This window comes from Haliotis asinina, chromosome 1, assembly GCF_037392515.1.
Source record: "Haliotis asinina isolate JCU_RB_2024 chromosome 1, JCU_Hal_asi_v2, whole genome shotgun sequence".
In the NCBI taxonomy this organism is placed as follows: Eukaryota; Metazoa; Mollusca; class Gastropoda; order Lepetellida; family Haliotidae; genus Haliotis; species Haliotis asinina.
This window is the reverse complement of record NC_090280.1, coordinates 23,064,662-23,175,302: the sequence shown is the minus strand read 5'-3', so window position 1 is coordinate 23,175,302 and position 110,641 is coordinate 23,064,662. Positions and strand designations below refer to the sequence as shown.

General features: G+C 39.7%; 2 protein-coding genes and 1 pseudogene across 2 annotated transcripts; all 3 read left to right on the top strand.

Annotated features, from left to right (window-relative positions):
- The first annotated feature begins 13,261 nt into the window (after positions 1 to 13,261).
- On the top strand, positions 13,262 to 31,893 carry LOC137261754 (nectin-4-like; annotated as a pseudogene).
- Positions 31,894 to 36,591: 4,698 nt separating this feature from the next.
- LOC137261655 (cell adhesion molecule 4-like) lies at positions 36,592 to 53,208 on the top strand. Its single transcript, XM_067799467.1, has 12 exons — positions 36,592 to 36,634; positions 40,677 to 41,030; positions 43,707 to 44,006; positions 46,982 to 47,239; positions 48,038 to 48,170; positions 48,991 to 48,999; positions 50,557 to 50,612; positions 50,960 to 50,981; positions 51,315 to 51,370; positions 51,929 to 52,045; positions 52,666 to 52,681; positions 53,025 to 53,208. The coding sequence occupies exons 1-12, from the start codon at positions 36,592 to 36,594 to the stop codon at positions 53,206 to 53,208; spliced, it is 1,548 nt and encodes a 515-aa protein (XP_067655568.1).
- Positions 53,209 to 63,346: 10,138 nt separating this feature from the next.
- Positions 63,347 to 102,515, top strand: LOC137261559 (sialoadhesin-like). The gene is made up of 18 exons (XM_067799362.1): positions 63,347 to 63,686; positions 64,481 to 64,783; positions 66,380 to 66,646; positions 67,100 to 67,222; positions 69,270 to 69,291; positions 69,669 to 69,724; positions 70,061 to 70,082; positions 70,420 to 70,475; positions 71,040 to 71,153; positions 71,724 to 71,739; positions 72,083 to 72,255; positions 89,833 to 90,132; positions 90,692 to 90,887; positions 95,229 to 95,284; positions 96,065 to 96,181; positions 96,707 to 96,722; positions 97,067 to 97,239; positions 102,136 to 102,515. The coding sequence occupies exons 1-18, from the start codon at positions 63,395 to 63,397 to the stop codon at positions 102,513 to 102,515; spliced, it is 2,682 nt and encodes an 893-aa protein (XP_067655463.1). The 5' UTR covers positions 63,347 to 63,394.
- The last annotated feature ends 8,126 nt before the right edge of the window (positions 102,516 to 110,641 follow it).

The following is a 110,641-nucleotide window of genomic DNA, read 5'->3' as shown; positions in this document are numbered from 1 at the left end:
TTACTGATATCGACAGTTGTGAGATTTGTTCCTGCTTGTCCTCTACATACTCGGCAAGCGTTGATGTTTGCACAACGCAATGGTGTATGCAGTTACTGAACAGTATGTCCTTTCAGCAAGCGGACGCTTGTAATCAAAAGCTTAGAGCTTTGCTCACAGTATATCATAGTCTATCAACAACACTGATTTAGCAAAATCAGTTTTGATCAATCAATAAAGCTGTTACCTTTTATTTTCATTTCATAACACTTATGTTTTATTTTACCAACAGCGATAATGTTGAAACACATTTTTTCAATCAATATAGCTTTAACCTGTTTTGTCAAAATGGGTTACCTTGTATGTTTTCTCAAGACACTGATGAGTGAGTGAGTGAGTGAGTGAGTGAGTGAGTGAGTTTAGTTTTACGTCGCACTTAGCAATATTCCAGCTATATGGCGACGGTCTGTAAATAATCGAGTCTGGACCAGACAATCCAGTGATCAATAACATGAGCATCGATCTGCGCAATGGGGAACCGATGACATGTGTCAACCAAGTCAGCTAGTCTGACCACCCGATCCCGTTAGTCGCCTCTTACGACAAGCATAGTCACCTTTTATGGCAAGCATGGGTTGCTGAAGGCCTATTCTACCACGGGACCTTCACGGGTCCGACACACTGATGAATATCATATCAAACACTACACACATAACAGGACTGCGGGTGATAATTTGCACATGAGATATATGGATGGACTTGTCGGTTAAGGCTTCATGGCTTTTTGTTTCCATACCCCATCAGTAACAGATCGGTTTCCGATTGTGATCTTTGATTGTCAGTACTTAAAATAAAACTCAATGTAAATATAATACCCATTTTCAACCCACATACACACACGCGCGCGGACAAACACTCACACACGATTCAATATATAGTTATAAAATTGTTTTTTTATGTCTTCTGTAAATGCTTTACTTTAGTTTTAATTGCTGTAAGTTTGATCAAACAGTTTACTTAATACAGATGCCATGGCGTGTTCCACATTGTACAGGAATGCGCAAAATTCACAATATTGCACCTATCGCGAACATTAGCTTAACACCAGTTGACATTTTAACAACAGTTACATGTTTCATGCAGATATCAGTGAACTATTCTTTCTCGTGTAAAGAAATGCTGAACTTACAAATGGAATGTGAAAAAAACACCCGTCGAAAACAATGCAGCTGTGTATTTTGGAGTGTGGCACAGAAAACGATTGTAACTGCACGTGGCTTCAGATAGGGCAAAGCCACGAGACAGTTTTCAATGGATCGTTAATGAGCAGAGGGAAACACTTCATTACACACTGGTCTTAAAATACGTATTCCAACTGCTGCATGTTTCCACTTATTTACCAGTCTGTCATTAACATGTCCAGTCGTCACTGCCATGTTGTTCTAGCATCACCACTGCCCACTATTTCCTGTCTTTAATTCCTGTCAGACACTCTTCTTCCTACGGGACTTTGCAATTGTTAATCGCTTGAGGTATATAATTCCAAAAATACCCTTTGAGAAAGTATAACTAGTTATGGAACTGCTGAAGAGAGGGGAGTGCTAGTCGTGTTCAAGCGAACATTGTAATATTGCGACATTCCTTGCGTCAAATGTGCTATCTTATAGTAGGCACAGATAGTACTTACAATTTCATGGAACATTTAAATGTAGAAATATACAAATGATTTCTGCCACCTTAACCCAGTAGGTTGGTGTCGATGTCTCCACTCCAAGAAACCTTTTACATGCAAAGAAATGGTGTGTATATTTGTTACACTATCTTGCCCAGGAAAATCTCAGACTCATGCAGTAAAATAGGAAAATTTTCGCGTCAAAATGTCAGTGTGAAATATCTTGAAGAATAATTGAAACGGAAGTGGCATAAATCTATGTAATATCTGTCATAGTATAAAGCAAGGGAGTTAGGGAATCAACTCGCTTGGCAAGAGGTCAGACCATACCAACCCATACACAACATAAGAGTATGGGGGATATCAAAAGGTTTTGATTATCGCCATGGATTTCTTAAGAAACCCCACCGATGATCATAGCTTTCTTCTCAATCACCTCAATGCCCAGCATCAACGCATGAAACTCACAACAAGCTACCATTTCAAGACGCTCAAGTAGAGAAAGACAATGGCAACGAACTCCACACAAGTGTCTATAGAAAACCAACCCACACGGATCAATACTTACACTGTTTATCTAATCACCCACTAGAAGTGAAGAGAGGTATAATCGCCACCCTAGCCAGAAGAGCAAAGAATATCAGCTCCACAACCCAAGCTCTTGAAATCGAGTTAGAACACCTTCGTCAGGTGTTCATAAATCTTAATCAGTAACCAGCTAACCTTGTCAACAGAACAGTCCAGAACACCCTGAACCCAAAGGAAAAACTACCTCCTCAACAACCGTTCACCATCAGCATAGCATACGTAAATACTACCAGCCACCACATCCGCAGACTACTTCAGAAGGAAGTCAATATAGCTGTTCTAGAGAGGCACATCAATTCAGCATATCCTACAAGGCAACGGTAAACAACCACAAGTTACAAAGAAGAATCTTCAGGCGTTGTCAACTACATTCAATGCGCATGTGGTGATTCGTAAGTAGGAGGAACGTCCCGATCCTTCAGCCTACGAATCAAGGAACATCAGACATCTGTCAAGAACTAAACACCACAAACCAGCCATTTCCGACCACATCCAAGCCCACCCAAACCATGCTATACTTTGTAACAGGCATCCTAGAAACCAACCGGATTACAAGACAAGGAAACTCGTAAGGGCAATCAACATCACACGACTCAGCCAGACAATCAACAGAGATCAAGGTTATTACATCCCTACGGCTTTCGAACAGCTAATCAAACCTAAACAAGAGTAACCCATCCTTACCCATTGGCACCTCTTATAACAACAAACCTCATGTCAATATCAACCTCCTCTATTGTACAAACTCACATCCCTGTCATGTATGTATTTCTCCTTGTACATATGTTTAACATCTTCTGCTTGATAGCGTTGTTAGAATCTACACCGAAACGTCGCATTCACTGCAAGAAATAAATTGTCTAGCCATACAAGTCTTCATCCTGAACTCCTTTCTTCTCACGGTGAACCTTGCGAATTAATGTCTTATCATGTGGCAGTTTAGCACTTGGAACTTTGTTGAGGCAATCCAGGCGGGTTTGAGAAAATAAAAGAAAGGCAACAGAGAAAAGGGCAGAGTGATATGATGGAGCGTCTCAAGGCTTCTTTTCGTTATATTTTATGTTGATTTTTCACAATGAACGTTTTACAGTGAAATATATTCATTTCAGAGACAAGTTATAGGTCTATGTAAATGCGTCTAGGATCTAAAGACAACTGAATTTTCTAGAATCGTTTTGCCCTAGTGGGGTCTGGACTCTGAATCTCAACATATCAGCTATTGTTGTGCTCCATAACGACGCCATCATTGTGAGAGATGGGTGTTCTTCAATCAACCGTTAACGGTAGTGACACATTATAAATATCTCAGTATAATTTTTGCATCGAGGCAGTCTCATCACGCGTATAAGGCCTGTTTGTCTGCATTTAGACTTTTCAGTGAGAACACAGAGCTCACTTATACAGAACGACCAATGGACCATATTCGACAAACAAATAGCCCCTAGATTGTATTATGGAGCTGGAATTTGGAGATTTATTCAAAGGAAATAGAAAGGACCCAAACGATGTTTCTTTTAGAAATTGGGAGGTTTGCATGAAATAATGCCACCCTAGGTGAACTATGGCATCATCCCATGTAAGAACGTACATGTGATTAAATTCTGTTTCAAGTTGTTGTTATTGAGTGAACATTATTACGCCTGAAAGTGATACCTAGAATTATACATAACCAATTTAAAATATCACCGTTTAAGCCAGGCCCTTTGTAAATATCGAATATCCCACAACGAATTCAAATTCAAAACACTATTTTTCACATTTGTCAGAAAAAAGCATATATGCGATGAATAGTTTCCACTGCTACAAATGTTTATAATAGCCAACTAACTGTCCCAGCCGAATATTCCACATACAAAGCTCTATTCCTTCATAATATCTACAAACTTAGATCAGCCTTTGTATACCGACATTTTGAGCATTGTTAGATGATTTGTAAGTATAGCAGAAATCACGACTCTGAGGTTTTTTTCGACAATGTAAAACCGGAGGGGGAGGGATGTCGCTGCAAAACAAAATCAAACGCGGTTATTCTGGGAAAACAAGAGATGACCTACCATAAAGCGAGAAGTACACTTCAGGTTTATGTACTGTATTATAGGCAAATAGGCCCAATAACGAATACAACTATCTGTCTGACTAACGGGATTGCGTGACTCGCTGACTTAATGAATACAATGGTATTCCGATTGAACAGATTGATGCTCATGATATTGATCACTAGATCGTCTGGTAGAGTCTTGATTATGTACAGACCGCCGCCATATAGCTGCAATATTACCCTCCAGAAGCAGGTTTGTGAGTAATCTGTCATCAACGTTATTTGTCTTTGGATATGAATGTAAACAACTAGTTACTGACTATTAAAGGTTAAGAGCTCGTAAGTACAAGTTAAAGTCCAAGGGGGAGTTACCTGCTTTTTCTACAGAAATATTATTCAGCGAAGCTAAATATTTCAACGCTTAAAAACAAGTTTCAGAGTGAGTGATGTGTCAGTATGGATTTTCCACGCTAGTAGTCATGTCTGTGGCTCACATCCTCCTTTGGGGGTTACATGTGTGTGGTGTGTACCTGTCAGCTGAAAAGAACATTATTTGAATCATACTGAGCTTTACATGACTTTTTATAAGTGACCAGATTTCAGAACTACTAAATGAATTCGAATGATCAGTCCACGATGACCTCGGTGGAAGTGACCATTTTCCTACCATACTAAAATCGGTAACTCCATCTGATGTTCCTCCATCATCAAGGCGGAATTTTAAAAAGGCTAACAGGGCTTTATATGAAACATTATGTACTGCAAAACTTAAACCTGACCGTTTTATTGACGTCCCTGATGCTATTAAATGCTTTTCTGATGAACTGAATTCCATAGCTGATGGGTGTATATCAAACTCCTCTCCAGTTCCACATATTCGAAAACCATGGTTCAACGATGACTGCAAACAAGCGAGAAAGGAAAGGAAAAATGCAAAACATTATTTCCGTCGCCATCCCATGGTGCATAATTTACACAAATTTAAAATTGAAAATGCTAAAGCGCGGCGTACATTTAAACAGAACAAACGCCAATCTTGAAAAAATTATGTATCCAAAATTAATTCTCGGACACCCATGTCCAATGTATGGAACATGGTCCAGAAAATTAAAGGTAAAGGTACTAAATCTAGTGTCCATCATCTGAAACATTGAGATCGATTACTTACGGATAAATCAGATATTGCGAATAAACTGTGTGAAACCCTCGCTACACACTCATCCTCTTCTAATTATGTACTAAATTCCAGCAGTATCAAAAACAACAAGAAAAGAAAACTATTAATTTCAATTCAGATAATGGGGAAGATTATAATGAAACATTTTCTAGTCATGAACTCCATACTGCTCTTGATCAAGCTCATGATGCTGCTACAGGAGCTGATAACATACATTATCAACTCCTCAAACACTTATACAATTACCAGAATCCTGTTTAGAGATGCTCTTATATATATTTGATGATATTTGGACTTCCGGGAAATTTCCTTCTTCATGGCGTGATGCTATAGTAGTACCAATACCTAAACCTGGACGTGATCATACGGATCCATCCAATCATCGTCCGATTTCATTAACAAGCTGTGTTTGCAAGACCATGGAACGTATGATAAATAATCGACTTGTTTGGTACTTGGAAACAAATAACCTCATAACAGATATGCAGTGTGGTTTCCGTAAAACAGAACTACTGTCGATCACCTCGGGCACGTGCGTTTGGAATCATTTGTAAATAACGTGCTACTTGACAAACAACATGCTGTGTCTATCGTTTTTGATCTGGAAAAGGCATATGACACAACCTGGAAATGTGGCATTTTGAGAGATTTATATGATTTCGGTTTATGAGGTCGTTTGACTGGATTCATAGCAAACGTTTTAAATGGCAGACAATTTCAAGTCCGCGTGGGTTCTACCCTGTCTGATCATTACAATCAGGATCAGGGTGTTCCACAAGGCAGCATTTTGTCTGTCACATTTTTTAGTATAAAGATAAATAGTTTATCAAAAGTTTTAAACGATTCAATTGATGGATCGTTATTTGTGGATGATTTTAATATTTCTTGTCGTGGGAAAAACATGCATACTATTGAACGGCAACTGCAGCTGTGTTTAAACAAAATAAATATATGGTGTCTTGAAAACGGCTATAAATTTTCTAAATCGAAAACTAATTGTATACATTTTTGTAGAAAATATAAATCATATAAAGATCCTGAACTGTTTCTAAATGGATCTCCCATAAAGTTGTAAAGGAGGCTAAGTTCTTGGGATTAATTTTTGTCTCACATTTAACGTTTCTACCACATATCAAATGCCTCAAAACTAAATGCTTGAAGGCACTAGACGTGTTGAAAGTCGTTTCAAATTCTAAGTGGGGAGGGGATCAAGCTACCTTCCTGCAACTTTATCGATCATTGATCCTTTCAAACGTTTATTTTGGCTCCATTGTATATGGTGGAGCCTGTGACAGCAACCTAAAACTTTTAGATTCTGTTCACCATCATGGTCTAAGACTTTGTTTTGGCTCCTTTCGAACTTCACCTGTTGACAGCCTGTACGTTGAGGCTGATGAGCCATCTCTTGAGCAGCGACGTATAAAATTAGCTTTACAGTATGTAACAAAATTATATTCCAGTGAGTCAAACCCTGGATATAACTGTGTTTTCAGTTCTCTGTATGAGGATTTATACAATAAGAAGTCTTCTCTTGTTCCACCTCTTGGTTTAAGAATTAAACCATTTCTTTCTTCAGCCGGCATTGAGCTGGAAAATATAGCTCCTTCCCGTCTTCTTTCTTCTCCTCCTTGCCAATATTGGTCAGGCCCCAAGTGGACCTAACAATGACCACATTTAAAAAAAAATCAGAAACAAATGAATTACAATATAAACAAGAATATGATGAATTGAAACATAAATATAGCTGTCAGTTTCAAAAGTCAGCCATAGTCGATTCTGCCAGGCTCATAAACACTGCTTTATTCTGTGACAGTTACGTAGTGCACATTAGTAGATTTGCGTTGTACAGTAAACCACATGTAGCAGGTTCATGCTGAAACCATTCAAAATAGAGGCTTATTTGGATGATACCCTTATGTACAAAATAGTGCCTTTTTACCTTACTAACTCAGTTATTACCTTATTATTACATGTCATTCAAGATGCGGTAAAAACATGCACGTGTCACACCGTCAGTTTAGGCCTCACCTAGAACTATGATCCTCTATTCTGGGGTATGAAGGGTGGAGAGAAGTGTAGATGTGGAACTGTTCCGTCCGTTATGGTACTGTGATCTTATGCTGAGGTGTTTTTAATGACTTCTCTAAATGTTTTTAAAGCTTTACTTTAGCTTTACGTGCAATAAATTTGTTTAACCATGTTACTTCATACAGATGTCCCATATTGTGCTGGAATACGCAGAATTCACAGTACTGCTATCCTACTTTTGTATGAGTATCACTCTGCCAAGAATTTATCCCTCATGACGTATTTGTCTTAGGACTGACGTATCGTGATCCGTAGCTGAACACCAGCTGACATTTGAAGAACTGTTAACAGTCCTTTTCCTGCAGATATCAGTCAACCACTCGTGTAAAGAAATGGAGAATCTCACCCAAGTGTCTACTGATATCAAATATATCAATGCACGTTGATCAAGTAACAAATATCCGAGGCTTGCCAAGGATGCTTTTACCTGTATCAACCGGTGTTGATATAATTGATATCAGTAGACACTAGGGTGAGATTGTATTTATCATCCAAAGTCATTTTTCCTTAGTTTTCAGTGTACATGTCTGAACACAGCACTACCATCACACTTTCAGTGCATCGATGTCGTAACATTGTGATGTCATCGAGTTCATGACGTCATAGTATTGCCAAGGCATTGTGTAAAATCTACTGTGAAAACGATGTCTCCAAGGAGAAAATTTCACACAAGCGATATTTCCTGTGGAATACAGTTATGGATGATATATGCTGAACTTACAGATCGAATGTGAAAAAACACCCTACGAAAACGATACAGCCGTGTACTTTTGCACTGTGCCACTGAAAACGAGTTTAAGTTTATACTTCAGATCGGACAAAGCCACGAGACAGTTTTCAGTGCTGCTGTGCGTAACAGATCGTTAATAACCATGGGGAAACACGTCATTATATACTGGTTCTTAAAATATGTATTCCAACCGCTTCATGTTTCCACTTATTTACCAGTCTGTCATTAACATTTTAAGTCATCAAAGACATGTCGTTCTCGCATCACCACTGCTTACTATTTCCTGTCTTTAATTCCTGTCTGACACTATTCTTCCTACGTGACTTTGTAGTTGTTAATCGCTTGAGGTATGCGGCCAGAAGTACACTTTCAGAAAGTCGAATTTCTAGTTTTAAAACTGTTGAAGACAGGGGAGTGCCAGTCCTAATCAAGCAAACATTTTAATCTTGCCGCATGCCCTGCGTTCAGTATGCTATCTTAAATAAGCCATATATAACACTCTAATTCAATATTTCATGGAACAATTAAATGTAAAGATATACTAAGGATTTCTACCACATTTACCCAATACTGTATAGGTTCGTGTCGATGTCTCCACTCGAAGGGAGCGTTTACATGCGAAGATGTGAATAGTGTGTATTTTTGTACGCTATCTGGCCCAGCAGTCCTCAGACTCATGCAGTGAAATATAAATAATTTTTGTGTCAAATATCTTGAAGAGTAATTCAAACGGAATTGGCATAAATATGTGTACTATCTGTCATAGTATAACGCGAGAGAGTTAGGGAATCAGCTCGTTGGCAAGAGGTCTAACCATACAAACCCATACACAACAAATGAGTACGAGGGGACATAAAAATGTTCACATTATCCCCATGAACTTATTGTAAATTTTGTTGAAAATGACAAGGCAATATCAGTAATTCTTATCTAATTAATGGACCAGTAACGTCTTGCTTCACTCTATTAATCCTTCTGGTAGTACATCCTAAACACCAGCAATCCCATGTTTCCAGAAGATTGAGTCATGCAGTGTTATCAACCTTTTGCAATTGAATGGTTGTACTGCCCGACAGAACCGAAAGGAGATGAAATCTGTTTATGATGAAGACAGTCCATCTTTTGATACTTGTGAGATGTAAAACGGAATTTTCAAACTGAACATATGTCCCTGACAAATGAGCCAAGATGTGGACACCATTATGATGATACCTTTGAGGTCATTGAAGAGACGGAGTGTTTACATGAAATTAGGGGGTCTATTTAAGAGGTCTGCACAAGGTCAAGAAATGTTGGGAGAAATATGTTACTGTGGATGGTGACAGTGTAAAGAAGTCTTAAGGTCCAAAAAACAAAAATGAAGTTTCTACCCTGAAAACGTCTTGGTGATAATTAGAACCTCTTTTATATTCCCTCGTACAAAAACGACCAGCAGCTGAATGGTGTGCTACGTAGTCATTAACAGAATGCTTTACAACGAATTATCACAGCATGTTCACAAAGCAATCAGCTAACAAAGAACATAAACATCACATGTAGATTTGTTACAGATACTACATTGGTCTCGATAACATTCAAAAGTATACAGGTAAAGCAACGGTTCAGTTAATACTCACACATCAGCACGGTGGACGTTCACTCAACCTACATTTTCACAAAACAGTGTAGCGTTAACCGTATTAAATGAACTTTCTTAAACAGTAATGCAGAATACGTGAGCCATATTATACAACCAACTTTATCATACGACTCAGAGGTATGGGGATTCCAGCGGTATGAATGTTTGGAGAACGTTCTTAGTGTTGGCTCCTCTACACCAAATTGTATGGTGCATGGTGAATGTGGGAGAAAGCCAATATATATTAATTCCCAGATGTTGAAAATACTGGTTCAAACTTCTCCATGTGCATGGACACCGTCTTCCCAGTATAGCTACAACGTGATTTTACATTCAGATAACATGGGGGAAATTACACAGGTATCGCGTGTAAGGAATCTTCTATTTGTCCATGGCTATGGTTGTATATGGTTTGGTGAATCAGTTGGAAGTGTAGACATGTTTCTCAAAGAATTTTGAACTCGGTCTGTAAATATATTTAGCTCGAGTGGCATTCAACTTTAGAAGATGGTTCACGTTATGCCTATTACAAAACGTTCAAGACTTTATTTCAACCGGAATTTTTTTCATCAATACTCACGCCGGAAACTGTAGGGAACCATTTCATCTAATATCGGCTAGGTTCATTAGACCATGTCGAAAATGAGGGAAGAAAATTGTTCATTGCAAAATCGGAACGAATATGTCAGTTATGCATATACAATAGGAAATGAAATTCACTCTGTGTGCGTCTGTCCATTATATAGTGATCTTCGAAAGAAATATATTACAAATCATTTGATAAGGACTAAGAACGAACCTCAGATATCAAACCTTTCACTATACATTATTATAATAAACATGCACTAGTTAAAAGTAACAAAGTCTTTAAAGAATGTGCCATTCCTGTGTGAAACAGTATGATATGTATATGAGTGGGATGCCGTCTGTACAATAAACCTTTTGACTTTGGTAGAGGTTGCACCGTTGCACATCAACGTGAAGGTAGTGCCAAGGGAAACAAATAGTAAAGCGATGTCCGTTAGATTGAAGTTAAAATAGAATAGCAGTAGTAAAGATTTATCGAACCAGAAGGAAGCAACGTTACATACCTGACTGAATTTACTACACCCCTTAAGTTGCGACTGTTATTCGTATTCTGTTCTGTTCTAGCTATCGCAGATAATCGCGTTCACATATAAAACTTACTATTGTGAACTTGAGATTAGTTTGGACGATAGTCAGTCGCAAGCATTCCACGGGCATATGTGGTAGGGGATTTGACCCTGGGATATATCCATTCAAAACAGATAAACGTACAACGCCTTGGTTCTATTAGCTTTAGAGATACTGGGCCCGGATACTCGATACCAGTGTGAACTTTGACATATTTAAGACTGAGAAGCATGGTCAGTTAGTTTTAATATCTCCAGTTTTCAATAACACATATCAAATCTGCTTATACTATGAAAACATATTAGGAGAAGCAAACGAGTGAGTGAGTTTAGTTTTACGCCGCACTCAGCAATAATCCAGCTATATGATGGTGGTCTGTAAATAGTCGAGTCTGGATCAGACAATGCAGTGACTAACAATGTGAGCATCCCGTTAGTCGCCTTTTATGGCAAGCATGGGTTGCTGAAGGTCTATTCTACCCCGAACCTTCACTAGTCGGAGAAGCAAGTAATACCCAAATACGTATACAGTGGCACGCACTCGAGACATTTCGCTTAAAATGCGTGTCCCTTTAGGCAAACCATAATGAAAACGGTTGAATCATCTCTGGACAAAAGTAGATATTAGGTTTACATGTGGATTCAGTTCATGTGCTAATTAGATAGGCAATAGATATTGGCTAAGAATATATAATCCATTCGTCGACTCAAGGCTTAACACATGAACGTTCTGGATTGAATATAGCTTGTACGCCATTTAACTCATTTCCTAGTTGTAAGTCTATGTAACATCATCTATGGTCTCCAAAGACAATTGAATTTTCTGGAATCGTTTTGCCCCAGTGGGTTTGGAACTGAATCCCCGACACATCATCTATTATTGTGTTTCATAACGACGTCATCATTGTCAGTGACTGTTAGTGACACATTATAAATATCTCAGTATAATATTTTCATCGAGACTGGTTCAACAAGCGTATAAAGTCTGTTTGTCTGTATTTAGAATTTTCAATAATAAGAAGGAACTCCACGTACCCAAATAAAAGTGAGTAAGTTCTGGTTCAAGTTGTTGTTAATGAATGAACATTATGACGCTCGAAACTAGAACTCATCATTTGATCCAGGGATTTTGTAAATATAGAGCATCCCACAACCATTTCAAAGTCAACATATATAGGAATGACGATGATACACCAATAACAGAATTTTACCGTTCACGCTGTGATGGTCGGCTCAAACGGAAACATACAACCCTATTTTCATTTTCATTTGTTAGGAAAAAAACAGGATATACGAGATGAACAGTTTTCACTGCTACAAAATGTTTATTATGGACAACTAACTGTTCCAGCCGAATGTTCAGTATAACCACTTTATTCCCTCACAATATCTTCAAACTTCGATCAACCTTTCTATACCCATATTTTGACCATTCTTAGATGATTTGTAAACTGTACAGGCAAACATGACCCCATAACCAATACAACGATCTGTCTGACTAACGGGATAGGGTGACTAGTTGACTTGGTTGAGCAGTCGATGCTCATGCTATTGATCACTGGATTCTCTATTCCAGACTCGATTATATACAAACCGCCGCCATATAGCTGCAATAATACTTAACAAAAGCAGTTTTGTGAGTAATCTGTCACCAACATTATTTGTCTGTGGATATGAATGTAAACAACTCATTACTGACTATGTAACGTTAAGCGCACGTAAACATAGGTTAAAATTCAACGGGAAGTTACCCGCTTTTTTAGGGAAATATTATCCAGCGAAACTAAATATTTCAACGCTTAAAAACAAATGTCAAAGTGCGTGATGTGTCAGTATGAATTTACCACGCCAGTAGACATGTCTGTGACTCACATTCTGTTTTGGGGCTTACATGTGTGTGGTATGTATGTGATAGCTGAAAAGAGCATTTGAATTATCCTGAGCTTTACATGACTTTTTATAAGTGACCAGTGTTTTCTATGAAAATAGTATTGCTTCATATTTTGACGCTTTAATTTGTGACTTACATTTCGTTTGCGTGCCTGTATATGTGGTATGTATCTGTGAACTTGTATTATATGGAGCAGGCTTAAATAATGTGCTTCAATATTTATGTCAACCGAGTGAGTATTATTTGTTTTGAGTGCAGGTCTTGCCTCCATGACAACTGGATACCCATACACTGTTACACGTGTTGGCGAAGATGTTACCATGACCATGAAACCAGACAGTGTTAGCTTTATATATTATGTATGGGTGGATGGTTCGGTAGCTGAGAGACTGTTAGTGGTCCAGCCCAAGTCACACCGTGTACGGGTATTCAACAGTGGTCACACGGGCTACATTACCAGGATCAGAAACACCGGGGAGGACTCACCATCACAGACCGGACAGATGAGGTTTACCATCTACAATGTTACTGTACAGGACGCTGGTACTTACTACTGTCAGGGAACCAATGGAGAGGAAGTTACTGGATGTAGACAGGTCCTCGTTGTAGTACGTGAGTAGTATATGAAGAATAAAGGTTGACTGTTGCAATGCATCTCCAACATGAATGAATAGCTGTTTACCCTTCTATTGCCAATAGTGAAAGCTGAGGGGAGGAAATTATCGTATGCTGGTATATAGCGACATGGGTCCGAATATGTGTGTGTTAGTGTGCAGTGAGTGTGTACATGTGTGTATTGTATGGAATAATGCTTAAAGCCGCGTCAGTTCGCAGCTAGTCGCAGCAACACCGGCAGTCACAGAAATAATCACAGACCAGTGAGTTTCTCCATTATGTAATATCATACGAGGCCAGCATTAGTCTGTCTCACAGTCCCTGAAGACATTATCTTTCTCTACTGTCCAGCCCTCACTGCAATGGTTTAGCCCTAAGTTGAAGCAAGTCTTGATTTTCCTCGGGTTCAGGTCTATTCTGTCTTGGGCGCGTTTTCAGTTTAAATGGGTATACAATCAAAAATGTATATATTCACAGGCAAAACGTTAATGCCAGGCTAACATATACGTTCAAGCAAAATTCTAACACACCAAATTGTATCAATCGGCTAAAATGAGCGTGTCCAATGTTTTACTCGACACCATTTTCAGCACTATGGGCCATGAAATATTAATCAATATATTTTCTTCTGCTCAAGCCTGACTACAAAACACCCTGCCTTGCATTAATCTTTTGTCTCCACATTCAAAGAAATAGAAATACATTTGTTTCGTAAATATTAGTTTTCCTGTGGTAGCCATAAGTTCCAATGTCTTATTAACCACAGACTAGGGGTTATGTGTGAGATACCTGTTTATTTCCATATATTTCGGGAAGAACACACCCTGTAATAACAATAATATACACTATGTACATAACATTAAAACACATCTGATGAACATGCCTTCATAATAAACAGAGGGCGTATACATGTATTACGCCATGCAATATAACACAGGTCACTTTCGTGATTACATGTTTACAGTGATCAACAAAATGAACGTTGCGTAAAGAGTTTTAGAGCTGAAATGGATAGAATTATTATCGCACGTTATCGGAAATGAGCGGTCAATGTAGCTTGCTAATGCCTGTAAAATGCTTGATGAGGGTCATTATCCATCCCGTTGTTAGGTGACGTCATAAGTAGCTCAGCAGTTGAAGTTCAATCACCTACGGCTCGTTTGAACCTGAGCTCATTATTGACAATATAATGATCACATTCGTCACATACACATGTGTCATCATGCACTTTCTTTCTTGTGCCAACCATCACAATCGTTCCATAAATTACAACATACAGCAATAAAAATATCGACTGGAAGGCTAACGTTGTTGAGCACTGAAAACAGTGACGTCATCTGTGTTGTTCTATGTCGTGTCTATATTTGTAAAATGTGTGTCATTGATCTTCGTCGTTTGTTGTTAGCAGTAAATGCTTCTAAACCGATGGCGTTGCTTGTGTTCTTTTTTACTAAAATTATATTTATTTTAGCTATAATAACGGTAACGCTAATTGTCAGGGCATTATCATTTACAGGATCCCTCGGTCCTTTCTAACTGCGATCCTTCGTCGGGCATTTTGTGAAAGACCTCGGGCTTTCGCAAATGATATGCCCTGAAAAATAGCGTTACCTTAAAATAACATGTGGCCTAATGGTGAAAAGAGGGGATAACTGTACTGTGTTTGACGGACTGGGGATGTGTACCGTAGGTTATATAACTTAATTACGTCCCTAATTCGTCAACCACAGTACATTATCCCAATTCTAATTCAACTCGTTTTATGCTGGTTTTAGTGAAAACAAAATTATTTTTTTAAATCAGGTCAAAGTTCCCCTAGCTAAAAGGTTAATCATATCACTCCATGAACTTAGACAATCACCAGACAAATTAGTTCCCTTCAGCACGGTTGTTATGTTCACACTGACTAAGCCTGACTATGATGAATAAATCATAGTGTTACAGTTAAAATAAAATGGAATTAACATGAAACCGCCCTCTGGTTATCAGAAATGAGCGGACCGCTGTAAATGATAATGGTCCTTTGATTCCTTACCGACGGACCGTTACAGTTCTTTAGTCAAATGACGTTATAGTGGTTGACGTGACACTCCATAATGACGTCATGAATCTTGTTCCATGATCTAACAATGATGGGTGAACAGCCCGTTGCAAGTAAATTGTTTGATCTTACAACAAAATTTATGATGCTGCGCTGTCTTTCCATCCATTTTTTGCGGGATAGGTGAGTTAACTGACCTAGTGCTTCTGCAAATGTATACAAAATATGAAAAAAACAGCGTTACCCTGACAGTGTTGGGATTCATTCAAAGGTTTTGGTTAATCGGTTTTCAAATTGCGGCCGTATATGCTGATTATACGGTCGGAAATTCATAGCATTGACCAGTCAGAAGTCGTGTTACATACTAAGCTGAATTAGAATATACTATAAATATTGTACAACGAAACCTATCTTGTGGGTGACACGGGACTGTGTCCACACATCCAGCATCCGCACAGTCAACGTATGCAATAACCTCGTGTAAGTGCCATACACTGGTCAAATGTATTCATACTTATAGGATAGAGAAAATAGTACCAAACACGAACTACTACTATTTGTTAAATGATATTCCGAGTGCTGAGTTTTATTTGGTTTACAAGCATATTAATACCTGTTGTGTTCAATGATTAAAGGTCACATGCAACCAAAAAATCAAACATAATTAAAACACATTCATCACTTATTCATGATATGTAATATACATTGCTGCTTTTACAAAAAAGAAATAAACAAAATTATAAGTGTACAATCGCGATTCAAAAGTGCAATATTTTGTACTTGGACTTACTTCCCCCGAAACGAAGTCCTCGGGAGACCGAACCCAGTCTTAGCACCTGGATGTGCACTCAGGAGTAACGACGGCTTCTGATTGGCTGTTTCATTTGCTGATATGCTGAGGGTTCATTGTGTGTACAGACAGATGATCTGTTTGATGGGCATTTTAGAAGTATAACGAGTCACAAGAAAGTAAGATTCTTTATGGATAACAACTTCTTTTTGTGTACTTGATGCGTCGTTTCAGTATGGATTCATATAATGTTGTCAAACAAAATCATACACACTAAAACAAGACGTTATCCATGAAGAATGTATATAGAGATGTTGGGTTTGGAAAATACATGAATTCTCTGAATTTGCGCTCGATCCAGTCAAAAATCATGTCAGTAGAGATGGTAAACTACTGCGTGGCTGGAATCTGTCATTCGTCCAAGTACAAAGCAGGACTTGAAACTGACAAGAGTGTGCATCAGTTACATCTCGCAGTCTCGCGTTCACGTGCTTTTGTGTCCATGGGCCATACAGTTCCAGGTAATGATTTCTGAGATCGCGACATTTGACAGATCTCGTGATTTCGCTATCTCGCGATCTCGTGCTTTTGCAGGAGTTGCCCGTACTCTTCTATTTTATGTACCGATCTCAATAAACATAAGAACGCGAGAACACCTGATTGCGGGATGGCCTAAGTGGGGCCACCGGGTACTACTAGAACTGGAATGCAGAATATTAAAACGAAATCTGAATTCCAGGTATGGTTTGGTTGAAACTGTATAGTTAACGATGAAAAACCAACATTCATAACATACCGAGAGTCCCAGAGAAAAGATACTGTCTTGTTGTTTTGTGTTGTCTGGCTGCGTGAGAAGGTTCCTTACTTCTCTTAGCTTGTGAGGGTGTGACATCCTGGGTTCCTGGGCAGGAAGTGACAGTGTTTTGACAGCTTTTCTTTCCTTAATTAAAACTCTTGGGGTTTCCTAATTAACCTTTATTGTCTCATGCTGAATCAGCACGTTTATGTTAAAGAAGAGTGGCCATGGGCAACTGTGACATGATTATTAATATGTCTTAAAAGAAATATATTAAATCACAACATTTTGTACTATGTTATAAAGGATCAAACCAAGCATTCGCACGTACAAAAATCGTATGTATTTCCACTGTATTCTGAAAAGCATAAATTGAGCCGAAAGCCGTTAGCCCGCGAGTATGCAAATGCATAAATTTACTAGTACACATGACAGACAAAATGCAATTATATCTACCTAAATAAAACTTAGTAGAGCATGTGCCAACAAGTTTGCTCAAAGCACAGCACTCTTTTCTGTATAGTCTCAACAGACACACTATATCACAAGCGTTCTGTCCGGCTTGGCACGTTCCTTCAGAAGCATCTTTGACCTCTCAAATGTATCTTCAAGTGTATTTCAAGCCATAGATTGGAATCATATTTACGTAAACATCGGTAGATATGATACCAATCTAGGGATTTAACTACAATTCAAGATCCATGTTCTAGATTTAAGCTGGCTTTGAGAGCTCGGCCCTAGCCGAAGTAATATTTTGGGGGTTCTAAATAAATGAAAGTATGTCTGTAAGTATCCTGACAAATTTCAGCTCATGTTTATTTAATTCCGCTAATTGAGAGCGATATTAAAAATCTCTCCCATGGGTGGGCTAAAATACGTCTTTAGGGACTGTGAGACAAACTAATGATAGCCGTGTGTGATATTACGTTATGGAGATTCTCACTGGTCTGTGAATTTTGCTGTAACTGCCGGTCTTGCTGCGAATAGCTGCGAACCGATGCGACCTTAAGCATTACTTTATCGCAGACTGACGTAAATATTTTCCTCAGCTTCCAGACACTTTCATGATTTTACTTATATTTGACACTTAAGTTCACTATTTCGTTTGTTAAAGTATAATGAACATGTTGAGGATTCTGAAGTACATAGGAAATTCTATCAACGGGAGCGGGATTATATACACTACCATACACTTCGTTATGCAAATTACAAAGGATTTTCAAGCTATGTCATGAATTTACAATCATTAATTTTGTCTGGCAGCGTGACACAATTCATAGGAAAGCACACCAAACGCAGAAGAATGTGTCGTAGCACAAAGGAGCGTAATTGATCGTGATAGAACGTGGACACTATTCGTTGTATAGCGAGCGCCAGTAAACAACAACACCAACGCTTCAATACAGACACGGCGAGAGCCGGACGTTTAATGAAAAAAACAAAACAAAACAAGGGAATAGGATAGCATAGGAAACGAAACGAAACGTAGTGGCGGTGATAAAACGTTCATAGAAGCGCAATGAAGATTGATAACGATCTCTTATTAACCTATCTCCGATTTTGTCTGCAGTAAACTAGGTTTCTTCCATAATCAGGTAGTGCTCTGCTGTGACGTTGCACTGATCATTTCTAAACCTAGGACCCGTGAAGGTCCCGGGGTAGAATAGGCCTCCAGCAACCCATGCTTGCCATAAAAGGCAACTCAGCTGGTCGTAAGAGGCGACTAACGGGATCGGGTGGTCACATGTCATCGGTTCCCAATTGCGCAGATCGATGCTCATGTTGTTGATCACTGGATTGTCTGGTCCAGACTCGATTATTTACAGACCACCGCCATAGCTGTAATATTGCTGAGTGCGGCGTAAAACTAAACTCACTCAATCTAAACCTAGGTTTTGAAGAACACGTTTTGAAATCTCATGTCAGGTTACATTTCGACCATGTCATAATTTAGGTTTGGAAATGGTCGTTATTTAACCAAATGAAAGGTGGAATGACCATGCTTTTTATGACTGATACAGCTGTCACAAAATATTACATTACTGAAAACTTTCAAAATACAGGGGATCAGGTAGTCAGGCTCGCTGACTTGGTTGACACATGTCATCGGTTCCCAGTTGGACAGATCTCTGCTCATGTTGTTGCTCATTAGATTGTCTGGTCCAGACTCGATTATTTGCAGACCGCTTCCAAATAGCTGGAATATTGGTGAGTGCGGCGTAAAACTATACTCACTCACACACTCCAAAATACAGCTGGTAACTGGTTTGGAATCCGCAACCGTTCGCTCTCTTGCGTGGAGGTTTTATCCACTAGACTACGAAGGATACCAGAGAAGAATGAGCAGCCGCACGTGCAGGGCACGTTTAGCACGTGTTATGAACGTGCAAGACAAGGTTTTGAATGCCAGGCTGATCCATCATGAGGGCTGTTCCATCAATATAGTGTTCACACAAGAAAAATTGCACAAATCTGAATTAATACAAACTAGTATTTGTGTTTTACATTCATGACTGTTCAAATTTGGATAAAATACTCCTCCTCGGTTTTGGTAGCATATGTAACCCCTTTGAGTCGTGAAAATCTCTCCGGGCTTTGCTGGGGATTTTTTTTCTGCTCCGCCCGCTTACATTTGCCACCAAACCCCTTAACTTCAAACAGTGGCAGTCTGTGACGTCTCAGTTAACGCCATGCTGCCTAAACCTCGATATTAAATATAGAAATACGAATTGAAATTAATTTGTAAATACCATTTGCTTATGAAACAAGGAATTGGAATTTCGTGTAACAATAGATGTTTGTATTGTCTCTTTTCACTTTCACACGAAAAAAAATCGGATTGGACGAGCTGTAGATCATTGTCTGAACTGATCGATGAGACTAATTTTTCAGTTTGGTAATGATTCAACATACACTAGATCGCACTTAAGGCGTGTGTGTGTGAAATATGATTCAGGTTGCCAATCTATAAAATGTCTAGATATTACCACATGTACAATGTTATATATGCACTATACGTATATGATGACGCTTCTTATTAAGTTTCAAAACGCGAAATAATATGATAACAAAACTAATTAGGATTATATATATATATATATATTAGGATTATATGTTATTATATAAGTATAAAGATGTACATTGACTTCGTTACTTTTCAGTCCTCACAATGTTCCCACTGGCAGATAGTTACACTTCAAATGTTTCATTTGTTACCATCACAATGAAGATGGAAATATTATCAAGTTAAATAGATTTCATCTTATCAATCCATACTTTAACCATCGACTGGCGCAGTAGATATTTTTCCATGGCATTGTAGCGATTTTCAAAAACACGAGAACGCGACATTGCGATTTTTGAGAAATCTAGCGATCTCGCGTTCTCGTGTTTTTGTTCCAAGTGCCAATATAGTACTAGACTGTGATTTCAAAAACACGAGAACGCGAGATGGCGACACTTGACAAATCTCGCGATCTCGCAATGTCGCGTTCTCGTGCTTTTGTACCAATTGCCTATACAGTTCTAGATACCCATTTTCAAAAACACAAGAACGCGAGAACACGAGATCTCGCGATCTCGCAATGTCGCGTTCTCGTGCTTTTGTACCAATTGCATATACAGTTCTAGATAGCCATTTTCAAAAACACGAGAACGCGAGGACGTGAGAACGCGAGATTGCGACACTTGACAAATCTCGCGATCTCGCAATCTCGCAATCTCGCAATCTCGCGCTTTTCTGCCAGTTACCTATACAGTCATGTTGAATTCAGATCACGGGTAGCTCAGAGAGGTTGATTAATTTCTAAAAAGCATGGAAGACGGAAGGAATATTAAACCACATTTACTTTTTTGAAGGCGAACTTTTTTGGGTACCTGTGTAAATTACTGTCGTACGATACGTTTGTGGAGTATTTCACCAAGCAAAGAACGTATGGTGTAATAGGGATGAATTAAGTGGTTGCATATTGTGTACACAAATAAATAAATAATAGGCATGCGTTGTATATTATCTTATATCAGAATATAGTGGTCTCGTAGAGCACGCATGTTTTATGTATTTCAGCTGTAAGTAGTTGTCAGCTGCATCTTGTCTTTTAGTTTCATTTACAATTCTGTGTCACAGTTATAGGTCAGAGTCAAAGGTTAGTTGCTGGGCATTTCAATAGTGACACACATAGTCAATTAAACCCTAATATTAATCACTACACAAAGTAGGTACAAATGTGCTCATGGTAAACAAAACAAAAGTCAATATACAGTGTACCATTTAACTTGTATGAATCAGTTTGAATCATTTATGGTTAAGTTGTTTTCTGTTTAGGCAATATGCTGGATAGAGTTCTTGTTTGCTGTCTAGTGTCTGTATCTTCAAAGATTGATCTATCTCACCTATCATGTATATTGTATGTACTTGACACAGATTACATTTGATCAGTGTGTTGTACATATATGCGTTTAATGCATGCGTTGACTGTGGTGTTGCTGGATATGCAGACCCACTCTCGTGTCACTCACACGTTATAGGTTTCTTTGTACAATATCTTTCGCGTTACCCCCATGTTCTGTACACAGTATATCTAGTCCATTTCATTATTATACTATGTATTAATATAAATATTTTTGCTAACTCTCGTTTTGTATATCACTGTAAACCTGTGATAACGTAAGTCATCTGTACTATATTGCGGCGCTTAATCACTGTACGTGCACCTTTATGCATTATGATTATGCATTTACGATGATGATGATTATGACGACAAGCTTATTAGATGTGATGCTATGTTATGCATATTGTGTATATTTGTGTTACAGAGAGCCTTCTTCCACCCCGATATGGAACAGATATGTCACTCATAACCCGTAGTCTGCGTTAATAAAGCATTGGACTCACTGTGTCATGGCCGCTACGGGAACACAAATATTAGCGACACAAATGTATTTCTATTTCTTGGAGCCAGGAGACAAAGAACTGTGTAAGTCAGGATGTTTTGCAGTCAGGTGGGAGCGGAAGACAAACTAGTATTTTGGGCCGAAAGTAGTTAATATGGTGTCGAATAAACACTAGACAAGCACATTTTAGCAGCCTGCTACACACTACTAGCATAGACTAAGGCTTTGTCTGTGAATATATAATTTTGATTGTGACAAATAGATTGGTATAAAATTAAAAGGAGTTCAAGGGAGACCAGACCTGAACCTGACCTGATGAAATCTATACTTGCTTCGCTTAGGGCTTAAGCATTGCACTGAGGGCTAGGCAGGAGGGACAATGTTGTGTTTAGGGACTGTGAGACAGACTAATGATAGCTTTGCATGAGATTACATCATGTAGAAAAGCCCAGGTCAGTGATTATTTCTATACAGTGTAGCTGCGAATAGTCGCGAATTGATGCGGCTTTATCCAATAGTTTATCACTAACTGACGTTAACCTTTTCCAGCTTCAGCACACTTTAGTGTTTCCGCTTATATTTGACATCCATGTTCACGATTTCGTTTATTAAATTATATCGAACATGTTCTGGATTTTGAAGTACATAAGAAATTATAACAACAGGAGCGGGCTTACATACACTACAAAGGATTTTCAAGCATTGTCATAAATTTGTTAAATGCTTGGGCAGTAAAAAGCGTGAATGAAGCATGACCACAACGCTACTAACATGCGCATGCGCTTTGACCTCGAGATATTGCGCATGCGCAACACCAACGTCTAAAACGTGAGATCATGAGATCGCGAGAATGCGAGAAAATGAAACGTCGCATTCTCGTTTTCTCGTGATTTCGTGTTTTTGTGGCCTTATTTGACAGGTCGAGTTTGCTGGTTTGCGAGATCTGACAGCATGTACAAATGTCGAATTCTCATGTTATCGACTTTTGACAGAAATGTGCTCTGTACCAAAAACACGAGAATGCGAGATCGCGAGAACGCGAGATTTTGGCCAAATCTCACGTTCACGCGATCTCGCATTCTCGCACTTTTGGCTTTTTAAAATTGCTTCCAAAGGTCGAGATCGCGAGAATGCCCCTTACAATATTCCATAGTATTGTGTGTACATGTGTGCATTGTGTGTGTGCATGTGTGCATTGTGTGTGCATGGGTATATTGTGTGTGTGAATTTGTGTATTGTGTGTGTGCATGTGTGTATTGTGTGTGTGCATGTGTGTGTATTGTGTGTGGTATTTATGTCAACTATTCCATAAAGCCAAAGGATATTTTCGGTATCCCTTGCGGTCATATGCATATACCGATGCAAATTAGAGAGGTCATACGCAAATTTTAGTGACTACTTTCACACGGTAAACAAACACGCCCATCTATTGGCGATCGTGTCCAGATTGACGGCCGTGCACTGTGAGTGCCTTGGTGAGAGAAAATTGTTGTCTCGTAATGAGAGATATGATCTCTCTAATTTACATCTGAGAACTAGTTGTTCGGGGTCAGATCCGTTCTTTTTCATGATACCGATGAGTAATTTACACATGAGACTGGAGAGTTCATAAGGGGTATTGTTTCGATGGGGAGAACATTATATTTGTTGTTCAAAAGTTTAACTGAAAGTTTCCCAAATTCCATATGTGTTTCTTGTCATTTTTCAAACTAAGTTAATATTTGGTGACAACAATACATTCTTTAACATAAAAGTTGACTGGGAACTACATAATGTAACGCAGTCAAATGAGTGATCATTAGAAAACTGAGCTTGTGACGTCACGCATTACTACGCACAAGGGTCGCTAAATACAATGTTTATTCCCAATGCAGGATATTAACCATGCCAAAAGACATATATAAGCCGACAAAGAAGCTTTATCGCAGGTTAACATGAATAAGTGTATCCGAGTGCACCAGTCTTGCATCTTTTACCGCCTCTCTATGGAAAATACTGTTAACTCGATTCAGTAAGTAGTTGCGGGGTAACTATCATATTTATTCAGCAAAACGGTTTGAAGCATTAAGATCCAGTCAACACGTATTCCCTGTTGTAACTGTGGAACACTGAGTGAGTGAGTGAGGATCCTTGGCGTGACGAGAGAACACTTAAACTGTTTAACATTTAATAGATGGAAAATTAATGAACAAGTATAGAGGATATAGTAAAAACATTGACATTGTAGTACATTGACACAAGCGTTAAGGTTAAGGTCTTTGAGAGGCCAACCACACCTACCATCACCGGACCTGCCTCACCTGTATCAGGTGAGAATGTCACCCTTACATGCTCCTCCACCTCCCGGAGTCTACCCCAGGACCACCCCCTACTGACCATGACCTACATCTGGAGAAGGGACAGGACCCTGCTAGAATCTGGTGATGAGTCTCCTACAGGTGGAGATGACCTGACAATAATTCACGCCAGCAGAGAGAACTGGGGAGACATCTACAGTTGCCAGGCTGTGGAGGAGGGACTGAAGTCTGACTGGAGTCAAGAACATGTGCTGGATGTTCTCTGTGAGTAAGAACCTACCTTGCTTTAGGTAACAGAACCTCGTATTAAGTATCCTTGAAACTCTGCTGAATCACACTTTTGTGACAAGTTTCTTTCGCAGAAGTTCTGTGTAAACAGAACAGAAATCATTATTGTGAAAGTCCTGATAGGAATGAGCGACAGGTTTGCTTCAATGATCAGTTGAAATGTTCAAAACTGCGGCTGGACCCCGTTCCTCAAAGCGAACTGTCGTACGTCTGTGGTAAAGTATGGGAATTACGATCGCTTTGAGGAACGGGGCGCTGGTATGATCACCCGGATATGTTGTCAAGAGTTGCGCATAGCAACAGTGTAGGTGGGTGAGTTACAACGGTGTCCCAGCTGTAGACGGTACTTATTGTTAGAGGAAAACAACTTGATAAGATCGCGAAACAGGGAGGTTTGCCATTCTTATGAATCCCAAGAGCACAGGCCAAACCAAGCAGCTGGTCTTTATTCAGACATTTACGTCACAGACGGAAACTAGACTTATATCTCAGAAAAAGACTTCCTTCCTAGCTGACCATCTCACATGCATTGCAGATGGACCTGACCAGATACACTTTGACGGCATAAGGGGCAAACTGGAGGAAGGGAAACCTGTAACGACGAGATGTTCTGCTGACTGTAACCCTGCCTGCACTGTAACCTGGTGGGACACATCAAGACAGATGGTGATGACAGGACACAGGAAGGCTGTGTTGTCTATACCAGCTGTAGATGTGTCTGTGTCTAGACAGTACATGTGTCACGTCAACAACACACATGGGAGTGCATAACGGAACCTGACACTGGATGTCTTCTGTAAGTCAACAGTTGTACAATAGAATCTATAACATACAACCTGTCTTTTGGATGACATCTGCCTTTCCATTCACCTTAACGTGATGGAACACCTGCGAGAACACCAACGGCAGTGGTACTCAGCGATTCAAAATCATTAGCCGTATCAACTCGTAATATTGATAAGAACGTCAATCAAATGTCAATATCACGACAATGTTTTTGTAAAATCAAAAAGCAGCCAAGCGGCACAGATGCCTCCTAATCTTCCCTTTATATGTGACACCAAACTCGACACTTTTCCGTCTCTTTAGAACTTCGCCTGCACTAGTTAGATCGCTGATGTTTCCAACGTTGCATGGCCTCCTGTTGAACTGGCGTAGACAGTGAGGTTGATGGGGATGTCCAGTGAGAAAGATTATTCCAGATGAACATCGCATGTGTCAACCCATTAAACATGTCTGAATCAGATTGAAGTCTCCTGAAGACCAGTGATGTTACTTGGAAATTGTTGAACGCTGACGTTGCATGGTCTCTTGTTGTGTTGACGTAAAGAGTGACATTGTTGTATCAAGTTGACTGACTCTATGACTGACTGACTGACTGGCTGACTGACTGACTGTCTGTCTGACTTGCTGACTGACGGACCAACAGACTCGCTGACTAACTGTCTGACTCGCTGACTAACTGACTGACTGACTGGCTGACTGACTGGCTGACTGGCTGACTGACTGACTGACTGACTGACTGACTGACTGACTGACTGACTGACTGACTGACTGACTGACTGACTGACTGACTGACTGACTGACTGACTGACTGACTGACTAACTGGCTGATTGACCGACTGGCTGGTTGACTGTAAAATCGATGAAGTTCTTAGAATGGTTTTGGATCCAATGACTGTATCACTTGCAATTTGACCATTACCGTTGAATCCGTCTGTGAAAATAGGCGTTGTAGTCGATGGGCGTTGTAGCGAGAACGCAACAGGTTGTAATGCAGTTGGAAAGTGTTATTTCAGATGAACTTCTGAAGAGGCGTGATTTTGGGGTATAAGTGGCACAAAACTTCACTCATATACTCACTCACCTACCCACTCAATTTCGCAGATACGGGGCAGTCCTGGTTATATTTCTAATCCTGGTGTACATTATCTGTCTGGTATTTTGTAAGCACATCATGTAACTTAAATAAAGCAACGTGTCTTGGATGTTATTTTTTTCTGAAAAGTAAACATGATTATATTATACTGAACTGAATATTGTCCATATTAAATGTTTCAGCACGTGAGGTTACTGAATCTGATGTCGTTTCCATCGTCCCCGTGACTGCTGTCTGCTCCGTCCTGATCGTGGTCATCGCCGTTGTCGTCATATTTGTTGTTTGTAGAAACCGCAGACGTGGAGGTAATACTCTTGCCTGAGTGTGTGCGCGTATGCATCGTCACTAAGTTATCCAACTGCACATTCTTATATGTGGTGAATAATGTATGACAGTCAGGGATAAGGGCGAGGTGGTGAGGAAGGGTGAAGGGTGAAGGGGGTGGGTGGCGAGGAGGGATGGTGGGCGTTGTTGGTGGCTGGGTGGGGTTTGGGGGCAGGGGGTGGATGGGTGGGGTGAATGAGGTGTCCAGAGCAAAGCATATAACAATACTTTTGTATGTAGCGCCTGATGTCTAGATGTCTATTTCCACTCACACTCAGTAGAAAGCTAGCTGATAAGTATGTCCATTCATACTGACATTTTCGACGATATGATCATTTTGTCCTATCTATAGTGACTGATCCTGCCCAGGTCTGATTTGCAACGTGTCTGTGGTGTATCTTGATTAAATATTAAATTGTCCTTGGTGGTGTCATTAAGTCTCTTGTGGGGAGATGGAGTCTGAGACCGGCCTTTAAGGAGGAGTTTGAGAGAGAGGATAAATTGTAAGAGAAGGCGGTGCAAGTATACTGAACTACTTTAGAAACGCACCACTGGGATAAAATGTTTAATGTCCGTGGTACACGAAGAAAAGAACTTGTCCCCGTTGACACTGAAATTGTCAATGAGGATTGAAACACAAGTAAAAGCTAAAGTAATCATTCTCAAATTAGTGCAAAAATGAATTAACGATAACGTTGAAGGGGGTCAAACTTATTTCCAACCGTGGTCAAAAGTTTCACAGTCAATGTCAGTAACGGGTATGGCCATCATTTGCATAATCCTTCTGCAAAATGTGGAGGCGCTGATCTCCGCCATGTTGGGAACAGAAACAACAGTGGCTCTCAGTATGTATGCGTTTGAGCTGTAACTCGACCACAACAGACGTGTATATGTGTCCTGTCATGACTACCAGTCTCTCTACAGATCAGTACGCTTCCATCAACCCTGCTGAACTCAACAGTCAGCGTTACACTTTCCACGTCAGTGTGATCCTTCTATACCCCTGACTGAGATGAAATCAGGACTTGTGAAGAGAATACACTCAGTCCTGTTCCTTCAATGAGTGAAGAAAATGTGGTGATCTCTGGCTGGACAAATGGTTGTCAAGGGTGTGCTCGATCACAACAATTTGGTGCTGTTGAAAATTTCGGTATCATTTTGATACACAGTTGACTGATCTGACAATGTGTTGTGGAAACGCCACGTTTTATGTATTTCTACGTGATTTGCAGGTAAAATGGTCATTTTCAACAAATGGTGGATCACGTCACCAGACAGGAATGCACGCATTTCTTAATGTGCATCGTGTTTATCTGTCAAAGTCAGATTACTTCAAGCACAGTTTGGGTTCAAAATTCGTTTTACATCTTCCATGATTAATGATAATAATGGTATGCTGGGGTTTCAGAAGTAGTTCAGTATGGAATCAAGCCAAGGTGCTTGAAGAGGATATGAATCAACAGTGTGCACATATTTACAGATTTAATGACCTTCAGTCTCGAAGACACTAATTTTAATCGACATTTGTTAAAAAAGCATGTCGGTCTACAAATTTCAAGTTGTTTATTTCTAACTATACGGGAAATTTGTTTATCTTATATTTTTCATCTAACATTGCGCATATGTAACTATTTGCACAGACTTATTTGTTTCAGGTAAAGGATACACATTTAATAGGTGAGTACCTGCTATCAGGTACAAGTAAGACAAATGACTAAACAACTGACTTAAAACTTCGTAGTATCTGCTATTTTTCCAAGTTACTGTAGAGACACTTAATTACAAACACAGTGATTTTATTGGCTATGCTACACTAATCAGTAGCAGTATATATGGAATACTGAACCCAGTCTGAATTAATAGCACAATGAGCGAATGAGCTGCTGGTATCACAGTTTTTGTCATTTCAGGCAAATGTTAGAAGATCCTTAACTACCCATAACTCAGAACGTGCTTACCCTTTTTGTGAACACATTCATGCATTTAACTGTTACAACTATCTTGTAATTTGCAAGATTCTGTGTCTAAGGAAAGCGGATTGTTTTTGTTTTTTTTAAATATCCTTGATTCCGACCACTTTCTACATTCCTTCTCCCAGCGTTGTCACATACACCCGTGACGCAGACACAGACGGAGGCTACGAGGAGATAGCAGGTTGGTGCAGGACGTCATTGTTGTACACCGCGTCAGTTGATTCCGATGACGTTAAACAGGTCATACGAATTATTAAAGGGGTAGTGTTATGTACAATGTCTGAAAATCAGTCTTGGACTTTTGGTAAGCTGTCAACATACAAAACTAAAGTTGTATAAGCATTTTCAAATTCTGACAACTATGAGCAGTGATTGACCTACTGAAACTAATGCCGTATGATGTAAAGTATCTCTTAAACTCTTAAACTTCTAAGTAGAGAAAAATAATAACATCAGTGTGCAATGTACGGGGGTGGTATATACAGATGTGCACAATAGAACATCCGTGATGAAACTTAAAGTTAGTAATTAATTAGTTAATTTTGAATGCATAATTGTTTCCACACACTTTAAACTTTCAGAGAGAGGATGTGCTCGTCATCGGTGAGTATGTTCATCAATCTTCAAGTAAGATGAATAAATATTTCATCACCACATAGGTGTAATTACCCGTGGTAAAGTGGTTTTCATCAACCCATACTTGTCGCAAAAGCTGACGAACCGGATCGATGGTTATGCTGTTGAACACTGGATTATCTGGCCCAGAACCATTTATTTACAGACCGTCGACATATATCTTTGATATTGCTGATTGTGGCGTTAAACAACAAACCAACCAGGCAAGAATATACACGATTTGGGGCGCGATATTAATTGAGAGTGCGCCCCAGCTTAATAATTTCCTCTCATTATGCTCACGTTCAATGTTCATTTTCATCAGTGTGGTGTCGTATCACTGGGAAGACGAAAACGATGGGAGCTACCAGGAAATAGAAGGTTGGTGTCTGAAGGTTAACAACTAGCGTGATTTGTAACGACTGTGAAACTCGAACTGCCGTATAGGGTACTAATATGTCGAGTGAACGTAGCTCGAACTATCTCCCATCTGAAGGACCCTTGAAGATCTGGGGTAGATAGCCTTCAGATACCCATGCTTGCAATACCCACATGTCATCGGTTCCCATTTGAGCAGATCGGTGGTCATGCTCTTGATCACTGGATTGTCTGGTCGAGACTCGATTATTTACAGACAGTGCATGGGCTGTGAAACACGAACTACCGTGTATGGTATAATGAAACGTAGCTCGAACTGTCTAATGTCTGAAGCCTGGAACAGGAGTCGTGTCTCAAACCAAGGAAAGATATCAAAACCCCCGATTATTTAGTTTGAAATAGCCATAATAGAATAGCTACAACATTGTAAATAGAGTCAAATTCGTTGATATTCTAGATGTCCCAATACTTAAGACATTTTTCAGTGTTCAAGCTGAAATTGGTGATGGGTCGTGTTGGGGAAAAGGATCCACTAGTCTGGACAGCTGTAACGGTCATCCCGAATGATTCTTCCTTATTCATGGCTTGCTTACTTTATTGCTTTACCGTTCCTGTAGAGAAAAATACTATTTCCTCAGTTCAAAAACATTATTTATGCCATAAAGTTGATTAATGCTTTAATAGGAACAAGAAAATACACATTCACTCCATGGTGAATACATCGCTGTATTGTCACTTGAATTGTCATACTTAACACAGATATGTGTCATCTTATATGTGTCTTATATCAGAGGGTGAAGCAAACGTAGACGACATCGTCCCTGTCGTAGCTGTCTGCTCCGTTATGCTGACTGCCGTGGCAGTGGTGGTGGCAGCAGTCGCTGTTCTTGTCTGCAAGGACGTAAAAGGTACAAAGAATGCACGAATATTTTTGCATGCAATGTAAGTGTCAACCCCCTACAATTCCCAACACACCACAGCCGACACAATATTACCCCAACGTGCACGATCTGGTCAGAACCTGTCTTATACAACCATGCATGTTACAACAGGTTACAATCTGGGTGTTCTCGGCATATTTCAGACAAGCGTAGTATTGGTGGAATATTGCTGAAAGCAGCGTCGAACAGTATGGGAGCATATCCGCGGTTCACCTTCATGTGCTGCAAAATTTTGTTCTCATTTTAGTTTGTAAATGTTTTTTTGATTTTTCGATTCATTACGGAAGTGGTCGGTAGGCCACTGGATAAGGTGTTCACGCCAAAGACTTAGGTTCGATTCCCCACATGGTTGTCATGAAGCGCAATTGTGGTGTTCTGGTTTTGGTGATGTTGATGGACTATTCTAAAAGCGACTTATTCTTTACTGTTACTCTGTGTGGACGAACCGATCTGTTCAGAAATGTTCAAGTTTGTCTTTTGTTTTACTTGCAGAGAACCAGGACAACAGGTACATGTTTTTACGTTTTCATCTGGACTCGTATGTCAGACATCGTAATTACCAGAGAACAAGTCATCAAATAAACGATTGTTGTCTTTGGTGTGAAACACCATTTACTCAACTTACTTCAGAAATCTTAGACTATAAGCCTTCACAGATTAACTGTGGAAATGACTGAAAAAGTAACAATTGTATCTATGTAACTTATGCACAGTTTGTTAAAAAAGGGTAGGGAATGTATGATCATGGTTGAAGTGGGAGGTGATTTCCACTGCACACTACTTGAAAGAAAAATGCAGGCACTTATGGACAAGTCAAAATTAAGGGCAATATAAGTGTAATGTTGTAATTACAGATGTGGTGACTACCTTACTGTGATGGCAGAGAGATTATCCCATGACTTCAGTGATGTACCTCGTGCTTCCAACAACGATGTCTTACCTCTACATGATTACGAGAGAGTCCTGAGGGAACAGTTCCACATCTACACGTCTCTCTATCCTTCATCTTCCTCAGCACATGGCAACAGTACCAGGTGAAGCCTAAACAGACATTTCAGTTCCACATCTACACGTCTCACCACTCTTCATCTTCCTCAACAGAGGATCACAGTACCAGGTGAAGCCTAAACTGACGGAACAGTTCCACATCTATACGTCTCTCCACTCTTCAACTTCTTCCACAGAACCTATACAGTTTAACACCTCAGCTAGTTCATCATTTCAGCTGGAAAAACAAGAGTACTCCACTTACTACACACCCAATAAGAGAAAATGTTTTCCACGATTGCCTCTTTTACAGAGGTACTCTTAAAGAGGACTGTACCGATATCCACAGAAATGTGAGATTTGTTCCTGCTTGTCCTTTACATACCCGGCGAATGTTGATGTCTGTACAACGCCATGATGTATGCAGTTACCGAACATTATGTCCTTTCAGAAAGCGGACGCTTGTGAGGAAAAGCTTTGACTCTGGATGGTGACAATGTAAAGATGTCTTAAGGACCAACAATCAAAACTGAAGTTTCTACTATGAAAACGTCTTGGTGACAAGTAAAACCTTTTTGATATCCCCGCGTAAATAAACGGCCAGTAACTGACTGATGTGCTACGTAGTCAGGCATTGACAGAATAGTTTACAATTCATCATAACAGCATGTTCACAAAGCAATCAGCTATCAAAGAACCTAACCATCACATGTAGATTTGCCACATATTCTACAATGGTCACGATAACATTGAAAAGTATACAAGTTATGAAATTGTTTAATTAATACTCTACACATCACCACGGTGGACGTTCACACAATCTACATGTTCACAAAACAGCATAGAGTTAACAGTGTTGATTAAACAATATTAGACATTAACGCTAAATATGTGAGTCATATGATAAAGTTTGCACTGTTCCACATCAACCTGATGTTAGTGTCAAGGAAAGGCAATAATAAAGAGATGTCCATTAGATTAAAGCTAACACAGAATAGCACCAGTAATGACTTCTGGGACTAGAAGAAAGTAACGTTAGACACGAAGCAACGACGGGCAGTCCCAAGTATTCCACAAAGACATATATGGCAGGGGATTTGACCCTGGGAGATATACATTCAATATAGATAAACGCACAACGCATGGCTCTCTAGGCTTTAGAGATACTGGGCCCGGATACTCGTTACCAGTGTGAACTTTGACATGTTTATGGTCAGTTAGCTTTAAGATCTTCTGTTTTCAATAGCACATATCAAATATGCTTATTCCACAATAACATATTAGGAGAAGCATTTAATACCCAAATACATATACAATGGCACGCACTCGAGACATTTCCCTCCAGTTATACCAATTGCCACTTCTCAAAGAAATACCACCACTTTTGTTTTGTTTTTGTTTTATACATATTTTATTCATGAGAAAAGGATTGGGTACATGTTGTACAACTTAGAACACCTTCTCCGTAGTATTTACATAATATTATTTACATTCATTATACAAGATGGACAGACAAGAACAGAAAGATGAGAAAGATTGGGGCAATTGCAATAATTAAGAAATTTTTTTTGATTGACAAATATATGTTTGAACAAGTTTAAATATGTTTTAATTTGCATGATCAGTCAGATCTGCATTGCCATGTAGGTAGCAGTAACTCAGAGTTTATAGTAACATTGGTAACACTGCGTAAATTAGCCATCATGGTAGATCTCTGTTGAGTATATAGTTGACAGCCAAATAGGTAATGATAAGAATTTTCACATATATATCTACAAGAAAATTTGGGGTTATTTATTATGCCAGCACGGAATAGATCGAAATTCAGTTGACTACATGTAATGTAGTTTTGTAAGGGTGATATTAGTGATTCTCGGTCCAAAATCAAAGTATTTGGGAGCTGTGTTTTGTGTTACAACAATATTTGATTTAAAAGAATTCAGTGACACGCTTTTCTAACTTCAACTGGAAATTCATTCCACATTCTAATTTTGGATGGAAAATACGAATTATAAGAAAACTTCCAACGGGAGAAGGGAAGCGAGACATCGTCGGAGTTACGAAGATTATAGTTACTTTTAGACGCTACCTTCCCAGGAACAAGATCATTAAGGTACGATGGTGCCATATTATGCTGTATTTTGTAAAAAAGACAACGTTTTCGCTTTCTCCTACGCTCTGCTAAAGATTCCCAACCAGTTTCATGATACATATGTTCATGATGTGTATATTTGGGTGAGCCTGTTACAATTCTTGCTGCTTCTAATTGCAGTTGTTCTAATCTATTTGCTTGGTATTGAGAACACCCATCCCATACCTCACACGCATATTTGAAATGGGGTCTTATGAACAATACATAAATTCTATTCAATACACAGCGCGGTAATAAAAATTTGAGTTTACGTAGAGAACTTCATTTTTGAATTTGTTTTTTTACAATATCATCAATGTGGTCAGACCATATACAATCTTTTGTAAACGTTAATCCCAAATGTTTATGATTTTCAACGGTTTTGACCCGAACCCCGTTGAAGTAGAGATTGAATGCCTCAATATTATTATGTAAGGTGAAAATAATTGCCTCAGTTTTATCAGGATTATATGTTATAAGCCACCGCTTTGCCCAAGCCCGCAGTCTTTCCAAGTTTGAATTCGGTTCTCTTCCAATGAATAGATGATCATGAGAAGATAAGCCTAGCGACGAATCATCAGCAAATAATCGTGTCAAGCAGTCTAAGTCATCAGCTTGTGGGACACCAGCTTGTAAATACCTCGGCTTGGATAGGGCTCCATTTACAAAGACGCTTTGTGAACGATTACTTATGTAATCAGCTAGCCAATTTAACAATGAACCATGAATTCCGTACTTTTCTAATTTCAACAATAAACCTTTAGGCCACACACGATCAAAAGCTTTAGAGACATCACAAAACACCATACAATAGTGTTTTTTATCATCTAAGGCCTCACATATTTGGTCATAAATTTCAAGTAATTGATGGACAGTTGAATGACCAGACTGAAATCCTGATTGGTACTTATATAATAATAATTGATTTACATGAAAATAGTTGTACAGATGTTTGAACATCACTGTCTCAAACACCTTGCCCACACAACTGATCAAGGATATAGGTCGATAGTTAGAGACCATTGAGCGGTCGCCCTTTTTAATAAGGGAATTACATGTGATTCTTTCCTCATACTTGATTTATATACGAGTCTTTAATGATTGATTGAATAACATGCATAGTGGAATACTTATTGAATGTGCTACACTTTTAAGAAACTTATGACTGATTCTGTCCGGGCCAGAAGCTTTTTCAAGATGTAAACATTGGATTATATCAGACACTTCATTTACATAAATAGTTACACAATCCAAAATAGAACCAGTGCGTTTGTCAGAGAATGGCAAATCAGTGTTTACTTCGTTAATACTAGATATAGACTGAAAATACTGATTAAGTTTCTCTGCTTTCTGCATATCAGTGAATAAAGTTGGATTTTCATCTGCATCATTTTGTTTCAAAGGCGGAATACAAATGACGGATCCTGAATCTTTAATCCAGAACCGAAGTAATTTCCAGTAGGAATCGTTATTACTGCAGTACAAATCAAGTAAAAAACCGTTTGTAAAACTGACATAAAATGAATCCTTTGCATTACATGTCATATTGTAACCACCACTTTTTAAAACAACCACTTCAGTCTTATCCCAGTTAAAATGCGTATCCCTTTCGGCAAACCATTATAAAACAGTTCTGTCATCTCTGGATGAAACTAAATAATAGGTTTACACGTGGATTGAACTCATGTGCTAATTAGATAGACAATAGATATTGGTTAGGGATATGTAGCGGCATTTGTGGCCACAGAACAACTAAAACTGTACTTTCGTCGTCGGACCTCTAGACGCCCCCTTTAGTCATCTTCTGTCCTCCTGTGGAATCCCTGTAATTTCTCATTACAGTCAGTGAACTTTTTTCTCCCTCGGGTCAACCTTACGATTAATGTCTTAACATGTGGCAGTTTCAGCACTTGGGACTTTGTTGAGACAATCCAGGCCGGTTTGAGAAAATACAATAAAGGCAGCCGAGAAAAGCAGAGTATACTGAAGTGTTGCTTGCCTAATTTCTGTGAGGTGATGAAAGTCTCACGGCTCATTCTCAGGGCTCATTACCAATAACAGAATTGTACCGTCCACACTGTAATGGTCGGCCTGAAACTCAAACTGAAAACCTCATTTTTCACATTTGTCAGAAAAACCAGCACATACGACATACGACAGTTTTCACTGCTACAAAATGCTGATAATAGCCAACTAACTATTCCAGCCGAATATTCCATATGACAGCATTATTCCCTCACAATATCTTCAAACTTGTAAACTGTATTTGTAAACTGTATTATAGACACACTTGCCCGCATAATGAATAAAACAATCTGCCTGACTAACGGAATCGGGTGACTCACTGACCTGGTTGAAAAATACCATGGTATTCCGATTGACCAGGTTGATGCTCATGCTGTTGATCACTGGATTCTCTGGTACAGACTCGATTATATATAGACCTCTGCGATATAGCTGCAACATTACCAACCAAAGGTAGATTTGTGAGTAGTCTGTCATCAATGTTACTTGTCTGTCCATATGAATGTAAACAACTAGTTACTGACTACTAAAGGCTAAGACCTCGTAGGCATGTGTTTAAATTCAACGGGAAGTTACCCATTTTTTGTAGGGAAATATTATCCAGCGAAACTAAATATTTCATCTCATGAAAACAATTGTTAAGGTGCGTGATGTGTCAGTATGAATTTACCACGCTAGTAGCCATGTCTGTGGCTCACATTCTCTTTTGGGGCTTACATGTGTGTGGTATGTACCTGTCAGCTAAAAAAAACCACATTAAATGAGCTTTACATGACATTATATAAGTGACCAGTTTTGTCTAAGAAAATATTTTTTTAGAGAAACTAGATATTTTGACGCGTTAATTTCTGATTCACAATTCGTTTGCGTACCTGCATATGTGGTATGTACCTATCAACTTGTAATATATTGAGCGAGCTTCAATAATGAGCTTGAATATTTATGTCAACTGTTAGCCTTGTTTTCATGAGTAATATTTGGTTTGAGTGCAGCTCTAGCCTCCATGACAACTGGATACCGATACACTGTTACACGTGTTGGCGAGGATGTTACCATGACCATGAACCCGGAGAACGCCAGCTCAATATACTCCGTGTTTATGAATGGCTCGATATCTAAGAAACTGTCAGTAGTCATCCCTAGCTCACACCGGCTAGAGGGACTCAACAACAGTCACACCGGCTACGGGACCAAGATCAGATACACCGGGGGAGGACTCCCCATCACAGGCCGGACAGCTGAGGTTCACCATCTACAATGACGCTGGTACTTACTACTATCAGGGAAGCAATGGACAGGAAGTTACTGGATGTAGACAGGTCCCCGTTGTAGGACGTGAGTGGAGTTAACAGAATGGTAGATAAGTAAATGAATGAGGATAAACTAAAACGTAATTAACCATATATAAAGACGTGTGTGTGTACGTGCGTGTGCATGCGTGTGCTTTTGTGGAGTTAAGGATGGAAGTATACATGTGAAGATCAGGGCAGGAATTGGACTTCATTACCCATTTCTTGTCGTACGAGACGGCTAACGGGATCGGGTAGCTCTCGTATCCCAAATACGTGTATGTATGCTCATGATACTGATCACCTGACTGTCTGGTCCAGACTCGATTATTTACAGATCGTCGCTATATATATGGAATGTTGTTAAGTGTTAGCAGCCATGCAACCAACTACTCACTCGCAGTATTTTAGACTTGTCTGTGTAATATTTTGATATTTCGAAGGATATTTCTTATACCTTCTTATACCAATTTATCAACCGTAGCAACTGTGATATTAGTTGAAAATGTTTCCCAAAATAATTAAGGGTTAGAGCTTGTGAATGTGTTTTGGATTTGAAAGTATATTTGAAGAGTGTTCGTAACTGCCTTTCTTCATTGTGATCTCTTTGAGGTCAGAGTGCCGCATATTTCTCATGCTTTATATTTTGAATTCCTAATCCCACCACACCGGTTGTGTTCTCATTTGTTAAAGCAAATGTACCATCATGTATGTTTTTGTGTGATCAGCTGCTTCCTGAAAAAGAGTTACCAGTGTGAAAGTGTAACCTAAAGTTTGTAAAGAATTCACTATTTTCACCCTCGTGCCACATGTATTTTGTCCATTTGTCCGGTTTATCCTCATGTGTATTGTTGTTAGAGGTGAATGTGTTTCAAAGAGCGATGTGGGGAGCTTGACTGTGCATGACACGAGCAAGTGACATGAGTTAAAGTGTATGATGAAGGGAAAAAGGGAGGAAGAACCTAACAAAGGCTACAGCACTGCGACTATTATAAGCAAAGCATATAAACTGGTCACATAATGTACCATTTATGGCATGAATGCCAAAAATGCAACATACTTCAGCAAGTTTTCATAGAAGGAGAATCGAACCTACCTATACTCAAACAGCCCTTGACTTTTCATTTGAAAGCTCTCTCAGTGTCTTTTCACTAACGTTTTGGGAACACTTCAGATAGAACGTAACTGTACCTGTAGAAGCTGTATTAACCTTTTCAGAGTTTTCAATGTCATCTAGTTCTTTCCATATTGCAAAACATTGATTCACTTTGGCTCATGCTTAATCCATAAATCACCGATTTTATTGTCTGTAACGGCCATGTTGCAATGCAGCACAAATAGCTGTTTCCTTCATTCTTATTAGTCAAAAATACCTTTCAAACATGGTGATTCACTGTTTTAGAATTTTCCATTCTAACGCTTCTAAATCTCTTAATCCTTTGTGTATGCCAATCAATTCGGTAGGCCGGGTTTTGATTAATGTGGAGGCTCTTCATGGTAGAATCTTATTGTGTACTTTTGCACATATTTATTTATGTGATGATCCTCTGATGATGCATGTCAAGACTCATAACGAAAACAAGGGATTCCACAGCTATCCTCTGTGTGCCAAGGTTTGAAGTTGGAAGGTTTTGTTGATGGTGATGTACTGCTCGACAGTACAGCGATGTGATGTACATCAAGTGAAGTTCTTCACCAAGTCTACCAAGAGTCGGTCACTGTGGAGAAGCTTTCTGAGAAACCACTGCATCGTGTATGGATTTACAACGTCTTTATTATTTACAACATGACGTTTCTGGACTACTTCCTTCCACTTCATCAAGTGAAGGACGGAATTTGATCACAAGTATCGCAGGCATTTTGCAACGAGGTTTATAAGGAATATTTGTATATTCCTTGAGGTGCGTAGATTGAATATCTCTCTAAATAATTACCCTGCTGTCAATAGGAACGAACCATTAAGACAAAAGTCATCAATATCCCCCGCAACTGTGTGCCATATGACAGATTGGAAGGCTTGTAAGATTTAAAATTTTTTTCTCCTAGAAAGAGCACTACCACCAAAGTCAGTCGATTTCGAACTTGTTGCCATCTAAACGCCAAAAATATTTTATTCAGAAATCCAAACCTAAAAGAAGGCGTCACTATACCACCAGGCCTATCCATATGCCAAGGTTGGTGAAGTAATAGTGAACAGTTTTAAGCTTCTGTTCTAATTTCAATGTCAAACGTCTTGTCACGGAAACAAAGAAAAAAAACAAACAACCAACCAACCAACCAAACAAACAAAAAATCACAAACAAATTTCACACACTGGTGCAACACCCGAAAGACCCCTGAGGACATTGAAACCTCAAAAACTTCATGTCCGGGTCTAATCCCCGAAAGGGATCAATCATGCTTGGCATGTGTACCAAGTTCTATGAAGCTAGCATTTATAGTGTAGGAGATCTGCTCTGGACAAGATGACATCCCCTTAATCACAGGCTAAGTCATATTTCCACGGAAAACGTGGAATAATTAACGCAGCTTAACCATTGTCATCGTGGCCACCCTTGGAGTTGGTAAAATCCCCCCGGCCTTCTACCCCTGGGATTTTCCCTCCTCCGCTGGTTTACACCTGCTACCAAAACCTCGGAGTGGTGTTTCATCCTTTACATCAAAATGTCACCTGCCATATTCGTACTGCATTATATTTTGTATGTGTGTACGTGAGAGAGGAGAAAGACGTGGCTGGTCAAACAGTAAATGTTTGATAGAGGGAATATTACACTTGAGAGTTCACGAGAGCGTGAATCTCGGCGTGAGTGGTTGGGTTGCAGTGGTGTTTGGGTAGAGGGGTGTATTCAAATTAAGCAGTCTTGCTGTGGAGGAGGCGAACATATGTTTTTGTAAGCACTGAGATTTTAGCATTTAATACTCATTTGTTTGCGTTTTCACGTCATGTCAGACTTGTGGACAGATTATCAATGTTTTAAATAGGTATCACTTGTGGATGAATCTGTTGGTGCGTGAGTAGTTGAATGGTGAGTGAATGGGTGAATGAGTGAACCAGTCAGTCAGTGGTTGAATGAGTGGGTGATCACCAGAAATGGACTTCACACATTGTACCCATGTGGGCGTTGATGGAGGACATATTCACAAAAAACATATATTATTCACACGGCAATATTGTAGCACAACGTAAGGTTCACCGGGAAATGTTTATAAGGAAATATTGTCCAGTGAAACTACATCATGTGACGCATTATATCAGAAACTGCATATGTCAGTTTCTGCTCACCGTAGTAGTGACAATGTTTCTGGGTTCCATTGTGTCCGTAGCACTATGTGGGTTTGGTATGTATCTGTCTTCGAAAACTGAAATACATGTTGAATCTCTTACTTAGTTGCTTTTCAGTGTAATCTTACGCAATGCCTAACGTGTCAACGTATCTAGTGTTACTGAGTTCTGATTCTAATTACCTTTTCGTATACAGCTCTAGTCTCCATGACAACTGGATACCCTTACACTGTTACACGTGTTGGTGAAGATGTTACCATGGCCATGAACGCACAGAATGTCAGCTTTGTGTATTATGTATGGGTGAATGGTTCGGTATCTGTGAGACTGTTACTGGTCCAGCCCAAGTCACACCGTGTAGTGGTAATCAACAGTAGCCACACCGGCTTCAGGACCAGGATCAGATACACCGGGGAGGACTCACCATCACAGACCGGACAGCTGAGGTTTACCATCTACAATGTCTCTGTACAGGACGCTGGTACTTACTACTGTCAGGGAAGCAATGGACAGGAAGTTACTGGACGTAGACAAGTCCTCGTTGTAGCACGTAAGTGGAGTTAACAGAACGATAGATAAGTAAATGAATGCTCCTAAACTAAAACCTAAACCTTAACCATATATAAAGATGTGTTTGTATATGTGCGTGTGCTTTTGTGGAGTTAAACATGGCAAGCCTACTCACAGTATACCCGTGAATATCCGGGGTAGAATTGGTCTTCATTACCCCTTGCTTGTCGTACGATACGACTAGCGAGATCTGATAGACAGGCTCGCTAACTTGGTTGACGCATGTTATGGTATCCCAATTGCGTTGAGGTATGCTGATGGTGCTGATCACCGGATTGTCTGGTCCATACTCAATTATTCACAGATAGCCGACATATATATGGAATGTTGTTAAGTGCAGTGTTAAAACAACAGTCCAACCAACCACTCACTCGCAGTATATCCGAATCCACCTGTCTTATTCATCCCGAGCACCAGTCAGTGTAACAACGATTAAGCAACATGAAGTTAGAAACTGATTCGGGATTGGGATTCGGAATTTGGGATTTGGGATTTGGGATTCGAATCCCGAATCTGAATATTTTTGGGATTTTTTCGGGATTCAAATTTCGTTCAGATGTACTAGGGGCGTCTGCAACCGAATTTAGCGATATCTCTATCAGAGCTGTGAAACGGTGCTTTGGTGAACATTTATCCGTTGGGCAACTGCACGCTGGGACTTACCGGCCTCAAGGAGACCAATAGCGATATGACGGTTGGCTTCACGCAGACAAGGCATGTAGCGTTCGTCAACAATATTCCAAATACAGTGAATAATCGACAAACTGCGATCAACCTTTTATACCCATCGTTCAGACTATTTGATCCCCAACGTTCACGTGCATTGCATGTTAACTGTGTATTCTGTGAAAAAACACGCCGATGTCGAAAATCATGTTGTTAAAAAGTTAAACCATTATAAGCTTGAACTTGTCACTCCAGAACTTTGTCCCTCTGTAACGTCATAATGTATATGTAATGACGTCCTACTGTAACTGCTACAATCTCTCTGTAGGTACACGTTGGAAATACAACAAATGTTTGCATTTATGACTTAACACCTGTAATGATTCTTTTACATTTTGTACGCACCTACCTACCTACCTACCTACATGCATGCATGCAGGCAGGTGGGCAGGCAGGCATCAATCCATCCATCCATCCATCCATCCACCGCCCCCACCTACCCACATACATACATACATGTACTAGTACCTTAGAAGGGGTGGGATGATGTATATTGACACTGTTGGTCATAACTCCAAATCTGAACGAAATATTCTGATTCGGGATTTGAATCCCGAAACAAGAATATGAAGAAAAGTCTAACTTGAGGCTGAACTATGGAAAAACGTAGGTTTTTTGGCTTCATGTTTTTAAGATTTGAATCCCGAATCTGACACAGATACATAGATACATACATAGATACATACATAGATAGATAGATACATAGATACGTAGATACATACAGACATACATACAGAGACCTACAGAGATACATACAGACATACATACAGAGATACATACAGACATACATACAGAGATACATACATACATAAATACAGAGATACATACAGACATACATACAGATATACATACAGACATACGTACAGAGATACATACCGAGATACATACAGACATACATACAGACATATATACAGAATACATACAGGCATACATACAGAGATGCATACAGACATGCAGACATACGTACAGAGATACATACAGACATACATACAGACATACATACAGACAGACATACGTACAGAGATACATACAGACATACATACATGCAGACATACGTACAGAGATACATACAGAAGTACATAAAGACACACAGACATACATACATATATACATGGACATGTATACAGAGATACATACAGGCATACATGCAGACATGCATACAAAGATACATACAGACATATATACAGACATATATATAGACATGCATACATAGATACATACAGACATACATACAGACATACATACGGACATACATACAGACGTAGAGACATGCATACAGAGGTACTTAAAGACACACAGATAGACATGATACATACATATATACATAGACATGTATACAGAAATACATACAGAGATACATGCAGACATACATTCAGGCATACGTAAAGAGATGCATACAGAAGTACATAAAGACATACAGACATACATACAGATATGATTTATTCATTTGACCAAGGGGAAAGTAGTTGTGTAGTACATTTAATCAACGAACCGTTTAGGGGTATTAACGTGTCGCTAGCGCTTATTTAATTGACAATAAAGGTGAATACTTAATAAATGAAAGTGTCAGAGCATTTACTTTATTCAGTTTATTATGTCTCAGTGGATTCATATTTTGAAACGTTTTTCACAGAGAGGCAAACCACACATTTAGTAAAACCATGTTTACTGGCACTCGTGCTAAGGTCTCGGATCATTTGTTATATTTTTTCACAGAGTACATTTAATCAACAAGTCGATTAGGAGTATTAGCGAGTCGCCGGCGTTTATTTAACTGACAATAACGGTGAATACTTCATTAACAAAAGAGTCAAAGCATTTAGTTCATTTAGTTTATGATGTCTCGTTGGATTCATATTTTAGAATGTTTTTAACCATGTTTATTGGCACTGGTGTTAAGGTCTGGTATCATGTGTTATATTTTTCACAGAGAAGCCAGCCACACCTACCATCACCGAACCTGCCTTACCTGTGTCAGGTAAGAATGTCACCCTCACATGCTCCTCCTCGTCCCGGAGTCTACCCCCGGACCACCCCCCTCTGAACATGACCTACATCTGGAGGAGGGACAGGACCCTGCTGGAATCTGGTGATGAGTCTCCTACAGGTGGAGATGACCTTACAATACCCCACGTCAGCAGAGAGAACCAGGGAGACAACTACAGCTGCCAGGCTGTGGAAGAGGGGCTGGAGTCTGACTGGAGTCACGGACATGTACTGGATGTCCTCTGTGAGTAAGAACGTACCTTTGTTTACGGTACAGGAACCTCGTATATCTATACAACTTAGCATGCAGCTTACATAGAACCTTTAGGTCCTGAATCATTATTGTGATAGTAACTTGGTGGTTCGGTTGGGAATTAATGACAGCAACAACATAATAATGTGTCCATTGATATAGCGCCAAACTCCACACCAAGTATGCTCATAGCGCTAACAATAGGGCGTTATTGACTGTTGGGAGAGAACATAGTCAGAAACTGTGATGAAAGCTTTCAGCTTCAAAGGCAAGCGGTGTCAGGTGTTTTATCGAATATACACCAGTGACCAAAAATATGTCATGTCATTGTTGCTGACCTGGACATGTGCTTTAGATATGAGCAAAACGGACCACTCAGCTCAAATACAAACGATCAACACAAAACTAACAATACATACATTTACTGAATCACATGACACGGGTTACGAAAGCGCCAATTTATGTTCCTCAGGCTTGCAATTCTAGCGTAGCATCAAATATGCAGATTTCAGATAATGTAAATGCACGGTGACAGACAAAGGTCAAAACAAGGTTATGTAAAATATCAGGAAAATACGGAACACATGAGATTCGATACCAACCACGCGGGCCAAAAGTTGAGCGGTGGTCGTTTACTAAACGAAAGGGGTTTTAACTGGTTACCTTAGAACTAATATTTCAATGTTGATCTTGTTTCAACGTGATGGCAAGGTACGTAACTGTTAATGAAGGTCCTCTTGATATAAATTATGGACAATTCATACTTGATTGTGACAGTCATGAAGGCCTGTGCCACACGTTGAATGAGTAGTTGGTATTTTACCTTGTACTGAGTCTTCATTCATTCATCAGTAATGGTTAACACTGTACTTGTACATTTCTCAGTGGAGATGGATAAAGGATAGGGATGGGACACAACTTTCTGGAAATTTCAAACCTCAACATGATAATAATTTCAAAACTGTTTTAAGAGGCATTCTTTTCCCAGATTTCATATATACTCTTAAAAACAGTAAGTGAACTGTACTTTCAATGTATGATTGTCGAAATTGGGAGATATATGCGATTGAATCAATGCTGATACAGTAACAATGGATGTTTTGAGAACATAACCAACTTCCACCTGGATTTCATTCAAAGCATACCTGTTCGTTCACTTATCCCCCTTGTTAGGTGACTGGAGTATGTCATGAACATTTCAGGTTTACAATTTTCAGTGAGAAGTGTGTGATTTGACCTCTGAACTCTGACCATCCACGAATGCAAGAAAACTATCCGAAAAATACAGTCTACGGAAGAGCCTGAGAAACGTCAGGATTCATAATGGCACCCCATGCACGCGTAGGAGGGTCCGACGTTGTGCACGTGCTTCCCATGCATTGTGTTTGCGTGTGGTGATAACGTGAAATGATGCTGCATACACAAAAAGAATGTCATTGTAACGTTCCTGAATGGGTTTTCTTTCTACCAGATTTCAAAGTTCAGGTTACCCTACTTGTTTTAAGAGTATACTTGCCTAAGAGAGTTCGTTTGTGGTTGCTGTCTGGTGGTAGTTCAGGATGGTGGACAAGAGACGGAAGAAAAACAAAAGTCAGTGGTAGAGAAGAAGATAGCAGCAGCCATGTTTTATTATTGTTTGGTCGAATGATGGTCGCAAAGGTATATACAGTGGTAAACATGTGACAGGACTGAGTGGCCAATGTTCCTGATTTGGAGACCCGTTCTGTCACCTCACACATTCAGAAGTCGGAAGGCGTTTCTTCACCGTCGACGTAGTCGTATTTGGAGCGACGGCCTTGGCCGACAACCCGACTAACCGCACAATCCGTTCGCTTCTTGTTTTCCTGACTGGTCTCCTTGGTTGGTCTCCCTGGCTGGTCTCGCCAACTGATCATATCATTCAGATTTTTATACACAGGGCCATTACGCCACATTGTGCAAGGTCACTGGCCCATGCACATGTATATACGTAAGATTCGCCGACGTAGGGAAGTGTTAACTGCCATATATTGATAACGTTTGAGAATTAAGGGTCCTGCCCGGAGGGTTGGTGATGTTAAGAGGGGATACACCGAATGTTTGCTGAATACATGACATAGACAAAGGGGACAGAATTTCAGTGCACTTTGGACATATGTTGAAACAAATTGATCGTTTGAATAAATGAAGCTTCAAAGAAACTTATTGAAATAACTTAGTCTGTGACAACAGCCCTGAGCGTCATGGAGATTTTGGATCCCCGAAGGTCCGGGGTAGAATAGGCCTTCACCAACCCATGCTTGCCATAAAAGGCGACTATACTTGTTATAAAAGGCGACTAACGGGATCGGGTGGTCAGGTTCACTGACTTGGTGGACACATGTCATCGGTTCCCAGTTGAGCAGATCGATGCTCATGTTGTTGATAACTGGATTGTCTGGTCCAGTCTCGATTATTCACAGAGCTCGACTATTGCTGACTGCTGCGTAAAGCGCAATCCATTCCCTCACTCACTCACGGAGCTTCTCTCCTTAAAAGCGCTTCTTTTTAAAACAGTGACAATATTGGGTTTACAATTAAGAATACGGTAAAATGCATGAAACGTTGACAATATCTGGTACAGGCACTGATCATTAGAGATATAATAGTAAGTTCATCCTGTCGGATATACCTGACTGATACGGGACACGTATGACTTATAGGAACAAAAACAGAATGTGCGTAATGTGTCGTCGTTTGCATTTGAATGTAATGTTTCGTGACAACAGTAAGATCTTTGAAACTGGGAATCTTATATTGATGAGCCTAGACTCGATAAGGCTAGAAGATGTAGCCTGGCATGAGAAAAAATTAAACCTAACCAACTTCAAAAGTCTAAACCTAAAGTTGATGAAACATTAATTCAATTGAAATTGATATGCCTTGGTATTGGTATGATAGAAGAAAATATCAAATTATTATTTCTGATTATCTCACACGCTTTGCAGATGGACCTGTCCAGATACAGTTTCACGGCACATGGGAGGTAGAAGAGGGGAAACCTGTGATAGTGAGATGTTCCGTTGACTGTAACCCTGCCTGCACTGTAACCTGGTGGGACACATCCAGACAGATGGTGATTACAGGACACGGGGAGGATGTGTTGTCTACACCAGCTATAGATGTGTCTGTGTCTGGACAGTACACGTGTCACGTCAACAACAGCCATGGGAGTGCATCACGCAACCTGACACTAGAGGTCTTCAGTAAGGCCTCCACAGATTCCGGAAACATACTTCGTGACAGAATATGTAAAATTCAAGATTACATTTGAATGAGATATATAATGACTTTTAAGTTTTTACTCCCTTCAAATTTCTCAAAACACACAGACAGTCTGAACAGGTATTTATACAAACTAGTAATATGGCTCAGGAGGTCAATCTTGACTATTAATCTGATGATATGACTGACTGAGTGACTGACTGAGTGACTGAGTGACTGACTGACTGACTGACTGACTGATTGACTGACTGACTGACTGACTGACTGACTGACTGACTGACTGACTGGCTCACGGACTGACTGGCTCACTGGTTGGTTGACTGGCAACTTGACGATTATTATTGGATCCCTCTATGAAGACGGATCGATGGGTGTTGTATCGAGAACGCAACTGGTTGTATTGCAGTTTGAAAGTGTCATTTCTGATGAACATCGGAAGGGTCAACCCAGTTGATATGTCGTGAACCTAATTAAAATCTTCTTAAGAGGCGTGATGTTACTGGGGTATAAGTGGCATAAAACTCCACTCATTTACTCACTCACTCATACCCACCAATTTACCCGCTCACCCCCTCACTCCCTCACCCACCCACTCAAATTCGCAGATACGGGGCAGCCCTGGTTATATTTGTAATCCAGGTATAAATTATATCTCTGGTATTTTGTAATCACATCATGTACCTTAAATAAAGCAACATATCTTGGATGTTATTTGTTTCTGAAAAGTAAACAGGATTATACAATGCTAAACTGAATGTTGTCCATATTAAATGTTTCAGCACGCGAGGTTAATGAATCTGGTGTCGTTTCCATCGTCCCAGTGACTGCTGTCTGCTCCATCCTGATCGTGGTCATCGCCATTGTCGTCATAGTTGTTGTTTGTAGAAAACAGAGACGTGGAGGTAATACAGTGTGATGTGACAGTGAATGACTAGAACTCGAGAGGGACGTGAAGTGGCCTCTCTCACAAACACTTCTTGACTACTTTGGTTCAGTAATTACGTATACCGATCTCACTTAATAGCATGTTGAGCGTGTGCGTGTGCGTGTGCGTGTGCGTGTGCGTGTGCGTGTGCGTGTGCGTGTGTATGTTGAGTGCATCGTCGCTAGAGGGTCGGAGAGGGTAGTGGGGAGCGGGGAAAAGGGCACGTCAGATATTTACCAGAGTAGTACTTTTACCCAACAACTCATATACATATATACACCTATAGAAATGTTAAGCAATAGTAATAAGTATTGATTTCATGCCTCTTCTTTGTCTGCAAAACATACAACAATACTTTGGTATGTCGCGTCTGATGTCTATTTCCACACATACTCAGTAAAGAGTTAGCTAATAATTATTTCACTTCATACTGACATGTGATGCATTTTCGACGAAATGATCATTTTGTCCTACCTATATTAACTGATTCTCTCCAGGTGTGATTTCTAACGTGTCTGTGTGTATCTTGATTAAATGTAAAAGTGTCCTTGATGGTGACAATTGGTATTCATCAAGGAAGAAGACCAAGTCTCTTGTGGGGAGATGGAATTTGAGCCAGGCCTTTAAGGAAGAGTTTGATAGAGAGGATAGATTATAAGGGAAGGCGGTGAAAGTATACTGAACTACTTTAAAAACGCATCACTGGGATAAGACATTGAATATCCGTGATAAACGAAGAAAATAACTTGTCCTTGTTGAAACCGAAGTCGTCAAACAAGATTGAAACACGAGTAAAATCAAAATTAGTCATTCTCAGTTTAGTGCAAACATGAATTAGCGATAACGTTGAATGGGGTCAAATTTACTTCCAAACGCGCTCAAAAGTTTCACAGTCAGTGACAGTAACGGGTATGGCCATCATTTGCATAATCCTGCTGGAAAATGTGAAGTCGTTGATCTGCCTTCCTGTTGGGAAAAGGAACGACTCTTGTTCTCAGTACGTATTCATTTGAGCTGTAACTCGACCACGACAGACGTGCACGTGTGTCCTGCCATCACTACTAATCTCGTTACAAATCATTACGCCTCCACCATCCCTGCTGAACTCAACAATCAGCGTTACGCTGTCCACGTCGCCCTTGTATATGCATGACTGAGATGAGATCAGGACTCGGCAGTAAAGAGAATACTTATGCGCACACAGTCCCAGCTGACGTAATCACAATCGTACCGTCTGGAGACTGACGATATCCCTTCTTCCGTGAATGGTAATGTCTCTTCTGGAGATTGACTTGAACCTGTTCCTTAAAAAAGAGTGAAGACAATGCGGTGATCTCGAGCTGGACACATGGTTGTCAAGGATGTGCTCGATCACGTGTTGTGCCAAAGTCAACAATTTGGTGCAGTTCAAAATTTCGGTGTGATTTTGGTGCACAGTTGACTGATCTAACAATATGTTGTGAAAACGTCACGTTTTATGCATTTTTACGCGATTTGCAGGTGAAAAGGTGATTTCCAGCAAATGGTGGGTCACTTGACCATACAGGAATGCACGTATTTCTTGGTGTGCATCAAGTTCATCTGTGAAAGTCAGATTACTTCAAGGACAGATTCTGTTCGTTTTGCCTCCTCCATAATGAATGATAATAATATGATACGCGCGTTTCTAAAGTACTTCAGTATGGAACCTTCAAGTTGATGCTTGAAGAGGATATAAATCAACAGTGTGCACAAATTTACATGTTTAATGGACTTCAGTTTCCAAGTGTTTGCTTCAAGACACTGGTGTTAATCAGCTGACATTTGTTCTACAAACATGTCGTTCTACAAATAGCAAGATATTTATTTCCACTTCAAAGATGTATAATTATACAGGAAATTCGTTTATCTCATATTTTACATCTAACATTGTGCATATGTCATTATTTACACAAAATTATTTGTTTCAGGTAGAGGATGCACATATTATCGGTGAGTAAGGCAAAATGTGTAAACAGCTGACTTAAAATTTTGTAGTAGCTGCTATTTTTCAATGGTATTGTGGAAACACTTAATCAGAAATACAGTGATTTGATTAGCTATACTTCACTTATTAGTAGCAGTATATGTGGAGCATAAGCCCAAGCAGAATTAATGGCACATCGCTAATGAGCTGTTGGTGTCAAAAAGATTTCGTTCTTTCAGGTAAATGTTAGAAGAGCGTCAAATACCGATAAGGCAGAACTTGCTTACCCTTTTTGTGAACACATTCATGCATATAACTGTAGCAACTATTTTGTTCCTTGCAAGATTCTGTGTCTGAGGAAAGCGGATTGTCTTTGTTTTTTTTAAATATCCTTGATTCCGACCACTTTCTACATTTCTTTCCCCTAGCGTTGTCACATACACCCGTGACGCAGACACAGACGGAGACTACGAGGAGATAGTAGGTTGGTGCTGGACGTCATTGTTGTACTCCACGTCAGTTAAATCAGATGACGTTAAACAGGTCATACGAATTGTTAAAGGGGTAGCATTATGTAGAATGTCTGAAAAACAGTCCTGGACTTGTTGCAAGCTGTCAACATTCAAAACTATAGGTCTGTAACATTTTAAAATCCGTGACAACTGTTAGCACTGACTGACCTTCTACTGAAACTCATACCGTATGATGTACAGTTTCTCTTAAACTCTTAAACTTCTAAATGTAGAAAAAATGGTAACATCAGTGTGCAAGAAGTAAATATATACTTTCAGTTTGTATGCATAATTGTTCCCACACACTTTAAACTTTCAGAGAGAGGATGTGCTCGTCATCGGTGAGTATGTTCATCAATCTTCAAGTAAGATGAATAATGTTTCATCACCACATGGGTGTAATTACCCGTGGTAAAGTGGTTTTCATCAACCCATGCTTGTAAAAGGTGATGAACGGGATCGATGCTTGTGTTGTTGAACACTGGATTATCTGGTCCAGAACCATTTATTTACAGACCGTCGACATATAGGTGTCATATTGCTGAGTGCGGCGTTAAACAACAAACCAACCAGACAAAACTATACACGACTAGGAGCGCGATGTGAACTGAGAGCGTGTCCCAGCTTAATAATTTCCTCTCATTATGCTCACGTTCAATGTTCCCTTTTACCAGTGTGGTGTCGTATCACAGGGAAGACGAAAATGATGGGAGCTACCAGGAAATAGAAGGTTGGTGTCTGAAGGTTAACAACTAGCATGATGTGTAACGACTGTGAAACTCGAACTGCCGTATAGGGTACTGATATGTCGAGTAAACGTAGCTCGAACTGTCTAGTGTCTGAAGCCTGGAACGGGAGTCGTGTCTCAAACCAACCAAGGAGACCAAACCCCCGATTATTTAGTCTGAAATAGCCATAATAGAATAGCTATAACATTGTAAATAGTCGGATTTTCTAGATGTCCGAATACTGAGTACTTCTCTCAGTATTCATAAAGGACGACCAGATATTGGTGATAGGCCGTGTTGGGGAAAAGGATCCACTAGTCTGGAGAGCTGTAATGGTCATCCCGGTGAATGATTCTTCCTTATTCATGGCTTGCTTACTTTATTGCGTTATAGTTCTTGCAGAGCAAAATACTATTTTGTCAGTTGACATTATTTATGTCATAAAGTAAATTAATGCTTTAACAGACACTAGAACATACACCATGGTGAAATACGGCGCTGTATTGTCACTTGAATTATCCTACTTAATGCAGATATGTGTCATCTTTGTCTTATATCAGAAGGTGATGCAAACGTGGACGACATCGTCCCCATCGTAGCTGTCTACTCCGTTATGCTGACTGCTGTGGCAGTTGTGGTGGCAGCTCTCACTGTTCTTGTCTGCAAGGACGTGAAAGGTACAAAGAATGCATGAATATTTTTGCATGCAATGTAAGTTTCAACCCACCTCCAATCCCCAACACTGAACAAGCAACAGAAACTTACCCCAACGTGCAGGGCCTGGTCAGAACCTGTCTTCAACAACCATGCTTGTTACAACAGGTGAGAAACGCTGGTTGATTATGCTCATGCATGATCTCTCGTATCCCAGTTGCGTAAATCGACGCTCTTTATATCAACCACTGGGTGTTTCGGCAAGTCTATCTATGTTCTCGGGTGTATCAGACAAGCGTAGTCTAGCTGGGATATTGTTGAATGCAGCCTCGAACAGCATACGGGCATATCCGTGGTTCACCTTCGCGTGCTGCAATATTTTGTTCTCATTTTAGTTTGTGAAGTGTGTTTTGATTCTTTTATTCAGTAATGGAGCGGTCGGTAGGTCAGTGGATAAGGTGTTCAGGCCACAGACGCAGGTTCGATTCCCCCATATGAGTATAATGAAACCATATTTATCGTGTTCTGGTTTTGGTGATGTTGATGGACTATTCTGAGTACGACTAATTCTTTACTGTTACTCATTGTTGGATGAATCGATCAGTTTAGAAATGTACAAGTTTGTCTTTTGTTTTACTTGCAGAGAACCAGGACAACAGGTACACGTTTTCATGTTTTTATCTTAAGTGCTGGAGTCAATCATCGTAATAACTAGTGAACAAATCTTCATATCAACGGTTGCTGTCTTCTGTGTTAAACACCATTTACTAAACGTACCTTTAGAAATCTTAGATAAACGCCGGCATCGATTACCTGTGGAAATGACAGAGAAAGTAGCAAATGTATCTATGTAACTGATGCACAATTTGCTAAAAATGTTTTGGAAATCTATGATCATGGTTGAAGTGGTTTATAGGAGGTGATTTCCGCTGCACACTGCTTGAAAGAAAAATACATGCACCTATGGGCAAGTGCAACATAAGTGTAATGTTGTGATTACAGATGTGGTGAATATCTCACTGTGATGGCAGAGAGATTATCCCATGACTTCAGTGATGAACCTCGTGCTTCCAACATCGATGTCTTACCCCTATACGATTACGAACGACTCCTGCGGGATCAGTTCCACATCTACACGTCTCTCCATCCTTCATCTTCCTCAACAGAGGACCACAGTACTAGGTGAAACCTAAACTGACGGTGCAGTTCCACATATGCACGTGTCTCCATCCTTCATCTTCCTCAACAGAGGACCACAGTACCAGGTGAAACCCAAACTGACGGTACAGTTCCACATATGCACGTGTCTCCACTTTTCAACAGAGCCTATACATTTTAACATCTCAACAAGCTAACGTTTCAGCTGCCAAAACAAGAGTACTTCATTTACTAATCACCCAACAAGAGGAAATGTTTGCCACGATGCCATTTTTAACAGAGGATTGTACTGGTATTGGTCTCTGAGCTTAACTGATGTATATCAAAGTATATTAACAACGCTGATTTAGCATCAACATTCTTATTCAATTAATAAAGTTAAAACCTTTTATTTTCGTTTCATGAAACTTATGTTATATTTCATCAACAGCGATAATGTGAAAACACAATTTTTCAATCAATATAGCTTTAACCTGTTTTATCAGAAACATTTAACTCATGCTTTCTCAACACACCGATCAACATTTTATTACTCATCCGTTGTAGATATCACTGTTAGGTAATTTTAGAAAGTTATTACACATTGTGTAATAACACCACGCGATGACGTACATATGACGTGAAAGTGTTTTATTGTTATGACGTTAAATGCTAATACCTCGGGTACAATAGCATTAGACCTTGCTTGACTCTCGGAAAGCTTAGTGTCATCACAATCGTTGAACTCCTAGTAAAGAAGTACTTTGCTCGATATTATTTTGCTAATGCTGGGTGAGTAATAAATAAAATACGAAACTGTGTCCCGTGTAACACCATATTTATGAAATTGGTGAATGGTATCGGTATCTAACGAGCGAAAGCGATTTAGATACCAAACCATTCACTCGGTTGATAAATAAGGTATTACATGGGACATAGTTTAGTTTTCTCTATATATCAAACACTACACACATAATAGGATCGCACATGGTAATTTGCACATGAGCTAAATGGATGGGCTTGTCGGCTAAGGCTCCACAATTTCTTAATTCCATAAGTCATCAGTAACAGATCGGTTTCCGATTGTGATCTTTTGATTGTCAGCACCTCAAATAAAACTCTACATAAATATAATACCCATTTTCAACATACATGCACACGCGCACGTGGACACACACGCACGCACGCACGCACGCACGCGCGCACGGACTAACACTCACACACGATTCAATAAGAATCGTTAAAAATCGTTAAATCGTTGTTTTTATGTCTTCTATAAATGCTTTAAAAGTTTTACTTTAGTTTTAAATGCTGCAAATTTGATCAACCAGATTACTTCAAACAGATGTCCCACATTGTACAGGAATTCACATTACTGCTATCCTACTTCCGTATTGGTATCACTCTGCCTAGAATGTATACCTGAGGAAGTATTTGTCTTAGGACTGACGTATCGTGATCTGTAGCTTAACACCAGCTGACATTTGAACAACTGTTAACAATCCGTTTCATGCAGATATCAGTCAACCACTCTGGTAAAAAAATAGAGAATCTCATCGAAATGTCTACTGATATCAAATATATCAACACAAGTTGATAAAGTAACAAATATCCGAGGCTTGGCAAGGATATTTTCACCTTTACCAACGGGTATTGATATAATTGATATCAGTAAACACGAGAGTGAGATTCTGTTTATCATCCAAAATCATTCTTGATTAGTTTTCAGTGAAGACTGTACATATCTGAAGAGAGCACTGCCATCAGACTTCCGGTGCATCGGTGTCATAACATTGTGACGTTATCGAGTTCATGACGTCATAGCATTGTCAGGACTTTGTGGAAAATCTACCATCAAAATGATATCTCCTCAGAGATGTCGCCTGATCTGACACAAGCGATATCTCCTGTGGAACACAGTTTTGGATGATAAATGCTGACGTTACAGATGGAATGTGAAATAACACCCTTCGAAAACGATACAGCCGTGTATTTCTGTACTGTGGCACAGAAAAAGATTTTAACTGTACGTGGTTTCAGATCGGACAAAGGCACGAGACAGTTTTCAATGGAGCTGGGCGTAATAGATCGTCAATGACCAGGAAGGAAGACGTCATTACATACTGGTTCTTAAAATATGGTTTCCAACTACTAGTGCTTCATGTTTCCACTTATTTACCAGTCTGTCATTAACACGTCCAGTCATCAAAGACATGCTCTTCTAGTACCATCACTGTTTCCTGCTTCCTGTCTTTAATTCCTGTCTGACACTTCTCTTCCTAGGGGATTTTGCAATTTTTAGTTACTTGAGGTATGCTGCCAAAAGTACCCTTTCAGAAAGTATAACTTCTAGGTTTAGAACTGCAGAAGAGAGGGGAGTGACAGTCCTGTTCAAGCGAACATTGTATTCTTGCCACATGTCCTGCATTAAATATGCTATCTAACATTAGCTATATCTAATACTCTAATTCAATAGTTCATGGAACATTTAAATGTAAGAATATACAAAGGATTTCTGCCACATGTACCCAATACTGTGTAGGTTGGTGTCGATGTCTTCACTCCAAGAAAGCTTCTACATACAAAGATGTGAATGGTTTGTATATTTGTTACGCTCTCTAACTCAGCAAACATCAGACTCATGCAGTAAAATAGGAATAATTTTAGTGTCAAATATCATGAAGAATAATTCAAACGGAATTGGTATAAATCTATGTAATATCTGTCATAGTACAGTGCGAGAGAGGGAATCAGTCCGCTTGGTAAGAGGTCTGACCATACAAATACATATTAGTAAAGGGAAATAAGAATGTTCTAATTATCGCCATGAATTTATTGTAAATTATGTTGAAACTGATGTGGCAATATGAGTAATCCTTACCTAGTTAATGGACCAGAAACTATCTGCTTCACTTTATTCATTCTTCTGGTATTTGAGTAATCCCATGTTTCGAGAAGACTGAGTCATGCATCAACTTTTTGCAATTGAATGGTTGCACTTCCCGACATAATTAGAAATGAAATGAAATCTGGAAATAGTCCATCTTATGATTCTGTTGTGAGATGTAAAAAGGAATTTTCCAACCGATTATATGTCCTTGACAGATGAGTCAAGATCTGGCCACCATTTTGACGTTAACAGTGAGGTCATTGAAGAAACGGTGTGTTGGTTAGGTATTAACAGAAAGGTTCACAACTAATTATTACAACATGCTCACAAAGCAATCAGACATTAAAGGACCTAAACATCACATGTAGATTTGTTACAGAAACTAGAATGGTCAGGATAATTGTTCAATTAATACTCTACACGTCACCACTGTGAACGTTGACAGAATCTACATTTTCACAAAACAACTTAGTGTTAACAGTCTTATATAAACAATTTTTAACATTAATGCAGAATATATGAACCATACGATAAAGATTGAACCGTTGCACATCAACCTGAAGTTAGTGTAAAGGGAAACAAATAGTAAAGAGATGTCAATTAGATTAAAGTTAACATAGGATAGCAATAGTAAAGACTTCTCGGACTAGAAGAAAGTAAGGTTATATACTTGACTGAATTTACTAGACTCTCTGATTTGTGACTGTAATCCATATTCCATTCTATTCTAGCTATCACAGATAATCGCGTTTACAGACAAAAAACAACTTACGATGACGTTGTTTGTTGTGAAATTGAGATTATAGCTGGGACGAAACATCGATGGCCAGTCGCAAGTATTCCACGAAGGCATATGTGGTAGGGGATTTGACCCTGGGTTATATACACTCAATACAGATAAACGTACAGCGCCTTGGTTCTGTTAGCTTTAGAGATACTGGGCCCGGATACTCGTTACCAGTGTGAACTTTGACATGGTTAAGACTGAGAAGCATGGTCAGTTAGTTTTTATCTCCATTTCACAATAACACATACAATATGCTTATTCCACGATGATATGTTAGAAGCAATTAATACCCAAATACGTATACAATGGCACGCTCTCGAGAGATTTTCTACCAATTATACCAACTGCCACTTCTCGAGAGAATACCACCATTTTTTAAAACACCCACTTCAGTCTTATCCCATTTAAAATGCGTATCCCTTTCGGCAAACCATAGTGAAATCAGTTCAATCATCTCTGGACGAAACTAGATATTAGGTTTACACGTGTATTCAGTTCAATATACTATTTAGAAAGAGAATAGATATATGGCTAAGGATATATAACCCTGTCGTCGACTCAAGGCTTAACACATGAAGGTTCTCGAGTGTATATAGCTTGTACGCCATTTAACATTTTTGAAGAAACTCCAATCCTTCCCAAAATCAATCATGGTTGATCAAATCAACAAATAGAGCATAAACTTCCCACTTTTCTTTTCAATAAAAACCGTGAAATCACGGGAATAAATATACATGTCAATGTGGACTATCTCTCATCAAAATCCGGCCTGTAATTCCACGGGTATGTCGTAGGCAATTGTCCAAAATGTACGACGTTTTTTCTAAATAGATACCTATTTTATTCTAAAGATGCTTGAAATTATGAGATAGGAAAGAGTCACGACACGAACTGAAAGTCTGCAGATTCGTGACCTTACTGTGGACGGCAGCTATAATACTAGGACACGCCATCAGCACACGAACAGTCTTTCCACGACTTGGTATGGCTGGCACGCTCCTTCCGTGTAATGACATTGACCCCCCGTCTACACCGTTAACGCCGACTGCAACTGGAAGTGGGTGGCAGCGACGTGATTGGTAGAGAGTGCTGTCTACTGATGAATGTTGGATCAGTCTGTTCAGAAACGGCGGCTGGGTTTATCGATGTCTCGGAGGGTCTTCACGGAAAGAGACGTCTTGGTATAAGGCGGCATTTGTGGCGACAGAACAACTAAAACTGTACTTTTATCGTCGGACCTCTAGACCTCCGTAGTCCCCCTCTGTCCTCCTGTGGAATCCCTTTAATTTCTCATTTCAGTCAGTGGACTTCTTCCTTCTTCCGGTGAACCTTGCGAGTTAATGTCTTAACATGTGGCAGTTTTAGCACTTGGGACTTTATTGAGCAATTCCAGGCCGGTTTGAGAAAATACAATAAAAGCAGGAAAGAAAAAGCAGAGTATACTGAAGTGCTCCTTGCCTAATTTCTGAGAGGTGATGAAAGTCTCACGGCTCTTTCTCGGGGATCATTACCCATAACAGAATTTTGGTCTGCCTGAAACTCAAACTGAAAACCTCATGTTTCACATTTGTCAGAAGAAACAGCACATACGGCATGAATAGTTTTCACTGCTACAAAATGTTTATAATAGCCAACTAACTATTCCAGTCGAATATTCCAAATAACCGCTTTATTCCCTCACAATATCTTCAAACTTGTAAACTGTATTTGTAAACTGTATTATAGGCAAACAGGCCGGCATAATGAATAAAACAATCTGTCTGACTAACGAAATCTGGTGACTCGCTGACCTGGTTGAGAAATACCATGGTATTCCGATTGAGCAGGTTGATGCTCATGCTATTGATCACTAGATTGTCTGGTCCAGGCTCGATTATATACAGAGCTCTGCGATATAGCTGCAATATTACCTACCAAAAGCAGTTTTGTGAATAATCTGTCATCAACGTTACTTGTCTGTCCATATGAATGTAAACACCTAATTAAAGGTTAAGACCTCGTAGGCATGTGTTAAAATTCAACGGGAAGTTACCGTTTTTTTCTAGGGAAATATTATCCAGCGAAACTAAATATTTCATCTCTTGAAAACAATTGTTAAAGTGCGTGATGTGTCAGTATGAATTTACCACGCTTGTAGGTAGGTCTTTGGCTTACATTCTGTTTTGGGGCTTACGTGCATGCAGCATGTACCTGTCAGCTGAAAAGAACATTAGTTGAATTACATGAGCTTTACATGACTTTTTATAAGTGACCAGTTTTCTCTAATAAAACATTATTCAGAGAAACTAGATAGTTTGACGCCTTAATTTCTGGTTTACATATCGTTTGCTTGAATGTATAGGTGCCATGTATCTGTCAACTTGTAATATATTGAGAGGGCTTAAATAATGTGCTTGAATATTTATGTCAGCCTTGTTTTCATGAGTAATATTTGTTTTGAGTGCAGCTCTAGTCTCCATGACAACTGGATACCGATACACTGTTACACGTGTTGGTGAAGATGTTACCATGGCCATGAACCCAAACAATGTCAGCTTCTTATATTATGTATGGGTAAATGGTTCGGTATCTAAGAGACTGTTACTGGTCCAGTCCAAGTCACACCGTGTAGAGGTACTCAACAGTAGTCGGCTACAGGACCAGGATCAGATACACCGAGGAGGACTCACCATCACAGACCGGACAACTGAGGTTTACCATCTACAATGTTACTGTACAGGACGCTGGTACTTACTACTGTCAGGGAAACAATGGACAGGAAGTTACTGGATGTAGACATGTCCTCGTTGTAGCACGTGAGTGGAGTTAACAGAACAGTATATAAGTAAATGAATGAGCCTAAACTAAAACGTAATTAACCATACCTGTGTGTATGCGTGCGTGTGTTCATGCGTGTGCATGCGTGTGCTTTTTTTGGAGTTAAAGATGGAAGTATACATGTGAAGATCAGGGGGGGAATTGGTCTTCATTACCCATTGCTTGTCGTAAAAGACGACTAAGGGGATCGGGTACTCAGGCTCTCTGACTTGGTTAACACATGTCATCGTATCCCAATTGCGTATATGTATGTTCATGGTGCTGATCACCGGACTGTCTGGTCCAGACTCGATTATTTACAGATCGTCGCCATATATATGGAATGTTGTTAAGTGTTAGCAGCCATGCAACCAACTACTCACTCGCAGTATTTTAGACTTGTCTGTGTAATATTTTGATATTTCGAAGGATATTTCTTATACCTTCTTATACCAATTTATCAACCGTAACAATTGTGATATTAGTTGAAAATGTTTCCCAAAATAATTTAGGATTAGAGCTTGTTAATTTGTTTTTGATTCGAAAGTATATTTGAAGAGTGTTCGTAACTGTCTTTCTTCATTGTGATCTCCTTGAGCTCAGAGTGCCGCATATTTCTCATGCTTTATATTTGGAATTCCTAATCCCACCACAGCGTTTGTGTTCTCATTTGTTAAAGCAAATCTACCATCATGTATGTTTTTGTGTGATCAGCTGCTTTCGGAAAAAGAGTTACCAGTGTTAAAGTGTACCCTAACGTTTGTAAAGAATGCACTATTTTCACCCTCGTGCCACATGTATTTTGTCCATTTGTCCGGTTTATCATCATGTGTATTGCTGTTAGAATGTGTTTCAAAGAGCGATGTGGGGAGCTTGACTGTGCATGAGACGAGCAAGTGACATGAGTTAAATTGTATGATGAAGGGAAAAGGGAGGAAGAACCTTACAAAGACTACAGCACTGAGACTATTATAAGCAAAGCATATAAACTGGTCACATAATGTACCATTTATGGCATGAATGCCAAAAATGCAACATACTTCAGCAAGTTTTCATAGGAGGAGAATCGAACCTACCTATACTCAAACAGCCCTTGACTTTTCATTTCAAAGTGTCTTTTCACCAAGGTTTTGGCAACACTTCAGACAGAACTTAACTGTACTTGTAGAAGCTGTATTAACTTTTTCAGATACTGAGTTTTCAATGTCATCTAGTTCTTTCCATATTGCAACACATTCACTCACTTTGGCTCGTGCTTAATCCATAAATCACCGATGTTACTGTCTGTAATGGCCATGTTGCAGTGCAGCACATACAGCTGTTTCCTTTATTCTTATTAGTCAAAAATACCTTTCAAACATGGTGATTCACTGTTTTAGAATTTTCCATTCTAACGCTTCTAAGTCTCTTAATCCTTTGTGTATGCCAATCAATTCGGAAGGCCGGGTTTTGATTAATGTGGAGGCTCTTCATGGCAGAATCTTATTGTGTACTTTTGCACATATGTATTTATGTGATGATCCTCTGATGATGCATGTCAAGACTCATGACGAAAACAAGGAATTCCACAGCTATTCTCTGTGTGCCAAGGTTTGAAGTTGGAAGGTTTTGTTGATGGTGATGTACAGTGATGATCGACAGTACAGTGATGTACATCAAGTGAAATCCTTCACCAAGTCTACCAGGAGTCGGTCACTGTGGAGAAGCTGTCTGACAAACCACTGCATCGTGTATGGATTTACAACGTCTTTATTATTTACAACACGACTTTTCTGGGCTACTTCCTTCCCTTCATCAAGTGAAGGACAGAATATGATCACAACTATCGCAGGCATTTTGCAATGAGGTTTATAAGGACTATTTGTATATTCCTTGAGGTATGTAGATTGAATATCTCTCTAAATAATCACCCTGCTGTCAATAGGAACGAACCATTAAGACAAAAGTCATCAATATCCCCCGCAACTGTATGCCAGTGTTTTGCTGTGCATATGGTAGAGTGGGAGGCTTGTAAGGTTTTACAGTTGTGCTCCTAGAAAAAACACTACCACCAAAGTCAGTCGAGGTCGAAGTTGTTGCCATCTAAACGCCCAAAATATTTTATTCAGATATCCAAACCTAAAAGAAGGCGTCACTATACCACCAGGCCTATCCATATGCCAAGTTTGGTGAAGTAATAGTGAACAGTTTTAAGGTTCTGTTCCAATTTCAATGTCAAACGTCTTCTCAAGGTAACAAAGAAAAAAAACCCAACCAACCAACCAAACAAAAAATAACAAACAAATTTCACACACTGGTGCAACACCCGAAAGACACATCTAGGGATCATGGTGAACAAAGCGAACATGTGTACCACGTTTGATAAAGCAAACGTTTGGGTGATCTGCTAAGGACATGGAAACCTAAAAAAAATTCATGTCCGGGTCTAATCCCCGAAAGGGATCAATTATGCTTGGCATGTGTTCCAAGTTCTACGAAGCTAGCTACGAGATCTGCTCTGAACAAGTTCATCTTGGGATCATGTTTGACATGTGTACCAAGCTATCACAAATAGTTCAGGAGATCTGCTTCGCACAAAGTTTACGGAAGTACGGAACTCGTTTCTATATCCCTGGGATTTTCCCTCCCCCGCTGGTTTACACTTGCTATCAAAATTTCGGAGTGGTGTTTCATTCTTCACATCAAAACGCTACCTGCCATATTCGTACTGCATTATATTTTGTATGTGTGTACGTGAGAGGAGAAAGACGTGGCTGCTCAAACAGTAAATGTTTGATAGAGGGAATATTGCTCTTGACAGTTCACGAGAGGGTAAATCTCGGTGTGAGTGGTTGGGTTGCAGTGGTGTTTTGGTAGAGAGGTGTATTCAAATTAAGCAGTCATGCTGTGGAGGAGGCGAAAATGTTTTTGTAAGCACTGAGATTTTAACATTTAATACTCATTTGTCAGCGAAATTATATTTAGCGTTATCGCGTCATGTCAGATTTGTAGACAGATTATCAATATTTTAAATAGGTATCACTTGTAGCGATACCCCGAGTCAAACACAGTACTTTTCCGTACAAGCAGTAAAACTGATTGGTGAATCAGTGGGTGAATGGGTGTGTGAATAGGTGGGTTGGTGAGTGAGTGTTTGGGTAGGTAAATATGGGTGGGTGAATGGGTAGGTGAATGAGTGAGTGGGTGATTTGGTGAGTAGTTGAATCGATGAGTGAGTGGATGAATCTGTGAGTGGGTGAATGGTGAGTGAGTGGGTAAATCAGTGGGTGAGTGAGTGAGTGGTTGAATCTGTGCGTGAGTGGGTGATCACCAGAGATGGGTTTGACACATTGTATCCATGTGGGCGTTGATGGAGGACATATTCACAAAAAAACGTATATCATTCACAGTGAAATATCGTCGCACAACGTAAGGTTCACCGGGAAATGTTTATCAGGAAATATTGCTTAGTGAAACTACATTATGTGACGCATTATATCAGAGACTGTATCTGTCAGTTTCTGCTTACCACTGTAGTGACTATGTTTCTGGGTTCCATTGTGTCCGTAGCACTATGTGGGTTTGGTATGTATCTGTTTTCGAAAACTGAAATATATATTGAATCTCTGATTAAGTTGCTTTTCACTTTAATCTTACGCAATGTCTAACGTCTGTATCTAGGGTTGTTGAGTTCTGATTCTAATTACCTTTTCGTATACAGCTCTAGTGTCCATGACAATTGGATACCCACACACTGTTACACGTGCTGGTGAAGATGTTACCATGGCCATGAACCCAGAAAATGTCAGCTTCCAGTATTTTGTAGTGGGGAATGGTTCTGTATCTAAGAGACTGTTACTGGTCCAGTCCAAGACACACCGTGTATGGGTATTCAACAACAGTCACACTGGCTACAGGACCAGGATACGATACACCGGGGAGGACTCACCATCACAGAACGGACAGCTGAGGTTTACCATCTACAATGTTACTGTACAGGACGCTGGTACTTACTACTGTCAGGGAAGCAATGGAGAGAATGTTACTGGATGTAGACATGTCCTCGTTGTAGCACGTGAGTACTGAGTGGAGTTAACAGAACGGTAGATAACTAAAAGAATGCGTCTAAACTAAAACGTAATTAACCATATATAAAGACTCGTGTGTGTGTACGTGCGTGTGCATGCATGTGCTTTTGTCGAGTTACACATGGCAAGCCTACTCACAGTATACCCGTGAAGATCCGGGTTAGAATTGGTCTTCTTTACCCCTTGCTTGTCGCACGAGACGACTAATGGGATTGTGTAGTCAGACTCGCTGACTTGGTTGACACATGTCATCGTATCCCAATTGCGTAGATGTATGCTCATGATGCTGGTCACGGGATTGTCCGGTCCAGACTTGATTATTTACAGATCGCATCCATATATATATATATATATATATATATATGGAATGTTCTTACGTGTTAACAACAGTCCAACCAACTACTCACTCGCAGTATATCCGAATCCACCTGTCTTGTTGCTAGAATCCCGAGCGCCAGTCAAGGTAACAACAACGAGCATATCTAATGTCATTTTTACGCCGGACCTTGGGATTAGTCCAGCCAACTGATTAAATGTTGTGTAGAACATTTAATCAACAAACCGATTAGGAGTATTAGCGTGTCGCTGGCGCTTATTTGATTGACAATAAAGGTGAATACGTCATTAATAAAAGTGTCAGAGCATTTAGTTCATTCAGTTCATTTAGTTCATTATGTCTCAGTGGATTCATATTTTAAAATGTTTTTCACACATTTCGTAAAACCATGTTGATTAGTACTGGTGTTAAGGTCTCGGCGAAGCTGTTAAATTTTTTTCACAGAGAGGCCAACCACACCTACCATCACCGGACCTGCCTCACCTGTATCAGGTGAGAATGTCACCCTCACATGCTCCAACTCCTCGTCCCGGAGTCTGCCCCCGGACCACCCCCAACTGACCATGACCTACATCTGGAGGAGGGACAGGACCCTCCTAGAATCTGGTGATGAGTCTCCAACAGGTGGAGATAACTTGACAATAACCCAGGTCAGCGGAGAGAACCAGGGAGACACCTACAGCTGCCAGGCTGTGGAGGAGGGGCTGGAGTCTGACTGGAGTCACGAACATGTACTGGATGTCCTCTGTGAGTAAGAACGTACCTTTGTTTACGGTACAGGAACCTCGCATATCTATGCAACTTAGCATACAACTTACATAGAACCGTTATGTTCTGAATCATTATTATGATAGTACCTTTGTGGTTCTGATAGGACTTAATGACAGCTACACAATAATGTGTCAATTTATATAGCTCCAAACTCCACACCATGTTTACTCATAGCGCTAACAAAAAGGCATTACTGGTGTCCGTTGATATAGAACTTTCGGAAGAGAACACAGCCAGAATCTGTGGTGAAGGCTTTCAGCTTCAAAGGCAAGCGGTGTCAGGTGTTATGTCCAATATACACGAACACTTTAAAATTATGTAATGTCATTGTTTCTCACCTGGACATATATTTTAAATGAGCAAAAAACGGGCACGGGCCACTCAGCTGAAATACGAAAGATCAACACAAAACTAACAATACATAATATGTACTGAATCAGATCAAAGCGATTGAAAGTATGGCATGAAAATTTCATGTTTACAATTTTCAGTCAGGAGTGTGTGATTTGACCCTGAAAACTCTGACCATGCACAGATGCAAGAAAATTATGGGAAAAATAATCTACAGTGATTTATCGACGAGTACCCGTAAAGGTCCCGGGGTAGAATAGGCCTTCAGCAACCTATGCTTGCCATAAAAGGCGACTCTGCTTGTCGTAGGACGCGACTAACGGAATGGGGTGGTCAGGCTCGCTGACTTGGTTGACACATGTCATCGGTTCCCATTTGCGCAGATCGATGGTCATGTTATTGATCACTGGATTGTCTGGTCCAGACTCGATTATTTATAGGCCGCTGCTATATAGCTGGAATATTGCTGAGTGCGGCGTAAAACTCAACCTACTCACTCACTCACTCAAGGGGTTTTTGTCCTCAAAAACGCTTCTTTTTAAAATCGTGACAATATTGGGTTTACAATTAAGAATACGGTAAAATGCATGAAACGTTGACAATATCTGGTACAGGCACTGATCATTAGAGATACAATCGTAAGGGCATCAGATGAGATATACAGGAACGTCAAGATAATACATGACTCGAACTGTCAACGTTGGTCAGGCGGAGCATACAAATGACAATATCGGACGTGTACATACAAAATACAGTTGACTGTAGATTCCCACTGTTAACAAAATCACAGTTGAGCGGCTATCAAACTCGTACAAAGAAAACATTGGACGTTTCCCCTGCTGCGGTCGCGGTCGACCATCCAGTCGGAATACCTGACTGATACGTACACGTATGACTTAGAGGAACGAAAACAGAATGTGCGTAATGTGTCGTCGTTTGCATTTGAATGTAATATTTTCGTGACAACAGTAAGATCTTTGAAACTGGGAGTCTTATATTGGTGAGCCTAGACTCGACAAGGCTAGCAGATGTAGATGTGATCAACACTAAAAGTAGAATAGGCATTGAGTAAAAAATAAAACCTAACCAACTTCAAAAGTCTAAACCGAAAGTTGATGAAATATTAATTCAAGTGAAATTGATATACAGTGGTATTGGTATGATAGAAGAAAATATCAAGTTATCAAATTATTATTTCTGATTATATCACATGCTTTGCAGATGGACCTGACCAGATACAGTTTCACGGCACAAGGGACAAGCTGCAGGTAGAAGAAGGGAAACCTGTAACAGTGAGATGTTTTGCTGACTGTAACCCTGCCTGCACTGTAACCTGGTGGGACACATCCAGACAGATGGTGATTACAGGACACAGGAAGGCTGTGTTGTCTATACCAGCTATAGATGTGTCTGTGTCTGGACAGTACACGTGTCACGTCAACAACAGCCATGGGAGTGCATCACGCAACCTGACACTAGAGGTCTTCAGTAAGGCCTCCACAGATTCCGGAAACATGCTTTGTGACAGAATATGTAAAATTCAAGATTATATTTGCATGAGATATGTAATAAAGTTTTTACTCCCTTCAAATTGATGCAATGACAGTAGCACTGGTAACTTGACCATTATTATTGGATCCCTCTATGAAGATGGATCGATGGGTGTTGTATCGAGAACGCAACTGGTTATATTGCAGTTGGAAAGTGTCATTTTAGATGAACATCGGAAGGGTCAACCCGGTTGACATGCCATGAACCTAATTAAAATCTTCTTAAGACGGGTGATGTTTCTGGGTTATAAGTGATATAAAACTCCACTCATTTACTCAATCACATCATGTACCTTAAATAAAGCAACATATCTTGGATGTTATTTTTTTCTGAAAGGTAAACAGGATTATACAATGCTAAACTGAATATTGTCCATATTAAATGTTTCAGCACGTGAGCTTAATGAATCTGGTGTCGTTTCCATCGTCCCAGTGACTGCTGTCTGCTCCATCCTGATCGTGATCATCACTGTCGTCGTCATGGTTGTTGTTTGTAGAAAACAGAGACGTGGAGGTAAAACGGTGTGATGTGACAGTGAATGACTAGAACTCACAAACACTTTGGTTCAGTAATTACATATACCGATCTCACTTAATAGCGTGTTGAGTGGATGCTTGTGCGTGTGCGTGTGCGTGAGTGCGTGTGTGCGTGTGTGCGTGTGTGCGTGTGTGCGTGTGTGCGTGTGTGCGTGTGTATGTGTTCAGTGCATCGTCAGTAAGTTATCCCTTTGCACTTCTTATATGTAGTGAATAATGTATGACAGTCTGGGAAAACGACGCGCTGGTTAGGAAGGTGGGGATGGGGGATCAGATAGTTACCAGAGTAGTACTTTAAAACGTTTTACCCCACAACTCATGTACATCTATGCACCTATAGAAATGTTAAGCAGTACTAATAAGGACTGATTTGATGCCTCTTCTTTGTCTGCAAAACATATTACAATACTTTGGCATGTAGCGTCTGATGTCTATTTCCACCCATACTCAGTAGAAAGCTAGCTGATAATTATTTCACTTCCTACTGACATGTGATACATTTTCAAGGAAATGATGATTTTTGTCCTACCTATATTAAGTGATTCTCTCTAGGTGTGATTTGTGACGTGTCTGTGGTGTATCTTGATTAAATGTAAAAGTGTCCTTGATGGTGAATATTCATCAAGGAAGAAAACCAAGTCTCTTGTGGGGAAATGGAATCTGAGACCGTCTTTAAGGAAGAGTTTGAAAGAGGACAGATTGTGAGAGGAGACTGTGAAGTATACTGAACTACTTTAGAAACGCACCATTGGGATAAGACGTTGAATTTCCGTTTTAAACGAAGAAAAGAACTTGTCCCTCTTGACACTGAAATTGTCATTTAGGGTTGAAACACAAGAAAAAACAAAAGTAGTCAGTGCAAAGTTGAATTAACGATAACGTTGAAGGGATCAAATTTATTTCCAAACGCGCTCAAAACTTTCACAGAGCCAATGTCAGTAACGGTTATGACCGTCATTTGCATAATCCTCCTGCAAAATGTGAAGACGTTGATCTGGCGCCATGCTGGGAGCAGGAACGACTCTTGTTCTCAGTAAGTATCATTTTGAGCTGTAACTCGACTACGGCAGACGTCCACACGTGTCCTGTCATGACTATCAGTCTCTCAACAAATCATTAGTAATACGCTTCCCTCAACGCTGCTGAACTCAACAATCACCGTTACGCTGTCCATGTCACTCTGATCCTTGTATACGCATGACTGAGATGAAATCAGGACTCGTCAGTAAATAGAATACTTATGCGCACGCAGCCCTTGCTGACGTAATCGCTATCGTACCGTCTGGAGACTGACGATATCCCTTCTTCTATGAATGGTAATATCTGTTCTGGAGGCTGGCTTGAACTTGTATGCGGCGATCTCGGGCTAGACACATGGTTGGCAAAGATGTGCTCGATCACATGTTGTGCCCAAGTCAACAATTTGGTGCAGTTCAAAATTTCGGTGTGATTTCGGTACACAGTTGACTGATCTGACAATGTGTTGTGAAAACGCCACGTTTATGCATTTTCACGGAAAATTGAAAAGTTGATTTCCAGCAAATGGTGGGTCACGTGGGCATTTCTTGGTATGCGTCAAGTTCATCTGTGAAAGTCAGATTAATTTGAGCACAGTTTCTGTTCGTTTTGCACCCTCCATAATGAATGATAATATGATACTCGCGTTTCTAAAGTACTTCAGTATGGAACCTTCAAGATGATGCTTGAAGAGGATATATATCAACAGTGTGCACAAATTTACATGTTTAATGGACTTCAGTTTCCAAGTTTATGTTTACATTGGCTCCAGGACACTAGTTTTAATCGACATTCATGCTTCAAGACACTGGTGTTACTCAGGTTGCGTTTGTTCTACAAACATGTCGTTGTACAAACATGTCGTTCTATAAACATGTCGTTCTACAAATAGCAAGATATTTATTTCCACTTCAAAGATGTATAATTATACCGGAAATTCGTTTATCTTCTATTTTGCATCGAACATTGTGGATATGTCATTATTTACACAAATTTATTTGTTTCAGGTAGAGGATGCACATATAATCGGTGAGTAAGGCAAAATGTGTAACCAGCTGACTTAAAATTATGTAGTAGCTGCTATTGTGGAAACACTTAATCACAAATACAGTGATTTGATTAGCTCTATTTCACTTATCAGTAGCAGTATATGTGGATCATGAGCCCAAGCAGAATTAATGGCACATCGCTAATGAGCTGTTGGTGTCAAAAAGATTTCGTTCTTTCAGGCAAACGTTAGAAGAGCTTCAAATACTGATAACTTGCTTACCCATTTTGTGAACACATTCATACATATAACTGTAACAACTATTTTGTCCTTTTGCAAAATTTTGTTTCTGAGGACAGCGGATTGCTTTTTGTAAATATCCTTGATTCCAACCACCTTCTACATTTCCTTCCCCCAGCGTTGTCACTTACACCCGTGACGTAGACACAGGCGGAGGCTACGAGGAGATAGTAGGTTGGTGCTGGACGTCATTCTAGTACGTCACGTCGGTTGATTCAGATGACGTTAAACAGGTCAGACGAATTATTTAAAGTGTAGTGTTATGTAGAATGTCTGAAAAAAAGTCCGGAACCGTTTGCAACCAAAACTACAGGTCTATTAACATTTCATAATTCTGACAACTATTAGCACTGATTGACCTTCTACTAAAACTCATACCGTATGATGTACAGTATCTCTTAAACTCTTAAACTTCTAAATGGAGAAAGAATGGTAACATCAGTGTGCACGAAATAAATATATACTTTAAGTTTGTATGCATAATTGTTCCCACACACTTTAAACTTTCAGAGAGAGGATGTGCTCGTCATCGGTGAGTATGTTCATCAATCTTCAAGTAAGATGAATAAATATTTCATCACCACATTGGTGTAATTACCCGTGGTAAAGTGATTTTCATCAACCCATACTTGTCGTAAAAGCTGACGAACGGGATCGATGCTTGTGCTGTTGAACACTGGATTATGTGATCCAAGACCATTTATTTATAGATCGTCAACATATAGTTGTCATATTGCTGAGTGTGGCGTTAAACAACAAACCAACCCGACAAAACTATACACGACTAGGAGCGCGATATGAATTGAGAGTGTGTCACAGCTTAATAATTTCCTCTCATTATACTCACGTTCAATGTTCCCTTTTACCAGTGTGGTGTCGTATCACAGGGAAGACGAAAACGATGGGAGCTACCAGGAAATAGAAGGTTGGTGTCTGAAGGTTAACAACTAGCATGATGTGTAACGACTGTGAAACTCGAACTGCCGTATAGGGTACTGATATGTCGAGTAAACGTAGCTGGAACTGTCTAGTGTCTGAAGCCTGGAACAGAACTCGTGTCTCAAACCGACCAAGGAGACCAAAACCCCCGATTATTTAGTCTGAAATAGCCATAATAGAATAGCTATAACATTGTAAATAGAGTCGGATATTCTAGATGTCCGAATACTTAGGACATTTCTCAGTGTTCCTAAAGCACTACCAGATATTGGTGATAGGCCGTGTTGGGGAAAAGGATCCACTTGTCTGGAGAGCTGTAATGGTCATCCCGGTGAATGATTCTTCCTTATTCATCGCTTGCTTACTTTATTGTGTCATAGTTCTTGTAGAGCAAAATACTGTTTTGTCAGTTGACATTATTTATGTCATAAAGTTATTTAGTGCTGTAACAGGAACTAGAAAATACACCATGGTGAAATACGTCGCTATATTGTCACATGAATTATCATACTTAATACAAATATGTGTCATCTTTGTCTTGTATCAGAAGGTGATGCAAACGTAGACGACATCGTCCCCATCGTAGCTGTCTACTCCGTTATGCTGACTGCTGTGGCAGTTGTGGTGGCAGCAGTCACTGTTCTTGTTTGCACGGACGTGAAAGGTACAACGAATGCATGAATATTTTTGCATGCAATGTAAGTTTCAACCCCCACCCCTCCAATCCCCAACACACCACAACCAACAAAAATTTACCCCAACGTGAGGGCCTGGTCAGAACTTCAACAACCATGCTTGTTACAACAGGTGAGAAACGCTGGTTGATTATGCTCATGCATGTTTTTCCGACGTATCCCAGTTGCGTAAATCGACGCTCTTTATATCAACCACTGGGTGTTCTCGGCAAGTCTGGCGTGTATCAGACAAGCGTAGTCTAGCTGGGATATTGTTGAATGCAGCGTCGAACAGTATACGGGCATATCCGTGGTTCACCTTGACGTGCTGCAATATTTTCTTCTCGTTTTAGTTTGTGAAGTTGTTTTGATTCCTTTATTCAGTAATGGAGCGGTCGGTAGGCCAGTGGATAGGGTGTTCACGCCACAGACGCAGGTTCGATTCCCCATATGAGCATAATGAAGCCATAGTTATGGTGTTCTAGTTTTGGTGATGTTGATGAACTAGTCTGAGAACGACTAATTCTTTACTGTTACTCAGTCTTTTGTTTTACTTGCAGAGAACCAGGACAACAGGTACACATTTTCATGTTTTTATCTTAAGTGCTGGAGTCAGTCATCGTAATAACTAGTGAACAAATCTTCATATCAACGGTTGCTGTCTTCTGTGTCAAACACCATTTACTAAACGTACCTTTAGAAATCTTAGGTAAACGCCGGCATCGATTACCTGTGGAAATGACAGAGAAAGTAGCAAATGTATCTATGTAACTGATGCACAATTTGCTTAAAATGTTTTGGAAATCTATGACCATAGTTGAAGTGGTTTATAGGAGGTGATTTCCGTTGCACACTGCTTGAAAGAAAAATACATGCACCTATGGGCAAGTGTAACATAAGTGTAATGTTGTGATTACAGATTTGGTGAATATCTCACTGTGATGGCAGAGAGGTTATCCCATGACTTCAGTGATGTACCTCGTGCTTCCAACAACGATGTCTTACCCCTATACGATTACGAACGACTCCTGCGGGATCAGTTCCACATCTACACATCTCTCCATCCTTCATCTTCCTCAACAGAGGACCACAGTACCAGGTGAAACCTAAACTGACGGTACAGTTCCACACTTACACGTCTCTCCATCCTTCATCTTCCTCAACAGAGGACCACAGTACCAGCTAAAACCTAAACTGACGGTACAGTTCCACATCTACACGTCTCTCCATCCTTCATCTTCCTCAACAGAGGACCACAGTACCAGGTAAAACCTAAACTGACGGTACAGTTCCACATCTACACGTCTTTCCATCCTTTATCTTCCTCTACAGAGGACCACAGTACTAGGTGAAACCTAAACTGACGGTACAGTTCCACGTCTACACGTCTCTCCATCCTTCATCTTCCTCATCAATGGACCACAGTACCAGGTGAAACCTAAACTGACGGTACAGTTCCACACTTACACGTCTCTCCATCCTTCATCTTCCTCAACAGAGGACCACAGTACCAGGTAAAACCTAAACTGACGGTACAGTTCCACATCTACACGTCTTTCCATCCTTCATCTTCCTCTACAGAGGACCACAGTACTAGGTGAAACCTAAACTGACGGTACAGTTTCACATCTACACGTCTTTCCATCCTTCATCTTCCTCAACAGAGGACCACAGTACTAGGTGAAACCTAAACTGACGGTACAGTTCCACATGAGCACGTGTTTTCACTTTTCAACAGAGCCTATACAGTTTAACATCTCAACAAGCTAACATTTCAGCTGCCAAAACAAGAGTACTTCATTTACTAATCACCCAACAACAGGAAATGTTTGCCACGATGCCATTTTTAACAGAGGATTGTACTGGTATTGGTCTCTGAGCTTAACTGATGTATATCAAAGTATATTAACAACGCTGATTTAGCATCAACATTCTTATTCAATTAATAAAGTTAAAACCTTTTATTTTCGTTTCATGAAACTTATGTTATATTTCATCAACAGCGATAATGTGAAAACACAATTTTTCAATCAATATAGCTTTAACCTGTTTTATCAGAAAGATTTAACTCTTATGCTTTCTCAACACACCGATCGACATTTTATTATTCATCTGTTGTAGATATCACTGTTAGGTAATTTTAGAAAGTTACACATTGTGTGATAACATCGCGTGATGGCGTACGTATGACGTCAAAGTGTTTTATTGTTATGACGTGCTAATACCTCGGTCACAATAGCATTAGACCTTGCTTGACTTTCGGAAAGCTTAGTGTCATCACACTCGTGGAATTCCTAGTAAAGAAGTACTTTGCTCGATATTATTTTGCTAATGCCGGGTGAGTAATAAATAAAATACGAAACTGTGTCCCGTGTAACACCATATTTATAAAACTCGTGAATGGCATCGGTATCTAACGAGCGAAAGCGATTTAGATACCAAACCATTCACTAGTTTGATAAATAAGGTATTACATGGGACATAGTTTAGTTTTCTCTATATATCAAACACTACACACATAATAGGATTGCACATAGTAATTTGCACATGAGCTAAATGGATGGGCTTGTCGGCTAAGGCTCCACAATTTCTTAATTCCATAAATCATAAGTAACAGATCGGTTTCCGATTGTGATCTTTTGATTGTCAGCACCTCAAATAAAACTCTACATAAATATAGTACCCATTCTCAACATACATGCACACGCGCGCGTGGACACACACGCACTCACGCACGCACGCACGGACTAACACTCTCACACACGATTCAATAAGAATCGTTAAAAATCGTTAAATCGTTGTTTTTATGTCTTCTATAAATGCTTTAAAAGTTTTACTTTAGTTTTAAATGCTGCAAATTTGATCAACCAGATTACTTAAAACAGATGTCCCACATTATACAGGAATTCACATTACTGCTAGCCTACTTCTGTATTGGTATCACTCTGCCTAGAATGTATTCCTCAGGAGGTATTTGTCTTAGGACTGAAGTATCGTGATCTGTAGCTTAACACCAGCTGACATTTGAACAACTGTTAACAACCCGTTTCATGCAGATATCAGTCAACCACTCGTGTAAAGAAATAGAGAATCTCATCGAAATGTCTACTGATATCAAATATATCAACACAAGTTGATAAAGTAACAAATATCCGAGGCTTGGCAAGGATATTTTCACCTTTACCAACGGGTATTGATATAATTGATATCAGTAAACACGAGAGTGAGATTCTGTTTATCATCCAAAATCATTCTTGATTAGTTTTCAGTGAAAACTGTACATGTCTGAAGACTGCACTGCCATCAGACTTCCGGTGCATCGATGTCATAACATTGTGACGTTATCGAGTTCATGACGTCATAGCATTGTCAGGGCTTTGTGCAAAATCTACTGTTAAAATGATATCTCCTACGAGATGTTGTCTGATCTGACACAATCCATATCTCCTGTTGTACACAGTTTTGGATGATAAATGCTGAAGTTACAAATGGAATGTGAAATAACACCCTTCGAAAACGATACAGCTGTGTATTTCTGTACTGTGGCACAGAAAACGATTTTAACTGTACGTGGTTTCAGATCGGACAAAGGCACGAGACAGTTTTCAATGGAGCTGGGCGTAATAGATCGTTAATGACCAGGAAGGAAGACGTCATTACATACTGGTTCTTAAAATATGGTTTCCAACTACTAGTGCTTCATGTTTCCACATATTTACCAGTCTGTCATTAACACGTGCAGTCATCAAAGACATGCTCTTCTAGTACCACCACTGCTTTCTGTTTCCTGTCTTTAATTCCTGTCTGACACTTCTCTTCCTATGGGATTTTGCAATTGTTAGTTACTTGAGGTATGCTGCCAAAAGTACCCTTTCAGAAAGTATAACTTCTAGGTTTAGAACTGCAGAAGAGAGGGGAGTGACAGTCCGGTTCAAGCGAACATTGTATTCTTGCCACTTGCATTAAATATGCTATTTTAAATCAGGTACATATAATACTTTAATTCAATATTTCATGAAACATTTAAATGTAAGAATAAACAAAGGATTTCTGCCACATATACCCAATACTGTGTAGGTTGGTGTCAATGTCTTCACTCCACGAAAGCTTCTACATACAAAGATGTGAATGGTTTGTATAGTTGTTACGCTCTCTAACTCAGCAAACCTCAGACTCATTTAGTAAAATAAGAATAATTTTATCGCCAGGAATTTATTGTAAATTGTGCTGAAAACGACAAGGCAATATCAGTAATCCCTATCTAATTAATGGACCAGTAACGTCTTGCTTCACTTTATGAATTCTTCTTGTAGTTCATCCTAAACACAAGTAACCCCATGTTTCCAGAAGATTGAGTCATGCAGTGTTATCAACCTTTTGCAATTGAATGGTTGCACTGCCCGACAGAATCAAAAGGAGATGAAATCTGTTTATGATGAAGACAGTCCATCTTTTGATACTTGTGAGATGTAAAACGGAATTTTCAAACTGAACATATGTCCCTGACAAATGAGCCAAGATGTGGACACCATTATGATGATACCTTTGAGGTCATTGAAGAGACGGAGTGTTTACATGAAATTAGGGGGTCTATTTAAGAGGTCTGCACAAGGTCAAGAAATGCTGGGAGAATATGTTACTGTGGATGGTGACAGTGTAAAGAAGTCTTAAGGTCCAAAAATCAAAAATGGATTTTCTACCCTGAAAACGTCTTGATGATAATTAGAACCTTTTTCATATTCCCTCGTACATAAACCAGCATCAGACCAGCAGCTGAATGATGTGCTACGTAGCCATTAATAGAATGGTTTACAATGAGCAATCCGCTAACATAAACATCACATGTAGATTTGTTACAGATACTACATTGGTCTCGATAACATTCAAAAGTATACAGGTAAAGCAACGGTTCAGTTAATACTCACACATCAGCACGGTGGACGTTCACTCAACCTACATTTTCACAAAACAACGTAGCGTTAACCGTATTAAATGAACTTTCTTAAACAGTAATGCAGAATACGTGAGCCATATTATACAACCAACTTTATCATACGACTCAGAGGTATGGGGATTCCAGCGGTATGAATGTTTGGAGAAGATTCATTTATTAGCATCTCAAAAAGTTCTTAGTGTTGGCTCCTCTTCACCAAATTGTATGGTGCATGGTGAATGTGGGAGAAAGCCAATATATATTAATTCCCAGATGTTTAAAACACTGGTTCAAACTTCTCCATATGCATGGACACCGTCTTCCCAGTATAGCTACAACGTGATTTTACATTCAGATAACATGGGGGAAATTACACAGGTATCGCGTGTAAGGAATCTTCTATTTGTCCATGGCTATGGTTGTATATGGTTTTGTGAATCAGTTGGAAGTGTAGACATGTTTCACAAAGAATTTTGAACTCGGTCTGTAGATATATTTAGCTCGAGGGGCATTCAACTTTGGAAGATAGTTCATGTTATGCCTATTACAACACGTTCAAGACTTTATTTCAACCGGAATTTCTTTCATCAGTACTCACGCCGGAAACTGTAGGGAACCATTTTATCTAATATCGGCTAGGTTCATTAGACCATGTCGAAAATGAGGGAAGAAAATTGTTCATTGCAAAATCGGAACGAATATGTCAGTTATGCATATACAACTAGGAAATGAAATTCACTCTGTGTGCGTCTGTCCATTTTATAGTGATCTTCGAAAGAAATATATTACAAATCATTTGATAAGGACTAAGAACGAACCTCAGATATCAAACCTTTCACTATACATTATTATAATAAAAATGCACTAGTTAAAAGTAACAAAGTCTTTAAAGAATGTGTCATTCCCGTGTGAAACAGTATGATATGTATATGAGCCGGATGTCGTTTGTACAATAAGCTTTTTGACTTTGGTAGAGGTTGCACCGTTGCACATCAACGTGAAGGTAGTGCCAAGGGAAACAAATAGTAAAGCGATGTCCGTTAGATTGAAGTTAAAATAGAATAGCAGTAGTAAACATTTATCGAACCAGAAGGAAGCAACGTTACATACCTGACTGAATTTACTACACCCCTTAAGTTGCGACTGTTATTCGTATTCTGTTCTGTTCTAGCTATCGCAGATAATCGCGTACACATATAACACTTACTATTGTGAACTTGAGATTAGTTTGGACGATAGTCAGTCGCAAGCATTCCACGGGCATATGTGGTAGGGGATTTGACCCTGGGATATATCCATTCAAAACAGATAAACGTACAACGCCTTGGTTCTATTAGCTTTAGAGATACTGGGCCCGGATACTCGTTACCAGTGTGAACTTTGACATGTTTAAGACTGAGAAGCATGGTCAGTTAGTTTTAATATCTCCACTTTTCAATAACACAACAAATCTGCTTATACTACGAAAACATATTAGGAGAAGCAAACGAGTGAGTGAGTTTAGTTTTACGCCGCACTCAGCAATAATCCAGCTATATGATGGTGGTCTGTAAATAGTCGAGTCTGGATCAGACAATCCAGTGACCAACAATGTGAGCATCGATCTGCGCAATTGGGAACCGATGACGTATGTCAACCAAGTCAGCGAGCCTGACCCTCCGATCCCGTTAGTCGCCTTTTATGGCAAGCATGGGTTGCTGAAGGTCTATTCTACCCCGAACCTTCACTAGTCGGAGAAGCAAGTAATACCCAAATACGTATACAGTGGCACGCACTCGAGACATTTCGCTTAAAATGCGTGTTCCTTTAGGCAAACCATAATGAAAACGGTTGAATCATCTCTGGACAAAAGTAGATATTAGGTTTACATGTGGATTCAGTTCATGTGCTAATTAGATAGACAATAGATATTGGCTAAGAATACATAATCCGTTCGTCGACTCAAGGCTTAACACATGAACGTTCTGGATTGAATATAGCTTGTACGCCATTTAACTCATTTCCTAGTTGTAAGTCTATGTAACATCATCTATGGTCTCCAAAGACAACTGAATTTTCTGGAATCGTTTTGCCCCAGTGGGTTTGGAGCTGAATCTCGACACATCAGCTATTGTTGTGCTCCATAACGACGTCATCATTGTGAGTGACTGTTAGTGACATATTATAAATATCTCAGTATAATATTTTCATCGATACTGGTTCAACAAGCGTATAAAGTCTGTTTGTCTGTATTTAGAATTTTCAATAATAAGAAGGAACTCCACGTACCCAAATAAAAGTGAGTAAGTTCTGTTTCAAGTTGTTGTTAATGAATGAACATTATTACGCTCGAAACTAGAACTCATCATTTGATCCAGGGATTTTGTAAATATAGAGCATCCCACAACCAATTCAAAGTCAACATATATAGGAATGACGATGATACACCAATAACAGAATTTTACCGTTCACACTGTGATGGTCGGCACAAACTCAAACATACAACCCTATTTTTTTCATTTGTTAGGAAAAAAACAGGATATACGAGATGAATAGTTTTCACTGCTACAAAATGTTCATTATGGACAACTAACTGTTCCTGCCGAATGTTCAATATAACCACTGTATTCCCTCACAATATCTTCAAACATCGATCAACCTTTCTATACCCATATTTTGACCATTCTTAGATGATTTGTAAACTGTACAGGCAAACATGACCCCATAACCAATACAACGATCTGTCTGACTAACGGGATCGGGTGACTAGTTGACTTGGTTGAGCAGTCGATGCTCATGCTATTGATCACTGGATTCTCTATTCCAGACTCGATTATATACAAACCGGCGCCATATAGCTGCAATAATACTTAACAAAAGCAGTTTTGTGAGTAATCTGTCACCAACATTATTTGTCTGTGGATATGAATGTAAACAACTCATTACTGACTATGTAACGTTAAGCGCACGTAAACATAGGTTAAAATTCAACGGGAAGTTACCCGCTTTTTTAGGGAAATATTATCCAGCGAAACTAAATATTTCAACGCTTAAAAACAAATGTCAAAGTGCGTGATGTGTCAGTATGAATTTACCACGCCAGTAGACATGTCTGTGACTCACATTCTGTTTTGGGGCTTACATGTGTGTGGTATGTATGTGCTAGCTGAAAAGAGCATTTGAATTATCCTGAGCTTTACATGACTTTTTATAAGTGACCAGTGTTTTCTATGAAAATAGTATTGCTTCATATTTTGACGCTTTAATTTGTGACTTACATTTCGTTTGCGTGCCTGTATATGTGGTATGTATCTGTGAACTTGTATTATATGGAGCAGGCTTAAATAATGTGCTTCAATATTTATGTCAACCGAGTGAGTATTATTTGTTTTGAGTGCAGGTCTTGCCTCCATGACAACTGGATACCCATACACTGTTACACGTGTTGGCGAAGATGTTACCATGACCATGAAACCAGACAGTGTTAGCTTTATATATTATGTATGGGTGGATGGTTCGGTAGCTGAGAGACTGTTACTGGTCCAGCCCAAGTCACACCGTGTAGTGCTCAACAGCGGGTACAGGACCAGGATCAGATACACCGAGGAGGACTCACCATCACAGACCGGACAGATGAGGTTTACCATCTACAATGTTACTGTACAGGACGCTGGTACTTACTACTGTCAGGGAACCAATAGGTAGGAAGTTACTGGATGTAGACAGGTCCTCGTTGTAGTACGTGAGTAGTATATGAAGAATAAAGGTTGACTGTTGCAATGCATCTCCAACAGGAATGAATAGCTGTTTAACCTTCTATTGCCAATAGTGAAAGCTGAGGGGAGGAAATTATCGTATGCTGGTATATAGCGACATGGGTCCGAATATGTGTGTGTTAGTGTGCAGTGAGTGTGTACATGTGTGCATTGTGTGTGTTCATGTGTGTAGTGTATGGAATAATGCTTAAAGCCGCGTCAGTTCGGAGCTAGTCGCAGCAACACCGGCAGTCACAGAAATAATCACAGACCAGTGAGTTTCTCCATTATGTAATATCATACGAGGCCAGCATTAGTCTGTCTCACAGTCCCTGAAGACATTATCTTTCTCTACTGTCCAGCCCTCACTGCAATGGTTTAGCCCTAAATGAAGCAAGTCTTGATTTTCCTCGGGTTCAGGTCTATTCTGTCTTGAGCGCATTTTCAGTTTAAATGGGTATACAATCAAAAATGTATATATTCACAGGCAAAACGTTAATGCCAGGCTAACATATACGTTCCAGCAAAATTCTAACACACCAAATTGTATCAATCGGCTAAAATGAGCGTGTCCAATGTTTTACTCGACACCATTTTCATCACTATGGGCCATGAAATATTAATCAATATATTTTCTTCTGCTCCAGCCTGACTACAAAACACCCTGCCTTGCATTAATCTTTTGTCTCCACATTCAAAGAAATAGAAATACATTTGTTTCGTAAATATTAGTTTTCCTGTGGTAGCCATAAGTTCCAAAGTCTTATTAACCACAGACTAGGGGTTATGTGTGAGATACCTGTTTATTTCCATATATTTCGGGAAGAACACACCCTGTAATAACAATAATATACACTATGTACATAATATTAAAACACATCTGATGAACATGCCTTCATAATAAACAGAGGGCGTATACATGTATTACGCCATGCAATATAACACAGGTCACTTTCGTGATTACATGTTTACAGTGATCAACAAAATGAACGTTGCGTAAAGAGTTTTAGAGCTGAAATGGATAGAATTATTATCGCACGTTATCGGAAATGAGCGGTCAATGTAGCTTGCTAATGCCTGTAAAATGCTTGATGAGGGTCATTATCCATCCCGTTGTTAGGTGACGTCATAAGTAGCTCAGCAGTTGAAGTTCAATCACCTACGGCTCGTTTGAACCTGAGCTCATTATTGACAATATAATGATCACATTCGTCACATACACATGTGTCATCATGCACTTTCTTGCTTGTGCCAACCATCACAATCGTTCCATAAATTACAACATACAGCAATAAAAATATCGACTGGAAGGCTAACGTTGTTGAGCACTGAAAACAGTGACGTCATCTGTGTTGTTCTATGTCGTGTCTATATTTGTAAAATGTGTGTCATTGATCTTCGTCGTTTGTTGTTAGCAGTAAATGCTTCTAAACCGATGGCGTTGCTTGTGTTCTTTTTTACTAAAATTATATTTATTATAGCTATAATAACGGTAACGCTAATTGTCAGGGCATTATCATTTACAGGATCCCTCGGTCCTTTCTAACTGCGATCCTTCGTCGGGCATTTTGTGAAAGACCTCGGGCTTTCGCAAATGATATGCCCTGAAAAATAGCGTTACCTTAAAATAACATGTGGCCTAATGGTGAAAAGAGGGGATAACTGTACTGTGTTTGACGGACTGGGGATGTGTACCGCAGGTTATATAACTTAATTACGTCCCTAATTCGTCAACCACAGTACATTATCCCAATTCTAATTCAACTCGTATTATGCTGGTTTTAGTGAAAACAAAATTATATTTTTAAATCAGGTCAAAGTTCCCCTAGCTCAAAGGTTAATCATATCACTCCATGAACTAAGACAATCACCAGACAAATTAGTTCCCTTCAGCACGGTTGTTATGTTCACACTGACTAAGCCTGACTATGATGAATAAATCATAGTGTTACAGTTAAAATAAAATGGAATTAACATGAAACCGCCCTCTGGTTATCAGAAATGAGCGGACCGCTGTAAATGATAATGGTCCTTTGATTCCTTACCGACGGACCGTTACAGTTCTTTAGTCAAATGACGTTATAGTGGTTGACGTGACACTCTATAATGACGTCATGAATCTTGTTCCATGATCTAACAATGATGGGTGAACAGCCCGTTGCAAGTAAATTGTTTGATCTTACAACAAAATTTATGATACTGCGCTGTCTTTCCATCCATTTTTTGTGGGATAGGTGAGTTAACTGACCTAGTGCTTCTGCAAATGTATACAAAATATGAAAAAACAGCGTTACCCTGACAGTGTTGGGATTCATTCAAAGGTTTTGGTTAATCGGTTTTCAAATTGCTGCCGTATATGCTGATTATACGGTCGGAAATTCATAGCATTGACCAGTCAGAAGTCGTGTTACATACTAAGCTGAATTAGAATATACTAAAAATATTGTACAACGAAACCTATCTTGTGGGTGATACGGGACTGTGTCCACACATCCATGGCCAGCATCCGCACAGTCAACGTATGCAATAACCTCGTGTAAGTGCCATACACTGGTCAAATGTATTCATACTTATAGGATAGAGAAAATAGTACCAAACACGAACTACTACTATTTGTTAAATGATATTCCGAGTGCTGAGTTTTATTTGGTTTACAAGCATATTAATACCTGTTGTGTTCAATGATTAAAGGTCACATGCAACCAAAAAATCAAACATAATTAAAACACATTCATCACTTATTCATGATATGTAATATACATTGCTGCTTTTACAAAAAAGAAATAAACAAAATTATAAGTGTACAATCGCGATTCAAAAGTGCAATATGTTGTACTTGGACTTACTTCCCCCGAAACGAAGTCCTCGGGAGACCGAACCCAGTCTTAGCACCTGGATGTGCACTCAGGAGTAACGACGGCTTCTGATTGGCTTTTTCATTTGCTGATATGCTGAGGGTTCATTGTGTGTACAGACAGATGATCTGTTTGATGGGCATTTTAGAAGTATAGCGAGTCACAAGAAAGTAAGATTCTTTATGGATAACAACTTCTTTTTGTGTACTTGATGCGTCGTTTCAGTATGGATTCATATAATGTTGTCAAACAAAATCATACACACTAAAACAAGTCGTTATCCATGAAGAATGTATATAGAGATGTTGGGTTTGGAAAACACATGAATTCTCTGAATTTGCGCTCGATCCAGTCAAAAATCATGTCAGTAGAGATGGTAAACTACTGCGTGGCTGGAATCTGTCATTCGTCCAAGTACAAAGCAGGACTTGAAACTGACAAGAGTTTGCATCAGTTATATCTCGCAGTCTCGCGTTCACGTGCTTTTGTGTCCATGGCCCATACAGTTCCAGGTAATGATTTCTGAGATCGCGACATTTGACAGATCTCGTGATTTCGCTATCTCGCGATCTCGTGCTTTTGCAGGAGTTGCCCGTACTCTTCTATTTTATGTACCGATCTCAATAAACATACGAACGCGAGAACACTTGATTGCGGGATGGCCTAAATGGGGCCACCGGGTACTACTAAAACTGGAATGCAGAATATTAAAACGAAATCTGAATTCCAGGTATGGTTTGGTTGAAAATGTATAGTTAACGATGAAAAACCAACATTCATAACATACCGAGAGTCCCAGAGAAAAGATACTGTCTTGTTGTTATGTGTTGTCTAGCTGTTTGAGAAGGTTCCTTACTTCTCTTAGCTTGTGAGGGTGTGACATCCTGGGGTCCTGGGCAGGAAGTGACAGTGTTTTGACAGCTTTTCTTTCCTTAATTAAAACTCTTGGGGTTTCCTAATTAACCTTTATTGTCTCATGCTGAATCAGCACGTTTATGTTAAAGAAGAGTGGCCATGGGCAACTGTGAAATGATTATTAATATGTCTTAAAAGAAATATATTAAATCACAACATTTTGTACTATGTTATAAAGGATCAAACCAAGCATTCGCACGTACAAAAATCGTATGTATTTCCACTGTATTCTGAAAAGCATAAATTGAGCCGAAAGCCGTTAGCCCGCGAGTATGCAAATGCATAAATTTACTAGTACACATGACAGACAAAATGCAATTATATCTACCTAAATAAAACTTAATAGAGCATGTGCCAACAAGTTTGCTCAAAGCACAGCACTCTTTTCTGTATAGTCTCAACAGACACACTATATCACAAGCGTTCTGTCCGGCTTGGCACGTTCCTTCAGAAGCATCTTTGACCTCTCAAATGTATCTTCAAGTGTATTTCAAGCCATAGATTGGAATCATATTTACGTAAACATCTGTAGATATGATACCAATCTAGGGATTTAACTACAATTCAAGATCCATGTTCTAGATTTAAGCTTTGAGAGCTCGGCCCTAGCCGAAGTAATATTTTGGGGGTTCTAAATAAATGAAAGTATGTCTGTAAGTATCCTGACAAATTTCAGCTCATGTTTATTTAATTCCGCTAAAATCCGTCTTTAGGGACTGTGAGACAAACTAATGATAGCCGTATGTGATATTACGTTATGAGGATTCTCACTGGTCTGTGAATTTTGCTGTAACTGCCGGTCTTGCTGCGAATAGCTGCGAACCGGATTCTGAAGTACATAGGAAATTCTATCAACGGGAGCGGGCTTATATACACTACCATACACTTCGTTATGCAAATTACAAAGGATTTTCAAGCTATGTCATGAATTCACAATTAATTTTGTCTGGCAGCGTGACACAATTCATAGGAAAGCACACCAAACGCAGAAGAATGTGTCGTAGCACAAAGGAGCGTAATTGATCGTGATAGAACGTGGACACTATTCGTTGTATAGCGAGCGCCAGTAAACAACAACACCAACGCTTCAATACAGACACGGCGAGAGCCGGACGTTTAATGAAAAAAACAAAACAAAACAAGGGAATAGGATAGCATAGGAAACGAAACGAAACGTAGTGGCGGTGATAAAACGTTCATAGAAGCGCAATGAAGATTGATAACGATCTCTTATTAACCTATCTCCGATTTTGTCTGCAGTAAACTAGGTTTCTTCCATAATCAGGTAGTGCTCTGCTGTGACGTTGCACTGATCATTTCTAAACCTAGGACCCGTGAAGGTCCCGGGGTAGAATAGGCCTCCAGCAACCCATGCTTGCCATAAAAGGCGACTCAGCTGGTCGTAAGAGGCGACTAACGGGATCGGGTGGTCACATGTCATCGGTTCCTAATTGCGCAGATCGATGCTCATGTTGTTGATCACTGGATTGTCTGGTCCAGACTCAATTATTTACAGACCACCGCCATATAGCTGTAATATTGCTGAGTGCGGCGTAAAACTAAACTCACTCAATCTAAACCTAGGTTTTGAAGAACACGTTTTGAAATCTCATGTCAGGTTACATTTCGACCATGTCATAATTTAGGCTTGGAAATGGTCATTATTTAACCAAATGAAAGGTGGAATGACCATGCTTTTTATGACAGATACAGCTATCACAAAATATTACATTACTGAAAACTTTCAAAATACAGGGGATCAGGTAGTCAGGCTCGCTGACTTGCTTGACACATGTCATCGGTTCCCAGTTGGACAGATCTCTGCTCATGTTGTTGCTCATTAGATTGTCTGGTCCAGACTCGATTATTTGCAGACCGCTTCCAAATAGCTGGAATATTGGTGAGTGCGGCGTAAAACTATACTCACTCACACACTCCAAAATACAGCTGGTAACTGGTTTGGAATCCGCAACCGTTCGCTCTCTTGCGTGGAGGTTTTATCCACTAGACTACGAAGGATACCAGAGAAGAATGAGCAGCCGCACGTGCAGGGCACGTTTAGCACGTGTTATGAACGTGCAAGACAAGGTTTTGAATGCCAGGCTGATCCATCATGAGGGCTGTTCCATCAATATAGTGTTCACACAAGAAAAATTGCACAAATCTGAATTAATACAAACTAGTATTTGTGTTTTACATTCATGACTGTTCAAATTTGGATAAAATACTCCTCCTCGGGTTTGGTAGCATATGTAACCCTACTACTAGACTGTGATTTCAAAAACACGAGAACGCGAGATGGCGACACTTGACAAATCTCGCGATCTCGCAATATCGCGTTCTCGTAGTTTTGGTTTCATTTACCTATTCAGTTCTATGTAATCATTAGCAAAAACACGAGAACGCGAGATTGCGACAATTGAAAAGTCTCGCGATCTTGCATTCTCGTGCTTTTGTACCAATTGCATAAAATTATACAGTTCTAGATAGCCATTTTCAAAAACACGAGAACGCGAGAACACGAGATTGCGACACTTGACAAATCTCGCGATCTCGCAATGTCGCGTTCTCGTGCTTTTGTACCAATTGCCTATACAGTTCTAGATACCCATTTTCAAAAACACGAGAACACGAGATCTCGCGATCTCGCAATGTCGCGTTCTCGTGCTTTTGTACCAATTGCATATACAGTTCTAGATAGCCATTTTCAAAAACACGAGAACGCGAGGACGTGAGAACGCAAGATTGCGACACTTGACAAATCTCGCGATCTCGCAATCTCGCAATCTCGCGCTTTTCTGCCAGTTACCTATACAGTCATGTTGAATTGAGATCACGGGTAGCTCAGAGAGGTTGATTAATTTCTAAAAAGCATGGAAGACGGAAGGAATATTAAACCACATTTACTTTTTTGTAGGCGAACTTTTTTGGGTACCTGTGTAAATTACTGTCGTACGATACGTTTGTGGAGTATTTCACCAAGCAAAGAACGTATGGTGTAATAGGGATGAATTAAGTGGTTGCACATTGTGTACACAAAAAAATAAATAATAGGCATATATTATCTTATATCAGGATATAGTGGTCTCGTAGACCACGAATGCTTTATGTATTTAAGCTGCAAATAGTTGTCAGCTGCCTCTTTTCTTTTAGTTTCATTTACAATTCTGTGTCACAGTTAGATCAGAGTCAAAGGTTAGTTGCTATGCATTTTAATTGTGACACACATAGTCAATTAAACCCTAATATTAATCAATACACAAAGTAGGTACAAATGTGCTCATGGTAAACAAAACAAAAGTCAATATACAGCGTACCATTTAACTTGTATGAATCAGTTTGAATCATTTATGGTTAAGTTGTTTACTGATTAGTCAATATGCTGGCTAGAGTTCTTGTTTGCTATCTAGTTTCTGTATCTTCAAAGATTGATATATCTCATCTAGCATGTATATATTATATACTTGACACAGATTACATTTGATCAGTGTGTTGTACATATATGCGTTTAATGCATGCGTTGACTGTGGTGTTGTTGGATATGCAGACCCACTCTCGTGTCACTCACATGTTATAGGTTTCTTTGTACAATATCTTTCGCGTTACCCCCAGGTTCTGTACACAGTATCTCTAGTCCATTTCAGTATTATACTATGTATTAATATAAATATTTTTGCTAACTCTCGTTTTGTATATCACTGTAAACCTGTGATAACGTAAGTCATCTGCGCTATATTGCGGCGCTTAATCACTGTACGTGCACCTTTATGCATTAATATGCATTTACGATGATGATGATTATGACGACAAGTTCATTAGATGCGATGCTATGTTATGCATATTGTGTATATTTGTGTTATAACAGAGAGCCTTCTTCCACCCCGATATGGAACAGTTATGTCACTCATAACCCGTAGTCTGCGTTAATAAAGCATTGGATTCACTGTGTCATGGGCGCTACAGGAACACAAATATTAGCGACACAAATGTATTTCTATTTCTTGGAGCCAGGAGACAAAGAACTGTGTAAGTCAGGATGTTTTGCAGTCAGGTGGGAGCGGAAGACAAACTAGTATTGTGGGCCGAAAGTAGTTAATATGGTGTCGAATAAACACTAGACAAGCACATTTTAGCAGCCTGCTACACACTACTAGCATAGACTAAGGCTTTGTCTGTGAATATATAATTTTGATTGTGACAAATAGATTGGTATAAAATGAAAAGGAGTTCAAGGGAGACCAGACCTGAACCTGACCTGATGAAATCTATACTTGTTTCACTTAGGGCTTAAGCATTGCACTGAGGGTTAGGCAGTAGGGAAAATATTGTGTTTAGGGACTGTGAGACAGACTAATGCTAGCTTTACATGAAATTACATCATGTAGAAAAGCCCAGGTCAGTGATTAGTTCTATACAGTGTAGCTGCGAATAGTCGCGAATTGATGCGGCTTTATCCAATAGTTTATCACTCACTGACGTTAACCTTTTCCAGCTTCAGCACACTTTAGTGTTTCTGCTTATATTTGACATCCATGTTCACGATTTCGTTTATTAAATTATATCGAACATGTTCTGGATTTTGAAGTACATAAGAAATTATAACAACAGCAGCGGGCTTACATACACTACAAAGGATTTTCAAGCATTGTCATAAATTTGTTAAATGCTTGGGCAGTAAAAAGCGTGAATGAAGCATGACCACAACGCTACTAACATGCGCATGCGCTTTGACCTCGAGATAATGCGCATGCGCAACACCAACGTCTAAAACGCGAGATCGTGAGATCGCGAGAATGCGAGAAAATGAAACGTCGCATTCTCGTTTTCTCGTGATTTCGTGTTTTTGTGGCCTTATTTGACAAGTCGAGTTTGCGAGTTTGCGAGATCTGACAGCATGTACAAATGTCGAATTCTCATGTTATCGACTTTTGACAGAAACGTGCTCTGTACCAAAAACACGAGAATGCGAGATCGCGAGAACGCGAGATTTTGGCCAAATCTCACGTTCACGCGATCTCGCATTCTCGCACTTTTGGCTTTTTAAAATTGCTTCCAAAGGTCGAGATCGCGAGAATGCCCCTTACAGTATTCCATAGTATTGTGTGTACATGTGTGCATTGTGTGTGTGCATGTGTGCATTGTGTGTGCATGGGTATATTGTGTGTGTGAATTTGTGTATTGTGTGTGTGCATGTGTGTATTGTGTGTGCATGTGTGTGTATTGTGTGTGGTATTTATGTCAACTATTCCAGAGATATGCTGGTTCTTCTGTATTTATCATAAAGCCAACGGATATTTTCGGTATCCCTTGCGGTCATATGCATATACCAATGCAAATTAGAGAGGTCATATGCAAATTTTAGTGACTACTTTCACACTGTAAACAAACACGCCCATCTATTGGCGATCGTGTCCAGATTGACGGCCGTGCACTGTGAGTGCCTTGATGAGAGAAAATTGTTGTCTCGTAATGAGAGATATGGTCTCTCTAATTTACATCTGAGAACTAGTGGTTCGGGGTCAGATCCGTTCTTTTTCATGATGCCGATGAGTAATTTACACATGAGACTGGAGAGTTCATAAGGGGTATTGTTTCGATGGGGAGAACATTATATTTGTTGTTCAAAAGTTTAACTGAAAGTTTCCCAAATTCCATATGTGTTTCTTGTCATTTTTCAAACTAAGCTAATATTTGGTGACAACAATACGTTCTTTAACATAAAAGTTGACTGGGAACTACATAATGTAACGCAGTCAAATGAGTGATCATTAGAAAACTGAGCTTGTGACGTCACGCATTACTACGCACAAGGGTCGCTAAATACAATGTTTATTCCCAATGCAGGATATTAACCATGCCAAAAGACATATATAAGCCGACAAAGAAGCTTTATCGCAGGTTAACATGAATAAGTGTATCCGAGTGCACCAGTCTTGCATCTTTTACCGCCTCTCTATGGAAAATACTGTTAACTCGATTCAGTAAGTAGTTGCGCGGTAACTATCAAATTTAATCAACAAAACGGTTTGAAGCATTAAGATCCAGTCAAAACGTATTCCCTGTTGTAACTGTGGACTGAGGATCCTTGGCGTGACGAGGGAACACTTAAACTGTTTAACATTTAATAGATGGAAAATTAATGAACAAGTATAGAGGATTTAGTAAAAACATTGACATTGTAGTACATTGACACAAGCGTTAAGGTTAAGGTCTTTGCTATATTTTTTCACAGAGAGGCCAACCACACCTACCATCACCGGCCCTGCCTCACCTGTATCAGGTGAGAATGTCACCCTTACATGTTCCTCCACCTCCCGGAGTCTACCCCCGGACCACCCCCTACTGACCATGACCTACATCTGGAGAAGGGACAGGACCCTGCTAGAATCTGGTGATGAGTCTCCTACAGGTGGAGATGACCTGACAATAATTCACGCCAGCAGAGAGAACTGGGGAGACATCTACAGTTGCCAGGCTGTGGAGGAGGGACTGAAGTCTGACTGGAGCCACGAACATGTGCTGAATGTTCTCTGTGAGTAAGAACCTACCTTGCTTTAGGTAACAGAACCTCGTATTAAGTATCCTTGAAACTCTGCTGAGTCACACTTTTGTGACAAGTTTCTTTCGCAGAAGTTCTGTGTAAACAGAACAGAAATCATTATTGTGAAAGTCCTGATAGGAATGAGCGACAAGTTTGCTTCAATGATCAGTTGAAAGTTTCAAAACTGCGGCTGGACCCCGTTCCTCAAAGCGAACTGTCGTACGTCTGTGGTAAAGTATGGGAATTACGATCGCTTTGAGGAACGGGGCGCTGGTATGATCACCCGGATATGTTGTCAAGAGTTGCGCATAGCAACAGAGTGGGTGGGTGAGTTACAACGGTGTCCCAGCTGTAGACGGTACTTATTGTTAGAGGAAAACAACTTGATACGATCGCGAGACAGGGAGGTTTGCCATTCTTATGAATCCCAAGAGCACAGGCCAAACCAAGCAGCTGGTCTTTATTCAGACATTTACGTCACAGACGGAAACTAGACTTACATCTCAGAAAAAGACTTCCTTCCTAGCTGACCATCTCACATGCATTGCAGATGGACCTGACCAGATACACTTTGACGGCATAAGGGGCAAACTGGAGGAAGGGAAACCTGTAACGACGAGATGTTCTGCTGACTGTAACCCTGCCTGCACTGTAACCTGGTGGGACACATCAAGACAGATGGTGATGACAGGACACAGGAAGGCTGTGTTGTCTATACCAGCTGTAGATGTGTCTGTGTCTAGACAGTACATGTGTCACGTCAACAACACACATGGGAGTGCATCACGGAACCTGACACTGGATGTCTTCTGTAAGTCAACACTTCTATAATAGAATCTATAACATACAGCCTGTCTTTTGGATGACATCTGCCCTTCCATTCATCTTAACGTGATGGAACAGCTGCGAGAACACCAACGGCAGTGGTACCCAACGATTCAAAATCATTAGCCGTATCAACTCGTAATATTGATAAGAACGTCAATCAACTGTCAATATCACGACAATGTTTTTGTAAAATCAAAAAGCAGCCAAGCGGCACAGATGCCTCCTAATCTTCCCTTTATATGTGACACCAAATTCGACACTTTTCCGCCTCTTTAGAACTTCGCCTGCACTAGTTCGATCGCTGATGTTTCCAACGTTGCATGGCCTCCTGTTGAACTGGCGTAGACAGTGAGGTTGATGGGGATGTCCTGTGAGAAAGATTATTTGAGATGAACATCGCATGTGTCAACCCATTAAATATGTCTGAATCAGATTGAAGTCTCATGAAGACCCGTGATGTTACTTGCAAATTGTTGAACGCTGACGTTGCATGGTCTCTTGTAGTGCTGACGTAGAGAGTGACGTTGTTGCATCAACTTGACTGACTCTCTGACTGACTCTCTGACTGACTCTCTGACTGACTGACTGACTGACTGACTGGTTGACTCGCTGACTAACTGGCTGATTAACTGACTGGCTGGTTGACTGTAAAAGCGATGAAGTTCTTAGAATGGTTTTGGATCGTGTCGTTGTTGTGTCAAGTTGACTGACTCTCTGACTGACTGACTGACTGTCTGACTCGCTGACTAACTGGCTGATTGACTGACTGGCTGGTTGACTGTAAAATCGATGAAGTTCTTAGAATGGTTTTGGATCCAATGACTGTATCACTTGCAATTTGACCATTACCGTTGAATCCGTCTGTGACAATAGATCGATGGGCGTTGTAGCGAGAACGCAACAGGTTGTAATGCAGTTGGAAAGTGTTATTTCAAATGAACTTCTCACCCACCCACCCACTCAATTTCGCAGATACGGGGCAGCCCTGGTTATATTTCTAATCCTGGTGTACATTATATGTCTGGTATTTTGTAAGCACGTCATGTACCTTAAATAAAGCAACGTGTCTTGCATCTTTTTTTTTCTGATAAGTAAACATGATTATTCTTTACTGAACTGAATATTGTCCAAATTAAATGTTTCAGCACGTGAGGTCACTGAATCTGGTGTCGTTTCCACCGTTCCCGTGACTGCTGTCTGTTCGGTCCTCATCGTGGTCATCGCCGTTGTCGTCATAGTTGTTGTTTGTAGAAAACACAGACGTGGAGGTAATACGGTGTGATGTGATAGCGTCTTGCCTGAGTGTGTGCACGTATACATCGTCACTAAGTTATCCCACTGCACATTTTTATATGTGGTGAATAATGTATGACAGTCAGGGATAAGGGCGAGGTGGTGAGGAAGGGTGAAGGGTGAAGGGGGTGGGGTGAGGAAGGGTGAAGGGTGAAGGGGGTGGGTGGCGAGGAGGGATGGTGGGGGTTGTGGGGGTTGTGGGTGGCTGGGTGGGGTTTGGGGACAGGGGTGGATGGGTGGGGTGAATGAGGTGTCTAGAGCAAAGCATATAACAATACATTTGTATGTAGCGCCTGATGTCTAGATGTCTATTTGCACTCACACTCAGTAGAAAGCTAGCTAATAAGTATTTCCATTCATACTGACATTTTCGACGATATGATCATTTTGTCCTACCTAAAGTGACTGATCCTGTTTAGGTCTGATTTGCAACGTGTCTGTGGTGTATCTTGATTAAATGTTAAAGTGTCCTTGATGGTGACAATTCATCAAGGAAGAAGACTAAGTCTCTTGTTGGGAGATGGAATCTGAGACAGGCCTTTAAGGAAGAGTTTGAGAGAGAGGATAGATTGTAAGAGAAGGCGGTGCAAGTATACTGAACTAATTTAGAAACGCACCACTGAGATAAAATGTTTAATGTCCGTGGTACACGAAGAAAAGAACTTGTCCCCGTTGACACTGAAATTGTCAATGAGGATTGAAACACAAGTAAAAGCTAAAGTAATCTTTCTCAAATTAGTGCAAAAATGAATTAACGATAACGTTGAAGGGTGTCAAACTTATTTCCAACCGTGGTCAAAAGTTTCACACAGTCAATGTCAGTAACGGTTATGGTCATCATTTGCATAATCCTTCTGCAAAATGTGAAGGCGTTCATCTCCGCCATGCTGGGAACAGAAACGACAGTGGCTCTCAGTATGTATGCGTTTGAGCTGTAACTCGACCACGACAGACGTGTATATGTGTCCTGTCATGATTACCAGTCTCTCTACAGATCAGTACGCTTCCATCAACCCTGCTGTTACACTTTCCACGTCACTGTGATCCTTCTATACCCCTGACTGAGATGAAATCAGGACTTGTAAAGAGAATACACTCAGTCCTGTTCCTTCAATGAGTGAAGACAATGTGGCGATCTCCGGCTGGACAAATGGTTGTCAAGGGTGTGCTCGATCACGTGTTGTGCCAAAGACAACAATTTGGTGCGGTTGAAAATTTCGGTATCATTTTGATACACAGTTGACTGATCTGACAATGTGTTGTGGAAACGCCACGTTTTATGTATTTCTACGTGATTTGCAGGTAAAATGGTCATTTTCAACAAATGGTGGATCACGTCACCAGACAGGAATGCACGCATTTCTTAATATGCATCGTGTTTATCTGTCAAAGTCAGATTACTTCAAGCACAGTTTGGGTTCAAAATTCGTTTTACATCTTCCATGATTAATGATAATAATGGTATGCTGGGGTTTCAGAAGTAGTTCAGTATGGAATCAAGCCAAGGTGCTTGAAGAGGATATGAATCAACAGTGTGCACATATTTACAGATTTAATGACCTTCAGTCTCCAAGACACTAATTTTAATCGACATTTGTTAAAAAAACATGTCGGTCTACAAATTTCAAGCTGTTTATTTCTAACTATACGGGAAGTTTGTTTATCTTATATTTTTCATCTAACATTGCGCATATGTAACTATTTACACAGACTTATTTGTTTCTGGTAAAGGATACACATTTAATAGGTGAGTACCTGCTATCAGATACAAGTAAGACAAATGACTAAACAACTTCGTAGTATCTGCTATTTTCCAAGTTACTGTAGAAACACTTAATCACAAACACAGTGATTTGATTGGCTATGCTACACTAATCAGTAGCAGTATATATGGAATACTGAACCCAATCTGAATTAATAGCACAATGAGCTAATGAGCTGCTGGTATCACAGTTTTTGTCATTTCAGGCAAATGTTAGAAGATCCTTAACTACCCATAACTCAGAACGTGCTTACCCTTTTTGTGAACACATTCATGCATTTAACCGTTACAACTATCTTGTCCTTTGCAAGATTCTGTGTCTAAGGAAAGCGGATTGTTTTTTTCTTAAATATCCTTGATTCCGACCACTTTCTACATTTCCTTCCCCAGCGTTGTCACATACACCCGTGACGCAGACACAGACGGAGGCTACGAGGAGATAGCAGGTTGGCGCAGGACGTCATTGTTGTACACCGCGTCAGTTGATTCAGATGACGTTAAACAGGTCATGCGAATTATTAAAGGGGTAGTGTGTTATGTACAATGTCTGAAAATCAGTCTTGGACTTTTGGTAAGCTGTCAACATACAAAACTAAAGTTGTATAAGCATTTTCAAATTCTGACAACTATGAGCAGTGATTGACCTACTGAAACTAATGCCGTGTTATGTAAAGTATCTCTTAAACTCTTAAACTTCTAAGTAGAGAAAAATAATAACATCAGTGTGCAATGTACGGGGGTGGTATATACAGATGTGCACAAAACATCCGTGATGAAACTTAAAGTTAGTAATTAATTAGCTAATTTTGTATGCATAATTGTTTCCACACACTTTAAACTTTCAGAGAGAGGATTTGCTCGTCATCGGTGAGTATGTTCATCAATCTTCAAGTAAGATGAATAAATATTTCATCACCACATTGGTGTAATTACCCGTGGTAAAGTGGTTTTCATCAACCCATGCTTGTCGTAAAAGCTGACGAACCGGATCGATGGTAATGCTGTTGAACACTGGATTATCTGGTCCAGAACCATTTATTTACAGACCGTCGACATATATCTTTGATATTGCTGATTGTGGCGTTAAACAACAAACCAACCAGGCAAGAATATACACGATTTGGGGCGCGATATAAATTGAGAGTGTGTCCCAGCTTAATAATTTCCTCTCATTATGCTCACGTTCAATGTTCACTTTCATCAGCCTGGTGTCGTATCACAGGGAAGACGAAAACGATGGGAGCTACCAGGAAATAGAAGGTTGGTGTCTGAAGGTTAACAACTAACGTGATTTGTAACGAATTTGAAACTCGAACTGCCGTATAGGGTACTAATATGTCGAGTGAACGTAGCTCGAACTATCTCCCGTCTGAAGGACCCTTGAAGATCTGGGGTAGATAGCCTTCAGATACCCATGCTTGCAATACCCATATGTCATCGGTTCCCATTTGAGCAGATCGGTGGTTATGCTGTTGATCACTGGATTGTCTGGTCGAGACTCGATTATTTACAGACAGTGCATGGGCTATGAAACACGAACTACCGTGTATGGTATAATGAAACGTAGCTCTAACTGTCTTATGTCTGAAACCTGGAACGGGAGTCGTGTCTCAAACCAAGGAAAGAGACCCAAACCCCCGATTATTTAGTTTGAAATAGCCATAATAGAATAGCTACAACATTGTAAATAGAGTCAAAGTCGTTGATATTCTAGATGTCCCAATACTTAAGACATTTTTCAGTGTTCAAGCAGAAATTGGTGATGGATCGTGTTGGGGAAAAGGATCCACTAGTCTGGACAGCTGTAACGGTCATCCCGAATGATTCGCCCTTATTCATGGCTTGCTTACTTTATTGCTTTACCGTTTCTGTAGAGAAAAATACTATTTTCTCGGTTTAAAAACATTATTTATGCCATAAAGTTGATTAATGCTTTAATAGGAACAAGAAAATACTCCATGGTGAATACGTCGCTGTATTGACACTTGAATTGTCATACTTAACACAGATATGTGTCATCTTATATGTGTCTTATATCAGAGGGTGAAGCAAACGTAGACGACATTGTCCCTGTCGTAGCTGTCTATTCCGTTATGCTGACTGCTGTGGCAGTGGTGGTGGCAGCAGTCGCTGTTCTTGTCTGCAAGGATGTAAAAGGTACAAAGAATGCATGAATAGTTTTGCATGCAATGTAAGTGTCAACCCCCTTCAATTCCCAACACACCACAGCCGACACAATATTACCCCAACGTGCACGATCTGGTCAGAACCTGTCTTATACAACCATGCATGTTACAACAGGTTACAATCTGGGTGTTCTCGGCATATTTCAGACAAGCGTAGTATTGGTGGGATATTGCTGAAAGCAGTGTCGAACAGTATGGGAGCATATCCGCGGTTCACCTTCATGTGCTGCAAAATTTTGTTCTCATTTTAGTTTGTAAATGTTGTTTTGTTTTTTTGATTCAGTACGGAAGTGGTCGGTAGGCCAATGGATAAGGTGTTCACGCCAAAGACTTAGGTTCGATTCCCCACATGGTTATCATGAAGCACAACTGTGTAGTTCTGGTTTTGGTGATGTTGATGGACTATTCTAAAAGCGACTTATTCTTTACTGTTACTCTGTGTGGACGAACCGATCTGTTCAGAAATGTTCAAGTTTGTCTTTTGTTTTACTTGCAGAGAACCAGGACAACAGGTACATGCTTTTACGTTTTCATCTGGACTCGTATGTCAGACATCGTAATTACCAGAGAACAAGTCTTCAAATAAACGGTTGTTGTCTTTGGTGTGAAACACCATTTACTCAACTTACTTCAGAAATCTTACTATAAGCCTTCACAGATTAACTGTGGAAATGACTAAAAAAGTAACAATTGTATCTATGTAACTTATGCACAGTTTGTTAAAAAAGGGTAGGAAATGTATGATCATGGTTGAAGTGGGAGGTGATTTCCACTGCACACTACTTGAAAGAAAAATGCAGGCATTTATGGACAAGTCAAAATTAAGGGCAATATAAGTGTAATGTTGTAATTATAGATGTGGTGACTACCTCACTGTGATGGCAGAGAGGTTATCCCATGACTTCAGTGATGTACCTCGTGCTTCCAACAACGATGTCTTACCTCTACATGATTACGAGCTACCCCTGAGGGAACAGTTCCACATCTACACGTCTCTCTATCCTCCATCTTCCTCAGCACATGGCAACAGTACCAGGTGAAGCCTAAACTGACGGAACAGTTCCACATCTACACGTCTCACCACTCTTCATCTTCCTCAACAGAGGACCACAGTACCAGGTGAAGCCTAAACTGACGGAACAGTTCCACATCTATATGTCTCTCCACTCTTCAACTTCTTCCACAGAACCTATACAGATTAACACCTCAGCTAGCTCATCATTTCAGCTGGAAAAACAAGAGTACTCCACTTACTACACACCCAATAAGAGAAAATGTTTTCCACGATTGCCTCTTTTACAGAGGTACTCTTAAAGAGGACTGTACCGATATCCACAGAATTGTGAGATTTGTTCCTGCTTGTCCTTTACATACCCGGAGAATGTTGATGTCTGTTCAACGCCATGATGTATGCAGTTACCGAACAGTATGTCCTTTCAGAAAGCGGACGCTTGTGAGGAAAAGCTTTGAGCTTTACTCACAGTATATCATAGCATGTCAACAACACTGATTTAGCAAAAACAGTTTTGATCAATCAATAAAGCTGTACCTTTCATTTTCATTTCATAACATTTATGTTTTATTTCATCAACATCGATAATGTGAAAACACAGTTTTTCAATCAGTATAGCAGCTTTAACCTGTTTTATCAAAAAGACTAAACTCTTACGCTTTCTGAACACACTGACCAATATAATATCAAACACTACACACCTAATAGTATTTTGAAGATACTGTTGAAGAGGCGGAGTGTTGGTTTTCCATGAAATTAGGTGGTCTATTTAAGGGGTCTACACAAGGTCAAGAAATGTTGGGAGAAACGTGTAACTCTGGATGGTGACAATGTAAAGATGTCTTAAAGACCAACAATCAAAACTGAAGTTTCTACTATGAAAACGTCTTGGTGACAAGTAAAACCTTTTTGATATCCCCTCGTAAATAAACGGCCAGTAAGTGACTGATGTGCTACGTAGTCAGGCATTGACAGAATAGTTTACAATTCATCATAACAGCATGTTCACAAAGCAATCAGCTATCAAAGAACGGTGCTCGTTACCAGTGTGAACTTTGACATGTTTATGGTCAGTTAGCTTTAAGATCTTCTGTTTTCAATAGCACATATCAAATATGCTTATTCCACAATAACATATGAGGAGAAGCATTTAATACCCAAATACATATACAATGGCACGCACTCGAGACATTTCCCTCAAGTTATACCAATTGCCACTTCTCAAAGGAATACCACCACTTTTGTTTTGTTTTTGTTTTAAACATATTTTATTCATGAGAAAAGGATTGGGTACATGTTGTACAACTTAGAACACCTTCTCCGTAGTATTTACATAATATTATTTACATTCATTATACAAGATGGACAGACAAGAACAGAAAGATGAGAAAGATTGGGGCAATTGCAATAATTAAGAAAAATTTTTTGATTGACAAATATGTGTTTGAACAAGTTTAAATATGTTTTAATTTGCATGATCAGTCAGATCTGCATTGCCACGTAGCAGTAACTCAGAGTTTATAGTAACAATGGTAACACTGCGTAAATTAGCCATCATGATAGATCTCTGTTGAGTATATAGTTGACAGCCAAATAGGTAATGATGAGAATTTTCACATATATATCCACAAGAAATTTTGGGGTTATCTATTATGCCAGCACGGAATAGATCGAAATTCAGTTGACTACACATGTAACGTAGTTTTGTAAGGGTGATATTAGTGATTCTCGGTCCAAAATCAAAGTATTTGGGAGCTGTGTTTTGTGTTACAACAATATTTGATTTAAAAGAATTCAGTGACACGCTTTTCTAACTTCAACTGGAAATTCATTCCACATTCTAATTGTGGAAGGAAAATACGAATTGTAAGAAAACTTCAAACGGGAGAAGGGAAGCGAGACATCGTCAGAGTTACGAAGATTATAGTTACTTTTAGACGCTACCTTCCCAGGAACAAGATCATTAAGCTGTATGCTGTATTTTGTAAAAAAGACAACGTTTTCGCTTTCTCCTACGCTCTGCTAAAGATTCCCAACCAGTTTCATAATACATATGTTCATGATGTGTATATTTGGGTAAACCTGTTACAATTCTTGCTGCTTCTAATTTGCTTGGTATTGAGAACACCCATCCCATACCTCACACGCATATTCAAAATGGGGTCTTATGAACATTACATAAATTCTATTCAATACACAGCGCGGTAATAAAAATTTAAGTTTACGTAGAGAAGATATCATTTTTGAAGCTGTTTTTACAATATTATCAATGTGGTGAGACCATTTACAATCTTTTCTAAACGTTAATCCCAAATGTTTATGATTTTCAACGGTTTAGACCCGAACCCCGTTGAAGTAGAGATTGAATGCCTCAATATTCCTATGTAAGGTGAAAATAGTTGCCTCAGTTTTATCAGGATTATATGTTATAAGCCACCGCTTTGCCCAAGCCCGCAGTCTTTCCAAGTTTGAATTCAGTTCTCTTTCAATGAATAGATGATCATGAGAAGATAAGCCTGGCGACGAATCATCAGCAAATAATCGTGTCAAGCAGTCTAAGTCATCAGCTTGTGGGACACCAGCTTGTAAATACCTCGGCTTGGATAGGGCTCCATTTACAAAGACGCTTTGTGAACGATTACTTATGTAATCAGCTAGCCAATTTAACAATGAACCATGAATTCCGTACTTTTCTAATTTCAACAATAAACCTTTAGGCCACACACGATCAAAAGCTTTAGAGACATCACAAAACACCATACAATAGTGTTTTTTATCATCTAAGGCCTCACATATTTGGTCATAAATTTCAAGTAATTGATGGACAGTTGAATGACTAGACTGAAATCCTGATTGGTACTTATATAATAATAATTGATTTACATGAAAATAGTTGTACAGATGTTTGAACATCACTGTCTCAAACACCTTGCCCACACAACTGATCAAGGACATAGGTCGATAGTTAGAGACCATTGAGCGGTCGCCCTTTTTAATAAGGGATTTACATGTGATTCTTTCCTCATACTTGATTTATATACGAGTCTTTAATGATTGATTGAATAACATGCATAGTGGAATACTTATTGAATGTGCTACACTTTTAAGAAACTTATGACTGATTCTGTCCGGGCCAGAAGCTTTTTCAAGATGTAAACATTGGATTATATCAGACACTTCATTTACATAAATAGTTACACAATCCAGAGAATGGCAAATCAGTGTTTACTTCGTTAATACTAGATATAGACTGAAAATACTGATTAAGTTTCTCTGCTTTCTGCGTATCAGTGAATAAAGTTGGATTTTCATCTGCATCATTTTGTTTCAAAGGCGGAATACAAATGACGGATCCTGAATCTTTAATCCAGAACCGAAGTAATTTCCAGTAGGAATCGTTATTGCTGCAGTACAAATCAAGTAAAAAATCGTTTGTAAAACTGACATAAAATGACATAACATTTCATATTGTAACCACCACTTTTTAAAACAACCACTTCAGTCTTATCCCAGTAAAAATGCGTATCCCTTTCGGCAAACCATAATAAAACAGTTCTGTCATCTCTGGATGAAACTAAATAATAGGTTTACACGTGGATTGAACTCATGTGCTAATTAGATAGACAATAGATATTGGTTAGGGATATGTAACGGCATTTGTGGCCACAGAACAACTAAAACTGTACTTTCGTCGTCGGACCTCTAGACTTCCCCTTTAGTCATCTTCTGTCCTCCTGTGGAATCCCTGTAATTTCTCATTACAGTCAGTGAACTTTTTTCTCCCTCGGGTCAACCTTACGATTAATGTCTTAACATGTGGCAGTTTCAGCACTTGGGACTTTGTTGAGACAATCAAGGCCGGTTTGAGAAAATACAATAAAGGCAGCCGAGAAAAGCAGAGTTTACTGAAGTGTTGCTTGCCTAATTTCTTTGAGGTGATGAAAGTCTCACGGCTCATTCTCACGGCTCATTACCAATAACAGAATTGTACCGTCCACACTGTAATGGTCGGCCTGAAACTCAAACTGAAAACCTCATTTTTCACATTTGTCAGAAAAACCAGCACATACGACATACGACAGTTTTCACTGCTACAAAATGTTGATAATAGCCAACTAACTATTCCAGTCGAATATTCCATATGACAGCATTATTCCCTCACAATATCTTCAAACTTGTAAACTGTATTTGTAAACTGTATTATAGACAAACATGTCCGCATAATGAATAAAACAATCTGTCTGACTAACGGAATCGGGTGACTCGCTGACCTGGTTGAAAAATACCATGGTATTCCGATTGAGCAGGTTGATGCTCATGCTGTTGATCACTAGATTCTCTGGTACAGACTCGATTATATATAGACCTCTGCGATATAGCTGCAACATTACCAACCAAAGGTAGGTTTCTGAGTAGTCTGTTATCAACGTCACTTGTCTGTCCATATGAATGTAAACAACTAGTTACTGACTATTAAAGGCTAAGACCTCGTAGGCATGTGTTTAAATTCAACGGGAAGTTACCCATTTTTTGTAGGGAAATATTATCCATCGAAACTAAATATTTCATCTCTTGAAAACAATTGTTAAGGTGCGTGATGTATCAGTATGAATTTACCACGCTAGCAGCCATGTCTTTGGCTTACATTCTCTTTTGGGGCTTACATGTGTGTGGTATGTACCTGTCAGCTGTAAAGAAACCCATTAAATGAGCTTTACATGACATTATATAAGTGACCAGTTTTGTCTAAGAAAATTTTTTTTGAGAAACTAGATATTTTGACGCCTAAATTTCTCGTTCACAATTCGTTTGCGTACCTGCATATGTGGTATGTACCTATCAACTTGTAATATATTGATCGGGCTTCAATAATGAGCTTGAATATTTATGTCAACTGTTAGCCTTGTTTTCAGGAGTAATATTTGTTTTGAGTACAGCTGTAGCCTCCATGACAACTGGATACCCATACACAGTTACACGTGTTGGTGAAGATGTTACCATGACCATGAACCCTGAGAATGTCAGCTCAGTATACTCCGTGTTTATGAATGGCTCGGTATCTAAGAAACTGTTAGTAGTCATCCCTAGCTCACACCGACTAGAGGGACTCAACAACAGTCACACCGGCTACGGGACCAGGATCAGATACACCGGGGAGGACTCCCCATCACAGGCCGGACAGCTGAGGTTCACCATCTACAATGACGCTGGTACTTACTACTATCAGGGAAGCAATGGACAGGAAATTACTGGATGTAGACAGGTCCTCGTTATAGCACGTGAGTGGAGTTAACAGAATGGTAGATAAGTAAATGAATGAGCCTAAACTAAAACGTAATTAACCATATATAAAGACGTGTGTGTGTACGTGCGTGTGCATGCGTGTGCTTTTGTGGAGTTAAGGATGGAAGTATACATGTGAAGATCAGGGCGGGAATTGGACTTCATTACCCACTACTTGTCGTACGAGACGACTAACGGGATCGGGTAGCTCTCTGATTTGGTTGACACATGTATATGTGCGTATATGTATGCTCATGATGCTGATCACCGGACTGTCTGGTCCAGACTCGATTATTTACAGATCGCCGCCATATATATGGAATGTTGTTAAGTGTTAACAGCCATGCAACCAACTACTCACTCGCAGAATTTTAAACTTGTCTGTGTAATATTTTGATATTTCGATGGACATTTCTTATATCTTTTTTAATGGCAATTTATCAACCGTAACAATTGTGATATTAGTTGAAAATATTTCCCAAAATAATTAAGGGTTAGAGCATGTTAATTTGTTTTTGATTCGAAAGTATATTTGAAGAGTGTTCGTAACTGCCTTTCTTCATTGTGATCTCTTTGAGCTCAGAGTGCTGCACATTTCTCATGCTTTATATTTTGAATTCCTAATCCCACCACAGCGGTTCTGTTCTCATTTGTTAAAGCAAATGTATGTTTTTGTGTGATCACCTGCTTTCGGAAAAAGAGTTACCAGTGTGAAAGTGTAACCTAAAGTTTGTAAAGAATGCACTACTTTCACCCTCGTGCCACATGTATTTTGTCCATTTGTCCGGTTTATCCTCATGTGTATTGTTGTTAGAGGTGAATGTGTGTCAAAGACCGATGTGGGGAGCTTGACTGTGCATGACACGAGCAAGTGACATGAGTTAAAGTGTATGATGTATTGAAAAAAGGAGGAAGAACCTAACAAAGGCTACAGCACTGCGACTATTATATTGATTGATTGATGTGTGGTTTAACGTCGCAGGCGGCAATCTTTCAGCCATATAGCGACGTGAACATTGAGAATCCAGACAATATTCTGCCAACAAAGGGCAGTAAAAAGTTACTCAGTACCATAATATTAAAAGGCAATACAATAATCTGCCAATGAAAGGCCGCAAAATGTAAGTCAGTATCATAATATTAAAAAGCAAAACACTAATCTACCAACAAAGGGCAGTAAAACGTTAGTCAATATCACAACTGTTGTAAAAAACTAACAACTACAGATAAGAAATAGCGTTTTGATTACCTGGAAGACCAATGAAATGATAGGAGTAAAAGCATGCTGTATGTCAAAAGACAAATTATAACTTATTTAACAGATTTATTTCTTTCAGGTAACCTAAAATTAGGTGATAACTCACATTGTTAAAAAGATCTTTTAAACTATTAGACGAATAAAAAGTATTTCTTGCAGGAGCAAAATCCACACAGTCAAGTAGTATATGCTTGACTGTTATTTGCTCCTGGCAAGGAATACAGGAAGGGGCGTCTTCACCCTTCAAAAGGAACTCGTGCGTGTACCGAGAATGGCCTATACGGCAACGTCTAAGGATAACCTCATCAAATCGAGTAACGCAATTTAGATGAGTATATCCAATGGCTGGCTTAATTTGAAATAATTTATTATTGATCTGTGTATCTCACAGCGCCTGAAAGAGTTGGCGTACATATGAACGGATACAGGGCCTAAAATCTCTATACGAGATACTAAAAGGAGAGATTTCCTTGTCCAAGGCTGCCTTGGCCTCTGCATCAGCCTTGGAATTGCCTCTAATGCCCATGTGGCTGGGCAGCCAGCAAAAGACGATGATGTACGAGTTCATGCATAACGACTGGTATGATTCCAGAATATTAATAATGAGTGGATGAGAAGGAGAGCGATTCTTAAGTGCTTGAAGGCAGGACAATGAATCTGAGAAAACAACAAATTTACGCAGATTGCTGTGTTTCATATACTGTAGAGCTGTTAACAAAGCATTTGCCTCAGCTGTAAATATAGAAGCATTGTCTGGAAGCCGAAAAGACAATGCTTCAGATCCAAAGACGGCAGCAGAAGCAACCTTACCACCATCCTTGGATCCATCTGTAAAAATAGGGTAGTAGGAAGTATACTTATCTTGTAGGATAGTAAATTCCTGCCGATAGACCAATTCATTTGTTTCTGATTTTTAAACTTGGAAAGTGATACATCAACCTCTGGTTCAACGATACACCATGGTGATGTAGATATAAGACGGGATTCGGCAATAAGATTTAGATCAATGTCAGCAGCAGATATGTGCTCTCTAATTCTGATGCCGAGGGGTGGAACAGCATTAGGTTTTTTATCATAACGGTGAGAATACTTTGGGTTAAAAACACAGTTAAAAGCAGGATTAGAAGGGTTTGATTTTAATTTGGTTATATACTGCAAAGATAGTATAATGCGTCTTAGAGACAGTGGAAGCTCAGCAGCTTCCACATACAGAGATTCTACCGGAGATGTGCGAAACGCCCCCATGCAGAGTCTGAGACCCTGGTGGTGGACAGGGTCCAGTAGCTTTAAAGTGGCCTTAGTGGCCCCACCATAAACGATAGAACCATAGTCCAGCTTGGGACGGACTAAGGAACGGTAGAGATTGAGGAGTGTGGCTTGGTCGCCACCCCATTTAGTGTTAGAAACAACTTTAATGATATCTAATGCCTTCAAGCACTTAAGTTTCAGTTGCTTAATGTGAGGTTTGAAAGTGAGACGTCTGTCAAAAATAAGACCAAGAAACTTGACTTCATCCACAACTTTAATAGGATGTTTATTCAAATAAAGATTTGGTGCTTTGTGGCAACTTGTTTTACGGCAGAAATGTATACAATTGGTCTTTGTCATAGAAAACTTAAAGCCATTTTCCAAGCACCATCTGTGGATTTTATTGAGGCACAGTTGTAACTGCCTCTCGATGGTCTGCATATGTTTGCCACGACATGATACATTAAAATCATCAACAAAAAGAGAACTATCAGTATTATTATTTAAAACTTTTGACAGACTGTTTATCTTAATGCTAAAAAGAGTAACAGACAGGATACTGCCCTGTGGGACACCTTGCTCTTGCTGAAAATAATCAGAAGAAGTGGTGCCCACACGGACCTTAAACTGTCTGTTACTCAGAAATTTAGAAATGAATTCTCGTAATCGGCCACGGAGGCCTAATGAATGTAAATCTTTTAAAATACCATGTTTCCATGCTGTGTCGTATGCTTTCTCAAGATCAAAGAAGATCGACACAACATGGTCACCGGCAATGAAAGCATCCTTAACATATGATTCCAATCGAACGAGATGCTATGGTTCTTTCTGAATCCACACTGAATATCAGAAATAAGATGGTTGGATTCTAAATAATACACCAAGCGGTCATTGATCATTCGTTCCATTGTTTTACAAACACAGCTAGTCAGCGAGATCGGTCTATAGTTAGACGGATCAGTGGCATCTCGGCCTGGTTTAGCTACAGGAACTATGGTAGCATTACGCCAAGAGGTTGGAAAATTGCCAGAAGTCCAAATTTTGTCAAAAATGTGAAGTAAAGATTCTAGAGATGACTGGGGCAAGTGTTTCAACAGCTGATAATGTATGTTATCAGGCCCCGGTGCTGTATCATGAGCTTTATTTAAAGCAGCAAGCAGTTCGGATATAGAAAATTTGTCATTATACTCTTCACCATTGTCTGAAGAGAAATCAATTTTGGACTTTTCCTGAGTTTTCTGATATCGCTGGAACTCTGGCACATAGTTATCAGAAGACGAATGTTTTGCCAGAGTTTCAGCCAATTTGTTAGAGATATCAGACTTATCAGTTAAAGTGTCATTTCCAACAACTAAATGTTGAACAGAGGATTTAGAACCTTTACCTCTAATTTTGGCAATCATGTTCCAAACTTTTGAAATTGGGGTCCGAGAATTAATCTTGGAAACATACTTATGCCAAGACCCATGCTTTGATGATTTATAGCAGCGACGGGCCTTGGCAGCATTAATTTTGAGTTGACCTAGATTGTGGCCGGTAGGATGTCGGCTGAAGTACTTTTCAGCCTTCTTCCTTACTTTTCGAGCTTGTTTGCATTCACTCGTAAACCAAGGTTTACGAGTACGTGGAACACCAGAGGTCTTAGGAATGGTCTTGTTTGCTATATTTAAAAGTGTATCAGAGAACGCTTGAATAGGATCTCTTGCATCAACAAATGATTTACTTGAAATTTCATCCTCACAAAGCAGCTGGAAACGAGGCCAGTCTGCCTTGTTGAAATTCCACTGTGGCAAAGTAGAATCACTACATGTGTCTGAGACTGATAATAGAGTGGGAAAGTGGTCAGAACCACAAAGATCATCATGAACTGACCAAGATAAATCACTGTATAAACTAGGGCTACATAGCGTTAAATCTAGAGCTGAATATGTCCCTGAGCAGGGATGTAAATATGTGTGTGACCCGTCATTCATAATGCACAGGTCGTTATTTAAAATGAAATTTTCAAGCAGCTTACCACGACCATTACAATCATTAATTCCCCACAAAGGGTTATGACCATTGAGGTCGCCCATGATAACGCATGGTTGAGGTAACTGATCATATATCTCCTGCAGCTCAGACTGTGTACAATGAGCTGAAGGAGGGATATAAATAGAACACAATGTAAAAACAATTTGTAATGTTATTCTGAGAGCAACTGCTTGCATTGAGGTTTTTAATGGAACAGGGCTATGAATGATGCCCTGCCTAACCAATATAGAAGAGCCACCTGTAGCTTTATCTGCATTAGCAGGTGAAAATGAGTGATATCCACTATATCGTCTAAAATCAAAATGATCAGTCTCTTTCATATACGTCTCTTGGAGGCAAAATGCCACAGGATTGAAGTCCTGTGACAAGAGTTGCAAGTCGGGAAGGTTGTTCCTAAGACCTCTACAGTTCCACTGTATAAGGTGTGGGGCCATAATTAAGGATGCTTACTTGGAGGAAGAATTGGAGATCTCCCTCTTCTTCTTCTACTGGAAGAATAAGAACGGTTGCCACCTCTAGACCGAGGCGTATGTTCATCACGAGAAGGTGATGGGCTGGGGGTTCTAGAGGAAGGACCAAGTTCCATATTTTCAAAGACTTCATAGGAATTCCTAGTTTCAACTGTTTTTGGTTGTAAATCAATCTGTTTGTTGGATTTGGTTTTAGCGTGCTTCTGCGCTTTTTGGCTATTTGGGGATGATTGCAATTCGTAGAATTGTTGGACGGGGTCTAATTCTCCCTTGGAGACTCGGCCAGAATTTTTAGGGTTTTGTTGTTTAGAGGTTGAAGAATCTAAAGATTTGGTAGAATTAGAAGGTTGAGAAGAGCTATCTGTCTGAGAGTGAGCTGACTTAAGGGAGATTTGTTTAGGTTGTTCTGCCTCAAGCCATGTAAAGTCAGTTTGACAAGAGGCTGAGCAAGTGGTCTTTCTAATTGATTGAGAAGCAGCTGCAGAGTAAGATTGGTTGATATTAGGCAGATTTCCTTCAACGATAGTTCTGGCTTCATAGTAGGTGATGTTTCTTTGTGTTTTCATTTTTACTATGTCATTTTCTTTTTGGAAGACTGGACACTGCTTTGAGAATGCTGGGTGATGACCCGAGCAATTGACACAACGTGCCTCCTCATTACATTCTGAGCCTTCATGCTCTGATGAGCCACAGCGAAAACAAGCCTTTGAATTCCTGCACGAGTTCGCACCATGGCCGAACTTTTGGCATTTGTAACACCGTAGTGGAGGTGGGATATAGGTGTCCACTTTGATATTACAATAGCCTGCTCGAATTTCCTTTGGAAGTTGAGCACATGCAAAAGTAATCAAATAGGTATTAGTGACAATGGTTCCAGTTGGTTTCTTCAGAGAGAAACGTTTAATATGGGATACTCCTTGTGGGGAGAGGGCATGAACGATTTCCTCTTCACTCATATCTGCCTTTTCTACTGCAAAAGGGTTGAGTTTTACTGCAGCAGATTCCTGACCTTCAATGACAATAAATTTGGACCAGTGACTTGACTTTAATGGATTTGTTTCAACTTCTTCGTCAGATGAGCTAGAATACAAATGTCTTTTCTTGGCGGTTGTTTTGGAAGACATGGTGAGATTTAGTAAGTTCGTCATCCCTGCTCCCCACCCGCCACCGAGCACCAACAAGGGCGGTGCCACTGTCTGCGGATCTCCAGCAGACTGGCACCAGGGATACAGGGATGATATACACTGCTAAGTAAGGTCTGCCCAGTCATCCACTGAAGAAAGGGAGAGTCCTCCCCGCTATCAGAGAACAAGCCTTTCTCAGCTTCAAACTGAACGAATTCAAACCAACAGTTTGGCTCATGAGCCACCGCCTTCTAGGAAGATGGTGGCAAAGAAACGTCTGAGCTTTAGTACATTTAATACACATCAATAATCACTATATGTTGGCCACAATAAAGTATGACTTCCTAGGGCATGGCGTGACCAGCCGATTGACCAAGACGAGCCCACTTGGCCGCCCCTCTAGGGGAAGTCCGGGTCAAAGTGGTGTGTTGAGGTCAGGTCATATAATTGCCAATGGCCTGACCCCTCAACCACCAGACAACCATCCTCCCCCGACAGTAGGCTGCAGCCCACGGCCAACAGGCCGCCTCATTTCAGTCGCCTTCTACGACCAGCATAAGGATACTGGGGACCAATTCTAAACCCGGGGACCCCACGGGTTGGTAAGGAAAGCGATAGGATAGAATAGCCAAAAGCATAAGTGACAGCAAAGCAGGACAAAAGACTGGATCAGAGGAACAGTTCAAGGTAAAGCATGGGAAAGGAGACAGGAAAGCTGGAAAAGAGGAAGAGCAGGAATGGTGTCATTTCGCTACCGAAGGCATTGCCTCCCCCACACCACGAAGAGGTATGACACCCTGTGGGGGCGCGACTATTATAAGCAAAGCATATAAACTGGTCACATAATGTACCATTTATGGCATGAATGCCAAAAATGCAACATACTTCAGCAAGTTTTCATAGAAGGAGAATCGAACCTACCTATACTCAAACAGCCCTTGACTTTTCATTTCAAAGCTCTCTCAGTGTCTTTTCACTAACGTTTTGGGAACACTTCAGATAGAACGTAACTGTACCTGTAGAAGCTGTATTAACTGTTTCAGATACAGAGTTTTCAATGTCATCTAGTTCTTTCCATATTGCAACACATTGATTCACTTTGGCTCATGCTTAATCCATAAATCACCGATTTTATTGTCTGTAACGGCTATGTTGCAATGCAGCTCAAATAGCTGTTTCCTTCATTCTTATTAGTCAAAAATACCTTTCAAACATGGTGATTCACTGTTTTAGAATTTTCCATTCTAACGCTTCTAAATCTCTTAATCCTTTGTGTATGCCAATCAATTCGGTAGGCCGGGTTTTGATTAATGTGGAGGCTCTTCATGGTAGAATCTTATTGTGTACTTTTCACATATTTATTTATGTGATGATCCTCTGATGATGCATGTCAAGACTCATAACGAAAACAAGGAATTCCACAGCTATGCTCTGTGTGCCAAGGTTTGAAGTTGGAAGGTTTTGTTGATGGTGATGTACTGCTCGACAGTACAGTGATGTGATGTACATCAAGTGAAGTCCTTCACCAAGTCTACCAAGAGTCGGTCACTGTGGAGAAGCTTTCTGAGAAACCACTCCATCGTGTATGGATTTACAACGTCTTTGTTATTTACAACATGACGTTTCTGGACTACTTCCTTCCACTTCATCAAGTGAAGGACGGAATTTGATCACAAGTATCGCAGGCATTTTGCAACGAGGTTTAAAAGGAATATTTGTATATTCTTTGAGGTGTGTAGATTGAATCTCTCTCTAAATAATTACCCTGCTATCAATAGGAACGAACCATTAAGACAAAAGTCATCAATATCCCCTGCAACTGTAGGCCAGTGTTTTGCTGTGCATATGGCAGAGTGGGAGGCTTGTAAGGTTTAAAGAACACTACCACCAAAGTCAGTCGAGGTCGAAGTTGTTGCCATCTAAACGCCAAAAATATTTTATTCAGAAATCCAAACCTAAAAGAAGGTGTCACTATACCACCAGGCCTATCCATATGCCAAGG

Excerpts from the sequence above, each read along its gene's own strand:
- LOC137261655 (XM_067799467.1), top strand. The coding sequence starts at position 36,592 with ATGTCTGTGGCTCACATTCTCTTTTGGGGCTTACATGTGTGTG. Across the intron at positions 36,635-40,676 it reads TTGGGGCTTACATGTGTGTG|CTCTAGTCTCCATGACAACT; the intron begins GTATGTACCTGT and ends TTTCGTATACAG. Across the intron at positions 41,031-43,706 it reads ACAAGTCCTCGTTGTAGCAC|AGAAGCCAGCCACACCTACC; the intron begins GTAAGTGGAGTT and ends TATTTTTCACAG.
- LOC137261559 (XM_067799362.1), top strand. The coding sequence starts at position 63,395 with ATGGCCATGAACCCAGAAAATGTCAGCTTCCAGTATTTTGTAGTGGGG. Across the intron at positions 69,292-69,668 it reads AGAGGATGCACATATAATCG|CGTTGTCACTTACACCCGTG; the intron begins GTGAGTAAGGCA and ends TCCTTCCCCCAG. Across the intron at positions 69,725-70,060 it reads AGGCTACGAGGAGATAGTAG|AGAGAGGATGTGCTCGTCAT; the intron begins GTTGGTGCTGGA and ends TTAAACTTTCAG.